A 144,179-nucleotide genomic window follows, 5' to 3' on the forward strand; every position below is an offset into this window, starting at 1 on the left:
CGGTGTTTTACGATCATGTACAACAGCAGTGAAGCTTCTGGTAAAATATAAGCACGCTTTAAAACTATATATACCTATTAAAGAGTTTAATTAACGGGTCATGTCGGTGTAAAACCACGACACACCACCGCATCATGTTAGCAACTTTAGCTCTTGTGCGCTAGCAAGACAGGGCAGCCACAAGCCCTCACGTGGAATATAAGCTATATTTGTACTTACTTTACGTCCAAAAACCTGGACAGATTGCAAAGGACCTTTAGCCGGCATGTTTCTGAAACACACAGACAACAACAGTCACACTACAAACCAGTGAATAAGTATATTTGATGCTATTTTAGCGGATCAGGCTGAAGAACATACCGTCTTCAGCTAGGGTGCCGTACGGAGAGACCGATGGGGTTTCACAAGCCGAACATCAGGGGCTGCTGCGAGACAGTTCAGACGTGCTTTGCGGTAGGATTTGCGACAGTTGCTCTCGCTCTACCGCCATTTTGCCTTTGGTTTTCTTAAACTCGGCAGGTTTTGACAGAAATAGCTGTTTTTTAACAGAAAAATGTAATTTATTACAACGTTATATTGCAAATTGACTGAACGCATGCATGTGGTGCATCAGTAAGTTTTAAAAGTGACTTTAGGGTGTCTTCCGAAAAGATAGTGAGGTTGTAATTTGTTTTTAAAGCTTAGATACTGTGAACACCGGAAATGACTATGTCCTAATGTCAAATACTGCACGTTTGAGTTTTCTGGCAAAAGATAATACGACAAAATGTTAAGCATTTTTTTTAAAAATAATGTTATTAAACTGTTCATGTATCACAGTGTAATTTAAACCAGTCTCCTTTGTTTAAAATGTATTTAATGACCTTCTGTACTTCACTGAAACACGTTCAATTCAAGGTTCTGGATGCAGTGTTGTATTAATGGAAATGCTGACAATAAACAGATGTGATAGATCCCATTATGCCCTTTTACACACACATCAAGATCACTATTCATCACACACTAAAATACAGCACATAAGGTCCCAAAGTTTTAACAACTTAATATCAGGAAAGGGGCCAATTCTAGTGTAAAAAACAAAGGGTCACGGACAAGCACACACTGATTCTGTATACTACAATACATCATATTTACAGTGTTGGGGAGTGGTGAACTATATGTAATCAAACTAGTATGGTTCAGTTTCAGTTTGCAGTAGCTTGCTCGTAGTTCAACTACATTCAAATCTGCACAGTGATTGAAGTACTTAAACTATTCTGCCATTTTTTGTGTAGTTAACTGCTGAAATAATTTTATATGGAGCCTGGTGAGGGACATGTAAGACAATAAATTGAAGGTTGAAAACAATTAAGATGGAGGCTACTTATGCAAGATCTTGTAAAACTTTGGCAAGGTCTTGCAAGAGCTTTTGCTAACTTCCTCATGACTTGTGTGGTATTTTGTTACTGGTTTATGTATGACCTGCGAACAAGTTGTCACTTTTTGCAATAAACCCAACTGAGTGGCATTTTTTTTCCTGACGTGGCTTTTTTGTATTATATTTTGTTGATTGATTTTTTAAATTTATTTTACTCTATTTTATTTTATTTTATTTTAACAAAGTGATTTGAACTACTGTTTCTTGGTATCTCCCTTGGGTTGCTTTGCTGTATTTTAACTTCTTCCTTTGTGAAATAACTGGTAGCTTCCCCAACACTGCATATTTAATTCCATTACCAAAAAAGTTTTGCTATATACCCAAATGAAATTGAAGTGAAAAATGTGCCTTTATTCCCATATCAATGTTTTACACTGTGCTCTCAAAGAAGAAGTCACAGTGATATAGTAATAACAATGACAATGTGCCATGATGTAAACATCCTAAGCAATAACTCCACCATGGGAAACATGGTGGGGGAAGCTTTAATCATTCACGGTAAGTCCAGGCTATTAAAGTAACAAACAACTATTTTTTCAATGATAAAGGAGCTGCAGTGGTGACGCAGCACACGTAGGGAGGAAAGAAGTCACTTAAAATAATTTTAATAAGTTACAACTATGTAAATAAATCATTATTTTGCACGTCATCGTTGTTTGGGTCTTTGAACTGTGACTTCACATGGGAGCCTCTTTTATTATGACAGCAGTGGAGTAAACAGACGTCAAAACAATTCATAAAACCTCATTACATAAAACCCGCAATAACAAAAGCAACATTTATATAAAATTACTTTGTACTCTCTGTTTTATATACACAGTTTGGATGGTAGATAGCACGAGAAAGTGGTCAAAACCAGGAAAAATTTGTAAACAGTAAATGGGTTTTCTCTATGTAGTATCTGAAAAGATAAACGGCGTGTTCAGAGGAGGAAAAGTAGCTGTCTAAACAACAAAAACCAGAGGAAGCAGCAGCACTGGCCTCCTGCCAACTGAAGAGGAAGGATCAAGGTACAATAGCTCAAAAAAAGAGCAGGAATATTTCTTTAAATTGAAAAGCTGCATCAAGCGTATAAAGGATGATAATATAATAAGGTATATAATAATGTGTTTCAACAGGATATGATAGAGCCAAATTAAAGCTATATTTAAATTTTAGCAAGCTATATAGGTAAAGATTTTAATCTACACTGAATGTGTTCTTTGTTTTTTAACTATACAGTCCAGCAATTTACAAATCTTATCATATTAAACCCTCTATAAATTGTGATGTGTAGTTCCAGTGGCTGGATGTGCCTCCTCCTCATCTGCTTGAGTGACTTGCTACACAACAGCACCCTCTAGTGTTGGTGAAATGAATAACACAATTTAAAGTGTGACATCATTGCCATCTCAGCTGGGGGCAAGGTTGTATCATCAACCAGATGCTGTCTGGCAGAGATCCACGCAGAGCATTCATTTCCCCTGCAGCCTACAGCCTGGCAGTTTACTCCAAACTACACACTCACTGCACATTTGTGTTATCAAACCTCATTTCTAAGCTTGTGGTGAGTCAAACCGCAGAGGTCACAGGGTTCAGCGCTGCTTGGGGCCGAGGAGCTCGGGGTCAGGGTATGGGAGCGGGATATGACATGGGAAAAAGGAAGTGGTGAGCTTTTTGGACATCAAATATCAAAACCGTAGTCGTACACAAGAGACGGACTTTGATCTGACCACAATGTTGGACAATGTTGATGTGATCAAACTTTGTGGGAGCCTGTGGGAGGAAACTGGCGTCCTCTCTCTCTGCTTTCTCAAGATTGGCCACGGATGTGCAGTTGACAAAAACAAATGAAGCCTTTGTGGTGACTGAGTAAAACAGATTGATGTGAGGGTGAAAATCTGTACCAGAGACAATAGAAAGGTGTCATCCCCACGGCTCAGTCTTACCCTTAAAGGAGGGAAGCAGCGGGGCCATTCCAGGGTCAGAGTAGGACTGAAGATAGATAGCATCTCGGGAATCTGTATACAGTGGCGTGAGTCATGTGTGCAGTGCCTACCTATGCCTGACATTTACTACAGTGAGACTGGTGTTTATAGTGTCGGCCACGGGTGAAAAGGCACCTGGCTTCTTTTATTGTCAGAGGGAATGCGCACTCCCCTCGGGGCCGCAGGCGCTCGCCGCTGCCTACACTCCCAAATTCAAACCACAGTGGTGTGCATGAAGCCGCAGTTGTGTGAGAGCATAGATTTAAAGGTTTATGTGTGATGTTTTACAGCTCAGACTTATAAACATTTTGAAAGTAGAGCTTTTACTCTATACTCTTTAAAGTAGTGTTAGTTTAGTTTTCGGCCACTTGGGGGCAGTGCAACAAACTGTAGACACAACACTGATGTATTATCATCACTATGTCAAGTTGTTATAGCAATCATGTTAGCAAACAGCTCGCTAATTATACAGCAACACAGCAGTTGTGCTTCTCTGGTCACCTGAAATGAGGTGTTGAAGAGAGCGGTGAAAGTGAATCTTACTGGCAGGTTGTGGGGAGTAAAACCAAAACAATGCCCTGATACCAAACAGCAGGGCTGAAAACAAAGCCACCAAAACGCCAGTCACCACGCTAACCAAGCTAGCAGCTGGCATTAGGGTGGGAACTGCCCATTGGTTCGACATCCCATTGTTCCGACCATATTAAACTCATTGTTCCAAAGTCCGTTCCGAAATCATCATGATGCCCTGTGGTTAAGGTCTGGTTAGGTTTAGGCACAAAAACCACTTGGTTAGGGTCAGGAAAAGATCATGGTGTGGGTTAAAATGAAAAAGAAAGTGACAAGCACATAAGCCGTGAGCCTGCTCCGCCTCAAGCCGGTCACGGCGCACCATACGCCCGCCGCGAGCCGTTCAGCACCGCGGACAGTCGGACTAATGGGATGTCGAACCAATGTGCTGTCGAACCAATGACATGGACCCCATTAGGGTTACCTTAACCCTCTTGTCAAAATATGGCTAAAACGCCAAACTCAAGGCTTCAAAATGGTCGCCCACAAACCAGTGGGTGATGTCACAGTGGCTACGTCCATTATACCGTCTACTTCTTCTACCATTGAGGTGTTTTAGGTTTTGAGATAGAAAGACTTTGCTAACACCTGCCAACTTTTTAAGCTAAGTTGCTAATACCTAGCATATATTATGGTGTGCATCTAACATTACCTTTGAGCTGCTCTAATCAATATTTTTATATTGCAACAATGGCATGACATGGATCATGTAAAAGGGGTCATTCTCAGAGTTGAACCCAATAATGATTGTCACCCAACTCTGCAGTTCCCCAGCTCTATGGAGCGATTTAGCTTGTTTTAGCCATAGACTGTAAAAATAATGGACGTAGCTGCCATGACGCCACCCAGAGTTTGGCATTTCGGCCATCTTGGTTTTTTTGGAGTCAGAAGTGACCATATTTGGGTGAGAGGCTGGAGCTGGGGAGGAGTGAGTGGCAGATCTGACCAGAGCCGTAGAATAGAGCATTCCATTCAAGGGCTCTGGATCTGACTGGGAAGCCGAGGACACTATCGCCAGACAAAATGTCACTCAAAGTGACCTGCCCTTAATTATGCATAACTTTAAGCCTTACTAAAAATGGAGACAGGTGAGTTATATAAAAATATCAGCCGCTGTACAGTTGTTTTGAAGGGGGAAATAAACAAAGCCATTTTTTTTGTACCAGGCTGTAAACATGATTCAATTTTGGAGCCAGCCTCAAGTGGCCATTTGGAGAACTGCAGTTTTTGGCACTTCTACTTTGGCTTCACTTTCGAGCCACAGATTTTGATTTGATTTTGATTGGTTTGTTGATACAAGTCAGGTACGCCAAATATAAAAATATGGTGCGGCCAAGGGCGTAGGTTTGGTTTCATTACTGGGGGAGACACATCCTCCACCAGAGCACCAAACTGTCTTTCTACATCAACTTATGGCGTAAATGTCTTTAATTTTGACACAATAAAGGTCCTCTGCTACTTTAATGTTTATATTGGGGTGGGGGGGGGGACGAATGCGGATGTTCCCCTGCGTCACCCCTGAAATCTACACCTATGAGTGCACCTTAAAAATAGCCTCCAAATTCACAGGGCTGCCTTCATACAGCAGTGAAGTACTTGCAGAGGAATGAGAAATGGTCAGTGCTTAAATGAGTGAATACATACAGTAGGTGTTTGGGCCTTTTCCCTAATGCTCTTGAGGTGACAAATGGTCTCCGCTCCATTGAAGAGTCATTATATAAAGGACCTAGTCCAGAGCCCAGTGTGTTCCTTTCTATACAACACTCTCTTTTTGCTGCCCTTCCCCTCTCAGTTTATTCGTGACAAGTCTGATGAGTTTATTAGCCAACAGATAAATGCGAGGGATGTTGCTACAGACTGACACTGCCAATATCTACACCAGAGTCATGCAGACAGAGGAAGCACTGTGTGGGGACCCCGGGCTGGATGATAAGCTTTCAGATAGACCCGTGTTTGTGTTGTGGGTCACCAGGGGCCCCCCGTCACTGTCTGCATAGGAAACACGTTAAGGACGCTGAATCGGGCCTGATTTCCTGCTCTGTTCGCCAGCCCCGCTAAAGCATACAATCCTTTTGTGTTGCTGACTGTCAAGTTCATCTAACAATGTCCAGACCTCTCAAACATTTAAAGTTAAGCGCTCTGAGATTACTGCTTTGGTTAGAGGTATTTTTCAGCGCAGGTTTTGCAGGGAAAACCCAACACAATCACATTAATCTGTTGACACACAGTAGATAAAATCATAATGTTCTTAAGGGATCCGACACGCTCAAATCCCACATTTTGTAAAGAGGCAAACAGCGAGCTTCACTGCTTTAGAAGAGGTGCAGTGCTTACAGGAGGAGGAGAGTCTGCAGTCATCCAGTTAAAGAGCTGGCAATAAATAAAGACCACACCATATATGTGCATTTCCTCTCCACGGCCTTATGGAAACACATCACCTGGAGGCGCGACCCCTCGACCTTGTCCTGTCACAGCACCGTGAGCATGAGACAACGCTCTCAGATTTACAGGGGAGGAGATGCCGTTCCTGGCCGGCCATAGCGTCTCATTTGACCATAATAGGCCTTGAGGTGGTTGAAAAAGTGTTGCCGGTAATTGAAGTTTCCCTGAGCAGAAGGAGAAGATCTGCTAAAACCCTGGTAGGCGGAGAGGCCGTGAGGGGCGCGAAAGGTTTTGTGAAGTATACAGAATTTTGGTCGCCGTGGCAACGGGAGAGAACTCTTCAGGGCTCATGAGGCAGAAAAGTGTCTTCCCTGAAGAAGACGAAGCCGTGAGGCCCATGAATCTGCAAGTCAAGAGAAATATGATTCAAGGCAACAGGTCTTACCTTTTATATCCTTGTGCGAGGAGTCATAAATAGCTCTCTGTATCTCGCCGTTTTCCTGTGAAATGTTCAAATGTACAAATACTTTATTACCACAGTTGGTCCTACATATTAACTGATATAGGGAATTGCTTCGGGCTCCTTTGAAAAGATTTTTTTTAATGAATGCAATACAATACCAACATAAAAACGGAACTTCTAAAAACTTCCGAAATAAAAAACTGGCAACATTTCATGCAATTTTTGCTCACAAATAATGACAAAACAATAAGTTAGAGATGGGTGAAGTGCACGATTTTGGTGGGCTAAGTGATTAACTGTCTCCTACAACTAAAGCTCAACCAATAATCTGTGGTTAAAAAAAAAAAAAAATTACATGTTACGATTGTAGGATATGATAAATTAAACCCGATTAAAGCCAACGCAAATGTACGAAAATGCGCATGCAACGAGTTGTATGATATCTATCGAATTATAGCGCCCCACAAATGGGGTCGTGACATTACGTACTTAACATAAAATTATGTACTTGACTCATAGATATAAAGCTTTAGTTCAGGAAAGTAGGAATATTGGAGAATGTCTTATAGGTATACATATGACTAGTGTATGAGAACAGCGTGTCACAAGCTGCAGTTTGCCAGCTCTGCAGCCAAGCATTTAAGTTACATAAAATAGTATTGGAGCTTAGATTAATAAATTAGCATAATTCTAATATACTTCTGTCATTTGCCATTCCCAAGAATCTGTAGTAACGATTACAAAAAAACATTTTTGGGGTTGTTAGATATGATAAGTTAAACACAATTATTGAACAAGACAAGAACCAAAGTGAACACAAACTACCATAAGTACCTTCACAAGCAACGTGTCCTTATATGTTAGTATGCTGTAATGAAAATGCACATACAATGGTACATATGATATCTATCAAATTTATAGCGCCCCATAAATGCTGTCCTCACATAACGTGTCTAGTGTAAAGTTATGTACTTGGTGCAAAGATATATCAGTTAGGTTTAGGTAGGTAAAGTTACGAAGGTTAGGTTTAGGAAAAAAACATGGTTGGGCGTCATCACGTTACATTAACATAAAGTTATGTAGGTTAGGTTTAAGGAAAGAAACATGGTCATATCATTCCTTAAAATAACTTAAATTTCACTTGGCTTCACGTGGAACTCGAACACCAACATGAGAACAGCTTGTCACAAGCTATTTTTTTGACAGTTTGACAGCACTGCAGCCCAAAATTTAGTTAAATAAAATACTACTGAAGGTCAGTTTGAGAAAATAGTACAATTCTGATATGATTATGTAATTTATCCTTATAAGTTTCTTATAAGAAATCATAAGGAATTGCAAACATTTACTTTATACCCTAATATATGAAAGGCTGTAATAATAATACATTTAAAAAATACCTTTGATTAAAATAAGACTAACCTATTTGCCTGTAGTTTTGCAAACTAGTGCTCCATGCTAACTGCTGATTTGCTGTTTTGCCTTTGTTTTTTAATTTACCTGTTACTAGAAATTTGCACATTTTGACAACAAACAAATTATTGTCAAAAAAAGTTCTTCACCATGTGGTTGCCTTGTGCATCATATCTTTTTGGTCGTGCCAGATCGTCTTTACATTTGGACATCTTACAAATGATGACAGGTGAGATTCAACCCTTTCCAATATGAATCAGACGTTAAGGGGGGGTTAGGGGGCAATAGACAAATACTGTGTTTACTGTAGTATATATAAAGACAACATTGTGGCTAATAGGTACCACTTTAGTATTTATATTATTTGAAGAAATATATAATATTTACAAAAGCACATCAACATATCGTCATACAACAATTTATATGATATTTTACAAAAATTACGAATGACATGCGATGAGTTAGTACCCCGTTAATAATGAGTTATGTACTGGTACTTAACGTAAAGTTACGTAGATTAGGTTTAGGAAAACAAAGCCACCACCATCCCATCCTGCCTGCCTCAGTGGAGTTTTGCTCTTTGTATTACTTCCTTCTTTACTCCCGTCACGTGATCACAGCTTTCTCAGATACGTGGGTTGTACACAGATTACTGGCTCATGATTTTGTGGGTTACATACGAATGCTGGTGCATTACCTTTTGGAGGTGTATGTACGAACATCGCATGATAAGATTAAATAAGTTCAATGCAGCTAAAAATAAAAAACATAAGGGATAACAAATAAAAATTCCAAAATAAGCAAATGAATGACAGCATAAAAAAAAACTAATTAAAGCAACTAGAAAAACAGTTTTGTACATACTGTGCTACTGTACATGATTCGTTAGGACAGAGTATATTCAGACTGGGATCACAACACCTGCATTTGTTTTTTGTTTATTTATATTTTTAAGCATTTTAAATTTTAGTGAGAGGTGTACATATGTCACACTTTCCAAAACACAGTCACAGTGTGGTGAGCACCACTCCCAGTATGTCTGTCACTATTAAGCCTCTTTCTAAGAAACAACAGTCCCGAGGTGGTGGATCAATGTGCCACAAAAAAAGGGGGGTTTCCCAAAACTGGCATACACTCAACCCTGGAAATGAGAGGCACCAAAATGGCTGCCACACCCCCTTTTTCTGCCTGTCCTGTGCCATGGCAGCAGTAAATATTGATGTCTGCCTGAGTGGGTGACAGCTCATAGCACTGAAATGTAGCCTGGTATTGAACCCTGGTTTGGACTTGAGCCCCTTCCATTAATTTGGCTATTTCAGCACGCATTTACCACATAGCAGCGGGCCGTGCAGCTGTCCCATGCTCTGTCAGCTTCCATCCAGCCTTAGGGTCGGGGCCATGGGATAATGCAGAAGTGAGCGGGATCAACGGTGCAGCGGACATATTGTCTCTGCTCCCAGAATGCAACGCTGTGATCAGATAGTTGAGCTGGATCCAAATAATCAAAAAAATGATGTCCTTTATTTTAAATGTAAAAGCATCATGAGGTCATAAGAAGTTTGAAAAGTCAACACGACTGCGAGAATCTGATTACGTAAAACTGATGTGGGCATTTATACACAGTTATGGACCATCCTGGTTTGGTTTCGGAGCTTCGGACGTGATGCAGCGGGAGAAACTTTCCGTCGTAAGGCTCTGAGATAACAATATCTTCTCTCTTCTGCTTGGAAATGGTGAGTTTACAGCTCACAGATAATTAATACAACATAATCTCGGGCTTTGTGTGATATCTAGTGTCGGCAAGAAATGCTGTTGCACATTTCCAATCCGTCATTAGCACTGTTAGCTCATTTACTATATTACATGAATGCCTCTGTCCCGTTCAAACTTTAAAAAAAAAAACAAATTGTCAAATATTTATGTTAAAGTAACTCTTACCTTTCTTGCATTATACACAGCACTTAGAAAAAATTTGAACATCCACAACTCCCGCCTCCCTCCAAAGGCCTACTCCCCCCTCCTCCATTACGTCCTCATTACGTCTATAATAGACGTAGGCATTGGCAAGGTAACGTTAGCTACACGGAAGAGGAGAGTGAGCGTAACATTACAACCAAGACAGTCAAATGCAACCCCAGAGTTTTAAAACTCAACCGGAGTCAGTGATGACTGATGAGTTTTAGAATAAGGTTACAGTGCTAACGTTAGCGTTAACGTTACTAGTAAGTGGAAACGCACAAGGAAGATAACGTTAATGATTCAGAGGCTACACTACAGTAGGCTAACGTTAGCCATTAGCAACTGTCATATAACTTCCTGCACAGTCAAACGCAACCCCAGAGTTTTGAAACTTATCCGGGGTTGTATAATATAACGTAAACGCTAACGTCAGATAGTACTGGTGACTGGCAACAAACAAGGAAGATAATACTGAGGCTCAGGTGTTACGTGTCAGTCGGAGGCCTCCACGTGAGACCAATCATTGCCTTCGGTTTGAGTGCAATGATTGGTCGTAGTTTTCTTAGAACCATATGAGAATGGTACAATTATGAGTTTTTATCTCTGGTGGAATTCACTTACATTTTAGTATCAGCTTATTAATAGCATTTTAACCTAAACAAAGAAAAGCGTAAAATTTCCAGAAAGGTAAGTGTCGCTTTAAATGGCTGAATCTGATTCAACTGACATAATTCTGAGTTGGGTACAGACCTAATTAAGACTAGTGTTATTCACTAGGGTAAAGTACAGGTTTATACTGAAAGGAAAATGTGTTAAAACCATGACTTGTGTTGTTGCGAAGATGCAACATGAACAAGTGTCTTAGTCACTGATGCTTTAATCTGCAAAAGTTCAACAGGTTTAAACCTTTCTTTAACGTCTATGTCAGCCATCAGTGCAAAAATCTTATTAAAATACGTTAATATTTGGATTGATTCGATTTAAGACAACAAAATTATTCCCCCCAGCTCACTCAAAAAGCATCATTATGTATCTTAGCTGTGCCTATGGTTAATAGAGCAGGTTGAGGGGCTCAAAGCCACACTTGAAACCCTGAATTCACGGAGCTGATCTGGCAGTACAGCAGGGCCAAACTTGCCAACATAACAGCCTTTCATTCGCCATTTGTCTGCGCTGTCACACATGCACCGGTACTTCCCCTTGATCAATCTCACTCACACACACACTCAGCTCGCCCACACAATCTGCTTCATCACCCTCCTTCTTCTCGTGTTCCATCTCGCTCTTCGTCCCCCCCTTCCCTACTTATTCCCCTCCATCTCACCCACTCTGTGTGTGTGTGTGTGGGTCGTATGGGGTTCACATACAAAGGCAGTGGCAGCGGGGTGAGAACGTGGCTATGTGGGGTCTGGCTGACATCAGCAGCGATAAAGCCAGAGAGAGTCGCCGCTATAGCAAAGCCCTCTTTATTCCTCGATTTTACGTTTCCTCTTTTTATCCCCCCTTCCCCTCCTCTCTCCAGTGCGTCTATCTGATGGGCTCTGGAACACTGAGCCCTTGACAACATCTGGGAATACAATGATGAATATGATTGCTGCCAGCAACTAGCATCCCCTCATTTCTCTCTCTGTATTTGCTCGCGCCTGCACACATATTAAAACGTCTAAAAGATGATGAAGTGCGACCTTGACAACATGATAAGTACATGTTACGACTTGTGGCCCATTTCTCTCCTAAGTGCACATGACAGATGATCGTCACATCGTGCCGTTTGTGTTCACTGTCTCGGGTATTTTCAGTCCATTTGTTTAGTTTTTGGTATGTTTTTAAAGTATATTATATCCATATCGTGTTTCCTGGTGTGTCTATGTGCTCAGTCACTCTGTGTTCTCGGCTCCCAGGGGGAGAGGAGACAGGGCTGGGAAGCTCTGATGGGAAAGTGGGCCAGCGCTCTCAGCCCTCCACTGGAGAGCTCCTTAAAAGGCCTGGAGAGATGATGTCGTGGACTCTCTCCTTTCCACCCTTATGTTTTTTTTCCTCCCCTCCTACAGCGGCGGAGAAGCCCAGCAGCAGGAGCGCAGCCAAGCTTTGGCCAAACTCATCATGCACATCAGAGAAACACACGACAGTGATGACTTCATTGAGCTGAAATAAGGCCTCCATCCATCAGAAGCTGGAAAGGCTTGTTATGAAAGATAGGGTTTCCTGGATTGGGAATTAGTCTGCCTTGTACTCACTGGTACTTTTTGAATTTTAGAGTGTTGCTTGCAATTGCAGAACTGCAGCAAAGTTCCCTCTATTTGCAAAACAAAAGCAGAAACGAAGAGGAAATGCAATGTCACGGTAGCAACAGGGGATGCAGAAGTAGTCTTTTGCAAGCTGCGTTTGGTTAAGAGAGAAACCTTTATATTTAGACACTTTCTGCATGCATTGGCAGGACCTGTTACATCCTGGTTGCTCCGACCAATCAGAATGTCCCAAACACATTAAATAGAGGATGTCTTCACACGCAGCTGTTGGCCTCTGTTTCAGTAAGCCCGACTAATTTTTTCCATCACAGCCTCTGCGACAGGGGTCAACAACCACTTCATGTACACAATGCGTGTAAGGCCAAAACAGATCTCTATGCCCCCTTTAACCCCACCACACACAATCATTGTGGAGCATTTGCGTTGGCTTCTCCCAGGTGAGCGGCGAGCGCTTGGAGTGGGTTGCATCAGGCATGTGTGGGCGAGCTCTTCAGCCTTCCCTCACGAGGCTCCAATCTATGAGCCATCTGCTGTTATCTGGGGAATGTTCTCCGCACACTTCATGGACATATATGTACCAGGGCTTTGACATCTTTGCTATTTTTAGCGCCGGCCCGCTGCTAGAGGTTGTTATGATGATGTCACGCGGGTTTTCAAAATAAATCTGATTGTTTATCTTGGGTTACACTTCCTGCCCGCTTTCCATGTCGTGTTTGTTTGTGAGCATTCATCTGTCAAACAGGACTTTTTTGGTGGGCTGGGACTTGTTTTGTATATCTTCAGCTTTATGTGGCGGCCTAAACTCAAAGTATGATCCACACTTCACAAACTTGTTAATTTTAATGTCTGTCTTCCTTGTAGAAACCAGTGTAGACCCTCAAAGTAATGATATTTAAAGGAATAGTTTGACATTCTGGGAAATACACTTTGCGGTATTTCCATTCATGCCAAGAGTTAGGTAACATAATTGATACCACTGTCACGTATGTACGGTAAATACGTAGCTGCAGCTAGCAGCCGGTTATGTAGCCAGAGCTAGTAGCCAGTTAGCTTAAATACATAGCTAGAGCTAGTAGCCAGTCAGCATAAATATGTAGCCAGCAGCCACTTAGAATAAATATGTAGATGGAGCTAGTAGTCAATTAGCATTTTAGATGGCTGGAGCCAGTAGCCAGTTAGCTAAAATATGTAGCTTCCGCCAGCGGCTTGTTACTTCAAATATATAGCTGTATGTAGCCAGTTAGCTTAAATATGTAGCTGGAGCCAGAGCAGCAGGTTAGCTTAAGTATATAGCTAGGGCTAATTGCCAGTTAGCATAAATATGTAGGTGGAGCCAGCAGCCACTTAGAATAAATATGCAGCTAGAGCTAGCAGTCAGTTAGCATAAATATATAGCTAGAGCCAGTAGCCATTTAGCTAAAATATGTAGCTAGGGCCAGCGGCTTGTTAGCTTAAAAATGTGGCTGGAGCCAGCAACTGGTTAGCTTATGTAGCTGGAGCAAGCAGCTAGTTAGTATGTAGCTAGAGCTAGCAGCCAGTTAGTATGAATATGTAGTTGAAGCCAGCAGCCAGTTAGCTTTAGCTGTATTCAGTAGCCAGTTCCCCTAAATATGTAGCTGGAGCCAGTAGCCAGTTAGCATAAATGTTAGCCGGAGCCAGCAACCAGTTAGCATAAATATGAAGTGCGGGCTAGTAACTTAAACACGTAGAAGCCAACATCTAGTTAGGATGTTGGCTTCAGCTATGTAGAAAAAAAGATGAAGGGGCTCAGGCTAGCTGTTTCCCCCTGTTTTCAGTCTTTGTGCTAGGCTTGGCTAACTAGCTGCTGGGTCTAGCTACATATTTAGGCTACTAGGAAAGTAAATGCATATTTCCAAAAATTATCTTGGATATAAAAACCATTAAAATAAAACCAGTAAAATATACCAATAAAAGTATTTTAATATCAGACTGAGTTCACAGTATTCCTACAGTTGGAAGAAACTTTAGGACATGAGGCTGGAAAACCAGTCTGCCAATGAGGCACCAAAAGCCTTGAACCCTGAACATTTTGGTATGTTTCCAGTGCACCTGAGACAAAACCGGATTGCACTGGTGTATGCTGATCCCATGTGACAGGTGAGCTGTGCTCTGTTGTGTCTGTGTTTGGAAGCTCAGACATAGGAAAGGGGAAGTCACCCTCAAGGTGTTTTGAGGGGGTAAAGCAGGCTCTGCAAACACCAACACCCCCTCCTGCCTTCCCATCACTCCCGCCCCCTCTATTATCCTCCTCTCTGGCTCAGGTAGGAGCAGACTGGGACTGTTGACAGGTACCACATGTGATGAACAGTGTCAGTCGTCACCTTGTCAGCTGCGACACAGCCACACCTTGCTGTGAGGCCCATGCCTAGCAATACCTCAACTGAATGAAACACTACAGTAGGTCACTGCAATTGAAATTTTCCCTGAACACCAGGCTCGGTGTGTCATGTCGTCCAGGACAAACGGCGAACTTCATCCGCAGTGTTCAGAACGCACTTCATTTATACTCCTCCGGCTGCACTTTGGAAATGGGAGACCAGGATGTGAATTGGCACTGAAACTGCCTTGACCCAGTTTACAGTGCAATCTAAATTTAAACTACATCACTGATAGCAATTCACCAATCAGGTTATATGCATCTGCACTGGCATCACATAGTGCCATGACAAGGATCATGGATAGATTACTGGGCCTACTGGGCAAAGGACCTTTGGGCCAATATATCAGAAGTGCCCCCATGGCCTTTACCTGCAAAATGCCTTTCAAATTAACATGTACCAACCAGCAAGCCTCAAAATACCTACAGAGGACACCAAAAGACCACAAAGAGACACAGAACAAACTACAAAAAGATATAAATAGACCACAAAGAGACACAGAATAACCACATAGAAACCCGACATTACCCCAAAGAGTCATAGAATGACTGTAAAAAGACACCAAACAACCACAAAGAGACATAAAATGACTACAGAAAGACACAAAATTTCCTCAAAGAGAGACAAATCAACCACAAAGAGACACAAAATGGCCTCAGAGACTCACAAAATAACTACAAAGACACACAAAACAACCACAAGGAAACACATCATACCTCAAAGAGTCACAAAATAACCATAAAAAGACACAAAACAACCACAAAAACAACACAAAACAACTACAAAAAGTCACAAAATTACTTCATAGACACACAAAACAACCACAAAGAGACATGAAACAACTACAAAGAGACACAAAATTACTTCAAAGAGACACTAAATGACGAAAAATACACAAAACTACCACAAGGAGACATAAAATGACCTCAAAGAGTCACAAAATGACAAACAAACACACACAAAACAACCGCAAAGAAACAAAAAAATGGCCTCAGAGACTTCCAAAACAACCAGAAAGACACACAAAACAACCACAAGGAAACACAACATACCCCAAAGAGTCACTAAATGGGCATAAAAAGACACAAAACAACTACAAAAACACAAAATTACCGCAAAGGGACAGATATTGGCCTAAAAGACACAAAAAATGACTGTAAAAAGATACAAAATAACCACAAAGAAAATCAGAATTACCCCAAAGAGTCACAAAATGACTACAAAAAGACACAAAACAACCACGCAGAGACATAAAACAACCAAAAAGACACAAAATAACCACAAAGAAACACAAAAATTACCCCAAAGCGACACAAAATTAACACAGACTCACAAAATGACTACAAAAAGACAGAAAAACAACAATGAAAAGACACAAAATTACCTAAAAGAGACAAGAATCAACCACAAAGAGACACAAAACTACCAAAAAAGACACAATACAACCATAACAAGACACAAAATTACCTCAGAGACACAAATTAACCACAAAGACACACAAAACAATCAAAAAAGATGCAAAACAACCACAAAGAGACACAAAATGCCCTTTCATAGAAACTAAATTATTACAAAAAGCTACAAAAATACCACAATAAGACACAAAAGTACCTTGAAAAACACAACACTACTACAAAGAGATGCAAAACAACAAAGAAGTCTGTGTATCTTGCTCCTATGTAGGTAAGGTGGTGGGGCCTCCTGCATGTCTGTGCCCAGGGGCCCGTTATCCTATAATCCGCCCATGACTAAGATTATAAGAGATCAGTGGATGTATATGTAAACTTAAAGTGTACGCTACTTTGAAATTAGACTATAACTGGAGGTGAGATTGATTCTTCTTCTCTGTTTCCTGTGATTTCACACTCACCAACATACTGTAGTCGCTGTGGTGTCAGCTTGCAGAAATACACATTACTGGTCATCATACGTAACATCCAGGTGAAATCCAGCCACACAAACAGTGCTGCTCTAAACCTGCATCACCTGGTGTTTGCCTCCACTGAGCAGTAATTGATTGTCCCCGAATCTTGATATCTTTTTGCCTGCGAGCTTCATTCCTGCTCACATAGTATGCTGCAGAAGTTGGTGCTGATAATCCTGTCAGATGGCTGCATAAAGGGTAATAATCATATGTGGGTGGCTTCGCTGCGAGAGGGAGAGTAGCACAAGTAACACTTATCTATTTTTAAGCTGCTGCTTGAGGGCTTCCTTTGTGAAGTGTGTGGATGGAGCTTAACTCAACACCATTTCTGTGCAGCAGAGGAGAGTTAAAAGCTGGACGCAATTATTGTTTGAGTAATTCAGCTCTGAGATGAACTTGATTTGCTCGATTTAAAAGCAATTATTGCTAAAGACATCCCTGGATCGAGCTTTAAACCTCTGGCTGAAACAAACTGATTGATGCCAGTCATGGGAAACACTGTACCCATTGTAACCTGCGGTAGATTTTAGGATTACTGAGGTCGTGGGAGATGAGCACAGTTAAGAAATAAGATATATGACACCTGTTAATTGAAACATGAACCTGTCCACATATGAAGTGCCTTGAAGTACTCCCCATGACAAACGAGATGGCCTGCGACCTTTGACCTCAGAGAATGCACCCACCCTGGGATCGCACTCCCCCCCCCAATCATCCACTGGGTTGAGTTCAGTTCACAATGTGTAAGAGGTATTTAAACCTGATAGGGCCGAGGCTTTAAAGACTGAGTGTGGCTCTGTTTTTCCGCTCATGCTTGTTTTCATCAAGGTGAATGGAAATAATGAGGGCAGAGGGTTTCAGCGGCTAAATCGAGAACTCTATAACAGGAGAACCGAAGCTTTGAAATTATCTAACAGATAAGTGGTGCTAATGGGAGTATCCTTTTCAGTTTCATGGAAATCGTTCTGATGCTGCGTTGAAGCAGAGGTGTGGACTCGAGGCACATGATTTGGACTCAAGTCAGACTCACATATCTGATTACTTTAGACTTGACTTCACAAAATTAAAAAAGACGTACAACTTAACTTGGTATGGAACATCAATGACTCATGACTTCACTTGGAAAATACTTGTTACTTTCCCGCCCAACAAAGATTACAAGTTATTTTAAAAGTGTGCCAAGAATCAATTAATATCCTGAATCAACTAACATTAACGCTATTCAACCTGATATTAGCCTGGAACAGATTTATTTATATGGTCATTTGCTCCAGGCACATTACTGCAAGTATTTACTTCATGAAGCCCTACACTGCTACATGTAGCTACATGCTAACGTCAGGGAAACATGTAATCTTGGTTTGTGATGTTGTTAATTTCTCCGGATTTTGAGTCATATTCCTGCTGGAACATGCTTGGCTGTAAAGATTTGACTTGCTTCATACGTGCGAATAACTCGCATCATACGTGCATGAAATGAAATGAAATAAAAAAACAAAAGTACCTTAGAGAGACAAAACTATCTCAAAGAGACACAAATCAACTACAGAGAAACACAAAATTACCCCAAGAAGTCACGAAACAACTGCAAAAAGACACAAAATTACTTGACCAAATAACTCGCATCGTACGCACGCAAAATTGCTGAATTGATGACTGAACACAGCACGTCCTTAGCGTCGTATGACCCTGGAGGATCTCAGTGCTGATTGGCTATCAAGGCCCAAATTGGTCGCAGAAGTTCAGATTTTTCAACTCTTACGAATAAGCGTATGATGCGAAATCTCACTACTTGCTTCGTTTGCCACAGCTTAATTCATATATTTTTCGGGTCACGTCTGTCATGCTGCCTGGCAGGAATTCATGTCTAATCACGTCTTTACGTTGACTTTACATGTATTTCACTTGCGAAACTGTTATTTTTGCGCCCGGTGTGAACACAAAATTACAGTCATTCCCTGGCTGCAGGTACATTGCTACATGTAGCTACAAGCTAACATCAGGGAAACGGAATCTCGGGTATTGATGTTGTTTATTTCCTGGTAGAAAGTGAAAGTGAAAATTAGCATAATAACAAGTCCCCTTTCATTAAATTTGAATAGGAACTTAACTGTTTCAGTTCAGTCTTAAGGCTCTCATTACCCTCATTCCCACCAGTAGGCACCAGCTGACGAACCTGATGTATGCTACCTGCCCAGCACCACACAGCAGAGAGACGAAGTTAGCGAAGTAGTGCAGCATGTGAGAGCTAAATACCCAGACTGCTGGACTCAGCTCATCAGGTATGTTGTTCTGTCTGTGCTGGGTGTGTAAAAAAGCAATTGTTATGCTAGTGCATTCAGCATATCAGCTTTATAAGGTGATAAAGGCTGTGAAGTGACTCCCCAAAAATCAATTGATGTAGGGTAGGTTTGCATTTAAATTTGATTGGTATTTTCATGATAACTATATGACAAAATAGTATTTCTTTTATGGTATCAACCTGAATTTATTTGGTAAAATATGGAAAATAACTCCAACTTTAACTGTAAAATCAGCAGTACTAATATGTTCTTACAGTAATTGTAGAAAAAGTTCAACTGTATTTATTACAATTAAATTCTGGCAGCCACAGCTGCTAGATTTTACTGTGGAGTTCTACTTTCATTTCTTACACCGGAGTCACTTTAGTAGGGGATCTGTTAACAGCGCCTATCCTTTACTAACAGTTCCCGTCTGGTCATTTGTAATCTTGTAATCTGTTTCCTTACAAGCTCCTCCACAATCTTAGTCATCGGTTTAAAGACATAAAACATGCTCATCTCCATCTGACTGGAACATGATAGTTATTTTTGACAGCAAAAAATTGATGATCTTTTTTTCCGTGGCTTGCTTGGCCGGAATGATTCATCGTAGCTTTTAGCACTAACCCATTACAGGCTTCACCGCAGCTCCAGATTTTGGCCTATTATTAGCCTCTTTTCTCTAGGAAACAAGGTCACTCAAACAGCCTTGTCTTATTAGGCTGTCACTGTTCGTTTGGCTTTAAAGAAACATCCCAGAATTGAATACGCCTGCGTTGCACACTAAGTCCACTGGTCATTTGCACATAAGTCCGTCACCATACATTTGAATCGAGTTAGCGCAATCAAACATCCATTGTTATCATGCCGACGTAATGGCCCGAGATTGAAAGAGCAGAATCCGGTGATGCTCCAGCTGTACAGCCCTGCTAAATGAAAGTGACTGCCCTATTTCTGTCCGGGGTGAGAGCTCAGCTGTCGTCTGAGAGTAGATCACCTCATGAGCACTCCCCAACCCTGCCGTGCCCTGCACCCCAGAACTGAGTGCAGGGTGTCCTTTCTGAGACATCACCTCACGTTAACACAGGCCATGGAGAAGCTGCAAGAGCTTCAGTCTGTGTGTTTCAGTCCTGACCCAAAAATACAAGCAGTGTGTCTGTGTGGTTAGGTTTAGGCACAAGAACCTCTTGGTTATAGTAAGGAAAATTATGTTTCAGTTTAGAATACCAACTTTTCATGGCCCATTTTTCATGGTACTATCCCAGCAGAAAATGCAGCAATGGGTCAGTAAAAAAAAAAGTTTCTTGTGGCACTATCCCAGCAGGAAGAGCAGCAATATCTCAGTAACAAACAACTACTTTTCGTGGCGCTATCCCGGCAGGAAATGCAGCAATATCTTAGCGAAAAAGGAACCTTGTTTGTGGCTATATCCCGGCAGAAAACGTAGACATTTCTCGGAAAAAAACAGCCGCTGTTCGTGGCACTATCGCATCGGAAAACTCAGCAATTCGTGGCACTATGCCAGCAGATAATGCAGTGATGGATCAATAAAAAAACAACTACTTTTCATGGCACTATCGCGGCAGGAAACACAGCAATGACTCGGTAAGAAAGGAATGCTGTTTGTGACACTATCCTGGCAGGAAACGCAGCAATGACTCGGTAAGAAAGGAACACTGTTTGTGGCACTATCCTGGCAGGAAACGCAACAGTGACTCGGTAAAAAAGGATCACTGTTTGTGGCACTATCCTGGTAGGAAACGCAGCAATGACTTGGTAAAAAAGGATCACTGGTTGTGGCACTATCCTGGTAGAAAACGCAGCAATGACTTGGTAAAAAAGGATCACTGTTTGTGGCACTATCCTGGCAGGAAACGCAGCAATGACTTGGTAAAAAAGGATCACTGGTTGTGGCACTATCCTGGCAGGAAACGCAGCAATGACTTGGTAAAAAAGGATCACTGGTTGTGGCACTATCCTGGTAGGAAACGCAGCAATGACTTGGTAAAAAAGGATCACTGTTTGTGGCACTATCCTGGTAGGAAACGCAGCAATGTCTCTGTAAAAAACAACAGCTTTTTGTGGCACTATCCTGCCAGAAACACAGCGATGGCCTGGAAAACAAACAACTGTTTTTCATGGTACTATCCCAACAGGAAACATAGTGATAAAAAACAACCACTTTTTGTGGCACTATTCCAACAGGAAACGCAGCAATGGCTTGGTAAAAAAACAACTGCCTTTCGTGCCACTATCCCTGCAGAAAAAACAACAATGGGTCAATTAAAAAAATGCTGTTCATGGCACTATCTCAACAGGAAACATAGTGCTAAAAAACAACCACTTTTTGTGACACTATCCCAACAGGAAACGCAGCAAAAACACCAGTGTTTGGTGACTAAAACCTGCTTCAAATGCAGCGATGACTTTCAAAAAAGGTTTAGAAAGTGTTGGTGTCAAACAGAGGTCTGTTGCTTGGCAGGTGACTCACAGGTGACACGCCATCCACCATCCCCTCCACCTTCCAAAGTCAGCTCATATATTGCGTCACTCAAGAAAAGCTGATATGCTACGTGTGAAATGTACAAATGTAACGTATCTGTGGTTTGCAGATATGTATAATCACAGTGTGTGTTATGTTACCTATTTGGTCCGAATGACTAACGGACCTCGAGTGGATTTACCGTGCACAAACACACAAAGGAACCCAGACAAGCATGACGCCACAGCTGAGAAGAAGGCCGCGGCGTGTGACCAGATCAGGTTGCTATTATTATTCATCTTGATGAGAATGGTCTGAAACAATCTGCCCCCCCCCCCTCTCTTCTTCACCCCTCATGCCATTCATTCAACTGCCTGTCCTCTCCCTGTGTTTCTCTGCCAACTGGTTCCTGTTCCTTCACTTCTCTGTATGGCACATGATTGGCCTTGGACAGAGTCTGCTATCTCATTCCTCTCTGCAACCTAAATACTCTAACAGTAGAAGCCTGTGGTGACATTGGACAGGGAGGTGAAGTTCTACACATAGTGAACATGCAGTCAGATGGGGGCCCGTTCATCTGTGATGGACTTGGGTTTGAGCCCAGTGCAGCACGAGATGTCACCTTGGGGCTGTTGCATCATGGACGAACCCTTCTAGGAAGAATATTTTTATATTCCAAGTGGCTTTTCGCTGCCTGTAGAGCGACCTGCTAACTCTCGCCTGATACCACAGGCCAGGACAAGCTTTCCAATCCACCAGTGACTAATTGAAAGGGTCTGACGGGCTGAGCCAGCACTATCAGGGTATTTCTCAACATCACTTTTTTAGACATCCCTTGATAACATCAAAGCTGACTATTTCTATCTGCTCGATAGCGCTGCTGTCTGGACCCGTAAATCGGAGAAGGAGATGAGTGTGTCGGTGTCGCAGGCGCCAACAACAGGCATTGGGTGACATGGGAGCGGAGCGTCTGGCTTCTCTCAGATGGGACTGAGTTGTCCACACTTCACCAGTCGCCCCTCTGTGAGTGCTGCTCGTCTGGGTCACCTGTACTGACATGCTGGAGGGTATGACTGGATACAGTTACTGTATGGCAATGAATATGTGGTATTTTCCCTGTCTGATCTTCTGTTGTGGCTTTTCAGCCTGATCACCAGACAGAAATGTTGGCACTGTACTTTACTGCACACCATGGACCATGTGTGGTTAGGTTTAGGCACAAAACAAATTGGTTAGATGATGATGTTTTGGCTTAAAATACCCAGTTTTAGGGGCAGCAGCCCTAACCAGCAGGAAACACAGCAATGTCTCAGTAAAAATAAACCACTTTTTGAAGCACTATCCCCGCCAGAAAAACAGCAATGAGTTGCCACAAAACACCCACATTTGGTGCCTAAAAAGCCGCTGGAAACACAGCAATGTTGTATGTTCTTTAATGATCTTGATCAGTGGTCCGCAGTTGTCTGCAGCTTGGCAGGTGTCTTGCCAAGGTTGCCCGCCATCCACCATCCCCACCGCCTCCCAATGACAAAGTCAACTCATGTTCCATGTCACTTTAGCAACGTTGATATGACACATATGAAACATGCTAATGCAATGTATCCTCATACAACAGTTCGTATGATATCCAACAAATTAGCGCCTCACGAATGACGTTACTTTCCTAATGTAAAGTTACAGAGGTTAGATTTAGACAAATACAGTTGCTGTGGTTAGGTTTAGGAAAAGAAACGTGGTTATAACGTACCTAAAAATAATTCAAAGCTCGCTCAAAGTTCACACAGTTACGATCACCCGTCTCCTGGGGAAAGTCCTGTGTTTTGTGACCCATCGACCACGGAACCTGCCTCCTAACTGGATCACTTATGACCTCTTCCTTCTTTACTCCCGTCAGTGCATTGGTCACACGAACATAGCTGAGGCCCTCTTGAAGAGGTGGTCTCAGTCCGGTAACAAATGAACTCTGGTGCGGTTCGTTTGTGGAAAGAATATGTTCCAACCTAGATCCGAACCAACTGCAGTCGCATTACACATTGTTTGGGTTAAACAAGCATGAGTGTGTGACGTCAGTGGCTTAGTGGATAGACCAGGCACCTCACAGTCAAAGACTCAGTCCTTGCTGCAGCCTCCGCAGAACACAAACCAACTCTAGGCAATTATGGAACTCAGTAACAAAACTAGTCCCTGATTCGGACCAAAACAAGACACCTCTAGGTCTGAAAGCACCCTAAGTCTTAGTAAGAATGCAAGTATGCACGTACGTATGCATTCCCCCTTTCCCAGCTGTCATTCCAGAACACTTGACCGGGACACCTCATCTGGTTTCATAAACCACACCAGAGAACAGTCCCTTCGGAAACACTCAATTAAAGCAGTAAACAGGAGCTTCCTCTGGGGGATCAGTCACAGGTACTGAGGGCTCTGGCTCTGACATCAAACCGCTGAGAACGCAGCTACGATGACATGACTTTTAGATCTGTCGATGGGTTTTAATCAGTTCACTCATGCACGTCTCACCGGCTGAAGACAAACAGTGAGAGTGCGCCAGTGTAATTTTGTGGTACTGATACACTTGAGTCACTCCGAGACACTTTTATCCTCGCAAGGAACAGGAACAACAGCAAACAGTCATGGGAGATCAAAGTGAAGGGTAATGAGAGACAGGAGTTAGCTAGAAGTCTCATGACACACGTACAGCAGGATAGTCACAACCGCCTGTCAGAGCCGATGCTGACAAATGACTTTTCTCCCGTGTTGTGCAATGCATTTCCCCTTGGCATCCCATCAGGTATAACAAACATTGAAATCCCAATGCATCCTCTGGCGTCACATCAGTAACCACAATTATTTGCACTGATTGCTTTTAGCTGTATGAAGTCTTTTTACTGGCAATTTCATGACAAACAAATTCAATATAAGGTTATTTGATTAAGTAATCTTCGTTAAAACAAGTCATGATGTACTGTGTGTTGTCACTGAGGTAAATACAGCTGCTGGGGGGGTACAGCTGGATGCATAAACAGGATGCATTACTGTACATTCAAGGTGTTTGTTTTGGCGTTACGTGGAGTATGTGGATATACGTTAAAGAGTTTCCATGCCCTCAGTGCTACAAGAGGCCCCTCTTTCGTAACTGTTGTTGACACTGTGGATTTAAAGCAAACAGTGAGAGAAATTTGCAGAGTTAAACATGCAAATCACCTGCAGAAAATATTCAAATCCCTTGACTAAAGTCAATATTTTTATCTTTATACATTTGACTTGTCCGTGTGAATTTTGAATTGATTCAAAATCTGATATTGAAATATGTTTGACCCTGAGCCACACACACTACCTGAAATTACAAGCATTCTTGGAACAACTGAATTATGTCTTCACTTTGATTTTACGACATAATTAGTGTAGATTTCTGACAAGATATACTGATGAATTCATTGTTGGGGGGCAACAACATAATGTCAAGGTGAGATGGTAGCGTAGACTCATTGTGTTGTATGTTTGATCTGATGTTTGTAGTATCCGTATCTGACCCTGCTGAAAGTTACACACAGAAAAAAATGTTGGCATTGTACATTTCTGCAAACCATAAATAAGTTGTATTTGCACGTTTCATATCATATGGTTTTTTTGCTGTTTCCAGCGGCATTGTAGCCCCCAAACATGGGTGTTTTTAGGAACCTGTTGCTGTGTTTCCAGCAGGGATAATGCCACAAAAAGTGGGTGTTCTTACTGAGACATCGCCATGTTTTCTGCTGGGATAGTTGCATGAAAAGTGGTTGTTTTTCACAGAGTCATTGCTGTGTTTTCAGTGCCATTTAGCCCCCGAATGTGGTGTTTTTTAGTAACCCCTCACTGTTTTTCCAGCAGGGTTTGTGCCACAAAGAGCAGTTTAAAAATACATTGCCATGTTTCCTGCAGGGATAGTGGCGTGAAAAGTGGTTGTTTTTTACCAAGTCATTGCTGTGTTTCCAGCTGTGTTTTAGCCCCCAAACATGGGTGTTTTCAGGGACCCATCACTGTGTTTCTTACTGCTTTTTATTCCCAAACGTGGTCATTTTTTAGCAACCTGTCACTGTTTTTCCAGCGGGATCATGCCACAAATAAGTGGTTGTTTTTCACCAAAACATTGCTGTGTTTCCTGCTTGGATAGCTGCACAACAAGTGGTTGTTTTTTACAGTCATTGCCGTGTTTTCTGTGACATTTAGCCTCCAAACGTGGGTGTTTTTAGGGACCTGTCGCTGTGTTTCCAGTGGCTTTTTAGCCCCCAAATGCGGTGTGTTTTAGTAACCCTTCGACATTTTTCCAGGTTAGTGCCACAAAAAGCAACTGTTTTTACAGAGACATTGCCATGTTTCCTGCAGGGATAGTGGCATGAAAAGTGGCTGTTTTTTAATGAGTCAATGCTGTGTTTCCAGTGGAGTTTTAGCCCCCAAACATGGATGTTTCTAGGGACCCATCGCTGTGTTTCCAGCTGCTTTTTAGTCAGCAAAAGTGAATATGAGTGTTTTTAGCAACCTGTTGCTGTTTTTCTGACAGGATTGTGCAACAAAAAAGCGGTTGTTTTTTACCAAGACAACGTTGCTTTTCTAGCAGGGTAGTGCCACAAAAAGCAAGTTTTTTACCAAGACATCACTGCGTTTCCTAGCAGGGTAGTGGCACAAAAAGTGGCCGTTTTCTTCCGAGACATCCTTGCTTTTCTGGCAGGGATTGTTCACCCAAAACCAGGCATTCTACGCCAAAACATGCTCCTTTCCTAACCACAGCACTGTTGAAATGTAAAGTTTCAATGTGTCAGCTATTACGTGCGAATATAACGCATCACTGGTTTGCAGAAATGTACAATGCCAACATTTTCTCTGGTGATTGGGCTGCTGCTCTGCATGCTATTAGATAGAAGTTAACCCTCACTGACATCTAATATGTACCTGTTACATGTTTTCTTTTACATATAGAGATACTGAGAAGTGCAGTGCTATCACATATTCAGAGCCTGATATTTAAAGGTTATGAAAATGACATTTATTTATAACAACCTTTTGAAACAGCTGAGGCAATAAGATAAGCACAGCTTTTTGTGCTGCAGGTAAAAACACAGTCTATGTGTCATCACACAGACACACACAGACCTACACACTGTACACTCTCGTTACGTGCAGGGCTGGATGTGGCCCACATGGCTCGCCTTGTGCTGTCAGTCACCGTGAGGTCGGCCCTCCTCGCCCAACAGCAGCTTACGCATCACTTTCCCTCCAGCCCTCCTCATATCAGCACACTGAAGCCTCTGGCCAACAACTTCCTGACACTGACGTTGTTGGTGTTCCTATGACTCAGTGGAACCGCAGTAATTTCCCATGACATTTCTGTAACATTAAGGATCTGTATCAGCTGAGCTGCTCGTCCTCTCTCTGCGTCTTAACCTCCGTGTTCTGGCTCGCAGTCCCGTGTGCCGCAGCCCAAGCCTCATTCAGAGCATTTGCAGACAATAAATGATTTAAATCTGTCTACATTTAATGTCAGTGGCATGAGAAATGGCTCCGAAATGAGAAAATGGGAGGTAGCGTGACTTCACACAATGGCTCATGGTCACAGTTGTATAAATGTTTTGGATCATGATTCTGCTTGAACAGCTTGTTATTCAGGATGTCAACTCCAAGTTCAGTAGGTGGGTGGTATCTAATCAAGTAAAGGCAGCATCATTGTCACTTTTGAAATGTCTTTAAACCCAAAAACAACATTATTATCATCTGTAAAGACACTATGTAATTTAAAAAAAGGGGGGTGCTGCATGTCTCATACCTACAACTTGCGTACGAGGAGGCAATACCACATCCCCTGCTGAGTACACATGGGTGTCCGCCAACAATAACACATGGCGGTGCCAAAATAAAAAACACTTTACGCCTGGCCACCTTGTTTTTACTCCAGGTTGAGCCGGACCACCCCGGCGCTCGAGTCCACTCGGCATTCCTAGCACTTCAAGTGTTACCCATCAAACCATTACAGGTACTTCGTGGTGAGACGGCTTTTATTTTCCCACAGAGAGCAATGTGTTTGTATTGGGTGTAAACCAATCATGTTACATGTGACATTTCATATGAAGCGTTCAAGTGTGGGAGAAAGGGGAAATACGTCTAAAATCAAAGTTTGTATAGATAGCATGCTATTTCCTGAACGAAAAGACAAAAGGTAAGTCACCTCTGGTTGAAAAAATAATTCACTACCAACTGAGGACAACAGGTCAGGAGATGATGATAACAAAATCTGATTATTTAACCTTTTCTACTCATTTTTGACTCTTATTTATAAAAGAGACTAAAACAATATGGGTGCAACAGTAATATTATTTAATCAATATGTTAAGGGAAAATAATATGAGCATAAGTACAATTAGTTTACTTCCTGTTTTGGCAGAGATGTTTGACAGTGGAACGTCGTCCAACTCTCTGTGCAGGAGCATGGACTGAACGGCCACAAAGGTCAAATGCACATTTTCTGAACACTGGCCTGGCTGGCTAACAATTCCAAAAAGGAAAAGACAGCCTGATGCAAACGTTGTGTGAGAGCCAACATCTCCAACATATGGCAATGGTAAGCCATATGCTAAAGTAAAGTAACATAACTAAGAGGGTTTGGGGATCCTCCACCAGAAAATTTTGAGCCTCAAACACTTAATTTCCTGCATCCTGGTATTTATTAATTTATTTATTCACCAATTTGTGTGTGTGCTTTTTTGCAAGTGTGTTTAATTTTGTCAAAATAAAAGTCCTCTGGGGGGACAAATGCACACATTTGAAATATTGAGGAGAATGCATGGGTATGTATGGAATATTGATTTTATTAACAACCTGGCTAACTTTGTGTTGCATGGCTTGTGTGTTAGTACACATGACCATATATTGCTGACCCATAACATTATATTAAGATCTATATAATGACTGTTGTTTTCTATCTGTGTTTACTCTCCATTGCACTCCGGCATGTCGGCATGTAATGCTTAGCTGATTGCACTCCGGCATGTCGGCATGTAATGCTTAGCTGAGTTGTTGCTTCATGTTGCTTGCATGACTGTTTGTGTGAACATGCTGATTGTTGTTGCTGTGTTTTTGTATCGAACTGATGTTCTACAGTTTCTTGTTGCTTTGCACGGCTTGTGTTTTGTCTTGACAATTCCTGTTTGCTATTGCTTTTGCTGTCGTTATGGTGACCTGCTGTCTTTGCTCTGTGAATTTTATCATTTTATAGGTTTCAAAACATCCTGCCAAAGGACTGCAGTTGGCTAACACTGGCACATGTACAGAAATGTTGATTAACGTGTGTTATCAAAACGAAATGACATATAAACTTCAGCCATAACTGACTTTCAGGAATTCGATTATCTGTTGAGGTGTATCGGCTAATTAGAAACTATGTAAATATGGAGAGTTAAGGATTCGCATACTTTGTTTTTTTTATTTTACAGTTACTAATTACACTAACTTGTTGGTACCAAGTTGGACCCCCTTTATTTTCTCTTTTTGGGACCATCCTCTGTAAACCCTGGAGATGGTTGTGTGTGAAAATCCCAGTAGATCAGCAGTTTCTGACAGACCAGCCCGGCTGGCACCAACAACCATGCCACCTTTAAAAATCACTTTTATCACCTTCCTTCCTCATTCTGATGCTCAGTTTGAACTTCAGCAGGTCGTCTTGACCATGTCTACATGCCTAAAGGCAGTGAGTTGCTGCCACATGATTGGCTACTTAGCTATTTGCGTTAATGAGCAGTTGAACAGGTATACCTAATAAAGGGGCTGGCATTTAATTGTACTTCAGAAAGATTATAGTTGTCCTTTTCTGTAAATATCCAGCTTTAATTGAAGGAGCACGGTGATTATAAGGAGCATCACTGGGAACAAGACTTCTTGATTTAAGGGGAGCCTTGTGGGTTCCCACAGAAGCCATTTTCATTCAGATATCTAAAGGCCCACATACATCAAACTGACTTCCGCGCTTGAGGTGTTACCTATCAAATCAGCTTTTATTTTCCCACACAGAGCAATGTGTTTTTAACAGGTGTGAACCAAACATGTTACATGTGACAATTCGTTTGAGGCGTTCATGTGTGGGAGAAAGGGGAAATACCTTTAGTTTGTTTATTTTGCATGTTATTTCCTGATCGAAAAGAAGAAAGGTAAGTCACCTCTGTTTGAAAAGACAACAAAACACTATCAATTTAGAACAGCAGGTCAGGAGGAGATGATAACAAAATCTAAAAAATAAAACGACTGTGGACATTGCTGGATGCAGTCCATAGAAAAACTGCAGAATTCCATTGGTGGTGCCATTCAGATATCTAAAGGCCCAGATACACCAAAGCAACTTCAAAAAACTAGTGGCAATGAAAGCCGACTGCTGCATTGCCTCACGTCGCCTGTGTCTCGACCAAAAAGTTGCACATGAACACATTGCAAAGACCACAGCCAATGGCCAACCAACACATACTGCACCTGTGTGAGAGGAAATAACTCTCTATACCAGCAGATGATGGTTGTATGTTATCGTCATTCAAAAAGGGAAACTGGAAGACCTTCTTGATGCTAGTCACAAAATATTTCGGCTTAAGAGCTCAATTGCTAAAGAAAAATAACCTTACCTTACATAACACGTTTGTTTTGATTTCACACCCTTTTGAATCTAGCTGTTTGTTTACTTTCCTCACTTCTGTTTCTCTAAAGCCTAGTTCACATTACACGATTTTAACCCTGATTTTGCGTTGCGGAGACTATCATAATCTCGAGTGTTCATACCTGGCGACGTGTGTTTCTGTCATTGGGAGTCTCGCCAACTGTGTTACGACCTGTGTGTGCACACCACAAGATTTCTCGACCGAGCCCTCGCCGACAGAGCCCCAGATAATGCGGTGACGTCACCAAACTACATTTTTTAACTTGGAGATGACACATCGTAAAGGCATGGATATTCTGAATCAGATCTGCCTCCAGGGCCTGGGTCCAAACGCAATGCGCTCCCCGTGATCCTATGGACGCCGCCATTGTTGTTGTTGCTTGCCAGCTTGTCAGTGTTGCCATATCTTGGGAGAGAAACAAGCAACCAGGGCTATGGAAACAAGCCCAAAAGAAGAGACTGGACCTGGCAACCCTGCGGCTTGTCCTCCTCACATTTCTTCTGTCCTCCTGCGTGCTGACGTGGGACGTATCCCGCCTCTCATTGGCTGATGCTCTTTATCAGTCATGTCAGACTTCTCCAGTTTTCTAGCATGCCAGATATCCAGTCCCAGTCACAGATGAGGAGTCGACTTGCTCGTAGGCTTGTTCACACATGAGGACTCGTCGTATCTGACTATCTGCCGACTCACCTCCGACCCAAGGTGGCTCTCAAGATCCTCTGCGGCATCAAAATCACGGTGAAAATCATGTAATGTGAACTAGCCTTTATCGTGCACTGTGCTGAATTGCCAGTCAGAAGCCCTTTTTAAACAGGAATTTGCAGGAAAGCCCAATCAGTCTTCTTTCAGCATTGGCAGTATAAAAACAAAATTGGGGAGTACCTACTTTTGTTTATACAGAATGCGCCTTTTTCTGGGCAATGGGGGGCGTGATAAAGTAACAAAATGTGTAGCTCAGTGTGTGATGTAAACAGTGACATGGGAGGGAAGCCGCGACTGGTCAGTCCTTTAGCAATTCTCTCGTAAGTCTGCCCGTTCTTCACCGTTCCGTCATCTGACGGTTAATGGCCTCTTCGTTTGCGAGGACAAGGAGGACACGCAATTCCTTGTCTCCCCAGTTGCTCATCTTTACAGTGTCTGTCAGGTTTGTGTTTCCCTCTTGCTACTAGCTGCTCATTCCTGCTATCAGCTGTTTCCTCCAAGTCATCAACAGCCCCTCCCGTTGCGGAAGGCCGCCTCTGTCTTTTCAAACTAAAAGGGTTCTGGCGGAAGGCCGCCTCTGTCTTTTCAAACTAAAAGGGTTCTGAAAATATGACTACCCTACAAGGCGGAAAATTGGGCACCTCGGATCAACTCGCCAATCCGGCTCTGTGTGTCTAAACGCTCGCAGCTTGCTGGCAAAACGGCCCAACATTCCTGGAAAATCTGCCAGTGCAAAGGGGCTAGAGTGATTTATTCACAGAGGGGCTCTGCTGTTGCCTTCAGAGCACTTCAACACACTGAATTGGCCAAAATAAAAGCCGACGGGGATTGACAAGGAGCAACGGTGTGGGACGCACCGCACCGACTAGGGCGACAGATGTCCAAGGTTGGCTTGGTGTGTCAGGGTCCTTTAAGTTGAATTAATTCAAGAAGGGACAGTACAAATTAATATACACATGGTATAAAAATGTCAGAGTGGCCATGGCCCCCCTGTCCCCCTCTCGGTGACGCCACTGGACTGAAAGTAAACTATGACTTTTATTATGTACCCAGTAATATACCAGTAAACTGAAGACTATACAATTCAAAATGGAGCATAGAGGAGATGGTTTAAATAGTTGTAACAGAGCCTCTCTCCCTGGAAATACTTGGGAGCTCGCTGAATGTTATGTAATATTTTCAAGTACTCTTGTCTTATTTGGTGTACACAGTCTATAAGGGATTACCCTGCTCACTCTCCCCTCATAATCTGCTGATGATGACGTTATACTGCAGCTCCAGCGCTCCAGATCTCGCGAGGTTATGGAAAACAATCCAGACGCCCTCTCTCTCGCTCTCGGCTCCCCCCTCCTCACCAGCCCTCCCTTCCCACGCCCCAGTGCGCTGTGGGATAGTGGCACTATAAAGTATATCCTCTCTCGGAGAAAGATAAGAAGCCCGAGACAGGAGGGGGATGAAGATGGCGGACGCCAAGCAGAAGAGGAATGAGCAGTTAAAGCGATGGCTGGGCTCGGAAACGGACCAGGAGCCTCCTGTTCTGAAAAAGAAGAAGACGAAGGTGAAGTTCGATGATGGCGCCGTGTTTCTGGCCGCCTGCTCGAGCGGCGATACCGAGGAGGTGCTCCGAATGCTTGACCGGGGCGCTGACATCAACTACGCCAATGTAGACGGTCTCACCGCCCTCCACCAGGTTTGTGTTAGCCCGCCGTGTGTGTTCACATCAGTCACTAGCACTGCCAGCATCATGAGACACAAATATGGGTTTGCTGCTAGCTACTGCTTGTCCTGGAACACCTGTCAAATGGAAGCCATTCTCATCCCGTTGTTTACCTACCTAGCCCAGTCGTCCTTTTCGACGCAGAGCAGCGTTATGGATGAACACACTGGTCCCTGTCTCAGCTTTATTATGGGATACCTAAATTCAAAACAGCGCTAACTGTGCGTGCAGTCTTTAGACCACAATCCTTAATAAGCAGCAAAGTTAAAAGGACTACTTTTTGCTCCAGTAAACTAGCCTGAGTCCCTATTCTCAGTCAGCGGGTGCAGTCTAATTGCTGTGCTGCTCCACTTCAGATTGTAACGTAGGGTCATTATATGTTGTAAACTACCTTCAAGCCGAACAACCACTAGTGTTTTATGCTTAATTGATACTGTTGAATAAAGCTAATTTCGGGTGCTACGATCGAGTCAGTGCTGTGATCGCAACCCAAATGTTGTCATTGATCCAGGGCAAAATGAATTCCTCAGCGATGGCTACAACCTGGCTAACCGTAAAAGTGGTGTTGTTGATAAACCCCTCCACCGCGTCTGCGGCTACTCTCTGGAGGAAGCAGAAGCTAGCTAGCGTTGGTTGCTTACAACGTCACTCGATTACAGGCTAATGTTACCCTTTCAAGGTCTCAGCTACACACCATGTTTACGTAATATATACACAGGTGACAGACGGTTGCGGTGTATTAGCTCAAATGTGATAAAATGGTGAATTAATTTAGTTCTGTGCTGGCCGAGCGGAATGTATGCTAACGCTACGTTAGCAGGATAAGCTAGCTCTGGTTAGCTGTTTTGGAGGTTTAGCTAAGGTTAATTCATTCGTTAGCTAGCTTGAGAAGCGACGTCAGCGGGTAACTTTGTGACCCCAAAAGTGACGTTTGGTGACTTTGGTGTCTTTGGTTTTTACCAGGAACATATGTGGGGCAAATACTTTGCTATTTGGCCGGATTGTCAGCAGTGCTAAGCTAACTATTTGCCCGCTAACCACGGTAGCTGCGTTGACTAGCCTCTATACTTTGAAAGCTAAATAATGCAAATGGCAGCCTGTTTAGGTTGTCGTCAGTCACTTAGGCCAGGTTTTTACCTCACATACGAACCGTTTTAAACTAAGCAGGGCTACATGTCTGATTTACAAGGCTCTTTAAACACCAGTGAAGGGATTGAAATGTTATGTTAGCCCGTAGGTGCAGTTACAGAAAAGAGAGCGTTGTTGTGGCCAAGGTGGATTCAGTGATGTGCATTGTACATGCAGTAGATTTGCTTTAAATTAAACGTCTGCAATTTGGGTTTGAAACAGCTTCATTGTCATTTGTGAATACGTCAGTCTAGTAAAGGATTCACTTGTATTGTCTACTACTCTGTTCATTCTCTGCCACGCTCCAGATGTGACCTCATCTCTCTATCATTTATTGTGTAACAAACAATACCTGGATGATATCAGTTGAATCCTTTGCAGATGGAAACGTTTATGTGATTGCATCTAGTGACATTTGCTACATATGTAATAGGATTATACTGTGATAACACTATCAGATGCTGTACATCAATAACAGACCTATTTTCAGTTTTGAAGATCTATAGAATTGTTTTATTTGTTAGGGTTGTTAAATTTAAAGTGGGACTTCCTGCATTACTGTTTTGTGTTTGTACCTTTAACCTGTGGGTCAACAGGACACTGCAGATCCTTTATAATGAACAAATCAATACCCTACTTAAGTTATTGCTGGTGGAAACAGGCATTTACACAGTTGAATTGATTGCATCAGCAAGGACACTTTATCCACCTGTTTGTTTGGATATTAAGTGCTTACGTTGTATAAAAATTAATGAAATAATGCTTACATTAAATGTTTAATGCTAGCATAGATTCCCAGTGATGTCACCTCATTACTCATGCCCACAGTGAGCTTGTACTAGAAAGTAATCTAACTTTGCTACATGGCACTATACACTTTCTTTCACCTATTGAAAGTTTTTTAAGCATATTTTCTAAGATGTTGTTAGCTTTATCATAAGGTCATGAATTGATTTTGTTAGTGAGGATATTTGCTCTGTGCCCTTATTAATGGCGATGTTAAATCAGCCGTTCTTCATGCTCAGAGTCTGCCATAATGAAATCTGGAATTAGCATGGCCCCCTGTGCAAACTCATTGGGTGGAAACGTTGCCTTTTTTTGGGCTGATGTCCAGGGATGAGCTAGAGTGAGGAAAGAATTTGCAGTGCCGCTCTCCAGACCTAACCATCTCTGGAGACGAGAATCTGCTGTGTGTATGTCTGTGTATGTGTGTGTGTGATGTAGGCCGGCATGTGATCCAGGGGTTTTGGGGTCTTATAAAGGAGTTGAAGAAGGTGATGCAGGGATTTCTGTTTAAAGTGCTAATCTGCAGAATTGCAGCGAGGTCAAGGTGATGACGGTCTCCACAGATGAAGTAAAGACGAGATGGACAGTCAGTCATATGATGTCTCTCTTGAGGTCTATGTCATGCTCTCCTTTTTGGTTTTAGCCAATAAACTCCAGACGGATTTTGCGAAACAAGCAAGATTTGCATCTGAAAGAAATTACATCTCTGACAGTTTAATTTTCTGCAATGAACTGCAAGGCCCTGTTGTGTTGAATGACTGACCTCTGGCTTTGTTGTGAAGTGTGTCATGTAGTTACACGAGGGCTCACTCCACACTGGGTGCAACGATATCACTCCTGACGCTGGTGACCGGTGCAGGGTTATAAATACCACCGCCACAAGTTCTCCTAACTGGGTTTCAGGAGATGATACTAAGTTTGGGTATGACTCAGAGTCTGTCGCTCTGCTTTGTAGTGCAGCCCTGGCATAATCTCACATTTAGGCTAGAGGTTGTGTCTTTCATGTGAGTCATTGGCCTTCTGTCACTTAAAAAATGACCTGTTGCAGAAGGACCTGTAAACATGTTCTCTTCACATGTAGTCTGTATGATGTGATTCATGGTGAAGAGTGTTACAGGCCCCCTTTGCGCATATGGACATTGTTAGTGCAAATTAGCCAATAATAATTTGTGGCATCTGAATTTCTTCTTTGATAGCGAAGAATGTGACTTTGTGTAGATTTTGTGAGGTGAACGACTGAGACAGATTGGCTCAAACAAACGCAGACCGCGTGGATTCAGGTGGACAGTAAAGAGGATGTACGAGACATGGGGGTTCGGCAGACAAGTTGAGATTCCAGATCTCGTCGGCTAAACTCGTCTCAGAGGGTAGCATTCCAAGTCTCGTCGTCCTAGCCCGTGCATTCCTCACATGACAGTCGCTGGAAACCATGGCAAAGAGAGAGCAGAGCAGACATTCCTCAGCTGTCACCTAAACCCCTCCCCTCCAGTCATTCCCTCTCTGGCTTGCCTCTCGCCATACAATGCCAAGGCCCAGCTGACTGTTGCCCACTGAGCTCCATCAAGGCAATTAGTGTGGAGGTAACCAGGGCTTTGTCGCTTCACACAGGAAAATCTCCACGCTGACCCACACCTGAACTTTTTGTCTTTGGCGTTCACGGCCCTTGCTGATCCCCGCGACTGAGGCAACAGGACTCAGCCCAGCTTAGCATGTCAGCGTCGGGTATTACAATGCCTTTGCTCTGTTGACATTACACACCTTCATTATGGCCCTGAAGTCCATGAACATTATCTTGCACTGTCTCCATGACAACGACTCAGGGAAGGTTGCTAGTCACTTGTGTTGGTGGATTTGCATGTACAGAGTGGGAGTTGCATAACACACTGAGCAGAGAAAGAGTCTCTGGCAGCGCTCAGCTGTTTTGAAACGAGAATCAGTTTCATGAATTTAGTAATGGAACAATTATAGAGCGTGTGGCGGAAGATGGCGAGGTGGCTGTGTTTCTTTTCATCCAGAGCGGCATCAGTCATATTAGCACATTACATAATTGCTGTGGATTTCACTACAGCCCCAACCCCGAGGATTCTCAGCTGTGCCTGAGGCCCGCAGTTGGCCAGCGAGAGGAGCAAAAAAGAAATGCCTTTGACACGTCCCTGTCCTGATAAAGACATCATGGCATCCTCTTACAGACCCCAAGCCTCCTGTCTTTCTGCCTGAGGGAGAGAATCCCGCCATCTCATGTGGAGAGGCCTCTCGGCGAAGACAAGCAAAGCATCGCATTGCAGATCTTCGCTGTTTCTCTCACCTGTTTTGCTAGCCTATACAACAGGTTAGTGACTGATCGAGGAAAGCTTAATCCACAAAAGTCTGTCAGGGCTGTAGCTGCCTGCATAATAACTCCCAGATCTGATGACTGTGAAATAAAGACTACCTAGGATTACATATTTTGAGGGTGAGATGTAACGCACAGTGCTGTTATCAGCTTTTTAGCAGCCTGTGGGGTTTGTAGGGGTGTGCAGCTTGTGGCCCAGATGACAAAGCAATGTAAATTTAATTAGGAATCCTACAGATATTTGGTAAATGCATATAAAGCATAGTAAATCTACCTTTTGATACCATCAGAATCAGCATCCATGGGGTCTTTTGAGTGGTTGTAACAGGATCTTTCTGTCGTCGTGGTTTCAGACATTTGACGTTGGCCCATTTTAGAAGAAGTCTGCTTTCACATCACTATTCTTGCAAAAAGGTTGCACAAGGTTTCCAGGTTCTTTGTTATGGTTGAAGGCCATCTTACAGTAGCAGCCAGTCAGTCACTCATGCATTTCTAAAATAATGCAGAATACATTAAGATGCACCTTTAATAATTCATGGACTGGAATCTAGACAGTCTAGATTTTATTGTTCTTTGTCTAGCACGAATAGTTAAGTCTGCTGCCACCCATGAATTTTATTAGCTTGTCATGTTTTGGTATTTTGTTGTGGCTAATCTCTAGACATAATTGCAGCTTGTCATATGAGTTATGGTTGTGTATCATTGCTAATGACACATTAGCCAGAAGTCTACAGTAACTTATATAATTTGGTTCTTTTCAGTGCATACAAGAGACTTAATTTCATTTGATTGTGTTCTTATTTAGCCTCGTGGTGCCATTATTCATTTTAATGATCAGCTCAAACAGCAGCAAAGTCTAGAGAGTACAGTAGAGGAAATACTGCATCATGAATTTACTAACCACATGAACCAATACAGGTCTTGCAGAAGTGAGTTGTAACCTATCTTCTGAGTTCAAACCAGGAATGTCAGTTACAGTTAATGTTGCTTTCGATAGCCTGAGACCAACTAACTGGTAACTAACCAGTTAATTTTTTAAGAAAAAAGCAAAATGATGTGAAATACAAGAAGCCTCTCCTGTTGGGCCTACGCTCCTTTGACTCATTGAGCTTTAGTTGTTGTTAACTATGTTAGCACTACTAGCCGTTTTGACGCTGCTGATGATGCTAACAGTGCTAACATCGTTCTCAATGCGAAAGGGGGTTTGCGGCTCAAAACTGAGCTGCTTACTTACCAGAATGGCGTGGAGGGGAGACCAGAGGGTGCACATAATGTTTCGTAAGTACCGCTGTTGGGTCAGGATGGCATTTCTGGTGGTAATTGCAGCTTAGCTCCTACCTAGGTGCGCAGTGCAGTAAACTGAAGAGCAGCAAACTTAACCTGTAAACCAGTCGACATCCCTAGTTCAAACTGATTGGAGCAATATCGGGAATACAAGGAAGACATCAACCAAACCTTGACACAACAGCAAAAACAATAGTAGATGAACATGGCAGTTATAAGGAATGTTTTATTCAATTACCCCACCCCATTTCCATTTTAATAAATCATTCAGCAGCTGGTTTGTGTGCAGCGGCTCACCAGTACTGATGGTGTTAGAATCTGTGAACTTTACACAGCAAACACCAGTGCTTGTCATGTCCCTGTGAGCTGCTTTGGGTGTTTTGACTCAGTGTAGTCATACTAGATGCACCAATATGAGATAAACACGATATCCTCAATTTAACTTCTTACATAAAAATAAAGGTCACGCAATGCGACGCTGAATTCCATTCTGCAATGAATCACTGTAGCGCTATTGTAACCTCGGCGTGCTCGATGACAGAGAGCGTTTATTTTAGAATTGGAGCCCCAGAACATGTATATATCACCTGTGTATAATTGGCAGGTCTGTCCTTGTCAAGCTGGCCCCGCTCGCTGCTTCATTCAGCCTTCCTACCAACCCCATAATCAACAGCAGGAAGTCCTTGTGGTGTTTGCGCGCCAGTGATTTGCAACATGCCAAGTCATCTGCTGATTGTGACACGTCGGTGTTTCCTTGCAGATTGTGACATGATAACATATATATGACTCTGAAAATAGACAGCCAATACAGCACAGCAAATGAATTTATCACGTCAGGCTTAATGCAAATTTGTCCTCAGTGAGAGATGGTGTATACGTCTGTCTCACTGAGTTAAATATGGAACTGTCGAGCCTTTTAGAGAAAGGACTGCAGTATCGATTTCTTCTAAAAGTAAAATCATGCCAGGCTCAGTTGATTCTGGCCTGGATGTAACCTATGCATCCCCACTCTATTAATGGAACAGCTGTGATAATGCATAGCGGGGATAAAATGCCAAAGGCATCCCCACTGGAGGATCTGGAACAGTGAGGGCCCTCAGAAGTATGTCAGATGAGCTTCGCTGCAGGTTGGAACTGGTTCACCTGGGGTCGTAAGGAGAATTCCTCAGTAGAGTGAACTTGCTGCCACGTATATGATCTGTGCTGACTTGATGGCAAGGCTGTGGACTTGACCTTGGCTTAAAGCACATTTGATGTGACGTGAGGGTGGATTTAACATTTTAGTCTGATGTAATTATTGCACGGCCATAACATGGCAGTGCTGCTGTATATGAGTTAAGGAAAATGAAAAGTTGATTTTAAATCAAAGGCTGCCAAGTTTGATATCGTTTTTCCCCACTTTCTTTATTGTACACAAGTTCATACACAGAGGTACAAACGTGTCAGGCGTGAACCCCCAGTTAGAATTCCTCAAGTGTTTATTGTTCAAAGGTCTCAAGTGATTAAAGCGGAGAAAAACACTGAATCAAGTGGGTTTCCTCCTGATAACTTACGATGTAGACATTCAGGAAGTTTTTACCAGGAGCCAAATTATCCATAGAGGTCTCTTCCTCTCCAAAACAAAATTAACTTGAGTCAAACATTGCGTACGCACAAAGCAAGGCCTTCAGGAGGCATACGCCACTTCCCACACAAAAGTTGGGATCTTTAAAAACAGACTTCATGGGAGAAACTTTTACCCATGCATTCAAACATTTTGGAGACGGAAAATTGGCGATGCAAATGGTGAGGTGGAAGCCTGGTGGTTGAATGGCGCACGCCATTTTGGGCTTTTGTTGGTAGGTATATTTTTAGTATGGACCCTACGTATTGTTTTATAAATGAGACCCCAGGTAATTTTTACCGGGAAAAGCGCTGAATAAAGTTGTTTCAGATCTTTTTTTTTTTTTACGCTGCTCATCGAAGAGGGGCTGTTAACCACGGTGGTTTACGCAAAAACATGGATGACCCTATTTAGAGGAAGTATTTGGTTTGTCTGTTCTAGGCTATTGTAGAAACATGGCGATGCAACTAGACGGACTTTGTAGTCCAGAACCTGCTCCCTATTTAGATATTAATGGCTCATTCGAAGGTAACAAAAGCATGACAGTTCTTATTTTGAGGTGATTACACACTAAAGAAAACATACTTATTATATTATATTCAATTTCTGCAAATATATCCCCCTAAATCCTACACACTGGACATTGAACGCGAGATGAAATGGTGCTATATTGTTGAAATTCATTAATAAAGTGTAGAAAAGTCGGCTTGGTTTCTGACAGTCTACATTATCTAATATACAGCATGTTATTTTTAATTGTATCTTGACTAAAATATAGCATTACATCATATCAACATTCATCTTAAGTGTGGTTTTTAGAAAGTTGGCTACATCAGTCCATAACATTCTTGTGTATATACAGTGAAAAATAAATGGGAAATACTCCTCAATAGTCCACAGAAATCACACTTATATTCAGTTTGAATCTTTCTAACAGGTTTTAGTGGATACATTCTTTGTAATATCTTGAAAGATGCTTCTTTAATCCTGCTGTTGATACAGTATTTATCACAAACTTTTCATGCTTTTTCCCGCTGCATATCATTAAATAAGGAAGACCAAAATATTAAGATAAAGGGACAGTAGTGTTAGAGCACATCTCTTTCACCAATATAAATATTTTCCGCACAGTCAGATCTGAACGACGGCTCTATGGCACCAGAGTGCCATGTTTTATCTCTTCCTCTCGGCTGAATGCTTTTTGATGATGTCAGCATGTGATACTATTTGTCACCCATACATGAGGTTGTAGGCGTTATCGCTGCATCTTGGAACGGCTTGTGAGATTGATGAGAAATAACATGCAAGCTTAACTGCCTGTTGAGACTTCAGTGTAAACCAGATCTGTAAAAGGGTGCAGGTGCTTTAACAGGTCAGTGCCCACCACTTGCTTTCCCCTCTGCTCCCCCCTTTTCCAAGCCATGCATAGTATTGAGCTGCTGTGAAATGTTTGTGGGATGACTTCAGCTTGTGTGTTTTTTTCCCCACCCTGTGGCACATAGTGTCTGCCTTCCACCTAAGCCAGGTCTCCATGAAGCCGTCCTGCTGTTGTTTGCTCGGCGGCAGTCACATGTCTCACGCTGAGTGTTTTTTATGGGTTGTTTTTGAACTGCAAACACCTGGACCCAGAGACTGTGAATTCCTCATTGTCTTACAGAGCAGCGAGTACAATTAAGGCAGAGAGCGCGTGTCCATTTGTTGTCTGTGGAAGGGTGAGGTTACATTCTTTCCATTTATTCTCAAAATGGCTGCATCTTCAGCTGACGGAGTGAGGGACAGAGGTGAACATGGTGATTTGGCCCATTGTACACAATCTAGACGTTGTGGTATTGTTAAGCCAGGAAACACAGAACATGATACCCTTGCGTTCTCAGTTTGGAAAAGTTAATGCTCACTGTTGCTTCCACCTGTCACCAAATAGCTTACTGTGAGAAAATACATCATGATATGATTACTGTGTTGGTCAGTAGTAATAAAAAATGGCTTATTCCACAACCTGACATACATCACCAGCAAAAATAGCGTTGCACTGAAACATTGTCTGTATATGGTAATGCCAGCTGATAGGAAGAACTAATATATTGCGGCCTCTCTAAGTATAAGGCTCTGTCTTTACTCTTGATTGGCATTGATTTTTGTTAGTGCTGATCCATGAGCAGCCATGAGATTGAATGAACCTGCTGCTCGCCATGATGCTACCCCATTAGTGTTCTTGTGAGTAAGTGCATGTGAGTGATACTCTTCCTGCAGATAAATAGCGGTGTCAGTAAATGGGCCCGTACCATGATAGTCGGAGTACTTTGGCTTGTGATTCAAATGGACTTACATAAGTATGGCCTCTGTGTTAGAAAAAGCATTACCCTCTGGCTGTTAGTAGATGTGTTTTCTCATGTTTTGGATAATCCAAAATGCTTTTAAACTTTGCTGCATTCCAGTTGTCCCTCACTTGACATTGAGCTGTGCCGAACAGTTTGAAGCAGTAGTCATAACGACGACATTCGAATTCTAAATCAACATCGAATGCTTTGACAAGTGATGGATGTAATCATCTTCCATTTAGCCTTTCATAAACAACATACAAACAAATGGAGGCATGCACTTAGGATTGGGTACCGTTCACATTGGAAATGGTACCGGTTATAGGGTCTCACTTATAGACATTGCGTACAAACAGAACAAGGCCTGAAAGAGGCGTACCCCACTTCCGGAGCAAAAGTTGTGATCTATAAAAACAGACTTGATGTTTTGAGTTTACTCTCTCTTCTATATAATAAGTTTTACTTTTGAGCAAGCTGCGGGGGTGACGTTGTTGACTGTAGCCAGTTCTGCTTTTCGTCACTTTTCTAATCACACAAAGCTAATTTCCTCTCTCTCTCTCTGTCTGCTTGAGTTTGTGTGCATGTCTGCTTGTCTAGCAGTGATTCCAGGCTATTACTAAAATAATATAGGAAAGAAAACAGACCACGTCGAAACTATTGTGTCTGGTCTGGCTTGCTAGAAAGCCGAAAGAGCGGCTGGCTTTGGGGCGCATTGCAGCACTTCGGCCTCTTGTTTAAGCCTGGCGTTCTTGCCCAGATTTGCTTCCAGGTACTGACATTTTGCGCCGATGGATTAAACGTGAATTAGTACTCTGTAGTACCAATGTAATTCGGTCAGTACCCTTAAAAGTACAGAGTTTGGTACCCAACCTTTCACGCACCTGTTTTAATTGGCAGTCTAGCAGCAATCAAACAGCACCATAAAACATGTTAATTCATTAAAGAAAGCTGATTAATGAAATAAAGGCTTACTCATTTAATCCTGTGAATCACTTTATTGAAATTAAGGAAGAATGAACAGACATTCGAAGCTTCATTCAAACTTTGATAGAAGCTTTGAATGATTAGAAATGGCATTCAGCCCTCGAAGATAAGTAGTTTTTTTATTGCCATTGGCGTTTCCTGCTGGTGCCATATTAAATATTGTCAACAGATGAATAATTAAATAAAATATCATGAGAACTCTTTAACATCACACTCTTTCAACTGAGAAATTCAACTGTGCATCAGTTAATTTGATAACAGATTGAAGTAGAAGTGGGGATAGAAAGTAAGAGAGATAACACCAATAATTACAAAACAAGACACAATGAAAAGAAGTCATCACATCACCCTCAAATAAAATTGAATCTCCATGTTTTATAGAGCGTAAATGTCAGGTCACTGAGTCCAATCAAGCTGCGATGTTAATAGACTGTTAAATGAATAATTAATGAACTACAACCACTCATGCTAACACAGTCAAGTTACGATCCTCAAGGTCCACGACCCCCGGCTGATTTTACAGATCATGTTGAGTAAAAGTCTGGTCCAGTGCAGAAGAATCCTTTTCAGTGATTGATTGATTAATCATAGTTTTATGTTTACTATCCATCCAAAGTATATCAGCAGACAGCGTGCAATGTTGGTGCACATTGTGTCATCTCTGGTGCATCAGTTTTAAGCAGCTGACATCAATTATTGATAACTTAGATGACTAACCCTCAGATAAACATACTCCTTTGTGTCTAATTCAGGTTGTTTAGATGGACAGTAAAAATGGACGCCCCTGTGCTGTGCGTGTTCACGCCCACAGCTCTGGGAGGAAGAGGGGGGTACTGCTCGTCTTTCCTCACCGAGGTGGTGATGGTAGGAGGGTTCAGTGTGTTGGAGATTTCAGGCCAGAGAGGAACAGGAAGTGGCTGTTTATTTTTCTCATTTCCTCTTTGAAGCTCCACTAGTGAGCCTGCTTCTTCCACTCCCTCTGACAGTAGCCTAACATAGACACATGTACAGTCACAGCCTACAAGCCTACAGCTATCTGCACTGGGTTGCATAATAATTTACTTAAACCCAGGCAAATGAATACACATTCTCACCTTTTTTATATTATGTGTTGTGGTGAATTATATGGATTTTTTTTGTTAAATTGTCAGTAATTGAGATCTGCAGTGTATCACTGTATTATTGCCTTGAAGTTTATGAATAAAACCTCACTCCTAGTTGAAGGTCTTTCTGTGGGCTGCAGGCTTATCCTTTTGTAGAGCTGCACAATGGATGACGAGCAAGTAAAAGCCCTTTCACACCGAGCATGGATTTTTGTCTGCTTGCACACCCCTGCATAACATTAATGTGGGGAAAGAATATTCAGATATCCCTTGATTTCAACAAATTAAAATCCTTTCTTCCAACTGATGTCATACTTGCATGTCTTAGTTAGCTTGCTGCCAAAATAGGCAGTGTCTTATCAATTTGGTTTCTGCTTCAGCTGAGATACAATTAAGATGCTTATGCAGCTGATATGCACTTGCTAACGTTGAATGTTGGTCACAGTCTCAAACAAACAGAAGCACATGGCTAATTATTATGCAGAATAATGTCATCGGGCCACCGGGTGCTAGTCTGTCGGATTTTAATGAAACAGTCCTTCCTGTCTGTCTACCCTAACTATGTGTTGCGGCGATGCAGACCTCCTGTCTAGTTCTGTAAGCTGAAACAATTTCCCTCAGTGGAAACAAAACTTTTATTTACTTCAATTTCACAGATAAACAATACAAGTACTTTGTCTGTGAATGCTGTGAGTTATAGTGAAGCTGATTTGTGTCCTTGTGTTTTAAATTGTCGCTGATAAGCTATGTTTAATGTGTGTTTAATGTGTGTTTTGAATCAACTGAACTTCCACCGCCGACTAGTCTTTGGAGGTGTAACTGCAGAGCGACACAGACACACCACCGTTCAAGTGGACATGGGCACTATGTAGGAGTAAACTTTTCTTTGTCTTGATGAAAATAGAACAAGGCAACACGGATAACTTGCACTGGGCCCAGTACATATATGTATTTCCACGTTATTGCATCACACTGTTGAGAAACGCTTTTAAAATCACTGTATTTTCAAATGTAATGTACATGTCCAGGTTTTTTGTTCCATTTGAGTAAAATGAGTAGTTTATGAAACTTTAAGTGCAGATTACGCTGTATGCATCTTACTCTATCTGTGGAGATGGTCTTTGTCTTTGCGTGACATGTACATGTGTACCAGCAGTTCAGCTTGTGTTGTGATGACGATCCATATTTGTGCTGGTAATGGCTATAAATTGGTAAAATGCCTGCAGGGCAGTCCCTGGCACCCACACTATCCATTTAACCTCTTGGGCTCATAGCTTGTTGGCATGAGCGGTGACACAGTGCCAGTACGCTGGGTGAAGCGGGGAGGGGGGGTGCACTGTGGACCGTTCTCAATGCCTCTTTAGTAGACTGACTGTCAGTGACTGCTGACTGAGCTATCTACTGTCCTCCGTATAGTAGCCTCCACATAAGGGTTCTATTATATGGAAATATCAACGGAGGTTGTATTCTGCCATCTCTCCGTGGCTATCTGACCTCTCTGCCTCCCCCCGCCCCTGGTGCCCCCTCTCGCCTTTGGACCCCTCACATGGAAACTAATTTGGCTCTCAAGTGGGGCTATTGTTTTGGCTGCTGAGCGAAAGCCCAAGTGAAACATACAGTCAAAATCTCGCCGGCATTTTTTCTCCCCCTCTTCCTCAATCCTGGTCGTCTTTTTCCATGGGAATCCCAGGGCCATATATGGTCGTCCTCAGTAGCAGCAGCAGCAGCTAGAGCACTGAAGGCAGAGGCCGTGTGTGTGTGTGTGTGTGTGTGCGTGCGTGTGCATGTGCATGTGTGCGTGTGTGTGTAGTCTGGTTACAGCTCCCAACAGAGCTCATCTAGTGGAAGGACCCAGCTGGTCGCCCCGCAGCGCTCTAACCCTCCCCCTCGTACCCTCTGGCCTCATGAACCCTGCCAACAGCACAGGAGCTGTGAGCTCTTTGTCTCAAGCGTAAACACACACAGATGTACACTTCACAGAACGAACATTCACACCAAAATATCCCTCACACGTATAGATTCCCTGATCCTAATGTAAACCTTTTGTAGTCACGTCTGGATCGTTCTATTTCCAATATCATGTTTACTGTTTCACCACATCTCTCATTGTCCAACACACACATGCAAACGCAGACACATAACGCACTCATACTTACATGCAGGCGGTAAGAAGGAATTCCTTTTGTGGAAGTGGCTGCGCGCCTCAGAGCCGATGACGTAGCCCACGAGGAGTGGCCAAAGCGCTGATGCCTGAAGCCCCAAGGCTAGGAGTATTACTTATCTGGGAATTTCTCCACTGGTATGCTAGTCCAGGGCCTCGCTGCTCACTGGTTAGGTGGTTGCGGATAGAAGTACTATAGGGAGAGGGAGAGGAGTGAAGTATGAGAGGGAAGAAGCTGCTTTGTTGTCCGTGCTGTTGCTTTATATGGGAGAAAACTGGACTTTCCCCTTTGAGGAACAACAAACAACAAGTCCTATGTTATTAAGCTTTATTGTGGATGCCCTAAGCACTTATTCTGAAAGCCAACAAGCCTCTGTTTTATTCTATTTTGTACATGCAATGTTTGAGAAACCTTACACCATAATACCTAGATAATGTTTTGGCTTTCCTGACAGATACTAGAGGGTTTCAGCTATTATCCATCTCACCGCAGAAATTACAGCAGTTTCACTCCCCCCCACATCACACAAAAAGTAAAGCTGGAGACGGCTTACTGAAAGTGCCAGATGATTGCTAAAATGGCAAAAAATTAGCATGCGAAGTTTGTTTTTATGAGTTTGTGTTTAATATGTTTTGTTAGAGAGAGTGGTAGTGATATCACCCTCCTTCTCCACATGCCATGTTTTATTTAAGGACCGTGTGTATCTTGTGGTTGTGTAGGTGCTTTGATCCGAGCCAAAGTCCTGATCACAATCAAAGTGACTCAAGCCTTTTGTGGTTTGGGGGTTGGAACAGCTGTTCTCCCATCTCTGTGATAAGCTCTCGGTTTGTTGCTGTTGCAATTTTACATTTGGTGAGTGTAGCGTAATCCACGGACGTCCCTGCGGGGAGTTTTTATTTATTCAATAGAAAGTTCAGTCGTCCTTATAAAAACTGTTGACAGTGAGGTCTGTGGATCATCTTGAGGGATCTGGACATTGTTTCTGAAGAGACATGTCTCTGTTGAATTGAGAATGACAGTATTCAATGACTGAGCACCACGAACAAAATTCCATTCACCATCACTGGCAAATAAAACCCAAACCTCAACCATTTGCAAGGGAGATACAGTCAGGGACAATAGGGTTAAAGGGATGTTGGAATTTATGCTTAGGCCAACACTCATGTACATTTGGTATGTTTAACTGACGGGCATATTTGGTTGTTGAGGGCATGCTTTATGCCTCTGTACACTGCTTTCAGATAACATAGCAACAGAAAGCACTAAGCAGAGACTTTCAGTTGTTTACAATGATGCTATGAGTATGTTTTTGTGTGTCCAAAGGTTGTATAGTGCTAGATACATAATAGGAATGTTGATTTTAGTTTTTTTTTGCTTTCCATAGCCTGGCAACAATTAACCGATAGTTATACGATTCATTTTTAAGGGGGGAAAAATGCAAAATAGCATTAAATACAAGAGGCCTTTCCCTTTTAGTCTGGCACTCCATTGACTCAGCAAGCTTTAGCACAACATTTTTAAGTGCTACCCATTTAGAGGTGGTGAAATTTTAATGTTTTGTGATGTAAATGTCTTGCCCTTTACTTCATTTAAAGTTGGCTTTGCTGACAGACAACCGGCTAATGGCGGTAACATGTGGAAACATACAACACATTTTGAGCTAGAAACTCCCTTAGCATTGTTAGCTATGTTAGCTCCACTAGCCATGCTGAGTCTGCTAATAGTGATAACATAGTTAACAATGCTAAAGGAGGTTTGTGGCTAAAAAAAATAAGGCTGCTTAGTCACCAGAGTGAACTGGGGTAGTCCAGAGAGTGGGCAAACTAGCAAAGTGAACATATAGACCGACATGCGTGAGTTGTCAGAAATATTCTCTGCGGTTAACCAGTTAACAGTGAACTGTTGACGTCCCTGTCACAGGTTAATCAGCTGACTTTGCCCATATGTCACACATTGAGTCATTGAATGTATGACTGAATAAAGGAGAGAGCAGCAGTTGATGCAGTGGTAGATACTACAAAAACCTTCCTATGAGGTAGTTTCAGAGATGAGCCCACTTTGCTGCAGGTGTCTATCCGAGCATTTTGAGAATATGTGATCCTGATAAGTTTGCAGCTGTGCTGCTTTTAATTGTCTGTATGTGTGCATGTTTTTGATGTGATGTGTGAAGTGTTTGTGGGATCATTTTGATAAGGTCCTTTTTTTCTCACAGTGCTAGAGTCAAAATAAAATAGGTTGATTTGTGGTACCGATGATACTCCTCGCCACACAGGCACCGACACTGTTGTCAGTCATGGATGTTATCATGGCCGTGATGCACCACTGATGATACAGTCATTGAATGTACAATAGCTGCCATCACAAAGGGCTCAGCTGGCTGCCTGTGTCACTGAGTTCTCTGCCACTCTCAGCAGTAAAACGTGTAGGAGCCACAGCAGGAGCTTTCTGCAGGGTGCTAGAGTCGGCCATCCGAGGGTGCTACTAAAGGAAGTCAAGGAGGGGAGGGGTCTTCAAGTGTCTCCTTGATGTGGAGTGCTGCTAAATTAAGCTCGGAGCTCTCTGTACGATGGCCCAGAAGATAATAAACCTAACCTTTTATACACACACACAGTAGCTATACCCTTTGACTATAGCATGAAGAAGACTGTACTTTTATGAAGTGTTTTGTCTGGGGTGTCAGACGTGTCTGCCTGAAGTGAAACATAAGGCGCAACATTTCAAAATGCTGTAATTATAATCTGTGTTATGGGTCGAGTCACTTAAGTTCCTGTTAACATAGAGTGAAGCTCATGACCTGCACTGATGTGATGGAAGATTGTGTTAATGTAAAGCACACAGACCGAAACAGATGGTTTGATAAGCCTGTTGATAGTGTTGTATCAGAAATACCTTATTGATCCCTGCAGGGGAATTGTAGCAGGGGAAGATGGTGTGGCTTTATCATTACTTCCTGTAAGCTGACTTTATATAGACGTTGTCAGTACAGCTGGGCAGTATCATATCATGAGTGCTGTCTCTCCCTGATTTTAAAGGCTGTGTTACTCTGAACTCATCACACAGAAAGTTCTCTCTGATTCTGATTCTGAAGTGACGCTGTTATCTAAGAGCCACAAGACGCGGGGTGGCTTAAGTATATCCCAGCTGACATTGGGCGAGAGGCAGGGACTATCACAGGGCTGACACATAGAGACAGACAACCATTCACACTCACATTCACACCTACGCACAATTTAGAGTCATCAATTAACCTGCATGTCTTTGGACTGTGGGAGGAAGCTGGAGTACCTGGAGGAAACCCACGCTGACTCACACTGGCTCTTGTGTTTCTTCAAGTCTGCTGTGCAAATGATTTATATAAGACACTGTAATAAGCAGCAGTGGCACCCACATAATCCCTCTATAAGACATCTTTTCTTTTACCATAAGAGGTCATGAGAATCGCTCCGTAAGTCATGCCTGCAAGGGGTTAAAAAAAGAAAGATGGCACCTCGAGATGCTCCTGTCAACATTAGTTTTTTGATGTTGTCTCACAGTGGTTTGCTTTTTGCGCTGCCTTCAGGGGCCATCCGAGCAACCCCCGTGCGCTTTAAAATGAAGCCCTTTCTCTATTTATTTATGTTTCTTACAAAAGCCTGACAAGGCCTGAACCCATGTTCTCTTTTTGGCTTTGTCGTCGTGGCAACAGACCGGCCTCCTTTCTTAAGTGCACGTCACAGGCGCATATTTGGGCCCACTCCGAGAATGGCTTAGCCCATCTTCTTTTGCGGCGCTAGCAGGGAGTGGGGCTTGAATTCCTCCATATTATTTCAGGATTAGACCGGTGCATATGATGGATGCTGTATTGTTTCTGTCCTAATCTTCTCCATATTTAACCCCGCTGGCTTGGGGAGGTTTATGAAGTTAATCTCTTGATAGTGCCTATAATCAGCCCCACGCAGGTGCAGTTAGTTGATGAGTGTGTGAAGTGAGAGACATGCACATGGCTTTGCTTTATTTACCTTTCTGTCTTAGGAATTTGTTGTCCAAGTGCAGCTGTACTCTTTTGGAAAACTTGTTTTGAAAAGTCAACATGAGCAACAGTGACTAGGTATTTGCTTGTAGCATTTATGACTACTGTTTATCTAGCAAGGTTCGGCCTGATGACATGCTGATGTTTGCCTATGCCATCAGTGTGTTTTCCAGTTGTGAGGCCATTTTGTGTGTGTGTTGTGTCATCTTTCCTGCTTCACATTAACTCCGGCAGGCTCGGGACTGGTTTCTTTTTCCTGTTCTCTCATAAAGTGCCACTGGAGGCCAATTATTTTTATGACAAATACAGGCCGAGTGTCCAGTGACATCTGGCTGCTGTTTTTTTTAATGTGCTTCCATCAACACTGACGACACATTTTTTGATTTAGAGCTAACGTTCTGAGGAGTTGGAAAAGAACAGTCCTGTATTGTGAGGATGCTAAGTGGTCTGTCACAACTTCAAGGATCAAACAGGCTCTGTTGAAAGCATTACAGTGGATCCTGCTCCACTCTGCATTCCTACAGTATAAACTTTAGATAGCCTGTGGTGTTATGTTACAGCTTTACAGCACCGTTTAAACGAGACCTGTTCACCTGATGTGAATTTCAGTCTTCAGAGTTTTCCTTCTATGAGAGTCAGTGGAGTAATGCCAGCGTCTCTCTTCCACCCCTCAAGGAAAATGTTTTAACGATGCCTGCTTTATGTGGATTATAGATTTTCATCAGATTGAACTTTTGACTCCCATTGACCACGGTTCAGATTTTTCAACTTCAATTAATTCCTAATGAGAGATTAGTGATTTTTCGCTGCTTTTCTTGCTCCACTGCAAACCTAATCCCACAAAGGCTAATGGGTAAACAGCGCTGTGTTCAGAAGCTGGCCCACACAGTGTACATTAAGCTCTATCAACCAGTCAAATGGAGCATCCTGTGTCCATTGATTTGGTTAGTACTAGATTTTTTTTTTTCCTGTTCTGTTAGGTCAACTTCCCAGAAGCCTCAGTTTCCATTAGAGAGGTCTTTTTATCAGAAAGTGGAGCAAGGACTCATCCTGTAGTCCTGCCTGGCAAACTGACAGGATACATCAAGTGATATCAAATGTGCTGTGGCCACATGGTCACCATTTCTCTCTCTCTCAATGCAGCAACCTTGGCTTTCTCAGTTATATCATATTAAGGATGATTAAAATTAGACCTGGACATTTGGAGTAGACCTTAGTGTCATCACCAATCCAGCAATACAGTATGTGTATTATCACAGTGGAGTATTATATAGATATTACCATGGTCCTTCGCTGAGTAGTAGGGATGTCACAAGCATCGATTCTTCAGTACCAGGTCGGTGCGGAAATTCTGAAAACATGACCGCACACATTTCCAATGTCACTTAAGTGTCCCACGGTCGCGGCAGTTGGGTAAGGGAGATCGTCCCTTTGCAGTAGCTGCTCGAAAACTTTGGAGTAGCCTTCCACTCTCAATCAAATGTTCCCCCTCCATTGACACTTTGCGGTTGTTTGATATAAACTTGATTTTATTTTATTTTGATTTTCTCCAGTACTGTAGGTACGTTCTTTCAGATGTGACGGGGCAGCATATACGCCTTCAAGTGTTCTAGTTTGCCGTTTAAATGCCAAAGGAAGCAGAACGGCGACAACACATGCACCAAGTGCAGTTGTAGCAACTCCTGAGACATATTTATACTATTTCACAAACGGCAGCAGTGTGACATGGTGCCGAGCATCTACTCTGCGCTTAGTACTGCGTGTTTGTTTTTTTTTATTTTCTTCTGGTAGCTGAGAATTGAAAAATTTAATTTTGGGTAAACACTGCGGTTGTCGCTGTCACTTTTTACCCAGCTGTCCAATCACAGTGGAAGAGGGGCGGGACAAATAGCCTACCAAACATACCATTCGTCACATCATCAAGTGCTGGATAACAAAAACAAAGGAGGAGAAATATGTTCATATACAGTAGGCCAGACATACTGAACTGAACTCTACCTGGGCGCCACTTGTAAAATGACAGGACGGCAGGCTCCAGTCACATCAGCCCATGCAGCCAGTCGCAATAGCTCTGCACAGGTCAGATGTACACAGGGGCGTTTCTAGGATTTGAGGCCGCTATGGGCTTAGCTCAGACCTTATGTGACCTTATATACTCGCCTTATTTATGTTCAACGTACAAGAAAAAAAGAATAATTGTATTTCCACTGTACCTGACACCCTGTTGCGGGCTATGAGTTGAGTGTCACTGCTGTAGGCTATATATTAATATATGTTTCCTTGCCCACAAAATCTCATGAACCCACATCGTTGAATTTCACTGGTATTGGTATCGTTAACATGCCTACTTTGTATCTGTAAGACTTCACCAGGCATTTAGAGTATTGTATAGCTGTGATAAAGATCCAATTTTTACCGTAGTTCGTTTCATTTAATGTCTTTAATGTCCGACTCTTCTTTGTTATACCATATAGTGCCATCCGTCTTATTACCTTCACGCTTTACAAGGCCTCATCTCTTCTCCCCCTCTCAGCACACTGGCCAAACAGGTTTAAATGGCAACGTGTCTGCTGCGGAGTGAGTCATTACACGTCTGAATGTTTCACCACGAGCACGGCACAGATCCTGTATGTCATTTCGGGGCTGACAGTGATGTGCGAGACAGTATGAAGCCCGCAGTGTTTCTTAATATAACTTCAGTTAATAGTCAGATCCCCTTCCTCTTCTTCTCTGCTGTCTGACTCACTCACTCTGCCCCTTCTCAGATATGAAATGTTTTGTCTTTGTAGATGTGAACCACGGAGGTGAATGTGGGGCTGCAAGTGTCTACGCTGCCCCACTTACTGCTCACCTCTGTGCATTCATGTCTGTTGGTTGAGGAGTGTTGTCCCATCACCACCACACTTTCTCTTGACTCCTTTCTTTCTCCTGTCCCTCTGGCTACTACGCTGTGCACACTCTTGATGCAGGCTGTCACTCTGGCACCTGTCAGCCACACACAATTACAGCCATTAAGGGATTACCTTTGTTGGGCTCCAATAGCTGTGGGGAGGAGCCAGTGGAGGAAGACTGGTGACGCACTCAAGAGGGAGGTCACAGTCGGCGCTGCGTTCGCCTTAAGGGGCTTGTTTCCATTCTTAGAGGAGAAGGAGAAGACTTTGAAGAGATAATAAGTGTGTGGGGAATGACTGAGGGGGGGGTTTAGATGAGGGCATTGAGGACAGTTTTTAGATGAGAGGCAGAAAGCTGGAACAATCCTCTTTTTTTCGGTCACATCATGTCGGCAGTCAAAAAAGGAAAGTGAGCGCAGTGCTTTGTATGTAAAAGGAGTCTGATAGACTCAGTCAAGGCTGACTGATTGAAGGCTATGTGTCACCTCACATTACCTTATGTAGTATGTTAATGTTGCACTTGAACACACAGCAGTAGACGGCTGTCTGACTGCCAACATGCGCATTCGTTCTGTATCTGCGCAAAAAAGAACTGACCAGTCAATACAAGATAACCTACAAGTTAATGGTAGGTTAGTGAAATAACGTCTTATTAGATAATTGACATTGCTTTACATTGTGTCCTCATATCTGAGGTCCTTGGCTTGTCAAAGGACAAAACTAAAAGCTGTAGTGAAAATTGCACTTCTCACTGATTCACTTGGCTAAACAGTGAGTAATATAGCTTGCGTTTGTTTGTTGCCAATTCAACACACTCAGTCAAGTCTTAACAAGGTCTCACCGGTGCCACTTGTCATTGTTTGTAACCCCATAACAGGGGTAGACAGTGCGAGTATTTCGCTTGCATTTGCCCCTCAAAAAAGACGTGTGCTAACCCGAAAAATCACTTACGGGCACGGCGTGCAAATGCATGATTGAAAACCTACTGTAATCTTTTCCCTGTGTGCTGCTAATCGTTTAAAAACTACAAGTCCCACAAACCACAATCTGCCAATCGCAGTAGGGTTTTCTGTGATGACGCAGCTGGTGTCAAGTAAGAAAAAGGTAACTAACGCAAAAAATACTGACAATACGATAGGCTAGACGTAATATGTGCAGACATCGCTAAAAAAGAAGCACATTCGTTTTTATTTTGAGTGAAAAAGAGACAAGGGGAAAGAGGAATCCGGCGAGGTTCAACTAATGAGGCATTGCACTTTGCATTTACTGAGGCGGCTAACGTTAATATTAGCATGACGGCTTGAAACGACACGGTGGCTTTTTTAGAAAACTTTGAGTAAAGCTACCATGACCTTGCTGTCACTTCAGCATCCACTGGAGCCAACGGAGGGAGAACATACAGATTTTTATGTTTTAATGTCTAGAGAGGAGAGCGTGATAAAGACATGAGAGAGGTGACAGCATGAAGCAACTGACATGCTACTTTCTCTGTCTGAAACTGTTTTTTCCTGCTGTATTAATATGAGTGTAATACATGGTTTGAGAAACTCAGCATCACGTGAACATTTTTGTCTGTGTTAAAGTTAGCGTAGAGCCCTGCACAAGGAGGCAAATGGGATGAAACTGTGGAGGATGGACACAGCAACATAGCAAAACCTTAATGTGACCAAAGAGTGTTAATGCCCATGAAAAATAACCACCAATCCTCCTGTTCCCTCATAATGAAAATACATGAAGCTTATCTTCACCACATGATAGTAGAGTTAATGTAATATGATGGAGTACCTAGACGCATCCTGTTTGGAAGTCTTGAGTGTCCTGATACTTTATTTGAACCAAAGCCATTACCAAATTGTGGACTTGGATGGAGACCACAAGCTGCCATGTGTTGGCACAGGTGTCGCCACATCATTTGCACATAATGCTGCCGTCCAACTAACAAACCCTTGACGGTGACATTTCAGTATCACTGAGAGCTGCAGCACTGTCAGAAGTAATGTCTTGCTCTGCTGTCTGCCCCTGTAACAAAGTCAGATGTTAACAAGTCCATCTGCACCTGGAGGAACTCTGTGCCTCAGCTCCCACACACAATCGCACCACATCATACACAAACACACACACGCACTCTGTCAGATAAGCTCAGTGAGGCCTTTGCAGGCGCTCTTCAGCTCTGGCCATGTACGGCGTTGTAAACGGCCCAAATTTGGACAAGGATTCCAGCCAGATAGTCGTGTGCCCTGAACGTGAGGCCGCTGTGTGTTCATGTGTATCTGTTTCCCTTGTCAACGCTGTTGTTGTCATAGCAACCCCAGGAGGGAGAGCGAGACAGTCCAGGCACAGTGTTCAGCGATGGGGGTGAGGGGATTGTGGTGGCAAAGTTTTTGGTTTTGAGTAATTGTTTAAAGTGTGTATTGCTACTGATGATTTACTACAACTGTCAGTCAGTGAGTGTGTGTTACCAGAGATCAGTTCATAGCTGCAGAGATACTAAGGAAGAAAGTTTTCTCCCAACTTGAGGGCTTTGTTTTTCTGACCACGTCTTTGCGGGTCACCTTGTTTACGTGTCTCTGATTCCAGGTCCTCTTCCTTACCTCGGGGCCTCTGTGTGTCCTGAATGCAAAGTGTACTGCGGGCTCTCCATTTCTGATTTTCCTCAAGCTCGTTGTTCTGGATGTTGAGCAGAAATATGACCTCCTTAACAGCTTGCTCCCTCTCAGGCGTGCGGCCAAGTAAAGCTGCTAATGCCCTGGCTGTGTATGCAATACAGTAAATGCGTTTTTGGAAAATAATAAGTATGTAAATGTATGCATGGATGGATAGATTTACTTTATCGTGCAAGAGAGAATTTTTTTTCGTATATATTATGATGCCTACAAAACAGTAGTGGCTTAGTGGTTAGCAGTGTTGCTCAACAGCATGTCGTGAGTAGGCTTGTTGTCACAGCAGACATTTCACAGTGATGCAAGTCTTTGGCAGAACATTCCTAAAAACAGTATTCTCGTGCTATTGTCTCCTTTATTAAGGCCCAGATACACCAAACTGACATCTGACCTAGAGGTGATGAAGGCTGACTGTTGCGTCGCCTCATGTCATTTGTGTTTAGGCCAAAAAGTTGCACTTGAACACACAAAGACTACAACCCAAGGCCAACTAGCACGTACGTTGCTGTGCCGGTTTTAGAGGAAATAACCTCTACAGGAGCAGGCGGCGGTAGTTTTTTGTCGTCATGCAAAAAAGGAAACTCGAAGACCGACAGGACGGATTTAAGATACTAGTTAGCGAGTTAGTACATCAACAACACAAACAATTCGGAATGATTTCTGCTGAGATCTTCTGCGATCTCACACACTCTTGACTTGAGTTGTTTGTTTGCTTTCCTCACTTCCTTTTATCTTGATCCATTCACCGACATCCTCCGCCATCTTGGACGCCGAAGCAACATGCTAAATTGGCCGAGAACAGCCGACAAAGGCTGACTAGTGCCAACGGTCTAGGATGCGCTGCATAAACTAGGGCGGCAGACTCTTACCTGCAGCCTGATATTGACCGATGGCCAACTGTCAGCCTGTTGTGTCAGGGCTCTTAGACTGGAGAGAGCGATGAGCAGTGACGTACAACTGAGGTCGTTGGCTGGTCCTGAACAGTGGGGATGTTGTGATTATATGGTTGGTTTTCACCTATGCCACCAGAATGCCCCAAAGACAGACATTTTGCTTGATTTCGCATGCAGAAATCCAAAGGTTGTAAACAAATAAAGCATTTTTCGCTATTTTATTGCTCACCAACCATATTAAATAATGCTTGTTATAGATTAGAACGTCTAGTAGCATAGTTTGACTTCCAGACTGAGACTGTAGGTTTCATAAGAATAAAATGCAGACCTTTAAAAATGTTAATTTCTCATTAACATTTAACCATGCTGAACAGAAACTGAAAGTACACCCACCCTGGTGCAAATTCTGTTTCATAAAGTAGGTAAAAATCACCCGCTTCATCCGTCAGAGGACCTTAAATTAGATCTCTCCCACTTGCAGTTCCTATTCATTTATGTGGGTTTCACTTTTGTTTTCACTGCATTATCAGTCATTTATGGTTAGGTTTGCTGCACAGAGTATGGTTAAACAACATTATGACGGTGTAAAGAAAATGCTAAATGCTTAAAAGCGCCCACTTTGTTGTGGGTGCTTCTTTGGTGACAGTGTGGGACGTGTCAATCATCATCAGACATGCATGATATATTTGTGGGTGGTCTGCTAGCTCTCAATGCAGTGTCTTTACTTCCCTTTGAATGTATTTGGTGAAAGGAAAGGTGTCTCAATCTTCTTCCATCGAATGACACAAACTCAGGGGCCAAAGTGTGCTGGCAAATAAAGTCCTTTTTACTTTTGCTCAACCACAGATGTGGATTTAATTGAGTGATTCATCAGCTGCTCAGTGTAAGAGAAGAACGTACGGTTTGTGGTCTTTTCATTTGATTAATCATACATGAGAGAGTATTTGGCTAATGTGCAGAGCTGAATGTTTATGGAAAAGCAGTCTTTAGAAGTATAAATGAAGTCTCTTCCTTTCTGCACAAAGTAGCAGCGTATAGGCACAGCACCTCACTGCCTCCATCAGCAGTACTACGCTACGTGGTATTTCAAGCACTCCTGTTATGTGGAGGCATTTTGGGAATGCTCCGCCTGCCAAAAATTCCCCAACAATTCTGGACGCATGTGGCAAGCAATCAGACACAGTGCAATGCTGCGTCTATTCAAGCTGTAACTATAGCACAGACATAAGCTCGTATGCATGTGGGCATGCAAACACAGACACACAGGGCAGGTCAAGCTCCTTGCTCCTCACAGTGGCCTCACTCCGCTTCTCTCTTTCTCCCCTAGGCATGCATAGACGACAATGTTGACATGGTGACTTTCCTGGTGGAGCATGGAGCCAGCATCAACCAGCCCGACAACGAGGGCTGGATCCCCCTCCACGCTGCAGCCTCCTGCGGATACCTAGACATAGCAGAGTGAGTATTGAGAGGCCTGTTTCTGAGAAGCAGTAGTATCTGTTTCATCAGGTTTCTGCAAACTCATCCTCACATCCTGTTCTGTGTCTAGCTTATTTTGTGTGACTGCAGCTCTCTTCATCAAATCTTTCAGTTCAGTTTGTGTGAAAATATCTGAGTGGTTATGTCAGTAAGGTTCCTGTGTGAAAGTCCAGCTGGTACGATACAATTTAATTTGGACTGCCAAGCACAAAGTGACATCAGGGCTGACTCCAGTTGAGGTCTGCACTGTCCTGTCACCTCTCTGACCCCCTCCTTTAGTGACCCCTGTCTTTATATTGGTGCTAGCAAGATTGATGTCCTTTCAGTGTGGTCTAGTATTTTTCAGCTGGGCCCCTATTTTCCCATGTTTTTGTGTCTAAATGACTCATGGGAACTATTTAAGGTATATAATAAGGTTTGAAATTGATCCAGTGTAGAGCAAGATTTGGAGCATGTTTCGCACTGACAATTTACATCACTAACAGTGTTTGTTTTTGTTACTGACAGGCTCAGATATTTAATTTAAGTGTCTGACAACTTATGGAAAGGATCCCTACAAAGATAGACCTTTTTGTTATAGAGTAAGAACCTTTTTGTTTCACCAGAAAAGGCATTCAAATAGCTATCGCCAAACCCTCCAGACCCTATTTGAATAAACATTAATTTTATTATTGAAGAACATTCTTCATTCAAAGCGGACAGAAACGAAATAGAACTCACTGTTTTGGTTCATGTTCCTCTTTTCCAACTATCACCAACTCTGGTTTGGTTGAAATAAACCCTTCAACCCTTAATTATTACCTCTGCTAAGGAGGTTATGTTTTTCACCGGCGTTGGTATGTTTGTCTGCAACATAACTCAAAAAGTTATGAACGGATTTTGATGAAATTTTGAAAGTGGATAATGGGACAAGGAACAGATGATAAAATTTTGGTGGTGATCGGTTGAGGCAAAGTGGATAAAATAATAAAAAAGTCTATGGTCTGACAGCCTCAGCAGCAATTCCAATTTCTAAAGATGGTGAAAATAGCGCCATCTGGTGGCCGGAAAGCACGTCCTGTTCTACTTGCTAAATATTGTTGTAATTCTAAAGTTGAATTTAATGTTCTGTGTTGGGAAAAAAAGAAAATGAAAAATACAAAAAAACAACCTAATAATCATAGTGATGCAAATAACCTAATTGTGATGCAGGCTGCAAAATCTGATGCAGAGGGGGAGGGAATATAACCTACTTGGCGGAGGTCTGCACTCTCTGAGTGCTTTTCTAGTTAGATGTATTAATTACTGTGTGTTTAAATGGAAGAAAAAGGATCTTAACCTTTAACAGAAAGGTCTATCTCTCTAGGGGTCCTTTCCATACGTTTTCATACACTTATTATAATAATCTGAGCCTGTCAGCGGCAAAAACAAATGCTTGTAGTGGACGTAAATAGACCATGAAAACGTGCCCCAAGTGGTTACATCGTAGCCTGTTTGGAAGCTGCCGGCTGCAACACTCTTGATTAATACTGGACCAGTTTCAAAAGTTGTTGTTACAGTTATAATAAATATCTGTCTAAATATCCTAGTCTTCTAGGACTAAAACTCGGGGCATGGAAATACTTTAGAGCTTGATTCCAGGTGCACTTGCCTGACCTCTCCATATTTGATTACATTACTCTAACAATGTGTGTCTTAGTTATCGGATGTGCTGCTGCCAGCGTGCTACTGAAAATGATGGCTATTGACGTGTTGATTCTGGAATGCTAGCTGACGTGCCCATGGGCATCTGCACAGTACACGGGTGCCAGTTGGCAGTCGTCGAGGATGTTGAGGGATCCCGAGGAAATTTGTCAAAACAATGTTACAACAAACAGTAGAACCTGTAAGAGTGCCGCTGTGCAACATTAAAGGGCAAGTTCGGTATTTTTCAACCTTGTTTTCCCATGTTTGTGTGTCTAAGTGCAATGGGAACAAAGTCCAGTATTGAGGGAGACAGGCTGTAATGTAATCATTGGGGGCACGTTAACATCGTCCATTTACATCCACTGTAAGTGCTTGTTGTTTTCACTGATAGGCTCAGATTATTATTCTAAGTGTCTGACAATATTATGGAAAGGATCCCTACCGAGAAAGACCTTTTTGTTTAAGCAGGAACAGCCCCGAAATTACCATTGCCAATTCCAGTAAATAATTTTAGTATGTATAGAGTAGGATATTTTCAGTTTTAAGACAAACCAAGACAGGTTTTGGGAGTTTATATTTGTTCCGATTACTTTGAATGAAGTGTTTTATGATGACGAAATTACTGTTTATTTAAATGGAGTCTGGTGGCTTTGGCGATGGTGATTTCAGGGCTGTGTCTGGTTAAACAAAAAGGATCTTACTCATTAATAAAAAGGTCTATCTTTGTAGGGATCATTTCCATAATGTTGTCAGGCACTTAGAATAATAACCTGAGCCTGTCACTGTCAAAAACAAGTACTTTTAGCGGATGTAAATGGATGGTGTTAACATGCCACTAGTTATTACATTACAGCCTGTTTTCGTCCTGCCGTCTGCAGCGCTCTCGCTCAATACGGGACTGATTTAAAAACACGGTTGCTCCCATTTTGCACACAAAAAACATATAAAAATAAGGTTTAAAAATACTGAACTTGCCCTTTAATATTGCACAGCAGAACTCTTAACTGGTTCTGTCGTAACATTGTTTTGACAAATTTTCTTTGAATCCCTTAACATCCTCAACGACTGCCAATTGGCGCCGTTACACCATATTGATGCCCATGGGCATTTCAGCGAGCATTCCAGAATCAACACGTCAAAAGCCATCATTTTCACTGGCACACAGTCCTCGGCACATTTTGACAGGAGCGGCAGCGCATCTGATAGCTCACACACACACATTGTTAGAGTGATGTAATCAAATATGGAGAGATCGGGCCTCTATAACTGGAATCGGGCTCTAGAGTTGCACTTGTCGTACTTTCCTGCCCCTAGTCCTTTTCAGGTAAGGAGACTGCTCGCAGGGCACTGAACACAACACAGAGATGTTATCAGAGGATATTTAAACAGGCTAAAGGGGGCTGAAGGAGCTCAGTTGTACTCATTGTTCAGCATATTGGGAGTGTGCTGTGACCTGCTTTACTTCTGTGTTACATTACAGGAACCTGGCTTCAGATTTATCCCCACTGTTGATGTTTTCCCAAAAAGTAACAAGTGCAGACTGGAAGGAAGATAAACATGTGGATTATGTATAAATTAGCTGCCGGGCAAATTTCCTGCCCAGCATTTGTGTCGTAATTAAATAGTCTTTTTGAGCAGTAATGTAGAGAAATGACATTCACAGTGTCTGTAAAAATGTCCACACAGTTTTGAGATATTTTAGTGTTGTTAGCGTCTCAAACCCAGCAAGTCTGTGTCCAGTAGGCCTCATGAACACAGCACCAGCAGTGGGCTAGTATTACAGAAAACAAGAAGTTTTTTGTTGTCGCATAATGAATGAAAGGTCAAGTGGCTGGCCTGATATGGGTGACTAATGGAGACATCATGTCACAGAGAGAAACTCAGCAACCTGATGTGGGCGGTGAGCTCTCAGTAGACCCATTTTTAATCCCAGCATCCTCATTCACAGTAACGGGAACTCCAGAGCGGGACTGTATCTCTGCGCCCCTGGTGTCACCACAGCCATCTAATGGTAGGGTTGGTTAGGAATCCCACAGTGGGACTCTGGACCACAAAGCCATCAAACCTAGTAAAGCTGACCCAAAATAGGCAGAATAGAAAGTCCAATCAAGGAAGTATAAAACTCTGAAACGTAACTGCAGTCAGTTGCCATTTGGGGGGGAAGTCATAAGCGCTGAGACTGTTTCAAGTGGCGTGTTGGCCTAATGAGAAGGGCCTGAGTCTCGCCGCAGCTTTAATTGGAAGCAGCTGAAGCCAAGACGTTGAGTGGGTAGAAAGGTCTTGAATCTTTGTTGGGGGGAGGCAAAGATAGAAAGGGTTAAATCACTAAATAGCCTTTGATACAGTGTTAAATTTTGGTTGTATGTTATTATTTATGGAGTTGTGGTTTTATGCCTTAAAGGGACAGTTCACCCTAAAACAAAAATCACATAATTTTCCTCTTAGCTGTAGTGCTGTTGATCAGTCTGGATAGTTTTGGTGTGAGTTGCAGAGTGTTGGAGATATCAGCCTAAGAGATGTCTGCCTTCTCTCCAAGATAATGCAACTAGGTGACACTCAACAATGAATGCTGGGATTGCATCTGTAGTTGCAGTTATGTACTGCAAGACAAAGGGGACAGTAGTTTACTGTCAAACCTGGTGAGTAGCAAACATCTATGCCCTGGTTTTGTGCCACTCCTCATTCAGACGCCTCTTTTTCTTTATTTTTCAGGTGTGGCGTGTTCACTGTGTTCACTGTGTTCACTGTGCTCACTGTGCTCGCTGTGTTTGCACAGACCCTCTGCAATTTAAACACACCGCGTGACTTAGGTTCCTTTAGCATATTACTTATTTGAACATGGAACATGGCTATTTACCTTTGTCATATCACATGTGCTGTAACTTCAGGGTGTGCTGAACACCAGTAAAAGACTCGTATGTTACTCGACAAGTCAGTTTTATTTATGTAGCACCAAATAACAAAAATTATCTTGTCTGTATGGACACATTTTCCTCCTAATTTAATTTGTTTTATTTTTATTTTATTTTTATTTTATTTTATTTTATTATTTTTATTATTCTTTTAAGAATATACATATACACATTTCTTATTGAGGATTTTAAGCAGCGACCAAACAGCAACATGTTTAAGATTTTGCACCAGATAATTATGGATTTTATTGTAATGATTAATACATTCAGTATCCGTGTTATTGTTGACGTGTTGTGAAGACATGACGGGCAACACAGGAGTTGCAGACTGGTGTAGTCGTGTCAACCAGTTTAAAGTGACAGTTGCCTCTACCTCCTTTCCTTTTCACCCCGTCAGAGGCTAGAGTTTGACCTGAAACTTTTCAGCACAAAAAATCAGCTAGACTGTAACCATCCTGGCTTAAATCTAAAATGTGTTGTGGTTGCAGATATCTCATCAGCCAGGGTGCCAGTGTAGGAGTTGTGAACAGCGAGGGTGAGACACCGCTGGACATCGCCGAAGAGGAGGCGATGGAGGAGCTGCTGCAGAATGAGATCAACAGACAAGGTGCAGTATTAAAGACATCTTGAACTTGACTGTCCTTGTCACTCAACATAAAAATGTGTCTCAAGTGAATTTAACCACTGGTAATGCACTGTAGCTAACACAGCCTCTGCCAGGAAGTTATGTATTGTTAATGCAGAAAGAAAGAAGAAGTGGAGACAGGCCAGTGCTGGATTTTTGTGTCGCTACCAATATTTGGCAGTGCTATTTCTGAACATGGGCACTGAGCTTTATTCAGTGGATGATTTAACAGGGAAAGTGCTCATTAATAAACACTGGTGTAAATGCACCAGTTACAGAGTTAGCCAAGATGATCAGCCAATAATAAAAATAGAGGATAATAATTTTGTGAAGAAGCTTCAGGTGTTGAAGTTAATCATATCCAGACATAGTTTTGGGGCCAAATGCATAAAAATGAACTTTATAAGTGCGGCTTTGATTTACAGATTTACAGAACACTGTAGACTAAACAACACAATCAGTTAAATTGGCAAACACCCTAAAAACAATGTTATCCATCCCTCAACTTATATTTAATCTCACCCTTATCGTATCACCTGCAGCTATCAGCTAAAACCATGTGTACACCTGGCCTGAAGCCTGCGTCACGTGCACACATTCTCACTTCACATTCCTCCTTTTTAAATACCAGTTAATGTGTGGGAAAATGTGTTTGCATGTTTTTTGTGCATACACATCGTTGTGCATCTGGCCCCTGATATGTTAAGCATTTAAATGGCAGCATAGCTGTGAGGGGCGTCTGTGTGTCCTTCATGCATGTATGAGTATGTTGTCAAATAGACTCTGAGTTCTCATTGAGTGTCAGTCACCTGCTGTTTTTCACTTGCCTGCCTGCTGAAAACTTACATAATATAGAAAAGTGATCCAGCTGTGTTGTGAGCACTCATGTGATGATTCAAAACCGAAAAGTTGAGTCTTTCTATTTTGGGGCCTGGGCATTCTTGAGATGATGAAAGGCCCTTCCCTATGGTGAGAGGCCACATACAGACGTGTTAACTGGCCCCGGGTCAGAGGGGTGCTCGTCAGCTCACTAATAAAGGTGAGCTGGCCTGCCCCGCTCTATGGAACTAGATGGCACTCAGCTTGTGGTGCTCAAAGTGCCAAAAAAATACATTTGAAAACTCAACAGCAATGTCTCTTTCCAGAAATCATGACCTGGTTACTCAAGATAATCCACAGACCTACTTGTGAGCAGTTTCATGTAGGAAGTATTTTCTTTCTATCAAACTACACCCACCAACCACATCACCACACAGACTGAAGCGTGCATCTACTGCTAACTCACCTAGCATCACTGAGCTAGCTAATGTTACAGCCCAAATGAACACCCACCAAGCGCCATAGATTTTCCATTTGGTGGGTAAATATTTGTACAAAAATCATAATTTAATAAAAAAACTACTACTCCTACCTCGTTCTCCTAGCACCCTTTTGCACCCTGATGAAGACCTTCAAGTCGAAACCGGTCAGTGTTTTAATGGAGGCAGCATGTTGTTTTAATAAAGGCTTTTTAATGTCATTCAAACACATTTGTTCCTGCTCGACGTAGAGTGCCTTAAGTTCAAATTTCCTTCCTAATAAAAAAACTATGTTGAGAATTTGTACCGCATTTTGGTGTCATTTACGGTGCCCTGCTCCTTTGCTATCATGGTCGGCGTTTCATGCACACACACACTCTCAAGATGTGCGCAAAGAAACCGATTGTTTAGCGCTCACTTGCTGACAGTGTGCTGCTAGCTACCATCAGGCTAATGTGTAGCATGGGGTTGAGTTGTGTCCATGCTGGAGGTTTTGTAGGTTGAACCAAGATGGCAAACTCTTTATTGCCTCCAACACTGTCAGCTTCACTTCTTCCATTCTCACCTGTCACATTAAAAGCCCTAGACATATCCACTAAGTCACTGCTTACCTGGAAAACCTATATACATGCTGAGTCTGTGGTGATGAGTGTATCGATACATTAAAATAATTTAGCTTTAACTTTTGCTCTGGCCTTTTCTTTAAGTTTATATTCAACATGATGCTGGTGATTGGTTTTATCTACCAGTCGCCTTGTCTGGTGAGTCAAAAACTTCATTTCAGACACTGATTTCAGCTCAGTTCACGAGGACGCCATTAATGTTTATATCACATGCTGTCAAAAGCACAAGCCTCTTGTCTATGAGTACATCCACGCTTTCCTTTGTGTAGTGGCGCAGTTCGTAGAAAGAAAACTGTTACTGCACGAAACTGCTCACAACAACACCTGTGGATTATTTTCAGTCCTGATTCCTGGAAAGAGACATTACTGTTGAGCTTTTCAATGGAAGCCATCTAGTTTCATTATAGTGGAGAGAAGGCAGACATCTCTACGGCCGATATCTCCAACACTCGGCAACTCACACCAAAACAATAGTATTTGATTTTGGGATGAACTGTCCCTTTCAGCAAGCTATAAGCAAGTGTTTGCATTGCATAGAAAAATGCGACACTGAATAGCGACGGTTATTGAAAGGCTGCTGTAAGGCAGAAGATGCACAGTCTCTGTTCACACTATTTTGAGTGTATTGCAGAAACGGGGCTGCCGGTGTCTTTACAGTTATTAAAGTCCAGGTCCAAGTGTTAAAAAGTGCAGGGTATCCAGTTATAGTTACACCCAGAGTGTTGTTTGCATGTTGCGCTCCTTGTTCGTGTTATGTAACGGCGGCGAGACATGCACCCACCCGAACCTCAAGCATCTCGGCCAGTGGCAGCTGTCAGCTTTGATTTGCTGACGTCTGAAGATGTGCCGCCTGGTTCGGAGCATCCGCACACTGCCTCCCCTAAGATCCATCACTGACAGATGCAAAACAAAATGTGCATCTTCATTTGCCACGCTCATAGACATCACAGAGCCAAACTAGTGAATACATTTTCATTATGTGGACGTTACGTATTCAAGTTTGAGCTGTATTTAGTTATTCTTTAATGCAGACTTGCATAAATGTGCTTTTGAGATAAAACTGCGCTGACGAATGAATGTGCGATGATCCTGGCTTCAGGGCAGCTGCAGACAATCCACAGCTCAGTCCTCTGTGCGAGAGGTAGCAGGCAGCATTATGCAACTAGCTGTTGTGTAACGCTTCTGTATGATTGTAATGTGATTTTCTCCTCTCAAAGAGACACCAGTCATGGGGTTAAACTTGTTAGCAAGTGGCCACGGTTTCCCCTCAGCAGGGACAGCCTCTAGATCCTCTCCTTGACCCTGATTGGGTCAAGTGACTGGACAACCTCCGTCACCCTCCTTCCCCTTCTCCATCAGCTGCTTCATGAGGGCTGCTGTCTGTCCTTGTGATGGACTGAAGGTGGATAATCTCACTGTGTCTCTATATCGCACTCTGTCCCTGGTGCTGAGAGGACACACGGCTGAAACTGTAGTTTCCTCTCAGTTTAAAATAATTGTTTTCTTTCTTCTCTCCTAAAAAGCCAGCAGTAACAGTTCTTATCTCAGAGGATCCTAGTGCCTGCTTCAGGGTAGATATCTGAAGATATTTCATTCTGGCCTCACCAGACATACTGTAGGTACAGTATACTGTCGGTGAGGTGGAGGGGGAGGCAAGTGCTTTTTTGGTCTATTGGATTTTCTTTTTATCTTCTCCTGTGGAAGATGTGCTGTTCTCTTGTAAAAACTTGACTTTGAACCGCTGCCAACTCTTCCACTCGTTCCTGTTCTGTAGTCCTACTTAGAGGCCATTAGGCTCCCTGCTTTTTATAGACACAGTGTAGGCTACTTCCCAAGAGATCACGGGACGCTGGTCTACCTGGCCAGCTCCCACTGCCTACATTAACTGAGCTGCACTCAGGAAGTTGAGATTAATTTTCCTCCACAGTGTGTGTGTACTGCGTTTAACTCTAACTTGGCAAGTTGGGATGGATTTACATGACAGCTGAGGTTAGAATTGTAGCATTTCTGTAGATCTCACACGTTTTTGATTTTAATAATTAAATCGAGTTAGACTATGCATACCTGGTCACACTTCAAAGGTAAGTGCACACAGATTAAAATTAGCTAGTTTACATTCAAAGGTCTCAATTTGAATTTTGAACTTATTTCAGTCCCAACAAATTAACTAGTTGACATTCATATCTTTAGTTTTCTTATAAATAGAATTAAACCTTGTGATCATCATTCGCTCACAGATATTTCCTTAAGGCTAATTTATACTCCCTTTACGTACGAAAATAGATACGTCCATTTCATACATTGTAAACGCCACTGCCCTTATGCTGTCTTGCGTCCTTTATATGGGCATAGGTACAGTCAAGAGATTACTAGAGGGCAGAGTGGAAAGTTTCACACAACAACAAAAGAGGTGACAGTGGAGGAGGTCGTAATATTGTACCTTTAAAAGGAGGCGTCCTTCTATATGACGGTGGTCTGTGATGCCATCAAATACGTCCTGTCATGTGGACAGAGAATTCTTTTTGCTTTATTACTGATTTGTTCCATTCCGCTATTATTTTAATATGTACATCATCTTCTATGGTCGTGTCTCGCTTGAACTATGCTACACTGTCTCCACCATTCGTCCATATCTGTAAGCTCTCAGAAATCGCGCACAAATATGGATAAAATGAATGCAGAGTGTGGACAGAAGGCTCTGTTGGTCTCTGTATCTAACGTTAAGTGTAAATGAGCCCTTAGACTGGTCTTATGCTTCAAGTTGACATTGGGGCTGGTTTTAAACAACCAACGGGCACAGTCTCCTTTAAATATTCATATGAACCTTCGCAGTACCGGTAGCTGTGTTGTCTGAATTGTCAGTGGCACGGGCAGCCATTTAAGTGTTGTGTTGAAGTCTGTTCTCCTGTGAAACAGTGGGTAGGGGAAACCCATATCTATAAGGACAATTACTGGCATGCAGTACAACAGTATGGGAGCATCGTTAACCATCGCAAGAGTCAACGATGCTTATGTTCATAAGTTGAAAACGAATATATTTAGTTCACCCTTCACCAAAAACATGAGTCAGTTATATGAACGCGCACTTGCACAACCCTGCCTGGTGTCGTATGCTCTTTAAATAGCTTAAAGTTAAGCAGGTTGAAATTACTCAATATAACTGGTGTCGGTGTTGATGAAATACACCACAACAATGTGTGACACTAGACTAGACTAGGCTAGATCACAGATAACGTCTTGTAATGTCATGCAGATTTTTAAAAGTGTCTGCTGCAAGTAAATTGTGTCTTTAATTTAGATTTTGATCACATTTCCTATTTGTAAGCTTCTTGACATATCATAGAATATGTAATTATCTAGCCTAAGTTGTGTGAACAGTTTCTGGTTTTTGTAACCTTTTAAAAATTGTGACAATATTTTAGCAGGCATATCTAAGTAACCACTGACCAGCCAGCCATAGTGAGACACTGGTGAGGTGTCCCAAAGTCATTTTTAAGGAAAACTTGAAATTCCGTCGAACATAACCTCAGATCCGGACTCATCGTCATAAGATCTGGTTTCACTTTCTTAGACTTCAGTCCACTGATGAGCAATGAACCAGAGTATTACTGTTACCTTTCTCAGTGTGAGCCTGTGTTGTGTGTGATATTTAAGGCATATCAAAAAACTGCGCGAATAAAAAGCTCACAGCAGATGTCTTCATGACTTTGTTTTTGAATTTGAAGTGTCCTCTTCTTGCCTAACAGACCACCTTGTGCTCCTCTCCAGCGAGCAATGACTGAATTTCTGGGGTAAAGTTAGATCTCTCCTCCGCCTGCCCATTTGCCTAAGCCAAGCTCGCAGACACAGATGTCCCCTTTCATTGGTTTAAAAGCTCGAGGCAATCTTGGAGCTTTCTGGAGTGTCAGGAAATGAGCGATGATGTATCCTTGGGAGTAGAACAAAAACCTATAAGATCAGCTGCAGTTTTGGCTCCTGCCCCAGAGCACTTCTTGGATCACTGTTAACGCAGTTCGACACAGTTAACACTCAGTCAACGAGGCAACGACTCGTGCGGCCGTGCATTTCAGACCGTCTCGTGCTCCAGCCAGGTGTCAACAGGACAATGCAGGCCTGTTTTCACTGCATGAAGCGTATACCTTAGACATATTGACCCACTTAACCGGCTGAGGCCTGTGTGTTTGCAGCAACTATTTCATTGACAAATTGACAGAATATTGGCACAGAAGTAATTGCGAAGGCAGAGCAAGTGCTTTAAAACACCCTCTAGTGTTTACAGGCTGCCAGAATAATGTCATGTCGATTTCTTTTTCCTCTGTAGAACCTTAACGATGGATAGCATTGCTGCATTATCATTACAGTGTTTAAATATGCAGAGATTTATCTTGTGGCTGTGTATTGGAAGATTTCCTGTGTAATCCATACCTACAAACTAACGTAAAGTATCCCAAACATTCACCTCTCTTGATGTAAACAAGCACAACTTGTTATAAATACCTCAATGTGCCTCGCTCCTCTATTCTCTGGGTTCAGTGTTACAGCTGGCAGCTTGCTCCTAAGTAGCAGCTAATCTGTCAGCGCCAATTTGACGGTATCAATCTCCTGTGTCGCACACCAGGGGTGGACATCGAGGCAGCCCGGAAAGAGGAGGAGCGGATCATGCTAAGGGACGCCCGGCAGTGGCTCAACAGCGGCCAGATCCAAGACACACGGCACACCAAGTCTGGAGGGACGGCGCTCCACGTAGCTGCTGCGAAAGGATACGCCGAGGTTTTAAAGTAAGCAGCGGCATTGATTTCACATGTTGAAGACTGAGTGTTAAGTGTTTTCTCTGATGAACTCATTTGTTGCGTGTTGTTACATAAATCCTGTCCGTTTTCTGACGTTATATAAATACTATTTATAGTCCAGACAGCGTTGAGGCCTCGCATCGTGTGTTTCTGGTCTCTGCGTCTTGTCAGCGTGTTGTGCTGACATTGTCTCTGTGGGCTGTTAATACAGCTACACCGCTTGAGGAAACTGCAGCCACCTGTCCATCTGGTCCGGGAAGCCAGCCAGCACACTGTACTGCCATAGATAGCTCTGAGATCTCTGATGTTTAGCACAGCCACCATATACAAGAGGGAGATCTAAATGTTTTCCCCGTCATGACAGATTTACGGGCTGCAATATTAGAGCTTTCAAATTTGCCAACCTCATCGTGCGCTCGCTCAGGGATGACTAAGATTTTCAGATTATGTTTCCATGTGTTTAGGGGATGGACTCTGTATCTCATAAATCTGACCCGGGGTTACAATGCTGACGCACTTCTAAAAGCCTGGACGCTGTCAGCACCTCGAAAGATTAGGTTACAGAATCAAAGCCGAAATAAACAGATTCGCAAATTCTAACGAACACTGTTTCTGGTTCCTGCAGGCTTTTAATCCAAGCAGGGTATGATGTAAATATTAAGGACTATGATGGCTGGACTCCGTTACATGCAGCAGCACACTGGGGCAAAGAGGAAGCGTGTAGGATACTGGTGGAGAATCTATGTGACATGGACCTCATTAATAAAATGGTGAGTAACTGGAACTGTCACGAGTCCCGTCGTTAAGTGCCGTGCAATCCATATTATAGATAACATGGGTTTTATTTCCTCCCTCAGGGCCAGACAGCTTTTGATGTAGCAGATGAAGATGTTCTGGGATATTTAGAAGAACTACAAAAGAAGCAAAATCTGGTAAGTCAATGTGTCTGTACTGTCAGCAGTGTTAGTGGTGGTTAAATATGATTGAGTTCATTTTATTTTAAACACAAGACAGGGCTCAGCACTAAATTATAAAAGTGATACCAGGCTTGAAACCAGGGATCAGCTTTTGATCGCTGAAACTGAAATAATGGCTGCTACTTTTAGTCACCATGTGACACAAGGGCCCTGACACACCAAGCCTCAGGTCGTCCTTCACTATAATACATCAATCAATCTTGCAAATAGCTGTTCATCGACCCTTCAGTGTGAGTGTTAGCTCCTCCAGCCTCCTCATATTTATCACCTATTATCCCTTTTTCTTATATGTTAGAAAGTGGTTGCCATTGATTGCAGCCGAAGGCCCAGAATTGGTTGCCAGTTTTTCAAAATGGTCGCCACCGGCAACTTGGCAGATGTTACCGTCGTGCCTCGCAAGAGAGATTGTGTGTCCAGGATTGTTTGTCTTTTCCCCTGTGAGAATATCTGATTTTTGTTTTCTGTTTTGCAGCTGATAGGTGACAAGAAAGACGTTAAGAAATCTCCTTTGATTGAAACGACAACCACTGGGGATAACAACCAATCACTGAAACCACTCAAGAGGTAAATGGCTTGAAAATTCATCAACAGAAACTGTCTGCTAAATTAGTTTTAAGATTATCAAACCATCTGTAGCGTAGGCATAACTAATTAAACTTCTTGTTTGGTTTGAATATTTTATGATGTATCTGTGACTTAAACACTGCACCGATGCTTTGGTTCTTTACTAATGGTGTTAAATCTGTGTTGCAGCAAAGAAATGCTGCTTCTGGAGCCTGAAAAGAGCGCCCCACGCATTGAGACCTTAGAACCGGAGAAGGTGGATAGAGGAGAGGAGGGGAAGAAGGACGAATCAAGCTGCTCCAGTGAGGAAGAGGATGATGAAGACTCAGAGTCAGAGACTGAAGCAGGTACATGTGAGAGAGTGTGTGTGAGAGAGAGACTTATTTTAGACTTCAGTAGATCAGGTCTGAAAACAAAGCGTTGACTGGGTGTCAGTTGAATCACTGACATAAAATTTAATTCCGTCAGCTCTGTGTCAGCACATAAAATCTTTCTAGTCTTGACTGTAGAGCTGCAGTTAACCATTGTTTTAATGATTATGTCCGACTATGTCCATCTTAGTCTCTAAGGTCATGCCTTTAAATTGGGGAATTCTGGATCAATACCAATGTAAAAAATAACAACTTGGCCGATAGCCGATACCAATACACATACTGTTTTTTAAACGCTTTCCACTTTCCCAAGGGGAACTGGACGCGGGCTGCTACTGGCAATCTCTTCACACAACAATAAGATCTCAGAGCCCATCTGCCAAAGAGTCATTTATTCATCTTTTACCTGCTCATTAATTTAACTTTGTGACTGTTCGCCTTGGGCTCTGCTTTTTAGCCTGTACAAAAACTGATGTGACACAACAGAAAAACTTATCTTAAGGCGTCTTATCTCCTCTGCCAGTAGGCTGATGGCAGTCACTAAGGCGAATATCGACCGATAGCAGTGTTCAGCCAATAAATTGGTGCATCCCTGCTTTAAATATCTTGTTTTGTAAGTCTAAAACCCAAATATATTCAGTGTAATATGACAGAGAACAGGGAGACAGAGGAAAGTAGGAAATCTCCTTTCTCGTCATCGATCATTTTGACCGACAGTCTTAAAAATTCCATCATAATCTATTATTACCCATCATTTTAATTTTATTTTTTTATTGATAAGACATTTAATAACACTTAACTTTCATTTTTTAATTGTTAGTACACAGAACAAGCTTGTAGATGATGCATTTGTAAAGCAGGGGTGTAGTTTTGTTCGTTTAAGCACCACAGTGCACCTGTGTGAAAGCGCACGGGTAGGATGTGGCTTGTTTCAAGGGTTCTGTAGGTTTAAATACATTTGTCGACTATAACTATAAAATGAATGGATGTTTTACTGCCTTCTCATCTTTTAATAGACTGAGAAAAATAGTTTTGTTCACTTAAACACTCAAAGGCTACCGGCTACTTTTAAGATGACATTTTCTGGCTAATTAATTTGCGCAAGGACATAGGTGTGTCGAAGTTACGGAAGATCGCCTTCACTGTCATAATCTGCCAAAATGATGGATGGCCTTCAGATTTTAAGGTCATTGTTTCAAAAATTCAATCAGTGACAGAAAATATTTGGTTAACGTGACGTCTGATCTCCATATTTAAGAGGCTGAATGTTTAGTCCATTGATTATGCGAGTGGTCACCTAATTGTTGCAGCTCTAATTCTCTGAGCATAATCAGCTCTTTTCTTTTGGACTCCTCCAGATAAGACCAAGCCTTCTGCATCGGTGAGCAACAGCACGACGCCCGCCCCGACCAGCATCACCGTGTCACCTCCAACTAGCCCAACCAACCAGGTGACAACCCCCACTTCACCGGTAAAGAAGGTGCGACCTGGTGGACGTGTTATTCATCACCCTACCCTGCGCAGACAGCTGCCACAGCACTGGCAGAAAAACAAAAGACAGATTTCATTCAAATTAGCAGCTGGTTGGTTTCAAAACGCCTTGGAGGAAATTAAACGCTGCAGCACAGCTGTGATGTAATCAAGTCACTATTCCCCCCTCAAACCATTTCAAGTAGTAACTGCACCTCCTCTGTCACATCGACTTTACTCTGCTGAGACATGTCGGTGCCTCACTCTCTACACAAATCAGTGAAATCCACCATCTATTTAGTTTCTCTCTCCCTTGAACACAAACCTAATTTCACAGCCGGCTGACGATACTGTGGCGTTTACGTAAAAGCAGTTCACACTCCAGGCCATCACAGAAATAGTTGTCCCTGGTTGTGATTTGTGCTCCTCATGTTGCAGTACAATGAGTGCACACAGCTAACAAATGTCACAGAGGCCCTGAGAGTGACATTTTACGACTAATTGTCGGAGGCGTTTAACAAACATGGCAACGGGCTGCACAGTGGGGATGATTGGTGGCCAATGCTGGATGATGTTAACAGTTTACTATAAGAGGAGGCTGGAGTACACAGAGCACTGGAGTGGATTGGTTGTCAGGAATGAAAACCAGGGCTTGCATAGCAGTGATTTCCCACTTTGAGTCTGCTGCCCTCTGCTGGCAAAATGAAGTCATGCATTTAACTAAAGTGAATCTGCCTCCTTCAGTCAATGTGACATCATGTTTAACTGTAGGTGTTTTCGAGTGTTTGTGTGGCCAAAGTTAACCTGGGATGCTTCGAGACCCAAAAAGGAAACCCCTAAATTAAAGCCATGACAGTCATTGACACTGTCTACAGATTTCATTACCTTTTGACGCTCCAGAATGTTGCTCAAAGGGTAAGTTGGTATTTTCCTAGACACTGTTTTACCACATTTTATGTCTTAGTAACTAATGGGAACAACCATTTTTGAAACTGGTCCAGTATGGAGCGAGAGCGCTGCAGCTGGCAGTCGGGACACATGCTGCAATGGAACCAATCGAAGCATGTTCGCACCATCAGTGTTTGTCCTTTAAAAGTGTTTGTTTTTGACAGTGACAGGCTCAGATTGTTATTCCAAGTGTCTGACAATAGTATGGAAAGGATCCCTACAAACATAGACCCTTTTTTAAACAGGAAGATCCTTTTTGTTTAACTACAAACAGCCCTGAAATCGCCATCACCAATTCCACCAGACTCCATTTAAATAAACAGTAATTTTAGCGTGTATAGAGTCAGCATATTTTCACATCTAACTGAGTGAATTAAAGGTTTATTTCAACCAAACCACAGTTGGTGATTGTTGGAACAGTGAAGAGACAAAGTGGTTTGAAGTGTGAATTGTATTTTATAACGATAAAATTACTGGTTATTTAAACGGGGTCTGGTGGGTTTGGACATGGCAATTTCAAGCTTGTTTCTTGCAAACAAAAATGGTCTTTGTCTTGTCTTTTGCCTTTAATTGATACGACAGTATTAAGTGTGAGAGGTGGAGAGAGAGAGAGACACGGGATGACGTGCAGCAAAAGGCCACAAGCTGGAGTTGAACCCATGGCCGCTGTAGCGAGGACATTGCCATTGTACGTGGGACACCTGCTCTACCCACCGAGCTACTGGGTGCCCCCACAAAAAGGATCTTAACCTTTAACAAAAAGGTCCATCTCTGTCGGGATCCTTTCCACCATGTTGTCAGACAGTTAAAACAATAATCTGAGCCTGTCAGTGGCAAAAACAAGCACTTTTAGTGGACGTAAAATGATGGAAACAGCTCCAAAATAGCTGTCGCCATTCCAACCAGACTCTAAATTACTGTTCATTTAAATAAAGTCAACAGAAACAAAAGAAAACTCACAGAAAAACCCATCTTGGTTCATTTTTTCCACTGTTCTAACAATTACCAACTCTGGTTTGGTTAAAAGAAAACCCCTTATTCACCCAGTTAGATGTACAAATGTCCTTGTTCCATACACACTAAAATTACAGTTTATTTAAATGGAGTCTGGTGGAACTGACAGTAGCAATTTTGGGGCTGTTTTCAGTCAAACAAAAAGGATCTTACTCTTTAACAAAAAGGTCTATCTCTGTAGGGATCCTTTCCATAATGTTGTCAGACACTTACAACAATAATCTGAGCCTGTCAGTGGCAAAAACAAACACTTTTTTAGTGGATGTAAACTGATGGAAACAGCCCCAGAATTACATTCAAACAAGGCTCCAAATAAAATTTTGTCATCATAAAACAAATCAACAGAAACAAAAGAAAACTGTACCAACAACTCTGGTTTGGTTGAAATAAACCCTTAATTCACCCTGTTAGATGTGCAAATATTCTTGATCCATACACACTAAAATTACTGTATACTGTGAATGGAGTCTGGTGGAAATGACAGTAGCAATTTCGGGCCTGTTTCTGGTTAAAGAAAAAGAATCTTAGTCTTAAACAAAAAGGTCTATCTCTGTAGGGATCCTTTCAGTAATGTTGTCAGACATTTAGAATAACAACCTGAGCCTGTCAGAGGCAAAAACAAGCTCTTTTAGAGGAGGTACATGTGGTTACATTGCAGCTTGTTTCAGCTCTCGCTCAATGCTGGACCAGTTTTAAAAAATAGTTGTAGACACAAAAACAGGAGAAAATAAGGTCCAGGTCGAAAATTACTCAAGTTACCCTTTAAATAAGAGGGCACCCTTTAGTTGTTGGGTCAGTGGCCGACTATCCAAAACTTTCTAAATGTTTTTTCTGCTTCGTCTCTTGCAATGATCTCCTTGTCCCAGTCCTCCTTTGAAGCCTAGTGCTCACACATCACAATGTCTTCTGTCTTAACAAAGAGTGAACAAAACATTAACAATGTGCAGTTTTGACACTACCAAATGTTTGTTGGATCTGTCACTTATTCCAACTGAGAACAATAGCAGTAGTCCCCCTCCCCCTGGTTTGGCAGTAAGCATTGTGTGGTGTGACTAGGCCTTAAAAAATCTGTCCTTGCCATAAAGTTCTTTTGCTGCTTCTTCTGTCTTATTCTGGCTTTTTATCTCTGTCTCAACCTCCTCCCTGCCCTGCCCTCCTTCCCTCCCTCCCTCCCTCTCTCTGCGTCTTTCTCATCCTGGCCTCTTGTCTTGGTTGGCTGTAGTTTGAATGTATTACTCCCCTCATGCCTGTGGCGGAGCCGGGCTGTCCTGCATTGTGGCGTCAAGGCTTGCGCAGAACTGGCATTTCTCTAGTGCCCAAAAAACCTATGGTGAGGCATTGGTGTGCACCGGAGTTGTTCTCTCATCCTACATGCACCTGTGCACTGACAAAGTACTTAACACCCCCCCGTCCTAACCACCCTGGCCCCATCCAGGTGATGCTGAACCTCCCTAACGCTGACTTTCACTCATCAACGTGGTGTTTCCACTTGTAATCAACGCTGTGTCCTGGTCGTGCTTCCACTGTGTGTCTGTGTGGCTTCTGTGTTTTTGTTTAGTTGCTTGTTTTCTTTTTGTGTATGTGGCCAAATCTGAAAACAGTCGGACCCTAAAATCTCAACAGGTTTAATTCCCCTTTCACCAACTGTCATATTGTGAGAGTAGAGTTTACTCAGGAATAACTTGCGTCCAGTAGTAGTAACAGTGGATGTGATTGTACCTTAACCGGCATGCCCGTCCTTAAAAATGTCCTAATGGTCTCACCGTTTAAACTTAAATCGCAGCCCCTGGAGATTAATCCAAACTGTTTGTGACCTGACTGACTTCTGTGTTACTCACCCAGATGACTAAAGAAATCTCATTTAACGTCTTTATACTTTTATAACGTTGCACACTAAACGGCTGCCGCTTCCTCCCTCTCAGGCCCCTCAGCCTGCTGGAAAGGTCTCCACCAAAGTGGAGGAGGAGAGGAAGGACGAGTCTCCGGCGTCGTGGCGGCTGGGTTTGAGGAAGACGGGCAGCTACGGGGCGCTAGCCGAGATCACCGCCACCAAGGAGGCTCAGAGGGAGAAGGACACGACCGGGGTGATGCGCTCGGCCTCGAGCCCTCGCCTCTCCTCCTCTCTGGACAACAAAGACAAAGAGAAGGTCAGTATAAAATATTAAAATCTAGTCGAATTTAAAGTTATTGTATACATGCTCACTGACATGAGTCTGTTTTTGTTACTCTGTCTGCAGGAAAAGGATAAAGGAACTCGGCTGGCCTACGTGGCCCCCACCATCCCCAGGAGACTGGCCAGTACTTCAGACATCGACGAGAAGGAAAACAGGTGAAACCCGGGAGCCGAGTGGCTCTGTGCAAACATGCATTGGCATGAGCGGCTCCTGCTGCCCACTGCTGTGTGTTGCAGGCAAAAGGCCTCAATGCTCTGCATGGTGTGTTGGCCCTGAGACACTGCCTTTGGTTAGGTTGTGTAGCAATGATAGGGTAGATTTGATAGTGGGTAGAATAAGGGTTAACGGGGAAGATTGTGTGTTTCATAAGTACATATGTATGTCAGTATGTGTTTGGGGAAGCCTGAGGTGCTATTGAAGCTTGTGGTTCCCCAGGGACTCTACCGCTCTGATTCGTAGCGGCTCGTACACCCGGCGACGCTGGGACGACGACCTGAAGAACAGTGAAGGAAGCGCCTCCACCAACCGAACCCCCAGCTACCAGCGCAGGTTAGCCTCTCCTGCGACGCAACACTCTGCCAAACCTCCACCCTTCATCTCATCATCAGATCTCTGCTCCATCTGATATGATGTGTTTATCCATTCTGAGGTCGACCTGTAGAAACTGTAGACGGCATTGATAGTTGTTTATCAATCATCTGCTGTGCAGTTTGCTTGGATGATGTCATCAGAGTTACATGCTTCCATGCACAGCAGCAGCTACTGAGAAAGCTTTTTCTCTACCACTGCCACAAGAGTCTGTTGCATGACTGTACCTGTCCCGTCACGTTGCTGTGCCACTGAGTTTAAAATGTATTGCTCTGACATTTTAACGAGCCTATATACCTGTCAGATAAAGTTCTCAGGGTTGTTTGTGGCACAAAACCTAGACGTGGACTTATGCTGCATTCATGTCATATGGGGAAATACTGGATGCAAACCTTTTTCATTATTTTATATCAATAAAAAACTTCGATTAATCATCAAAAATCTGCAACAAATTTTAATTTACGGCATCTCCAAACACTTTAAAACTCATGATCTCTCTTAAAATCATCGAATCAGCATCTCCCCCCATATGACATGAATGCACTAATAGTGTGTCAAAGCTTTATAGTCTTAAATATGTATGTTTCTTGTACTATATCTGTGTGTGTGCGCCTCCACCGCTAACATGCCTCTCTCGCCCACCCCGCCTGCCAACACGCCAGCACGTCCCACACGCTAGCACTAGGGCGGAGCGGCAGCACGCGGGACGTGCCAGCCAAGTCTTCGTCCACCTCCAGCTTGGACCCTAACACCTGTAATACTAAACCCTGGCAGCCACCCACCTCCCACTACCCGTCTTACAGCATTTACCGCAGGTACACCAGCCTCCTCCCGGGGCGCCACCGTCTCCACACCCACCTGTCCTCTCTGACTGTGTGTCCCTGCTCTGCTGCAGTGCCCACCATGTGTACTGTGTTACTCTGGTTGCATTTATTGTGCTAATGAATATCAGAAGACATGCTTGTTTATCACTCAGCCCAAAGAGGAGATTTAAATGTCTTCCAACCCACCCAGTAAATGTAGAGCTGCAACAAGTATTTGAATTATCAACTAGGTAATGGACAAAAAATAAATAAATTGGTAACTATTTTTGGTTATTTAATGATCATTGAAGTAATTTTTTTAGACAAAAAGCAAAAAAAAAAATCTGGTTTCATGTTTCTTAAATGTGAAATTTTAATGCTTTTTTGTCATTCAAGTGATAAGAAACTGAATATTTTTTGGATTTTCGGACTGTTGATCCATTGAAACACACCGCTTTGTCGGACTCTTTGGATTTGGGGAATTACTCGGCATTTTTCACTATTTTCTGACATTATATTGACAGAAAAATGAATTGATTAATTGAGAAAATAAAGGGCAGATTAACTGATCATTAAAATAATCGTTAGTTGCAGCCAGAGGATTTCAAACTTGCCTTTTATGGACGAGATAGCAAAATTAAGTAGTGATGTCACTGAGTAACACTGTGACACTGCTGTCCTATCATTGACAGTATGTTTAGCATAATTTTTACTGAAGCAGCTGTATTTAAAATTTCCTTTTTAAATCAATCGTCATTATTAGAACTTAGTCATAACTAACAGAACCTTAAACCCTTCCTTAAATAACCATAGGCTTGGCAAAAAAACAATACATCTCCCAGTTTTTGCAAATGAGGGTTTCATTCCTTATTTCTTAAAGGAATACTTCACCCCTCAAATGACAACCTGTACATCAATTACTCCTCGTGTTATGTTGAATTTATGAAGTACACTTTGTTTTTCTCCCATGCCTTCACGGTGAACGAAGAATCCAAAAATGTTCAAAGTTCTTGATGAATTGAAGTCAAAGGGGGCCGCATTAAACAACAGCAAACCTATAGCAATACACCTGTTTACAAACTCTCAAATAACTCATGCAGTATAATCCCAGTCTCATTTATATATGTATGCTTAGTACTCCCCAAAGACATGCTTTTTTGCTAAAATCTTACTATTAAAAACTGAACAGAAAGTGAATCTTATCCATGCTCCCTTCAAAGCCAGACTCCGTTGACAAAAACAGTATTGTTTTAAAGGGTTAGTTCGAACTCCCTAAAGTCACACAACACACTACAGATGAAGGCAGCAGTAGACCAGCAGCTCCTGTGTTCAGTGAGGTAAAATTACTGTTTTTGTCAATGAGGTTTGGCTTTGAAGAGAACATAGATAAGCCTCACTGTCCTTTCAGTTCCCCTTTAGAAAGGGCTGTCTGTTTGGGAAGTACTGAGCGTACAACTGGATAAATCAGACTATGAGAGCTTGTAAACAGATGTTTCGTTATAGTTTTGCTGTCGATTGCCTATGACTTCGATTAAAGGCGAATTTTCTCAGTTTTTGGGTTCTTCATTCACTGGAGGCATGCAAGAAAATCAAAGTTTTCTTCACTGAATCAATGTAACACGGGGAATAATTGACATACAAAGGGCCATTTTGTGGGTGAAGTACCTTTTTGAATATAATACATGCACAGAGCCATCGATACTGGCAGCAGAAGGAGAATGTTTCAAACCTCTGCAGTAGAAAATGTAAAAGAGGCACTAGAACTGTGAAGAAAAAAGGATCACTGCCTCCTACTTTTAAGTTTAATTTCCTAAAAGCATTGACGTAAACACTGCTTTCTTGTCATAAAGATTACACAAAAGGAAGGTGCAGTTTTTGTTATCCTATAGAAAACCCTCTCATTCTTATTTCTTTTCCCTCTAATCTCATGCAGTGACAGAATTCTAATATCTAATGAATCACCATTGTAGTTCATCATAGCCGTGTTTGTATCCCGCTCTGACTTACTGATGACTCTTCTTTGTTTACCTGACATTTTGTCCTCCAGCGGCTCTTTTGGCAGAAGACACGAGGACTTGGGTTCCTCGACCACCTCCTCCTCCTCCTCCTCCACGACCACCACCACCTCCTCATCTGTTACCTCGCCCACAGGCCATCGCGGCCTGCTCTCCAGCTTGGGCTCCACCTCCACCCGCACTGGCTCCACCAGTCTCACCAGCAGGTACATGAACACGACTGCCATCATCCGAACGTGAACATGAGACACAAGACGTGTGCGACCTATAGCATGTGGATATTTAACTAGTTTTGTTACGCCGTGGGGGGTTTAATTAAGTTGAAGTACATTCTTGTGACATTGTATCCTTATCTTGAGCTCAAGATGAATCTGTAGCTAAGAAAATGCACAGAAATAGTGTGTTTGATATGGGTATAGGAATGCTACAGTACCTGTCTTCCAAAATGGCTGCCAGCAGACATGTGGCTTCACTTACAGGCCCTCTGAAACCACATATTTCAGTTTTATGATAAAAACAGTTGAAGTAGAGTCAGTCAGGCTTCGTGTCTTTATAAAACACTGGTGTGTAAACAGGTACTGGTCAGAGGAGAGAGGGGAGGAGAGGGAAAAGGAGAAGGAGAAGGAGTCCGCCGCGGTCATCCCCACTATAAACACTGGCTCTACTACGACCACCACATCTACCACTACCACCACCCCCGCCATATCTACCACTACCACCACCGGCACCGTCACTGGCGAACGACGCAGGTAACACAAACACACGCCGTTTACTTTTCAATCATAAAGAAGTTATTCATGTCCATATTAACTCTCGCTGTAGCATCCAGATGTGTCAGTGGGGTAATCTCCCCTGGATCTGTGTCAAAGTTCTGTTTTTATTTGCCAATGCTGGTTTGTTATTCGATGATATTTACAATTTGTAGTTCAGCTTTTGTTTAGTCGGGGATTGGAGCTGCTGCTATTTTGGACTCTGTGTCCCACGGCGTTTTGTCTGTGCCTTTTTTTCCTTTGCATGAGTTATAGTCTCTTTGGAAAAGACGAGCACTTAAATTATCTTGTTTAACTAACTGTATTTATGTTCTATTTTTGTTTATGCGTATTCAATTTCAAGATCAGCTCAGTTATTGGAACAAACATTTACTGTGAGCAGCTTCAAGAAATATCGGGCTCATCCTTAAAAGCTTCCATCAGTCACACAGTAATCCGGATGCATTTCCTCTGTTTGAGAAGCGGGTGTGTGTGTGTGATCTCCTGTACACACAGCGTGGAGGGGAAGGGAGAGCTCGAGAGTGTCACAGAAAGCATGTGTTTGCACGTGTGTTTGAGTGGGGTCGAGTGCTCGTCTTCCTGTTGCGGTGCTGAAATGAGCCACCTGTCACAGTGGGAGTGGGGCAGGGGCTGTGTCAGAGCCGGGACCAGCGACTGCTCCAGTGACTTTTCCTTATAAGGAAGGTGGGCAGAAGCTGCACGTTTTGCTCAAGGCCGAGGCTCCACGCTGCACTGAATGAGTTCATGCTGCTGTGTGGCCGACAGAGGCACAGCGAGAGAAAGTGCTAGAATAGCTCAGTGTTTTCGTTCCCAAAATTGCGCCTGTTGAGCCTGATACTGTTATAGCAAGACGTTAAACTCAGAGACTTGTATCCTGATTTACTATAGTAACATAAAGTAGGTTTATTTTTGGAAACTAAAACATCTTCCATGAATATCCTGCCTCACATTAGGGACGTCTCTAATAGTTTCCCTGACGTTAAACGGAAGTTTAAACTTGAACTCGTCGACTAGTCTGGAGCCTATCCCAGCTGACATTGGGCGAGAGGCAGGGTTCACCCTGGACAGGTCACCAGACTATCACAGGGCTGACACATAGAGACAGACAACCATTCACACTCACATTCACACCTACGGACAATTTAGAGTCACCAATTAACCTGCATGTCTTTGGACTGTGGGAGGAAGCTGGAGTACCTGGAGGAAACCCACACTGACATGAGAACATGCAAACTTTCCCCATCTCAACAGTCACCTGATGCTAGAGTTTAGTGTTTATGCTCTTATTGCCAAACAGTTAATCTTAACCATGTGTTTATTTGTGTCTTTGCCTACATCAGGTCCTACCTGACGCCAGTGCGAGACGAGGAGTCAGAGTCCCAGAGGAAAGCTCGCTCCAGACAGGCCCGACAGTCGAGGAGGTCCACCCAGGTCAGTCAGCCACTATTGCCTCTGATATGTTGACAAGTGAAAGCACAGAGTCCCACGTCACGGCGACCTGACGGTGTCCCTGGTGTGCATCCTGGTTTTATAGCCACAGACTGTTTAGATATAGCTGTTAACCTTGTTGAGACGGCACTCTTTGTGTACACAATTGGCACTTAACGTCCCGGCCTACACAAAGAGCTGATGGTTTTACAAGCTGACACAGTCTTGAAGTTTTTGACACTGAAGATTAAACATTGTAAAGCAGAGATTAGACTTGGATTTTTATTGCAGAGCTCGGAGTTTAATGTAAATAACAAGATTATGGTTATAGAATAAAAAAATAATCCAAGCAAGGAACTTAAATTCGATTAATCTTAAATCTGTTTTTCCAGGGTGTGACTCTGACCGACCTGCAAGAGGCTGAGAAAATCAGCAGGAATCGTACCCCAAAGACCCGGGAGGAGGAGAAGGAGGAGAAGGAGAAGCAGGACAAGGAGAAGCAGGAGGAGAAGAAGGAGACGGAGACCAAGGAAGACGATTACCGGTCGAGGTACCGCAGCTATGAAGAGGTACATCTCCGCTCTCAGCGTCACTTCTACACCTTGAATATTTGACCACACTGTCCCTCTCACCTGTCGCCCGTCTCCCCCTCTCTCCCTACCAGCGCTACCGGCCTTCGTCCTCCTCCTCTACCTCCTCCATTTCCACACTCAGCACTGCCTCCACCCCGTCCTATACTAGCACCACATTGTCCTCAAGTTCCAGCTCCCTCAACAGGCCCAACAGTCTGACAGGGATCACCTCCTCCTATAGCCGTTCCTCCAGAGACACGGAAAAAGGTCAGTGCCATCTGAATACATCTACAGCTGCTACATGGCCACTAAAACCTCAGACTGGATCCATTTTAAACTGACTACAACAAAGCGCTCCCCACGTAGGCGCAGCATGAGGATGATGCTGGTATCTGTCCTCACAGGTCCACATTAGCACGGGCAAACTGCCACATGCTGATTAAGGGCATCGAGAGACAGAAAGGGATCAGGTTGCATTTAAAATTAAGTCACTCCTCTCTGAACAAACAAATCCATGAAGCATCCCTGGGAAAAAAGACAGTTTTAGTCTGTTGAACTGAAGGAAACACTGACCTCTTTGTTCTCCCACGACCACAACCTCTTTCTTTAAGTCTGAAATTTTCTCTGAACTCAGGCCAAGTCAAGTTGTGTCTGATTGTGTCTTGTGAAGTCAAATCTTTGCCTGAACTCAGACTTAATGTACGGGCTTTTGCTTATTGTTGATGTCAAAATAATGACGGTCAAATTGTGCTCCTGTGAAATACTGATCTGAGGTCAAAAGCAGACTTAAAGATTTACAAAAGGAGCAGATGTTATAATCTCACAGGCTCATTTTTACCTCTTTCATATGCAAACTCTGTCTTAAATTAAAGGAGAAGACCAGCAGTCTGATGCAACACACATTTAAAGGGGGCCTATTTAAAACATTTTCAGGTTCATAGTTGTATTTTGGTTTCTACTAGAACATGTTTACATGATTTAATGGTCAAAAACACTTTATTTTCCTCATACTGTTTGTGTTTGAACACCTGTGTTCACTCTCTGTCAGCAACACTCTGTTTTAGCACCTGTCTGTTGAAACCCCGCTCTAGAAACATCCCAGTCTGCTCTGATTGGTCAGCCTTTACGGGTCTTCTGCATCTCAGATTCTCTGCACCATCATTGCAGCCGGTTGAGTGACGGTAACGGAGAGTAGCAGCTCTTTTACCTTTTAAAATTTTACTGTAAAAGCGTCTGAACACAACTGGACATGTTCAGGCAGGAGTCTGGCCTGAAATCAAGGGGAAATTAACATCTGCAGCCGAGATTATATGTTTCCCTGAAACAAGTAGTGAAAGAAAACAAAGATAGATAATGTTTTTACAGTGGTACACAATAAGATGAAGGACAACAGGTGTCATGGCAGCAACATCACCTCTGTGTGTCATGTGTAATCAACCATTTTTTTCCGCGCTTGGACAGAAATGGACAAAAAGGAGGAGGAGAAGGAGGGAGAGGACAAGCCCCGCTCCATACGGGATCGCAGGCGGCCCCGCGAGAAGAGGCGCTCCACCGGCGTCTCCTTCTGGACCCAGGATGTAAGAGACTTTCACACAGCGATAGAAGTTTTTCCTCTCACCATTATAAAGTATTCATAGCACGGTTCACGAGGGGCGGCGGCGGATTATAACACCGACACAACCCCGAGTTCCTCTTTGATCAGTGGGATAGCGAGAGCTGCGAGTCGTGCCTAACCCTTTTATCTGTGCTTTTTTAATTCTAGGGTGATGAAAATGACCCCGACCAGCAGTCCGACTCAGAGGAGGGCAGCACCAAGGGAGAGCCACAGGTAACGCAACACACACGGGGCAGAAAGTGGATAAAATTGACTTTTAATCAGGAGCCTTACAGTCTGACAGCCAAAACCAAACCATCCCTTTTTGTGTTTCTTGTGTGCCGTGACTTCCGTTTGATTCTTGCCCCTCTGCACTTGTTCTCTATTCTGGTCCGTCCTCATGTCTCATCTCATAAAGTCAAGGCCGAGCAAGTCCAGCAGTCTTTGATATTCAGCACTCTGCCTGCCCTGTACAGCTATGATTTCCTCCCCGCCCACTTATCTTTCCTTCTCACCATCCGCAGCCTTTGAATTTTTATTGTTCCCCCTCGTTTCCATCTTCTGGTGATTGTCTGGTTGCTGCGGTGACCTTGCAACACCAAAAGTGGTCTCAGCCATAGATGAGTTTTAAGGGTTTTAGAAACATGGAGACATAGCAAGGAAAGGAAGTCTGGGTCACTGGGGTCAAAGCACACACATGAATAATAATAACTTTATTTATATGGCACTTTTCAAGCTTAAGCACAAAGTTCCCTCCAAAATTTAGAAAGTTAAGAACATATATAACTCAGTAAAATGTAGTTCTGTTTACAAATAAATAACTTAAAAACAATGAATCCTTCAGACCAGGAGAGTCTCTGTGCACTTAGCTAATCGTCTCTGAACCCCACAACCCACCAGCAGGTTTGAAAGGCATGTCATCTTTTACATATTACCTAGATTCCACTGTTTATCATCACCAGAAACTGTAGAAACAGAAATTGTCAAATTTTTAGTTTTCCGATGGTCCTTGAATGTATCATGTGAGGAACACTTGACAGTTTAAGTCCCTGTACGCACTAAATATGGAGTGTGGACTGGTGGCTGGAGAGGTGCCAGTTCACCTCCTGGGCATTGAACCCCAAACCACTCAGGGCGTCTGTCCAAAGCAGTCTCCTCTCTCTGACATCTCTCCATTTAATGCATGTATAGGTCCTGTATGTGTGTGCGTGTTTCCAGCCTGTTTGTATATGACAGTAGAGTGGAAAAAATTTTAATCTCACCTCAGATATTAATAAAATATTTCTTCTTCTGATTCTTCTTCTGATTCTTCTGATGATGACTCTTCTTCCTTCTTCTGATTCTGATTCTTCTTATTATTATTCTGATTCTTATTCTGACTCGGATTCTTCTTTCTGATTCTTCTTCTGACTCTGATTCTTCTTCTTCTGATTCTTCTTGTTCTTCTGATTCTGATTCTTCAGATCCTTCTGATTATTCTGATTCTTCTTCTTCTGATTCTGATTCTTCTTCTGATTCTGATTCTTCTTCTGACTCTGATTCTGCTTCTTCTTCTGCTTCTTCTGACTGATTCTGATTCTTCTTCTGACTCTGATTCTTCTTCTTCTGATTCTGATTCTTCTTCTGACTCTGATTCTTCTGATTCTTCTTCTGATTCTGATTCTTCTTCTGACTCTGATTCTTCTTCAGATTCTTCTGATTCTGATTCTTCTGATTCTGATTCTTCTTCTGCTTCTTCTTATTCTTCTTCTTCTTCTGATTGTTCTTGTTCTTCTGCGTCTTCTGACTCTGAATCTTCTTGTTCTTCTGATTCTGATTCTTCTTCTGACTCTGATTCCTCTGATTCTTCTTCTGATTCTGATTCTTCTTCTGACTCTGATTCTTCTGATTCTTCTGATTCTGATTCTTCTGATTCTGATTCTTCTTCTGCTTCTTCTGATTCTTCTTCTTCTTCTGATTGTTCTTGTTCTTCTGCGTCTTCTGACTCTGATTCTTCTTGTTCTTCTGATTCTTCTGATTCTGATTCTTCTTCAAGGGAATTATACACTCTGAGTGCTTCACATAGACAGAATGAGCATAAAACCACCAAATCACCAAAATCATAGAATCCTAAAGCCATAAATATTAGAATCAAGTAAGACTTGCAGCAGTGTGAAATATAAAAGGAAACAGTTTCAGGCTGGAAAGTCCTAGCTAGTTAAAGGCTAGAGTGAAGACATTTTTAGCTTTCTTTTGAAAATATTTAGTAAGCCAGCTGCCCTGATATCTATAGGTAGTGTGCTCCATAGCTTTGGGGCGTCATAGACAAAGGTTGCATTCCCAATTGTCTTTCAGCTGTTGCTATAAACCTCCAATAAATCAGCAGTACAGGATTACAGTGTTCTTGAAGATAAACCGTTAACAAATAAACTGTTTTGTAAAAAAAATCTGCATCATCAAGGCAGCAGGGAGGCCCTGAATGATTCCACTGAGACCAGCAGTCGTGACAAAATTCTGTGAAACTTCATCTGAACTGTCAGCTGTTCACACGGAGGAGAGGACAAGAGAGGTTATAAGCAGAGGTTGTAAATTGTAAATAGTTGATGTAAAGTGCAGTATAGTGAAACAAAGGTTGTACATAATAAGAATAATAGCTGAGGGAAATATCCGGGCCCTTAGCTTTCTGAAAATGTGGCCCTCCGGACAATATAGTTGAACAGCCCTGATGTTAGTAATGGATCAACCTGTCCTCCAATACCTGAAATAAAAATAAAACTCTGACGAGCTTTTGAATCCAATTAAATGAATTCCATATCCATGGACGAGGCAGCATGAGGCAGAAAGGGCAGTGTTGTGAAAACAGTGCTGGCTGGATGAACATCCTGTTTGAATAGGAGTGTTTGCAGCGTGACATTGAGAGCAGACAGTAGTTGTTTACTCGAGTACAATCAGTGGGGATATATACGCTGCATCCAGCCGTCACTTTCAGGAGGACAGTCGACAGGGTGGAGCAGCAACAGAGCACTAAATAGGAAACAAGCAATTATCTCTGCGTGGAGATCGGAAAGCGTACAGGAAAAGCTTCTGAGTGTCTTCTCTTCCTGCCTGGAACTCTCAATTAAAAGCAGCAAAATGTTAAAATGTGTTTGGGCAATGCAGATTTGGAAGAGATCGTGTTTTATAGCAGACTTTAAAAGATTTACACGGCAAATTATTGAACCTTATTAGATAAAAATCATCAGGACTCACGTTATAAAACACAAACAGGAGCATTGCTTTGTTATTCATGAGTCGTGACTGCCAGATCGTGGCTGTAATCTCTCGTCGTGCATTGAATGGAGCCAAGCCGGCTGTGTATCTGATCAGCTGATGGTTTTCCTTGAAGGCTTCAGGACTCCTCTACTCAGATTGTAGCATTGTTGTGTCTCCGCCGCCCTCTGTCCGCCCCAGGAAGCGGACTGCAATTTTAAAATAGCTGGAAGCCCGACCCTCGGACCCGACCTCCCTATCTGATGTCTGGCCCCGTTCTGGGGGCCGCTGCACAAAGCGCAGCAGGCCTGCAGACGAAGTAGGCCTCGAGACAGTTTGCTGGCATGGCAGCTGTTTAGGAATAAATCTGCATGTATTTGTGTGTTGTGCAGGAGTGAGTGTAGGAGGCAGATTGCAAAGGAGGGAAGTTCAGGTGCTGATGGATGCAGAGAGGCTGTAGAATCTGAGAGTGGAGGTTTAGTTTAAAATGTCTCATCTCTTCTGTCTGTTCAGTTTGTTTATGTCTGAATAAGAAGAACATTAAGACGTGTCTGCTTTCAGTGTCGTGATGTGCTTTTCTCTTCATCATCATTAACCTTTGCTTTTATTTGTGCTTTCTTACAGAGTGACAGGTTGTCCAGGTATGTTTCGCCCTCTTCATATTGTCACGCTCTTTCTTATTATCCATTATACGTTACCTGTACTGCAAAACAAATTTTTTAATTTTGAATTATGTTGTTGTTGCAGGAATGAGAGCACTTCATCTATAGATCGCAATGACACTCTTAGCCGTGGCTATGGTGAGAGTCGGAGGACATACTCAAGCCGACTGGACAGAGACGACACCACTGATTATAAGAAGGTGTGTACTGGATTTAAAACGCTACACACACCGCTGCTTCAGCTTATCTGAATGCTGGGTTTAATTCCTACGACTGGCAAAGGATGCAGTTTGACTTTTGTACAGGAAATTTTGTACATGGGTGTGATACTCAGTTATGGTCTACACTAAAATGTGTTTTACTAAGACATCACTGATTGATACTGAGTAGGCCCAAGTACCAAATTAGTGAGTCTAATGATTTGGCAGCACAATCCAAAGTACGAGCCAACAGCAGGAAGCACTAAGTAATAGAAACAGGTCTGAAGGCAGAGCTGACAAAAATTGGCTTAAATGTCTGTTATAAGTTTGTCACATCACAGAAATATGTCTCATTAATCACTGAGCCAAATTTGAAAGATTAAAAAAATCGCTAAGTATATAAAATTAGCTCTCAAAGTCATGGAAAAACAAATCTTCACTCTGCTGTGAAACGCTGTGGGCGTGTCCGGAGGGGTATGTCTGCAGCCTCTTGTCTCATGACTCCAGGCTGCAGCCATTCAGTCCACGCCCACTGGCGGGAGGGAAGCCGCCTCCGTGTGCTGTACAAGGACGTAACCCCGCGCCTGCAGCCGGTGGAACTGGAGGATGTAATCCAGGGAGGGAGAGTGTCTGTTCGGCTCCTTTAACATTGTAGCTTTTTACCAAATTTTCAATAAGAATTTACCGTATTTAAATGGAATCAGACTTTTCAACTCTTATCAGATGATCGCTGATGATTAGCTGTTGCTGCTGTTAGAGGCAGCGCTGAAGGACCGTCTCCGTCAGCTGCTCTTTCTGCCTGGTTAGCACAAGCTAATACAGCAGCAGCAGCTAACATCCAACACTGAGCCAGTAGACCAGTGTTTGGCAACCTAAACATGCAAAAGAGCTACTTTTGCTGGCACACACACACACTCACAAGCATACACACAGCTACCCCCTCCAAACCAGAGGCGGCTGCTGGTCTTTCAAGCAGGGACATCATAAAATTTGACGATTTTGTCGCATTTATCCAATGAGCGTCTCGCTTTGCTGCATGAAAAAAAAACCTGCTCAGCGCTGTCTCATAGGAATGCTTGGAGGCTCCGCGTCTACCGTGCTGACATGAGAATGTATGACAGGGAGGTCGCGTTTGAAAACTGGTGATAAACAGCTGACGTTTGAACATCATAGTCATGATGTGAAAGCATCCTAGCGCACGTTTAATGCAGTGTAAATTCTTATTGTAATATAAATTCAATAGTGCATATTTGACAATTTCTTCTATGAAATTTTAGGGGAAGTTCAGCCTCCCTTGTTGTCTCAGAGCAATTGCCCCTGCTCCAAACACTTACACACTGACACAGCCCAACTCTGTCATCTAACCCAAACGTTAGCCTTGTGATGCTAACAGTGTGTCCTGTCACTGTGTGTGCAACACTGTCCCAGTCATGGAGCTCACACTCGGGAAGCAGTAGTCTCATAATACACAGAGAAGGGCAAGGAGAATACACCATGAACTGCTCTTGACTTGACCTATTTTGCTGTAAAGTTGCAGTGATCGGACAAAATTGCAAGGTCACACAGAATTCATGGGATTTGACTGAATTGAACTGACAACCGGATCACTCTCCGTTTTCCTCAGAGTCCAGTTACTCTTGTTCCTCCATCCTCCATTAATGCAACCTGGGAATAGCCGATACCGATAGCCACCGTGGGAAGACAAAAGCGTTATCCTCTTCCTGTTTTGGTTGTGCAGTGGTGGACATGCTTCCTTTGTTCCATACTCGGTGGCAGAGAGAATTGCACGTTAGAGTCCCTTGATTGTTTACTTGTCACACTTGTTGATTATGTTTGTGTCTCTTGTGCAGCTCTACGAGCAGATCTTAGCTGAGAACGAGAAGTTGAAGGCCCAGTTACGTGACACAGACCTGGAGCTGGCAGACTTGAAGCTACAACTAGAGAAGGCCACACAGGTACATGGAGCCCACACTGTTTCAGCTCATCAGTATCGACAACACCATTAGAACTCCTCATGACGAATGACTTGTATGTTTTCCCGTTGCAGAGGCAGGAACGCTATGCTGACCGATCACAGCTTGAGATGGAGAAAAGGGTAATGACAACACCGCTCTGTTTCACACGTCCTTTGTTTTAAAACACTAAACTTTACTGAACTGATGTGTAACTCATGTCTCTCTCAAGTTTATCTCAAACTACTCAGACGTCCTTGTGTTATTTCTGATAAACCCGAGCTGCTTTAAACATGTTGGTAACACTACCGATGGGTTTATGTCTGAAGGTAACAAGCAGGCCCCAATATCATCTGGGTGGTGGTATGATCTTAACCTGACTCTCTGTATCAGTCTACTCTCTGCTGCTGGCTGTCGTGTCACACATGTAGTCGGGGGGGGTCAAAGGGACTTCCCCTCTCCCCCTCATCGCCACCCAGAACACTGCCACCTTCTCTCTCACCTGACTTAAAACCTCAGAGGCAGCGTGTGGTCACCTCTTCTCCAGACTGCTTATTCTGTTATTCATGTGTGTGTGTGTGTGTGTGGAAGTGTGTTTATCTAGTTTATACAGGAAGTAGATCAACTGTAGATCGTTACATTGCTGTTGAACGAACCTGTGCATGTGTGTGTGTTCATGGTGTTTTTTCACTCATGCAGTAATATGCTGGTGTCTTCAGCTGCAGCTGTTTAGCCATGAAGCCATAATCCATAGATTTATAAAATTCATCCATTATTTTTACGCCACGTTTAAGACCATCCTCCATTTGTCTTCACGTTTTATAATACAAGAATGTCCTTTTTTGTTTTGTTGTGTTCAAAAAAGACATTCTGACCCTTGTGTCCATGAGTCATTTCATTTAGGGGATAGTTTGTATTTCTTTAAGTGGGGTTATATGAGGTACTTCTCCATAGCTAAAGCTAAGCAATGTACTGCCGTGGCTGGGAGCAGCAGCAAAGCATATTTTAGCCACCCAAAAAAAGAATGGAAGATACAGAAGCTTTAGGCCCGTTTCCACCGCAGGAACTTCGGGGTAATTTTATGGGGCCGGGGCCGTTGGTGCGTGTCTCCGCCGCAGGAACCACCCCCGAAGGACAGAGTTCCGGGACTTTTACGGGGGCTAAACAAGTCCCTGCCTCGGGGTAGGTACTCAGAACGGCCCCGAGAAACTCCTGGCTGGGGCTTGGGATTTACTTAGTGCTGATTGGATATACTCAGGAGGGATGTGACGACAACAGAAAGCAACAAAATAGCCGGCATTTTTAAAACTCAGCAGACGAGGGTTAGCTCGTTCATAGCTTCCGCTGCCATGTAAAAAAAAACTCACTAAATGGCCTGTGAAAAAAATATTTTTTCCAGCGGATATCTTAGTTACAACATGATTGAGCTAGCAAAGCAGTTTTGTGTTGATATCTGTGGTATGTATTCAGTTTTGGGAAATCACGATGTCTAGAAAGCATCAGGCTGCAGCTGACAGGGACAGCTAACGTTAACAGCAGCAAGGCTAACATCAGGACGTCATCTGTTAAAAGCCTCCCGTTGTCGGATACGACATGATACTACTCCAGTTAGCTCTATCATGTTGTAACTAAGACATCCGCTGGAAAAAAAAAATTTTCACGGGCCATTTAGTGAGTTATTACAGACACCGCTAAGGGCTAACAGCTAACGGCGCCCCTACGTCGCCCCAGTCAAAATGGTCGCGCAACGATTACATCACATACAGAGCCCGTAACTTTACAGGAACCTTCCTCGTACTCCGCTCTCTCAGTGGAGACACAGCGGTTGAGAGGGCCGAGCAAGAGGACGTTCCTGTAGTAGTTCCTGCCCCCCAAATAGTACCAGGAACTTCTTCAGTGGAAACGGGCCTTTTGTCTTCAGTGCTATATTGTAGGCAACTGGACTTGCTTGAGTTTCTTGAGGAAGTTTCCCCTCTCATCCAAGAGGCTTCTTCAATCCTGGGATCCCTCCCCAGACGACCTAGCACCCATTCACACCTGGACCCATCTAACACTAACGACTCACATGTGACCTTATCGACTCTGTAAGGGTTCACACCCACACTGCGACTCCACACCGGTCATTTAGAGCTGAAGAAGCCTCTTGGATGAGAGGCGAAACGTCTTCAAGAAACTCAAGCAAGTCCAGTTGCCTTAGCCTGGTTCCAGACCATAAACCCCGCCCACTCAACTGAGTAGGCTCGCATCTCTGGTCTGGCATACTGCAATGAATTTGCAATTTATCTCGTCCAAACGATGGAAGGACCAATGAACGCCGGGGGTGGGGGCAGGTCTAGCGATTAGCCAATCAGCGCCACATTAACGATGCTATCGAGGTATTTCGCCACTACTCGCGTTAATGGAGGACCAAATTAAGGAAGCTGCTAAACTGGATTTAACGGCGATGCAGCTGGGTGTGCACAACGACGGAGACATTTTAAACGGGCAATGCTCGCTTGTTTTCGCCACCCCAGAGGCATGGATACTAATGATGTCAGATTCTGGGTGAGTCGTTGATCTCTACTGATTGGTTAGGGAAAAATCAAATTCCCTCCCCCTTGTAAATCGCCTTCAATGGAGGCGATGTCAGACTGAATGTTCTGGGAGCTTCAGTCTGACACTCAGGCGACAGTTGCCTAAGATATAGCACTTACGATTACCATGACCTGAATGACTGAGAATCTTCACCTACTGTACGTACAGACGCTTTGAGTCGTTGGTTCAGTCCAACAGTCAACCCAGAGCATCTGTATTTAAAGACCTGGGAATGAGACTCAACAATCAGCTCTCTTTCACCAGAGTTACACACAGAACCTTGAGGTGTTCGATATATTCAGAATATTTACACCACTTTACCTTGCTGTCATTTCAGTCCTTTCAAACCTGGAACTGAACTTAAAGTGAAATGTATCTATGCTCTCTTCAAAGTCAGACTCTATTGACAAAAACAGTAATTTTACCTCGCGGAACACAGGAGTTGCTGACATTTGAACTGGTGCCAGTACTTCAAATTCCTTTACTCTATCACTAATAACAAAAACAGAACTTTTGAACAACCTGCAGTCAATAAGTGATTCTGCTCTTTTCTCGTAATACTTTTCCCTCGTTGCGCTTTTCTGAGTCTCTGTCTGATGTATCTATGTGATACAAGACTATTTATAAAATAGAATAGGAGAGAAAATAGAACAGATAGCTAGCTGGGAAGCCAACAATGCTCCTTTCTTAGATACCGAAATTTGGCAACGTGAATCAGCACTTGTGATACCAACGTAATTTGGTTGGTACCCTTAAAAGTACCGAGTTCTGTACCCAACCCTGCTATTACTACCACTGCCTTGATCAGTTTGTTTGTGTTTTTGTGTGACTTTGTTTTTTTCAAAGCGTTAGTTTGGATTCACCGAAGTCACAGAATAACACAAACAAACTACCGAACAAGGCAGCGGTAGACCAGCAGCTCCTGTGTTCAGCAACGTAACATTACTGTTTTGAAAAGAGCGGGGGGAAAAGGCCTCAGTTCCCTGTTTGAATGGGCTGTTTGCCTGCAACGTAAAGCAATAAGACTAGCTAAAACCATTGCGTGCACATAAACCGCTCTTCGTTTATTTAAGTGGCTAAAGTATGTTGTGCTGCTGCCTCCATCCACAGCAGTACATTGCTTAGTTTCTGTGACAGTACTCCTCCCTGCTTCTCCTAACTGAGGGCTTGCTGACTGCCATCAACTGTGGGTAATACACAGACTATGGATAAAGTACCTCACACAACCCCACTTAAAAAAAAATCCAAACTATTTCTTTAACATACCATCCAACACATCTCCATGTTCCCATCTGTGGACTCATTCCTGCCTTGGATATCCTTACATATGAATTACATACACGTCACTGAATATGTAAGTCAGAGCTGGCTGTTGCTTGCAGACGCCTCACGAGACATGCGTGTGTTCAAGTGTGTGTGTGTGCTGTCGCTACACCCTCACCATCTTCCCCACCGTATTTTATGCAGTGTGTAGAGCCTGCACTAAAGTGTGCTTCCTGCTAATTGTCTCCATTAAATGTGCGACTCCAGAGTTTAACCTGCTCTCCTCCGCCCCCGCAGGAAAGAAGAGCTCTAGAAAGGAAGATTTCTGAGATGGAGGAGGAACTTAAGGTACACACAGTCACAGGCATACACACTCACACACACACATTATACTCTCTGTTCATGCACAGTGGGGTTTAGAAGGTTTCCATTAATGGAGTCAAGAACACAGCGAGTGTGGAGGTGGTACTTGTGAGCTCCAGCATAGTGCTAACAGCTGTCACGTCAGTCAATCAGTGTCCCTTTGTGTATAAATCTCACTTTTGGGGGTTTAATGGGAGCAGTGAGTCATGTAAAATGCCACCATGTTTAAAAGATATGTTTTACTTTCATTGTACCCAAATAATATTTTAAGAATCTGGAAGCATGAGCAGTGACGATCAGACAGGTGTTTAATAACATTTCAGATCTTAGCAATTAACATCTGGAGTGCAGTGTTATTATAATCAGTGGGAATAATGGGCTAAATTACAAAAAACAGGTCCCAGGTTGTATTAAATTACATTTTCTTAGAAATACTCTGTATGTACATCATGTCTGTTTTTAAAACCGGACAAATATGATGTAGTTGATAAAGGGAAAAAAAAAAATCATCTTGGCCCAAATGTGAGACGACCCCCCTGTTCAGACATATACATGTTGAGAAAGTAACCAGATATTTTTTTCATTGCATATTCAGAGGACATGTAGCTAGCGGTTCGTGAGGAGATGTTTGCTGTATGTGACAAAAACTTTTCAAGCTTAGGAAGACTTGGAGAGCCTTCAATTTTGTCAACAAAAACTAGGACTAAATATGTTCGGCAACACCCTTTGTCCTATGACAAAGACGAGACGATGACGAGACAACACCAACATCACAAACATTAACCACGACTTTATTAATATGCAGTATTGTTGACAAATAAGAAAAGACCTTTGCCTTTGAAATTGTCGCACGTCTAAAAATAAATTCAGTCTCACGTTGTTTTCTTGTCAATTCGGCATCAGTATAATCCTCAAAGAGAAACTGTATTTGCGTACAAACTTTTCCTTTTTGGTTTTTATTGCCTCAAAAATGAAAGAAAGTTAAAAACAAACAAACCAGAAAACAACCTGGAAAAAGAGCTTAAAAATTAAAATAATAATTATGCAACATAATTTGAAATATGTAATAATAATAATTATAAATCTAGTTTTCCTCTAGCTTTTTTTTCCCATAGGTTTTGAAAAATAATTTCCTAAATCTTTTAACTTTTTGCAATCTGTGGGACATTTCTTACCAAGTTGCTCATTGCCTTTTTCCCCTGATTTCTGAAAGAAATTGCACCAATTTTCTCAGGGTTCAAAGGTTTGAATACTCGTGAAAAGTGTCTGAAAGCAGCACAAGAAAAGTGATACAACATGCTAACGTTATTAGCACAAGCCTATGGCATTTTACATTGTATAAATTAGCCTAGCTGCTAGTGGACTTTTCCTCTGCTCGTATGAAGCCAGGGACAACAGCAACATTTAACAACCGACAAAACAACTGTCTATAAACACGTTTTCCAAACAAATATAGCATGCTAACGTTATTAGCACAAGCCTATGGCATTTTACATTGTGTAAATTAGCCTAGCAGCTAGTGGACTTTTCCTCTGCGCTTAGGAAGCCAGGATAAATCACACACAAGACTTGAAATGCTATTTTAGTGGAGGCTTTATTGTCTTCACAATTGGGGCTAAAAAGCTCCTGATGAGTCTTACAAATGAATATCTAATGTTGTGAATACGTAAATGTTACAACCTCCACTCTTGTAAATGTGATTCCTGTTCAGTACAGTATCTCACCTGTGTCCACATGTTCGACTCCTCCTGCTAAACGTGCATCTGTTACTCAGCTCAGGCACATCTCAGGTCAGCTGCTGTAATCTATGTTGACATCTCGGTTAAGCTCCTCCACTGAGACGGCCAATTAAATGTCCCTTTTCTTGGAACTGATGTTAGGACGACAGAGAGAGAGGGAAAAAAATCCATTAAATCCTAGTAAGCAAGTGTTGTTCCCATCGCTGTGATAACCAAGTGTGTTTATTTTTAGGCAGCTGGCTGATCTTATCAGTGTCACTTTTCCATTCTATCTACAAGCATCACGCTGAAGCGGAAAAGCTCTTAATCATTCCTTCGGTTTCCAAAATCTGTCCCCATTTTCTAACAATCTTCCTTTTTCTGTTCTCCCTCTTCTCCTCCTCTCGGCCCCTCTTCTCTATTAATTTATATTGTCCTGTCTTTCATTAAACCTTTCTCTCCTCACCTGTTTCTACAAACCTTTTCCTCTCCTGCCATTCTCTCCTTCCTCCTTCCCTCCTTTCTCTTTGTTTTCCTGTGTTGTGGTTGTTGTTTTCCCCCCCTGCAGAACCTCCCCCAGGTAAAACAGGTTCAGGCCCTGCGGCAGGTTAAGGAGCGGCTGCAGGCTGAGAACCGGGCCCTGTCCCGCGTGTTGGCAAAGCTCTCGCAGTCCGCCTGCAGCCAGCTGCCCACCGTCGACCTCTAAGCCACGTCCGTCTGTCCACCACCATCTCCTCCTTTTTTCCTGTCCTTCTTCTTCCTCACCTTCCCCCTCCCCCCCTCCTCCTCTTCCCAACCCCATTCTTCTCATGCTCCATTCGTGCTCTGCCCGCACCCATAGACAGGCAGGTGCCCAGCCGCCCAACCACCACTGGTTTTGTAACCTCCCCTTTCCGCCCCCCTCTGCCTCCCCAGAGCTTTTGGTTTTCAGATTGGGGAGGGTGTCTTTTTTTTATTTTCACAACAGGACACTCTCCTTTTACAGTCGGCAGCTGGCAGGTGATTTCCACAACTGTCAGCTCGTAAACATACCCTACATATGTCAAACTAACGTATATATCTACAGTAGGTGGAGAAAGGCTCAGGTAGGTGTCATTAAAGGCTGGCAGGTGTCTAAATTTACTCCAAAGCTTAATTCTGAACGAACACATGAATCACTGTAAAGGAAAGTGTCCTCTTTGTAGTTCCTAGTTGTGACGCTTCCATCACAGGGAGCTCAGTTGTTCAGTTTGGCTTGTTCTGGCTTCCTTGCATGAAGTGGCTTCCTTTTTTGGCATCAACCAAATTTTCAGAGATTGGAACCTTTCCTTTCCCCCTCCCCTCGTTTTCTCCCCCAAATGTTTAATTTTGACAGATGACATCAACAAGCATGGACACAGGCTCAGCATTGTGCCTGATCAGTATCAAGTGTAAACTCATGTCAGAACATGAATGAACATGTGAGCTAGCAGTTGATGGTCATCTGTGATCAGTACATGAGTCTGTTTTTAAGGGGACTGGAATCTGTTGTTGGAGTGTCAGTGACGTAGAACATGCGTCACCCTACTTAAAAGGTTAGTTTGGATTTTTTTGAAGCGAGGTTGTGTCAGCTAGAGGCAGTGTGTTAGCTGTAGTAGATGTCAGTCGGTGCACCACCTCTTCAAGACGGTCTCGGTCGGGTTGTTTTGGTGCACACCTGAGTGTGATTGCTGTGTTCACACCTGCCCAAGTGAACCGCACTGAGGGGGCAAACGAACTTGAGTTTGATTGAACCGAACCAAACAGGGCAGGTGTGAATTGTTTTCAGTGGGCCGCCATCTACTGTACATGTAGGTAACACACTGAGTGTCGATAAGTACCTCGCACAAGCCTGTTTCAAAAAATCCGAACTATCCCTTTAACGTTCACCACCACAGTGTCTGTACATTTTTTAAACAGTCAAACACTACACAGTTATATATGTAAGCATCTCACAGAATTAAAGACATACTGTCACCCAAATAGCAGAATTTATGTTTTTGTTGGTGATACTTAAGTGTACTGAGTTTTGTTCGGTATCACACATCAGTCCAGCATCTCAAAATCATGCCAAGATTGAGATAAAGTCGATACAAGAATTCATCCGTTACGACTCAGTCTAACCCTCCAGAATCAGACGTGATGGAGCTTCACCTTAGATACTACGGAGCCTGGCAGGTGTCATGAGGGGAAACACATACATTCTGCTCTTCAGTAATTTGAGTCAGACTCTAAAATTACTAATAAATGTGCACAAATTAACAGAATATAATGCTGAACAATCTCATTGACATTTTAACAGGCTTTTTTTTTTTCCTCCTGGGGATCAGTCTCATCCCGACATCTGTTGTTGAACAAGCTAAATCTGAAGCATAGACACATTTCTTTATCCAAGGTGTACAGAACAATGCACTCAGTTAAAGTGGCTCGTTGAGATTATCTTGTAAATTTCACTTTCTATTTTAATAACTAATTAGTAGCATCCAAAGCAGAGCAGTATTGCCGAAACAACATTCAAAGTAGCGTCGTAACTTTATTTTTTTTATTACAGTGAATTTCTGGCACAGAGTATTTGTTTTAGAGTGCTGTAGAGTGAGTGAATAACAGACAGGTACTTGACAGAGACAGCAAACTAGCTCGTCAACAAACACAGGTATGACGCTGAATACATTCAACCGTGTAGACGTTGTGAAATAATGACTAAGGAGCATTCTGGACCCCCTGGCTGGACCAGTTGGGAACCACTGCAGTAGAGCTTGAAGGAAGGAAGGAAACTGAAATAAAGTGATAGCAATTATATTTATATGAGTGAAATAACTAAGTATTTGTTGGCAACTCGGTACCAGAGACGAGTTGCTGCTGACGTTTGCGCAGCTTGTTTCTCTGCTAGCTTAAGATCCAGACATCCAGTGACTAAAATCCCTCATCCAATCAGATCACACAGTTAAAAACAACCAAGATCTGTAAAATGATATTGTAATAGTGTGGCTGAAAACTGGATAAAAGTCAGTTTATGACAGCTTCTGGCAGACAACCACAACCTTGACGCATAGGTAAAGGGGATATGACGACATGAACGGCGATCAAATGACACAGACCGTGTTACGTTTACTAAAATTACAGATTTCTATGGGTTTGAACATTGTTGGAAACATTTAGGATGATGTAAGTGCACAACTCAAAAACATATAACATCGGTCCAGTCGTTTTTAAACACTTAGATGCAGGAAAGTTGCATATTATCTTTAAATATCTGCAGATAACACAGGAGCACCAAGATGCTTTTTGCTTGGCTGCACAGTTACAACAAGAGTTGTTCCTGACACCTGCCGGGCTCTGTTGGAGACGATACAGCGATCCACATGTCAAACTTTCGATGCACTAGATCAGATTAAAAGTGACTTTGTGTCTCTGCTGTGTATTTTTGTGGCTGCCGTTGAGCAGCCGCTCAGACTCTGCATGGCTTTCTCAGGATCTTTGGCCTGTGGTGTGCCCGCTTTATACTCCTCTCTGTCTCTTTGACTTGGGACAAAGATTTAATTTTCTTTTTTCTCTTAAATAAAGGAGAAAACAAAACATGAGCGATGCTGTGTGACTCGGAGATTGCTTTACACAGGCTGCAATTAACAGTTTGTAAAAACCGGCCTGACTGGTTTGACGACGCTTTGTGTCTGTTGAGACTTGTCTAAGCCTTCTCTCTCTCTCTCTCTCTCTCTCTCTCTCTCTCTGTCTCCTCCTCCCCCTCCCTCTTTTCCTTTTTCTTCCCTTTCAGATGCTCCCAGACTTGAAAGCAGACAACCAGAGACTAAAGGACGAGAACGGAGCGCTCATTCGAGTCATTAGCAAGCTTTCCAAGTAGAACAGACCCCCTCTGCCCCGCCCCGTCTTCTGCACCCCCTCTAGTCCCCCATGGCAGTGACTAATGGAATTGCACATTTAGATATTAATTGCAACAGACATCAGAGACAAGACTCCGTTTTTTTTTCTTTCTTTTCCTCCTCCCAGCTCTTTATCTCCCCCTTTTTTTGCTCCACCACCACCACTGCGGCATCCATCCATCCATCCACCACCTCCTCCTCGACTATTACCCACTCGATCGTGTGGCTGCTGTCCTGATAGAACCACTGAGTTTACAAACAGGAGACGTGTGATCAGCATGTAACCGGGCGGGGAAGCCTGAAAACTATTTAACCAATAAGCCTTAGTTGTACATAAAAGAGGAAAAAAAAGAAAAAACACTCGCAGCGATCTCTTCTCTCTCTTCTCTCTCGGCTATCACTGAAGAACAGATATTATCCGACACCTGATTTTATTTGTGCCACAATCTTTTCCTCTCCTTGTGTTCGTGTTGTGTGCTGTGCAGTTTCCCCTTTTTAAAAACCCCTTAAAGTGCCACTTCTGCCCCGTATCGCTCCTTATCTCCTCCCTCACACACACACAGTCACTGACGCACACACACTCGCACCCCCTCATTTTTTTTGTTACCTCTGTGTGTCTTCCTCCAAGAGGGATTTTTTTTTTTTTTTTTTGAATTCTCGCTTTAGCGGAAAAAGAGGCGGACCTGGTGGAATTTAAGCTTTCACTGTATGTGCAATATGCATTTCTTTTTTTTTTTTAATGCTTTAATGATGAGTCCATCACAAGTAGGATTTTTCACTCTTCCACCGCTTCCATCGCTCACCTTCCTCCTCTTTTTTTTTTTGTTTTTTTTGTTTTAAGTTTGTAGTGTAGTCAGTTTATACTCTGTATTTCTCACTTTGTTTTAGCAGGTACTGAGTGACGCTGTATATACCTGTATGTATTTGTTTGAGACCAGCACATGGCATGCGTTTATGGTTCCCGTCTGTTACTATTAAAAAGTATACAAAATTCCAGAGGACAAAAAGGTGTGTTTTAATTATTATTTCTTTTATAGACATTGGATACATAAAGTAGAGCCGCTCTCTCGTTACACGGGGACGACTGGCAGTGTTCAGTGCTTTAATTTTTCTCCAGTTTAAAATAAGTGTTCACATAATTGTGAGATTTAAAAACAGAAAAAAAAAGAAATAATCGCTTCACTACATTTCACTTTCATTGTATTCAGTATCTTGGAAGAGTGCTGTTAATTTTGTTTCCAATTTTTTTTTTTTTTTTTTTTTTTTTTTTTATAAAGCTGTAGTATTATAGCCAAGGTGTTGTCACTAAAAATAAAAAAAGAGAACTATCTTAGGTATCGCTAACCCAGTCCTTTTTACAAATGTCTACATGCACTGTCAATGCCATGTGAGGAGTCTTGATGTCAGGTTAAAGCAAATCGCCACCATCAAATATTCCATGCATCTGGAAAAAAAAAAACATTTTATGCATTTCAGTGGCCTTTTAAGGATATTTTAGTAAAAGTTTAAAAAATTAAAAAGGAAAAAAAAAGTCGCTGCAGATGGGCCGATGACCATCTACTCTGGTTTAGACTTTTTTTTTTGTTTGTTTGTTTTTCTTTATTATTATTTTTTTCCCGTCATCTTGTAAAATAGGTGTGTGGCTTAATACATGCAAGCTGTGCTGTGACTACCAACCACTGAAGAGTTCATTAAAAATAAACTTGTACATTGTAAAGTTCCCACGTCTCATTATTTAATTATTTAAATATTGTTTTTTAATAACTGGTTTCACTTGATTCTGATTGTCTGGCCTGTGGGGTTGCTTTCTCGAGAGCTGCTCATACACACAACCTCACACACTCGAGACTGCGCTTCTCTTGGTCCCCAGCGATACACCTGCCAAGTGTTTAGTAAAACGGACGAACGGTTCCTGAGACACTTGAAGGACAAACAGAGATTTGATGGATGAATAAGAGTAAAGTCTCTTAAATAGAAACAATGATGTAGCTCTGGATTATCAGTTCTCACTGTGAAATGTTTTACTGGGATTATTTCTCTGTCAAAAAGTACCTAGTAACATGCACTTATTCTGGAAAGAAACGGTGTTTTTCAATACAAGCACGACAAAATTGTATTCACCTCCATCATATTGGAGCAGAAGTCTCAAAAATTCTTGCACATAGAATCAAAACTGCCTGTGTATCTATGGAATGCCCTTCAAGTCAATATTAGATGAATAAATAGATCAATAAATTAATATGGCATGCTAAAATAATTAAATAAGGAAATAAATACATGAATAGATCTGAATATAATAATGTCAATCAGTTAGTATAGTTCAATAAATAAATTGGATTTTATTTTTAAAAAAAGATGGTTTTCAGGGAACTACGTGTTTTAAATTGAGTGGATTTTTATTTCATTTCACACTTAATTTAGGATTATTTAGTGGCCACATTTATTAATTTCAAAGGCATATTTATTTATTTAATATTAACTTAAATGGCACTCAAAAAGACTCCTTTTTTTTTATTTCAGGGGACTTTTATTTCAAAATTAAAACTGCCTGCATAACTATGGAATTCCATTTAAGTCAATAATAAAACAAAAAAATAAATATGGCTTTGAAATAAATACACAAATAAATGTTAATATAAATTCATCATTAAGTCACTATAATTCAATAAATAAATAGGTTTTTATTTTTTAAAAAGGATGTTTTTCAGGGGAAATGATTTTTTTTTTCATATTTATTTTGTGGCCATATTTATTTTCTAAAGGGCATATTTTTTTATTTTATTTTTTTATGCTGACTTAAATGGCATTCTTATACAGAATGTTTTTAGTGAATATTTCCATATTTATTTATGTCAGGATTTATTTCATATTTATGTCTTGCATAGGCATATTTATTTATTTATTTATTTAATATTGATTTAAATGGCACTCCATACCTGAGTGGACAAGATTAGGGGCTTAACAGAAAGTACTTTTATTTTTATTTTTTTAATTTTTTTAAACTCTTTATTGAATTTCAAAGCTTTTCAACAGTCATTAGTGTACAAACAGTGTTAAGTGAAACAGGCAATTTGTAAACATCCTTCACCCATCTCAGGTCATGAGGCACATAGAGACAAGTGAGTAAACAAACACACCAAAAATAAATAAATAAAATAAAATAACATAAAATAAGTAAATAAATAAATAGAATAAAATAAAACAAGGAGGAAAGAGTCAGAAAGGAAGATGATATGGGTAGTTGATTAATCCTCTTCTGGGTCTGGTATAATGTGTAGAAAATACTTTTATTGTAATTTGGGTGAACTGGCCCTTTAATGCCGTTATACTCTAATAACCAGTCATGTTTACCGTTGAAAATTATGTTAAAGTTCATGTCTGAGAACTTAAACTGTACCTGCCCCTTCTCCAACAGGGAGTGTAGAGCCTCTTCACTGTCACTACACCATCAGACCAGTAGATGGCGCACAGTCAGGTGCACTTAACATCATTTTACCACAGTGGAGAAATTTCTTTTAACTAGTGAGTATACACAGTCAGGAGATGTATGAATGTAACAGCGGACACATGAAACACTGCAGATTACAGAGTTAAATGTCTTGACCAAAAGACCTTGAATCAGCAGAGTGATATCTCTGCTTCCCCATTAACAGCAGGAACTGTTTCTGTACAGCAGGTTAAAAGCATCAACAGTAAGCCGACTGGTCTCCTAACTGAGTTTAAAATCCTTCAGATTCACAGTATTCATTCTCATGATTCTGCACCGTTTCACTGTGCTCTATTGTAATTCTACATGGCAGCTGATTTGAAACAAATAAAGTACAGCTCAGAGGAAGATGACATGCACACACAGCTGTAAAGTGACAAGAGTGTCTGCTGAGTGTTTGCTGCAACTTCCTCCACAGAATCAGATTCCACTTTGTGACTGACATTCAGTGGTGAAAGTACTCAGATCTTTAATTTTAGTTACAAGTTCAAGTCCTTTAAAACTTCAAGTAGAAGTACAAAAGTACAGCATCCTGCCTGTCCTCGCTGGTATCGCTCCAGCAGAGGTCAGACGAAAAGCAGCCACGCTGGCCCTCGCTTGAAAGGCACAGACGAGTGAATCCCACCTCCTCCGCAGGATCGCTACTGAGACACCACAGCGCTCGCGTCTCAAGTCCCATCTGATACCTCCAGGGCTGCCTGCGTCGAGGCAAGATGGAGGGACCAGTGGAAGTCAGCAGAACCATCAAGGCTCCGCCACTACATTGAAGACCCCACAGATGTTTCCCAACAGCACCTGCCCCGAAAGTAATGGACAACCCTCAGTCACCTGAGGACAGGCGTAGGACACTTTGGGTCTCGTGGACAGTGCCCACTGTGAATGTGGGGATCCACTACAAACTGTGGAACACATAATAACACGGGCCACCGAATGGCGATCACTGTCTAACTGACCTGTATGATGGAACACTGGTCAGGCTTGCCTCAACGGAGCTGAAGGTCTAAGGACATACAACAGAAGAAGAGGGCGAAGGCACGTGCTTCACACAGTAACACAGTAACTTTCCTGTGCAGTGATTGATTTTCTGATTTCCCTGAATAGTTGCACATAGCATATTCACTCAGCCCCCTCCTGTCCTGCTCTCTATTTATCAGACCACAAATGAGATAAGAATTAGCTGCTAGCCACTCCACGGTCCCTCCGCCTTTCTCCCCGCCGCTTTAGACCGCTTCACTGGGAGGAGAGTGGGCAGCACCTCCAGAGACGGACCTTCAGTCGGCAGCTGCAGCAGTTCCAATTCAGCCAGACAAAAGCACAAACCCCACAGCGCCGAGTCTAACCTGCGTAATGGCAGCAACAGAAAGTTTGCTGATCTGCTGCAAAGTTGTGGCTGCTGGGTTGCACTCCTGCCAGCTCTTCTCCCAACGAGGTGGTCTGTAATTGCGGGGAGTGAGGCTAAGGACACACTGTGACTCGAGGCTCTAACTACAATGTGAACTTGAAGCCGCAGCTGTAAGCGTTTGACTCCAGTTAGCAGAAGGCTAAACCATTAGCAACATTTTCTCTCCATCTCTGAAAGACTTCATTGATACTGACACGTTTTACTTTGTTATCATCTTTCTGTTTTGGCTTGCTTTGCAGTGTCGACAGTCATAGCCGATGCTGGAATAACAACTTTCTCCGCAGGATTCTCCACCATTGAATCAGGCGGTCAGCAAAGGGACGTGCATCTACAGCCAATAGGAACACCCTCTTCCTGAAATCACCTGTTAACGGCTAAAGTTGTGGCTAATGTTTTTTACAGCATGAAAGCAGAACCAAGAGGAGGTGCAGAAGTCTAGTTTTCTCTCTGAATACTTGAATTACAATACGCCACAAGTTTAACATGGGATTTTTGCTCAATGATGCCAAAATAAAACTGCCTACCCCTGCTTTAATGTGCAGTGGGTGAAAGTGGAGCTAATTTTAATTAGATTATCAAATAAATGTAGTGGAGTAACATTATAAAGCAGCATGAAATGGAAACACTCAAGTACAAGTACCTCAAAATTGCACAGTAAACATACTTAGTTACTTTCCACCACTGTTTATATGACTGATAACTTTACTGTAAGCTCTAGTTTCTGTCAGTAACAGCTCACGAGGTGTGACCTGCTCACTTAAATCTGTAATAAAGGGCTCCGATGTTTCGATCAAGCTTTGAGGATAAGTGGTGGTATCTGCTATAATTGCCCAGAGTCATGCAAAAGTGTTTTGCTTTTCTATTTTTCCATTGCCTCACCACGTGGTTAGGAAGTCTGGTTTGTGTCTATACTGTGACATGGATGTGCTTCCTCAGGACCTTGACAGAAGAAAAGAAAAAACTCGAAGACAGATTCCTGGCCTTAAAACGTGACCTCATGTCATTATAGTACCAAATGTTTTGAGTTACTGCTGCCTTTGTGTTGTTTGGCTGGCTCAGAGGCAAAGACGGTGACATCAGGCTGTTAGTTTCTGCCATTATAGCGAGCTATACTTCAGTCTGTGCGATCGGATGTTGAACCTGCGTCTTTATGTCACATCTGTTGTAGATGATGAACGTTACTCAGCAGGCTTTCATCTACACTTCAGCTCAGTCAGCTGCGGACACTTCAGTTTGTCCTCAGTAGATGAAATATAAAGTACATGTGATTGGTAGTAAATCTTAATAAACAGAAAAACACTGGTATGTATGGAAGCCAAGAACAGCTGTGCTTGCATTTTTTTTTTTATCTGGAGAAGACGATCTTTGTTATTTCAAGATAACGAAACAATCAACCCGTTATCACGAGAAAACAGCAGGTCATTTCCTCTTATTATTTATGATGTTTATCAGAGATCAGGTTTTTCATGCCAGCATGGCGTCTTGACAACTGTTTTATGATTAAAAAGTCAGAACAAGGAGTGCTCGTTATAGGGGTGACCTCTAGCTCACCTAGTAGAGTGTGTGTGTCCAACACATTCTCACTCCGACCTCGTCACATATCGACGTTTGGTCATGGACTTTCCATGTCTAGATACGATGTGAAAGGTACGTGGGTGCGTTGTTGACGTTCTGGGACGCCGTGTCAACTTCTGCCTGTTACATCCTTTGTCTTCTTTCAAAATACACTTCTGTTTTCACAGGAAATTTAACGTTTACCTACAGTCTCTTTCAAAATAAACGCACTACGTAGGTACAACATAAATTGACTTTTTTTTTTTTTTTCAAGCCTGGTCTCGGTCCGAAGTCGAAATCCCGTGCTTGGGCAGTGACTTGTGGCATCATAAAGTTTCCTTTAAACAACAAAAAAAGCCGTCCTGATGATGATACGTGGCTGATTGCCGTTATAGTTTAACAGCGTCTGGCAGCGTCAGGGGGGAACACGGCATGACAAGGACGAAAGTTAAGGCGGCGAAAGTCCCAGTAGAGCGAGTGATTGATGGGTCCAACAAACCGACTTTCACGTGAGAGAGTGGTGTTCGATAAGATTCTAAAGCCAAACCCTGTGGGGGTTTTTTTCCTAAACATAACCACGTGTTTTTGTTGTTGAAGGAAAAAAAACGTTAATTCGCACTGTTGCACCGACATAATGCTTTTATTTTGACAGAGACTGTATGTAAACGGTGTGTGTATCTTGAAAGAAGACATTGCGTGTAACAGGCAGAACTTGACACGGTGTCCCAGAACGTCAACAACCAATGCACCCAGGGTACCTTTTACATCGTATGTGGACGTGGAAAGTCCATGACCAAAGCGTAAATATGTGACGAGGTCGGAGTGAGAATGTGTTGGTTTGTTCCTTCAACAACTAACGCACATGGTTTAGTAAAAAAAAAAAAAAAAAGGTTTTATAATCTTACAGTAGCGAACACCGCTCTCCCGGGTGAAGGTCGGTGTTTGCCGGACTCATCCACCACCCCTTCCACCCATCCTACTCAGACTTTTATCGCCTTAACTTTCGTTCTTGTCCGGCCACGTCCTCCCCCCCCGATGCTGCTGAGCACAGTTTTGGTGACTGGCCGCGTATCATGCCAACGTTTATCATGGCTTTTTTTGGTCAAGCTAGCTTGGTAGCTAACAAATGCATGTTAGCTAGCTTGTCAGTAAATGCACGATGCGTGATGCGAAGATGCACATTTCCTGCAAATGCTTTATTCGGCCTTTCATTCGCATTGAATGGAAGTGACCGGAAGGTAAATATTCACCAGTGTTAATTTCACCTCCCGTTCATGAGTAGATGCACGCTTCCTTCTGCACGATGATTCAGTCGGTGGGTGTGGTTTGGTTTGGAAATAGTTCCTACATGAAACTGCTCACAACAAGGTCTGTGGATTATCTTGAGTAACCAGGTCATGATTTCTGGAAAGAGACATTGATGTTGAGTTTTTCAAATGTATTTTTTGGCGCTTTAATCACCACAAGCTGAGTGTCATCTAGTTCCATTATACTGGAGAGAAGGCAGACATCTCTACAGCTGATATCTCCAGCACTCTGCAACTCACGCCAAAACTATCTAAATTAATAAAAGCCACTACATGTCAGGAGGAAAAATATGTGTTTTTGATTTTGGGGTGAACTGTTCCTTTAAGTGACATAGAAATGTGACCAGCATTAAGTCTCAACAGGAGCTTTACAGACCTAAAATAATCTCCTGATTTCTGGCTGTTCTCTTTGATTCCTGACAGCAGCTCCACCACGAGATGACGCACTGTGCTTTTCGAGGTTGGAAATCATCCATAAAGAAGGAATTAGATCTTGGCAACTGCTGTCACACACAGAGACACTCACACTCGTCCTCTCCTACTCATATTATTTCCACCATGGCCTAATCTCCCTCTCTTCTCTACCGTAAAGTGCAGCAAGCCAAACAAACCTCCTCCCCGAATTGCAATTAAACCCCCCATCACACACACACACACACACACGACTTAGACACACTAGATGAGCAAAACCCCTCAGCGCCGAGAACAAACAGCAGCAGGGTTTCTCTCCACTGACAAACAATGACAAATCGAGGCGTCCCGATGAAGTGACAGCTCGAGTCTGTCACTGAAACAAAGACAGACACACTCGGCTAGGAAAGAGTGATTCAAAGCGGCGGTGGATTGGCGAGGATGCATCTAGGAAAGAGGATATAGAGACGTCTCTGTCCCTCAGACTGTCAGCAGCTGCGTTTATAGGAAATATCCTCAATTGTTGTGTGTCATGAGAGCATCCAAGGGTCATATAAGGAGAGAACAGATAACCGTAAAACTTTGAATCATACACTAATAATGAAATACAGACAGCTGACAGAGAATAATCACCAATTTTGAAACTGCTTCCAGCTCCCCAAATTTGCTGCTTTTTTTTTTTTTTATGTATCTTTTGTTTTTGGACTGTTGGTTTAACAAAACAAACAACTGGGGTTTGTTAGGTTGTTGGAATTAACAATGACAATTATGGTAATCTCAGAAACTGATCTGCCATAAGCGGCTGAAAATGAAGCCAACACAGAAGTATCAAAACTGCAGTTCCTCTAATGGCCACTTGAGGCTGGCTCCAAAAGCAAGTCAGTCCCTACAGACCTCCATGTTTAAGTACCCGACTTCACATCAGAAATAAACATGTTTACTTCTGACTCCAAAAATCCAAGATGGCGACAGCTAAAATGCCAAACTCGGGGCTTCAAAACAGGAGTCTACAAACCAGTGGGTTACGTCATGGTGGCTACCTCCATTATGTTGTACAATCTTATGATCTGCTCACAGAGGGCTGCACTGCAAAAGAAAATTACCAACCCTGATAAGTCATGTGGTCTTAGATTGAGTCTTAAAGGCCATGATCTAAAATGTAAAGTCATTAAGGAAAGCTCTAAAACTGAGTTGAGTTATTCAGGACCCAGCTGACTGAAAAACCTATAGATTTAGAGGACTGGGAGAATACTTTGCAGTGTGCCAACTCTGCCAACTCAGCATCACAAAGCTGGGGGAGGGGAGGTTGGCATGGTGACCTGACTAGTCGCACCGCCACCATCAACAGATGGCGCCCTGCAGATGGCACAGGGAGCCGTTGGAGGGCACAGAGGGGATAACGGACAAACCTGTGAGCTGGACAGTGACTGGATCTGTGGAACAAAGAGGAACCTTCTACACAACCAGTAACATGAGGGCTGTGGGCCGGGCTTGTTACGCAGCAAAGTATATGTTCGCCTTTTAGAGGGTTTTATTTATTTATTAAGTACTCATAGATGAAGTTTGGTGACTTTGTTGTGTGACTCTGACTTTCACTCACACAGGAAGTGTGTCATCTAAAGCTCTCTGTTGTCACTGAACACAACTCCCTTCCTGCTGTTGACCGTGTAGCTCGCTGCAGAACTCCTGACTCACAGTCGTGCACACAGAGGAGGGATATACGGCAGCAGGCTGGTGACACAGAGCTTAACAGTTCAAATCAAGGATCATCAGTGTATGTGAGCAAAGTCCTGTACATTCTGTGTGTCCTCTCCTTGCATCACAGAAATGCCCTTTGGTTATACCTGACAACCTCCAGATGGTGATGTCAGCAACTGTATGTCCACCTGGTGGCTCTTAAAGGGCTACGCCATGCTTACTTTTTCAGTCTCTCTTTCAAACTTGTGCCACTGCTTTTTTCAGAGACACACAATATTTTGTGGCAGCGTGTTGATATATTGTGCTGAAAAATGGGTGAAAATGTGTGTCGTATTTTCATCGCTGACGATTGGAGCTGATCACAGCTGGGATTAATACCTTTGTATACTGCAGAGTCATTTGTCCTGAGAGTGACTGTAACCTTCCCCACGTAAGACAAAAGCCAGATGTTAGTGGGTGTTGGTTGTTTTTTTGTGCAGTGGGAAAGGGGACATTAGTTGAGTTGCCAAAAGTTAGATGAGAAGATTAATATCCCTCTCATGTCTGTACACTAATTATGAAGCTACAGCCAGCAGCTGGCTTGACCTGTTTTTATTGCCATGGTGTCAAATACAGCACCCTGGTCAGTGGCCCTTTTCCTCTTTTACCAACACATAAAGCTCCACAGTAGGTGTTTCTCAAAGTCAAGGAAGTATCCTTAAATGGCTGAATTTCAAGGATGCTACGTCGTCAAATCCCACCTAAGGACTGTTCCAATGTCAAGGATCCTTCCAATTTTGCAGAGGACAGAGTCCTTCTTTCAGAGAATTTTCAAGGATGCGTGTGTGTATCCTCAGCAGGTATAAATACTCACAATTCTTTGTGCACGATTTGCTAGCATTGAAGGCGGGGCCTCTTCAATGAAAAGCTGCCCATCGGAGCTGCGTAGGACATGCCGGAAACAGCACCCATGCAGGAGGCATCCTGATCACATGCCCGAACAACCTCAACTGACCCCTGACTGCTCCCTCCGGATGTCCGAGCACCTTACACTATCTCTTAGGCTGAGCCCAGACACTCCAACGAGGAAACTACGTCCCCAGAGCATATGTATTTCATTACAACTAACTGTTTCCCTAACCATGTTATGGTGTTTCCACCTATTTTTTTAGCCATGCTAGCGTACATGTAGTAGGGTTGGCTGGGCCACCTTAAAGGTCAGTCCACCTTGAGGGATCCTGATTAGGTTTGAACGAGCATCAGGTGTAGCTCATTCATGCTACTCTATATATACACCATGCAAATCCTCAGGCTGCAAAGACACTGTTCCCCATTCCTGTGGTGAGTTATGTTGAGGTGTAAATTCAAACTGTGTCCTTTGTTTCTTTGACTTGTATGTTTTGGTGTCCTGAATGTGGCTTGTAGAATTTATTGATAGTTCAATGTTGTGGGACACCAGATTTTCCCTTGACGGCCAGCACACTGGGTTACACTGGGTTCATTTACAAATCCAAAAATGTTGAACTATTCCTTTAAATAAGACCGAGGAGAGACTCTTGCATTTCATTACCAAAAACCTCCTTTACTAGTGGCTTTGTCACAACAATATAGAGGTTAAAAATTCAAGTGCAAAGTTGTGAACTCATAGGCAGCTCCAGAATTTTATTTGTGTGTCAGTTCGTCCAAGTGAAGACAGATAGTCATATTATTTAACTGCACAGCCATCAAAGTTTGATCACCTAACATGTCTACAATCATGATTCTAAGGTCTCTCTCTCGCTGTTGGAGAATTCACAACATTCTTATCCTGACTGCAGTGGGGGCTATCTGCAGGACTGCTGTGTGCAGACCCAACATCTGGGAGGCTCGGGAGAAACATTTCTTGAATACTTACTTACTCTTGGATAAACAATTTCATGGGGGAGTGAGCTCCTGGTGTAGGCTCCCTCTCTACAAAATTACCCACCTAATGGCTTTTGACTGAAACATTACTGTCAAATAAATGAAAATGTGTGAACGCAAGAGTGGCCATTACACAGCGTTATGTTTAATATAAATTTCAGATTACTTGGCGAGGCTCATTTTACAGGCGGGCGAGCAATGCATTTTGTCTCCTTACTGCAAACGTGTTATGGGTTACAAAACGCATGATATGGCCATTCATTACAAAGCTTTCAGAGAGAGTGTAGGATAGTTTGAATAAAACACTTTAAGCACGCGGACGTTGGGAATACATTACTGGAATGGGGTTTAGTTAGAAGCAGCAGTAGCAGGGTTTGTGTTGGCACGGAGGGGAACAGTCGGCGACAACCCTTGTGCCCCCTCATTTTGTTTTTCCTCCTCGAGAGCAGACAGAAATATGCTAAATATGCAGCAGTGTGACCTGAGTCCGTAGATCAGGGTTTATTTTTAGGAAAGGCGCCTCACTCCCTTTGCTCCACCCAATTTTTCTCATTATCTGTAACAGGGTTGGCACTTGCAGAGATAATGGCTGAATGCCTGCTCTTCAGCTCTCCAGTGTGAGGATGTGGATGGTGTACAGCAATAAGACAGGTCCATTAAAGGTTCGGTATGTAACTTTCAAAAAATCCTTCTTATTAGGGACCCCTCTCTCCGACATCCCTAAGTGAAATGCAGTCAGCATCAGTTGCCACGAGTGCATGGACCTCAAACTAATGACTAAGAAGAAATTTGGACCCCATGGCTGCACCAGTTGGGAACCACTGCCCATGAAAGTTTCTCAGTGGCGCATGAAGCCAAAAAAGCTCTATTTCCATGGTATGAAATTACCTGGATCTTCAGCATTGTGGGGCCCATAGAGCAATTGACTTACAGTGGCTAAGCTGAACAGCTAACTTGCAGTTTAGAGCTCCACTAATTTAAATGGGGATAGAATTATTTCATTGTGTCGCTCTTCTTGACTTTCCAAATATTGGACTGAATGGATCATTCTGCGTATAGACGTCTCTTTCCCATTGTAAGTCTACGGAGTAAGTCTTTTTAGGCCCTATGGCATTATGTGACGGACCCAGACAGTGTAATTCCACTTTTGGCTGCTATGTAAAACCGGCTTCAAAGCCCAGCGCTGTTCCTGGGGGCTTTTGAGGGCGAGCAGCCAAAACAGTGACGAACAAGAGACTGACTTTGTTCCACTAGAATCATGTTGATAGAACACTGAAAAATTAATTACAATCATATCTAGAGTAACGTTACTATCTGTATTCTTCCCATATTTTATTTGGACCATTGGCTCCATTATACTAACTTGCTTGCCATTTGCAAATTACTTTATCAGCTAATGTTACAAAGCAACCAATGGTAGATCAATGTACTTTACAGCTAGCTGGCTAACCTTACTTTAGCTTAGGTTACAGTCATCGGTGACCTAGCTGGCTGTAACTTAGCTACAATGCATGGATCTGGCACGAATTGCTTTGTAGCTGATGAAGTAATTTGCAAATCCAACCCGTTCTCACTTCCAACTTCCCAAAAACTGCCGCTGTGTTAGTGATCTCGGCATCACACAGCGACGCACAGAGGCACCTTTCACAACAGCATGATACGTACCAGGTGGCAGCAGTTTGTGATGCCGTTGGCAACTACCCAACTCATAAAACACTACTGCTTTGTTAGTGGACATTGGCGTCAGACATCGACACACAGAGGCAGAGTTTGTGGCACTATGAAAAGCACTGGCTGACTGAAGTATGTAATGCCAGCAAATACCGTAGTATAAAGAGCAAGAAAGTCAGTATAGGGCGGGCGAGAGGGGAGGTGTATTGGTCAAACAAAGTCGGACTGTCACCCGGGAGCCTGCTGTTCGTTTCCTGTTTGAAACCAAAAGTCAATGGAATTATTTTAATAACAATGTTGTGTATTAGAAGGCTATGTGTAGCATGCTAGGGTAGTGACATAAATATATCACATGACGAATGTCATATTATGTTACATGACATTGGTAACAACCATTATTATTTCAGGCCAATCCATGACCAGCTGAGATAAGAACATGTTGGCAAACCAGTCCCAGGAGTCTGGATGAATTAGTTGATGGAATCCACTCAATAAGGTATTTTGCTACCTATGTTAGCAATTCATCCACATTAAGCCTGATTCATGGTCCTGCGTTAAATCAACGACGTACCTACGTCGTAAGGTACGTGGCTACGCAGGAGGCTCGCCGTAGCCCCCGGCGTAGCCTGACGTGCACCTCCCAAAAAATGTAACTACACGTCGAGGCGGCGCAGACCTAGCGCAGACCGAGAGGGCTGTGATTGGTTTGCTTGGTAGCAACGCATTTCCGGTTCCGTATTTCCAGATTGCGCCATCCCCGCCATCTTTAAACATCTTCTGTTGTGATGTAGATGTTGCAGTATTAACATACTTTCTTCGACATCCAACAACTCCAACTCCAGCAAGATTCTCTCTCTCTCTCGGTCGCCATTGTTCACTGTGACCGGAAAAGCCGGAAGCTAAACAAAGAATCAACTAGAGACGGCGATAACCATTCAGGAAAGGAACGCAGCCCCCTACCGCATGAATCAGGCTTTAGAAGTCAAACTAACGTTAGCCAGCATTAGCCAACTAAAATCACAATATCACTATATATATCACGTCAGTGTTTCTTCTGGGGGGGTTTTCAGCACCGGGGGGGGGGGCACCGAAATTATGATACGGGGCACTAAATTTGATGAATTCACTGTTAAAAAAGAGACAAGAATTAGTTAGCGCACCCTGCTGTTCTGCTTCAGTCCCACCACCAAGGGATCTCGAGAGGAACACGTAAGGCAGCTCTGGAGAAGGACCTTCAGTCAGCGGACGTAATAGCTTGAATCCTTCACATAGAAATCAGTCCACAGGCTGTGCTAGGCAAGCGGGAGAGTCGAGGACCGTCTCGGTTTTAAGTTCCGTTACAATCTGTTCAGCCACTGGCAATAAAAAAACAATTAATACATGTAAAAAGTTATGTACAGTACCTTTAACACAACCAGGCTCCTTTCATATATTTGGGGAAAAATAGATGTCAATGATAAACTTGCCTGAAAGTCAGTGCACCCTTGGGACCGAGCTAGACGCACAAATCCAACACCGTAAGGCTCGTTTCCTTCAGCACAGTTAACTTATAGTGCCATTATCCTTGCATGAAATGAGCTTTCTGACAGTAAGCACCTATAGCAGCTTTAAATCACAGCGTGGGGAGAAACCTGCTTGTACGCTGAGGTAATGGCAGAAATGCACAGAGATTGAATATCACTGGAAGGCCGTGCAGAGTTATGACAATGGCAATGACTTGCAGTACGTTAGATTAATTATATTTCCTCTAAGCTGGGATCATTACGCAGGAGAGCTGCTGCGGGGGGATGAAATAGTGATGCTGACTGTATGAGATGAAAAGTGATACTTGACTCTGTTCTGCTGTATGTTAGTGAGTTGTTTGCTGTTTTTGGAGCTTTGCATCCTCTCAATCTTCCTCAGCAGATGGAATCTGCTTTGTCGTCATCGAAATTTAGGTGCTAGAATTTCCATTTTTCCAAGCACTTCAAGGACTTTTCGTCAATGAAACTGCAGGGTCCCTCATACCCTCAGGTCCTCCTGACCATTAATCTTTTCAAAATAAAATTACAAAGTGCTGCACACAAAGCTACAAATTAAAAACTAACCAGTAGTAGAATGTATTAAAATGCAGTTACTTGAATACAAATTACAGGTATGTGTACTTTGCTTGAGTAGTTCCATTTGATGCCACTTGCTGTTGTTGTTATGGCTTAAAATACTTGGTTTTGGTGGCACCAACCCCGCTGGAAAAACAGGGAATCGTCGCTACAAAGCAGCTGGAAACACAGCAATGTCTTGTTAAATCACAACTGGTTTTGTTGTTTGTTGCTAAACTTTAAAATGCCGCTTACACATCAATGACTTTTAATTTTCATACTTAATTTTACATTCAATACTTAACGTTGAATTTTACTTCCAATGGAGTATTTTATAGTTATTTTTGCAATACTGCTTCAGTAAAGGAGCTAAATACTTAAAGGGTATTTTTTCAACCTGGATCTTATTTTCCCACATTTTTGTGTCTATGCAATAAATGGGAACAACAAGTTTTGAAACTGGTCCAGTATTGAGCGAGACTACTGCAGCTGGCAGCAGCAAAACAGGCTACAGTGTCACCACCAATTGAGCACCATTTTGCCACGGACAGGCTCAGATTGTTATTTTAAGTGTCTGACAACATTATGGAAAGGATCCCCACAGAGATAGACCTGCTTGTAAGAGAGTAAGATCCTGTTTGTTTAACCAAAAACAGCCTCAAAATCACCATCGCCAAATCCACCAGACTCTATTTAAATAAAGAGCAATTTTAGCATGTATAGAACCAGAATATGTTCACATCTAACTGGGTGAATCACTGGTTTATTTCAACCAACCCAGACCTGGTGACTTTAAACACAGTGAAAAAGACCCCCAGATGGCTTTGTGAGTTTTATTCTGCTTCTGTCACATTTGAATTAAGCATATTTTATGATGATAAAATTGCTGTTTTTTTTAGATGGAGTCTGGTGGGTTTGACCATAGCAATTTGGGGGCTGTTTCTGGTTACACAAAAAGGATTTCAATCTTTAACAAAAAGGTCTACCTCTGTAACCCTGTTAGTGATCAAAACAAGCACTTTTAGTGGATGTAAATTGATGGTGCACAATTGCCCCAATTGACTACATTGCAGCCTGTTTTGCTGCTGTCGTCTGCAGTGATCTCGCTCAATGCTGGAACAACTTCAAAAGTTGTTGTTCCCATTAGTCACTTAGACACTAAAACTTGGTAAAATGGGGTCCAGGCTGAAAAATACTGAAGTTGCCCTTTAATGAAACCAACATTCACAGAAATAAAAATGGTCCAATTTGGAAATGTACTTAAGTAAATTAAGTAGATAGATAAATTAACAGTTATAAGAATGAAATCATATGGACTTATTATTATTTGTGCATTTTTAAGTGTGTTTCTTTGAACTTTATACAGCCCGGGTCAGTAAACTAATCTCTCCTCTGTCTATAGGTTTTATGTTTACTTGTTTTATTTCTGTCTGTTATTTTCTCTCATGTGAAGCCCTTGGTGACCTTGTCTGTAAAAACTGCTGTAGAAAATACAGTAGCTGTGTGTCACAGGTGAAGGACATTTTAAAAGGCCTGAGTGAAGAAGTGAGTGTGGACATAAAGGTGATACTCTGCTGTCTCTGTAGCCTGATGTCATACAGAGAAGTATCAAGGTGACAGAGATTTAACTTTGATTCATCACATTTCTCATCCACAGCATCATCATCATCATAAATGCGAGAAATAAACACGTCAGTCATATCGTCCCCAACCTTCCCTTGAGCTGGAATCAAGTGTGTACATCAGCATGTGACGAACAAGGAGGTTCTCCTCTGATCAGAGCTGGTTGGATGAGTCACCCGGCGCCAGAGGGAGTCAGTCTGTGGGATCTGCGTGGGAGAGCTCACTTGTCAACAAATGCTTGTCTGCAGAAATGTTGCACTCCAACTGAGCAGTTATCAAAGGCCTATTGAAGACAAGGAATCAGCGACATTGTGCTGAGTCTTTTATACAGCAGACACACACCTGTGGCTGATGGAATAAAATTTACCACTAAACTTTCTGCTTTCAAGGTCCCTAAACTTCTACCACGCTCTCATAGATGTCAGACTGGAGGTGGAAAACAGTCAGTCAGAACATTTTAAAAGGAGTCATTCTGAATTTATATGATGGATTTCTACATGACATTCCTTATAGGAAAAAAACATCATGTCGTACACTTTACAAGGACACCACGCTTAACCACACACCTGTGTATGGCTGCAGCCAACCATCCATCCATCCGTCCATTCATCTGCTTATCCGGGGCCAGGTCGCAGGAGCAGCAGGATGAGCAAAGCACCCCGGATGTCCCTCTCCCCAGCATTGCTTTCCAGCTCTTACTGGAGGACCCCAAGGCGTTCCCAGGCCAGATGTCCGAGCTCCTCACCCTATCTCTAAGGCTGAGCCCAGACACCCCACGGAGGAAACTCATTTCGGCCGCTTGTATCCACAATCTCATTCTTTCGGTCACTACCCAGAGCTCATGACCATAGGTGAGGGTTGGGACGTAGATGGGCCAGTAAGTCAAAAGCTTCGCCTTCTGGCTCAGCTCCCTCTTCACCACGACAGTCTGGCAACACTGGGGGGACACATATGAATTACGAGGTTAATTAATTACTAATATTTATGTTGGACAAACAATCAGAAAACTCAGTAGTATTCAGTGTTAGAAAAGTATAAAGTGTAAACAAATATTTTCATTTTTCTCTCTGTCTAGAACTTTGGTTGATCAACTAATCCTTTCGTCATTACATCCATGCACACAATATTAAAATATATACTGATTTTATAAAAGATAAAAAAAAATACCACTGAGAGTACTACAATAATAGAAACATAACAGTATGATAAAACGAAAAATTATTTAAAATACATTCATTCTGTATTAAAAGTACACTTTACTTTACTTTACTTTACTTCTCTTTCAAAAAAAATTATATATTTTTATACATAGTTAGATTTTATATTCATTTTTAGCACACTGCTTTATTTTCAACATATCTTATTTTTTTTTAATTAATTTAATTATGTCCTTATTACTTATATCTTACACTGTCATTTTTCTTAATTTTATTTTTGCATTTTTTGAATTGTGTGATTTTTATTTACCTCTCTGCAGTCCTCGGGACAGTATATTACCAATTTCACTTATTTGTTTTATTAATAGTATTTATCTTAATTGATAGTATTACTTTAATTGCCTGATTTTATTTGCCTAAGTCCTGAAATATGTTATCCTGGTTCAACTGCATAAAGCACTTTCTAACTTTGTTTTCAAAAGTGCTTCATAAATAAAGTTTATTGTTATTTATTATAAACACAGTCATTCCTTCTACAAGACTTAAAAACAGTAGAAAAAAGTCACATCAAAACCAAAACTTGCATATTTTACTTTACTTATATGATCAGGCTATGCAGCAGAAAACCATGAAATTACAATAACGATAACACAAAAGTTCAAAAGTATGATAAAGTATGATAATATATAAATCATTATCTTTATGGAAATATCACAAAAGTGGCATAAAATACCGTAAACACCTTTAAAAAGCGCCATAAATAGCCTTATGGGCATATTAAAGGAACATTACAGTGACTTTGTCTTCGTGCTGAGCTCCGCAGTCACTTCGGCTCCTGTCGGAAGTGTTCGGCTGTTGTCGGACTCACCCGGCGTGCCAGAGGGCAGAGCGAGCGCAGCGGCTCTCAGCGCTCGAGACCAGCGCCATTCATCTGAAAGGACCGCGGGCACACCTGGTCGGACCGAGCAGAGCGAGTTTACCGACTGAAACGGCTCCACACAGGTGAGGTTATACCTTGCTTTACACTTTTAGTCAACTTTTGCACACTTTGCGGGGGTTTCACTCGAGGAATTATCACCAGAGGCGCGCGAGGAGGTGCAACTTTTGCGCATTTAAGCTAGCAGCAAACTTTAAGAACCTGTTATTATTGACGCTAGGTGCGTTAATTGTCACGTCGTGGGAAAATAAAGTTATATAGGGGGTTAAGAAGAGGTGGAAAGGACAGAAAGTTGTTTGTGCTGACTTTATTTTTTCTCTACCTGTCAACAGCAACCGGGTTAATCACTTGAGGAATGCGGTGCTATTAGGACGGGAGCCGAGAGCCGAAACTTCACAGCAACTTTGCGTTAATTCTCACCAAGTTAGCAAAAAGGGATCATGGCGACAGGAGGATTTAAATCAAACGCCACGACAGACTTTTTGGAGGAGTGGAAGGCAAAACGGGAGAAAATGAGAGCCAAAATGTTGGGGGACATAGCCGCAGCCACGGGTGCTCCCTTGGGTGCCAGCAACCCAAACAGCAACAACACCAACCGCCACGCCGCCCCGGCAGCCACCGAGCTCACCAATAACGGCAGCCCGGACCGGAGCCCCTCCGCAGGGAACTACCTCCCCCCCTCCTACACGGTGGCTCGGTCCTCCTCCGGCACGGCTTTAAAGAGACCCGAGGAGGAAGCGCATCACCTCGCCTATCCTGCTTCGCCCACAGCCGCCACCCCGCCGGGGAGCAACCTGAAGAAGGCCCCGCCTCAGACGGAGAAGGCTCCGTGCGCTTCCCCGGACTCCAGCCCCATGGCGTGCAATGACAGTGACAAGGGGAGCCCATCGCCCAGTGCGGCCAAGGAGAAGAAGAGCAGTGGTCCCAGTGCCAGGAAGGGGAAAGGGCAGATTGAGAAGAGGAAGCTGAGGGAAAAGAGGAGATCAACAGGTGTTGTCAGCATACCATCCAATGAGGTGAGTCAGGCCTGCTTGTGTTTAATGTGAGAAGTGAATCCCCACCTTTTCTCCACAGATACAGACCAGCTTCACCTCAGCAGCATAGGGGATTATTTATGTTTGTGCTGTACTGGGTTTTGAGGCATGATGTTGGGATGGGGGCGACTGTCAAAACTATTACAAAGACCAGGTGACAAGTATTTTGTGTCTTTGCTGCATGAAAAGTCAGAGCACCTCAGAAGCTACATTAAGAGTAGTTGAGCATGACTGATACTGAGTTTTACAGGGCCAATATCAATATTAATAATCTGCCATTTGTTTTTAACACAACGACATTTTTGATAAAATCCCTTACATTAAGTTAAGGAAAAAGGACCAGTGATGGTACTTTTTACATTTCTGTAAAATCTGTGACTGTCAGTTGTTTTTCAGTTAATTCTTAAGTTATTTAGCCTCAATATTGTCACTGTAAAGTGACAAATGTCCATCACAAATTTCCAGAGCCTATTTTTATGTCGTCTAGTTGCTTATATTGTCTCACCACATGTCCAAATCTACATATTTTCACTTTATGACAACATAAAACTGAAAAAAAAAACCCTTGTATTTCGGAAGCTCAAACTAGCAAATCTATGTTTTTTTTTATCTGATAAATGAGTCAAATGAATAATTACATGATCAAAATAGATAATTAACTTTCTGGTGATGGTCTAATAAACTAATGGACTTATTTTTTAAGCTCTTAGGGGAATAAAAGTGTCAAAAATGTAGCACTAACAGCAAATATAACAGTAAATTACTAATGTTTAACTTTACTGGAAACAAAATAAAATGAGTTTAAACATTTAAACAAGTACTGTATAGTGTGAACAACTTGTCTAAACAACCTTAAATTGATTCTAGATTATTTAAAAGCCTCATGCATCTTTATGAATTAATTTATCCTTCATTTACCAGTCTTGCCTTGTCTTGCAATTTCTTATTACTGATCAGGTGACATGTACGCACTTTAACGTGTGTGATAAGCTAACGCCAGCTGATAAAATTGGCCTACTTGATGTATTTGTCATGCTAATAATAGATAATTATAGTCATGGCTTTGACACCACAACGCCTGCAGTCATATAAAGTTAAGGAAAGTAAATAAAGTAGCAGGAAGAGAAACAGTGGAGCAGCATTCTTTTAATATCAAGTTGTGTGCACACATGGGGACTTACAGGGGTCGAGTCGGGTTATTTGAAATGTGAGGTCACAAATCATTTGTGAAAGGTTGTGATTGTTACATTATAGTGTGATATTTGATATGGGTGTGTATATTATGGTTAGTTTTTTGGCTGTTATTCTTTCTAACATCTTGGGACCAGGTTGGAAAAATGTTCTCACTTTAACACATTATCCCTCGGAGCCTGTGTTATAGATCCATAAATAATTCATATCAAAGAAAAGCACTTGTTTCCCAAAAGTCTCCAGATTCCTCTCATACATGTGTCCGGTTCAATCGACCCTCTGTAGCGAGGGGAACATGAGCAGCTCTCAGATGTCGGGGAGGGGGAGACGAAACAGAGGGAGGGAGGGGCTGTCGGCTGTGTATTGGAAGGCGGTGCTGTGGCGTTCATTGTTATTGAATTTAAATCATGTCGCACTCTTGCTTAATTCCTGTGGTTCAGACACATGCAGGAACTCTGATATGAAGCCGTGGCTGCCAGCAAGCTCTCCTCGCTAGTGCTGTGATTAAATACACTTTCAAACAAAGCACTCAAATTGCACAAAAATCGTTGGAGTAATGTTTTTTCATTAAGGCGATGGTGGCGTTTCTCCATAACCACCCCGCTTCCCGTATCCCCCTTCTCTTATGGTTGATAGCCACCCGGACCTCTGTGCCCTCGGGGCAGCACAACTTGGAGTTTGACCAGTTTTTCAGTTGGCGCTCCACATCCTGTTATTAGGTGCTCAGCAGTGCCGAGCAAAGCCGTTTGAGAGCTGGTCACAAGCCAGGCTGTAATGTTGGGCTTCAGCACTCTGGGCTGTGCCAGATATGTTAGGTCGAGCCCATAGGCAGCTGATTATGTATTAAAGTGGGCGAGCAGACTATTATTTGGGGGGAGGTGGGAGGTAATCTGATGAAGAGGCGAGCTGATTTGTGTGAGTGAGGCAGAGAGAAAGAACTCTGATTCCAGCGTGAGTGCTGTGGTCTTACGGTACACTATAAAGACATGTCCCAGAGTCAGCTGCTTATCTGTGAGACACTTTGGAGTTTCTGGAGTGTCCGGATTACGTCTATAAGACCTTAATCTGGTTATGAGAAAACCCATTATGTGAGTTGGAGTGCTCTGATAGATGTGTAGAAAGGTTTCTGATCTCTGACTGCCATTTGAGCAGATCCCTTATCAGTTTGGGTTATGTAATGGTCAGTAGAATAAAATATGTGATTGTAGCACTGAAAAGAAAGTGAAAGTCGTGAAAGTGATTGATGAATCATTGGGTTTTTGTTGAGACAGAGCAAGCAGTTTGCAGGGTTTTCCACACATTCATTAAGTTGTGGTGGCACGCCACAATATCAGCATTCGCCGCCACACACACACAAAAAAACATTGCCTGCATTTGCTTATTCAGAGCGCTGTGGCATGTACATATCATTGGGTTATTCAGAGCACCACACTGTCTGAGCACACTACAGTGAAAGCAGTGTGGTGAAAGCTAGGGATACACGATATTGGATTCTTATATGCGATCTTATTTGGCCGTTAACAGATACTGATATATCCACTTTTTCCCCACCTAATTTTAGTAATCATCAAGTCTCTTCTGTAGTGGACGTTAAATCATATTATGCATGTCTACTCTTACATGATGGCCGCCAGCAGATGGAGACATAAAATACAATGCTTTTCAATATATGTGATATTCATTTATTATGCAAAATAAGAAAACGCATGATGGCCAAGACTAGTAGTTCATTTTAAAGCCAATGTCAGTCAATACCAATGACGTGCCGATACTATCAAGCATCCCTAGCGAAAGGGAACTAAACCCGTCATTAATTCATATAGAAATAGAGCACTCATTTTAGTGTTCATCATTTTTCCAGCCTATTTTGAATGGAACCAGCCACGTTCCCATGGAAACTGTGCACCCTGCAGTCCAGCACCAGCTCTAACCTGTGTAAGGGCAGCAACAGAAAGTTTGCTGTCACTCACCTCTGCAGCAGCTTTTCCTCTACTCCATATGTCTGATCAGCTCTGATTGATCTGACCCCGCAACTCAGACTCAACAAACTGCTGCTGAGGAAAAAAAACAAAACAAAATTCAGAGTTCCACCTGCGCTGCGTTCACAGACCGGCAAGGTCACACAATACAAAGGGACACTGAAAAAATAAAATAATTGATTCCCAGAGGGGGAATTCTGGTGTTTAAGTGTCACAGACAGAAATAAGTACAGCTAAATAAAGAAATAAAACAATTAATATAAGGATAAATAAAAATAAGAGGTATGTACAACAGCTAGTATAAGACTAGAAGTAAAAATATGACCCACACATTAACAATTAAAGACAAAGTTACGAGCAGATAAATCAGTAATAAGAAAAACTGTTGGTTACAGCCCTAAAATATTAACATTTAAAAATCTTTAATTTGTGGCTTTTTTTGCTTGATAAATGTCTTGATACTTACTTAAAATTTTTCTGTCAATCGACTACTCAACGAATCGTTTCTAATTCATACGTTTCTTAAATATATTTTATAAAATATACTATTATAATATTGATGATAACTGTTTACGGTAACTGAAAACTGAAATATTGATTATGTTAATAAGATACATATGATATGATGTAAATAATCCAACTCCTCTTAAATAATTTGTTTCTTTGTTATATTCATTTGTCTCCCTCCCCAACGCCATCTTGTTATCTTTTTTACCATCGATTAAGTGTAACTGCTATTATTGTACGATTTTGTACAGTTATGGTTACAGACTCTGTCTCCAACTCCCTACTCTTGTATTTTTAGTTTAATTATTTGTCAAATAAAGAAACAAAATGCACAGTAAACAAAGTTGAAGATGAATTTGGCTGTTATTATTTTCAAAGTTTTTGCGATAATATTGTTATCATGAACTCTTTTGGCCACCATAATCATGTAGTGAATGAAAATCTGACATCATACCTTCATGAACTGAGATTTTTGCAAGCTTTGGAAATCACAGAGAAACATAAAAATACTGAAGCAGGCAGCATGGCAGATATTTATTCCCTTTGTCATATGTTTCCCGTTCTGCTCCTGTTGCATATAAAGAGGACCAAACTATGCAAATGAAGACTCCCCTCACACAAGCTCCCTTTTTCACCAGAATATGAGTGGACAGGTGTGAAAAGAGATGCCTGGGATTATCTCCCCGCTTGTTCTGTGCAGCATAATGGCTGTTGAGCGGGATTTCAGAGCATCAGGGGAACCCAATCTTCTGCCTGGTGAGGCCATAATGGCCCGATAAAAGCTCCCTGCTCTACTGGAGAAAAGACAGTTCGGCACAGCATCAATCAGTACCACCTCCCGCGCTCCGGGAAGGTGTCTCCTTTCTCTCACCCTGCTCGCCGCCTCGGACTGGGGGCCATTGTTGTTGACGCTGACCTTTGACCTGCTCACGACATGCTTATGCAACAGAGGAATGTGGAAATGAGCGAGTGTGTGTGTGATGAGCAGTTAAGCATCTCTGAGTTTTCTCATCCGAAAATGTTTTGGGAGTCGTGATGTAAGCGTGTTTCCCGTAGGACATGCCACATGTGGTGTGACGGCTCATTGTGAAGCATTTTATGACCTTAGTGAGTTATGTGGCCGTGGTCAGACACTTCGACCGGGGAGTGTGAACGTTTTGTTTCATGTGGACGGCTGGATCTGCCCCACAGAGGCTGCTGCTGCTGCTGCTGCTGGGGAGTGTGGAGCCCGCCGGCCCCTCGCAGCTATTTGTCTGCAGCGTCACCGAAGAGGTCAACAGGTTTAACATGCAATACTGTGCCGAGCGCTCGAGCAGTTAACACTCTGCTGATAGAAGGATGTGGCAGACAAGAGGGGTCCTTGTCTAACTTGATCCTTTGGTTAATATGTTTCATACAAACATGTGTTAACCTCTTAAACACCACTGTCCTGCTGGTCAAATCCGCTGTCCATGATTTTAAGTTTTAGTGGAGATCTTAAAGTTTCCAGAAAACCCAAATATAATAAGCTACATTTTGGGGAAAAGTTTTGAAGTTCATGTGCAAGACGTGAATAGAATATTAATATTTCTGTTTGATGATGGTGTGCAGCCTTTAAGAACAAGCAGATTTAGAACATTTACTGTCAGAAAGTGTGAAAAATGACGACTTTAACAACCTTAAAGCTACTTAAGGGAGCTATAAAAAGAAAAAGGAGTTGTTTTTTGCCAATTTTATGCTTCAGTTTTACTCAGTGACATTTAAAGCACACATTTTGTTTTTCAAAGTCATTCAGTTGTTTAAAAAATATTCTGATATTTTTGACTCTAACTCTTTTTTGTCAGCCCGTCTCCCTCAGCATGAGTGGACACAGCACATGGCAGTAGTGAACACACACGTTGGGAACTGCAGGACTGCAAATTTGAATCCCAATTTGGGAATGTCTGTCCTGTGGTGGACAGAAAACATGTAAATTAGCAGGCTTGTCTAGGCGCAGTTGGGCAAGAAAATCAAGAGACCTCGGTTTAGGCAAAAAGGAGACTGGAGATTTAAGTATCTTAGTATCCACACGCTTGTTTTAAGTATAGCTGCACTGTTTTAAATTATAATTCCTTATTTCAAGAACGACGGACTAGCATTTGCAAAATTTGAGCAAATTCTGCTTCATATTGAGAAAATAATACTTCAGACTTTTCTTTGTATCAAGATTAATGGACCTGTTTTTAGTTGGGCCGCATTTGTTTTGAGATATCTGTGGGTTCTTTCAGACTAGATACTTTTACATGTTTAATAAAAGTTTGGCAAGTGAATTTTTCCCTGTTCTGTTGGCAGATCGCTTTGTTTGATTTAAGTAATATTTCCACTATTTTATTACTTGTTTTTCTTGTTTTTGAGAGCTGACTTTTGCAGTGTTGTGTGTAACCATTGTCGGGCGGTCGGAGATCAGACCCTCGGCGCAATCCTATTGTCTTCCTCTGGAACTGTAAAAGACGTCCACACCACGACATGTTTTAGACAGTGTGCTGCAGTTGTTATTTGTCTTCTCTGTGTTTATTGGCGGCTCGCAAACCAAGGTTAAAGGTACATGTACCTCCACTCACTGTGTCAGGTGTGTAGATGCCGCCCTTGTCAAGTCAATACTTTTGAACATTTTTGTGGCATCTTGAACTGAACTGCCAAATCTGTGAAATACACCAAGCTTGACTTTATCACACCACAGACTGTATGGGTTGTAGCTGCTGCAGATGTAGGCGAATCACATGTTCCATTAAATCAAAGAACACTTGCGGTGATTGGCTGTGGGCAAAACCATACAAGTAGTTATTTTGTTCAACATCTAGGTACAAAAATGATTGAATCCAGGTGTTGTTTGACTGGAGACTTTTTGACACTACTTGGTTCTGGGTTATTTCGATCGATACCTTAAGGGTATTTTGCACCGATGCTCGGTTGTGTCATTATTCCAACTCTTTCATCTGCTCTCCTAAAAACTGCCTGGACTGACATTAATCAGCTAATGCCCCCTGCCTTGTTTGTACCTGAATTTATTTCTGCTCCATTTTATTCTGTGCTGATGTTCAGTGAAGGGTGAAGTTGCACTGTATGTTTGTAGAAGGGCCACGCTGAGAGCAGAGTTTGGACAACATTAGATCCTGTTTAACCCCAGTGCAGTCGCAGTCTAATGCATGGTTTGACTCTGGTTTAATGAAATGAGTGCTAATGTGTGTTTTTGTGTCATGGGTGGCCTTTACTTCTGCTGCTGCTGCTGCTGCTGCTGCTTTTAGCATTCGCAGTAATGTCAGTAATACAGTAGTATACTCAGACACTCTTTTACCAAATGTGTTAAAGTAGAGGCCTCTTTTTTTGTTTTAATAGCTTTCTGAAGGTGTTTAAAAGTTGTGTATTGGTGCATTTCTTTCATTTTTTTGTTCCACACAACAAAGTGACAGCAAAAATTAAAGTCACATACTCCTTAAAAAAGATCTAAAATGAGTTGTGACACTTTCTCACATCCCAAATGATGAACATTGTGACTACACTCCTTAAATCCTCGCACTTGTTTATTAATCAAATATAAATAGGCTGTCAATTCACAGCTGTGCAAAAGAATGCAAGAATGTTAATTTGCATGTGGTGGAGCATGTTTCACTCGCTGTTAAACCCTTCTCCAAACAAGGTCACATCATCACAGTAAATACCAGAGGGATTTTATCATGGACTTAGGTAAGCAAGGAGCTATTTAGGCAGGGTGTTGTGTTTCCTTCTTTTCTCTTGAACAACAGGAATGCTAAACTCTTTAATTAAAACACGTGTTTCTCTGAGTGAATTTTCCCCAAAACCAGACGCACCCGTTCCCAAGCAGAACATTTTGTGTGGTTGACTTACTGGCGTGAACTCTGGATTGTTTACGAGCGCCACTGTCACTGGAAAAGTTTCAAAGGAGTGACTAATGGAAATAAAAGTCCCCAGTTGAGCTGTTCTGAGAATTTTAAGGGAATTCCAAAGTAGGACGACAGAAGGGAGAGAAAGGGGGAAGAGCTGTCTGCTTCTGCGATGAAGTCGTTACCAGCTCGGCCCCTTTCCATACAGGTACCTGGGGGTCTCTCAGCACCTCGTAAAACATGCAGCACCTTTGTAATGGGCCGTGGCACGTGGTTTTGTTCAGTTACGTAAACTTGAAGCCCCCATAAACGTCACCCCTGGCTAGGTGAGCGTCCATTATGTTGTCAGATGGCATTAGATCACTGGATTAGAGCTAAAGAGGGTGTGAGAGGGAGTCTGCCCACAAGTGGAACAACTCACTACGATACACCATCAGATACAAATTTGGTGGTAATACAGTGGTTACTATCACTTTGGTTGCTTTATGGTTGATTGTGGTGAATCTTGTAAATCAGTACGTGGGACTGATTTATGCTAATATTGGATTAATTTGGATGATTTTTGCATTGATATAATGAATTATCTTGAGTTGTAAAGTATTTTTTTCTTCCCAAAAAATACATCCTGTGTGTTTATTTCTTTTCCAAACAGTTTCTTAACTTCCAAAAATGAATGGATTAAGTCGACATCGCAAATACTGTAATAGAGGATTTTATACTTACATGTGCAAGACTTGAAATACCATGTGTATATACATGTAAAATTTGAGCTGTGCACGTAATTCAACTTAACATTCACCAGAGCTTTGTAAATTTGAATATGTTATGCAGGGCTCAGATTCATGCAGCTGACACTTTTCACATGCTCCCACACCACATTTCCATTTTCTGACACTCTGAAAAACACATTTATAACCATATAATAATGTTGCAGCACGACAAGAAGACAGGGACAGGGCAGGAACAGACAAGATAGAGTATGAGAATGTGCAAAACTTGATCCAGACAGCTGCTGCTCAAATTTTGATGCCTGTATATTTGTGCTGTTACGGTGCCAGTACATGGAGCAACTTAAAAGGACAATGAAAGACTACAGAGTCGACATCTGTCATCATATATTAAGTAAGCTTTTTTGAACATGTCAGGTCACCAAAGAAGTCCTAACGTGATTTAAAATGGAAAAAGAAGTTTCAGAAACTGCTCAAAATGGTCCTACAACCATGTAAAATTGGAAGGTGTTTCACTGGACATTGCTTTACTGGAAGCGGCCGAGGTGGGTAGTGAAAAGACGGAAAAGTAAACCAAGTGGTGCAGTTAGATTTTTTTTTTTCTTTTTTTTTTTGCAGGTAAAAAAAACAAATCGATGCATGTAAATTTTAAAACATGCACAAAAAAGTATTTAGACCCCTGATGTGTCCCGTTCCCCAAAGCAAGTATTTCTTCGCCATTATTACTGAAACTCGGGGGGGGATTTGGGATACAGACAGTGGTCATAAGTAAAACAAAACAGACTGTACAATACATAACACACAGAATACAGAATCACACTGTCAGGGGTAAATCATGGACAATTATTGGTCACCGCTGGTTAAGAAAAGTAATAGCAGACGGAACAAAGGATGATCTGTAACGCTCAGTGCAAGCAACAACTCTCCAACTCAACATGGAGGGGATGTTGAGAGTCTGATCAATCAGTGTGAGACATTTCACAAGATAGCCAACTCATTTGTGGTTAGGTGAAAACACGGCATACAGTTTTAGATATTTTCATGATTTGAACATCGTGGGCTCATAAACCCTTTCAAAACATAGTGTCTAAATGTACAGTATTGTCATAAGAAGGGAATCACCAGTACGTCTGCGTCCTCTCTTTATTGTTTCATCATGTCAGTTAACTAAAAGATGCTTCACAGACACAGTTGCTAGCACTGACGAAGAGTCAGCACTTCCTTTGTCCATTTTACCATCTTGCAAAAGAAACAGATCTCAGTACTACATCATGATTAAAGATGAGGTATTTCATTTTTTAAAAAAGCCTAAGGCCCTGTGTCCACATAGCGCCTTTTTCTGGCAGAAAGGCGTTGGAAGGGCGCTGTGGAGCGCTGGGATGAAGCGTCTCTGCGCCCAAAAAAAAACCACTCACGAGGGTTTTCGTTTCTATGACAACAATATCTTGACAATTCCTGTAGCCGCGCAGTTTTGCAGGTTTATAGTGATACATATACTGTGTTAATCTTTTAATGCTACAGCTGGTGAAGTCATCATCATGTTTTATTAGTTTAGTTTTATTAATTATACATTTTGATACATACAGGTAAACATATTGCAGAACTCTGTCAAAGTACACCAAAGCATACATTTTCATTTCCAAATATGTATTTGAAAACAAAACCATTCATACGGTCAATAAAAAACATTTTGTTAATAATAAAAAACAAATTTAATCTCAACAGTGACCGTGCCAGCCGTGTGTGTGCGTGCGCGTGTGTGTGTGTGCAGCAGCAGCGCAGCAGCAAAAAAAAAAAAAGGCATTATAAAAAGCCGTCAAATAGTGTTAATTAATTGACATGAGACATTGAAGAGGTTGTCAGTCCTATTCTATAGTCTGTAAATTGAAGAGGTTGTCAGTCCTATTCTATAGTCTGTAATACTTTTTTTTTTCTTCTCGGAAATTAGCCTACTCAAAAATGCATTCATTGTGTGCTTCTGAGCACACGGGCAGCATAAACTCAAAAATGCATTCATTGTGTGCTTCTGAGCACACGGGCAGCATAAACCATGAAGTTACATATGATGGTCTGGCAGATCGTTGCGGCGCTTGGATGCAGTTGACAGTGACAGTTTTGTCAGCAGCCATTTTTCTTCCTACCAATAACCTATGGTTGAGGCAGCTCCAGCTCCAACGCCGCTCACGTGCTCTGACTCAGGCATCAGAGCCTCTAAGCTACAGCGATAGATGCATTGGCGCTGTCCGTGGTGCTTTACACTAGGACCGCCGGGATTAGATCGCCCCTCCAAGCGCTGCAGTCCCGGCGGCTGGCGCGGTCACTGTTGAGATTACATTCGTTTTTTATTATCAACATACTGTTTTTTTACTGACAGTATGAATGGTTTTGCAATATGTACATAGCCTAACTGTATGTGTCAAAATGTATAATTTTCAGCAGCGGTCGGAGGTATAAATGCTCAGAAGTGTAGTGTGTTTAATTTTAATTTTTGTAACTTAAAGGCTTCAGAAAACATACAAGACACATTTTTAGGAAAAGTCATAGGAAGCAAAGCTTGTAGGTTTTATCTAAACAGAGTTATTTGCATTATAAAAACCGTTGTGGCGGCTCTACGACAAGTGCACTTACATTGATCACTTCCATAAAATAAAATGAGAAATTGGACAAGATTGAAAAAAAATGTTAAAATTAAATTATATAGCTATTGTCTCTGTTATGGTAATGTCTGTGTGACATGTCATACAACTCCGGATAGACGGACACGGCCAGCACCAGCTTCTCCTCCATTTTTTCTGGTTACCAGGGTGACGTCTAACTAAAACAGACAGAGCTGCAGTTTGTCTGTTGACAGTAGCGGTAGCAGTAGCATAATCTGGAGCTACATCAGCTCTGACAAAATTGATTTCAGTACCAGAATGTCGCTGAAAACCTAGAGCAGACAAAGGCTGACACTGCTGTGCAGCAGCTTCCCTGATTGTCGTTTGCCTTGGTGCCACAGTATTATTACATGTATCCAAAGTCCTTCCTGTTTGATGCTTACTGTTTGAGTTTTGCTGTTATTTGCACACGAAGTTTAAAGTCCATTTTATCCGGGTCGCTGCTCTTCAGTTATGGCTGCTCAGGAACTTTGCAGAACAGACTGTAGATGATTACTGAAGAACGACGTAGCCCCTGCACGGCATGCACAAGAACGCACAGTCATGCAAAAGCTGCGCTGCCTCCGACCAAGCATGCCTGTTTTGCCTGCAGGGCCGCCTCACTCTCTTCGCCCTCCTTCTTTAATACAGCTCAGCAGTTATGAGCGCTCACATCTCAAGCGCTTTATCCCAAAACTCTGGTCAACTGAAGGTAATATAGCTTCACCATGGGCGACCACTGAGACTCAGCTGTGGGCGGTTTCCTCACCAAGAAGCATCAAGACGCTGCATGAGACATTACTCACCTCACTGCCGCTGCTCGAGTGACATGATTGCTGTCTTTGTGGCTAATATTTAACTGCGTGTGTGTGTCCAGGATGAACAAGTTTGGCATGAGTTTGTGTGTTGGTGTCAACTTGAGAATCTAAAATAAGCCTCTAAATGGAGCATAAATTATTGATCCTCTGGAATTTAAGCTGAATCAGTCCAGTGTTTAAAGGCCATGTTGAATTTACTGGTTAAATCCAGTGTGCTTCATAAACCATGTGAATATTTAACCAGAACCACTTTGACTGTTTCCTCTGCAGGCACAAAACAGTGTCACAGTGAATAGCCCTGTCCTCATCTGACCCTGGATTCAGGCCATTGTTTTGCCATGAAAGCTCAAGTCCGACCATCTTCACTCAGAAACTTTACACGTTTTGTTTAAGTTCGTTTACACATTTTTTTCCCGAGCTTCTGTCTGGTATTTCTCCCTCATTACCAGCATTCACAGCAAGAACATTAACACGATCTGGTGTGTGTTGTGGCAACTGACATGCAGCTTATAGAAATGTACTGTTTGGGATTTTAATCCTAATAGTTTATGGAGGCATGCAGAGATAAGCGATAATCGGTTTCATGCTTCCGCTTTTTTTGGAGATAAGTCCCCCGTCCCGTCGTCATTTGGTTGTTGGGGAACTTTTCCCTCTGCTTAGCTGCCGGGCATCTTGGTAGTTTGACAGCACGCAGACACACACAAACACACACTGCAGGGGGTGTTAAGCAACACAGTGGTGGATTAGAGGAGTGGGTGAGTGTATGCTGTGATTTTTGTGTGTCTGTAACGTGTAACCTATTTGTTGGACATTCCTGTGTGTTTGCTGACGACTGTAGGGAATTTGTGAGTCAGCCCTAATCAGGCCACTCTGCATGATAAGGCATTTGGGAGCCTGTCTGTTTGTATTCATTAAAGTAGAATTACTTAGAGACCCCAGTTTCCATTTTCCCACTCTGTTCTATTTTAAATTCTGGTGCACATTTGGTATGCCTGTTTTCAGTCTTCTGGGTGCTGTCGTCTGTGCTCTGCAGTGAGGGACGAAATTAGATGTCTTTCTTTTAAACCAAGACTTTGCAACTTCTGAAATTAATAAAATAAGTTAAGTAAAGTAAGTTAATCTTCCCCTTACAAACGATGAGAGTATGAGAAAGTTACCTCAGTGTGTGGCTCATATCTAGTTCTGTTACTGTAATGTATATATGATTATAACAAGGTTTTTAAAGCACAATAATCTTGGGAAATAAAAGCAAATTCAGCTTACCTTTATACTGTAATTTCCCCCTCTGGCCACAGTGGGTCTCGTTTTAATTCATAATGTAAAAAGTAGAGTAAAGAGTAGCAAGTATTAGTCTTAGCAGCAAAATGTACACAACAGACTTTTATTTTAGGGCTGCCCCCTAATAGTCGACCAAATATTAGTCGAATAGAAAGGCCACTAGTCATAGGTCGCTTAGTCGCAAAAAAACTGTGAAACTCTATCAGGAGCTGCACCTTGTCAAAATAAATCCAAGCCTATATGACTGGACCATGTGGGAATTCAATTTGAAAGGACAGACACAGGAAGTGTCCACGCTCAGCAGTCAGACAGGAGTCTGGTTAATTTCCAGGGCTGGTACCTGCGGTTATTCCACAGGCTAGTTAATAACATGTCGGGCAGGAAATCCAAAGTGTGAGATCATTTTGAGAAGGTGAAGGACGAACCCAAGGTGATATGTAAACTCATCTTCATTGGTCGACTACAAACATGACGTATCATCTGAAACATGGAAGTAGCTACATGCCCATTAGCCCACAGCGTCATTAACATGCGGCTCGGCAGGCAGTTTTATGTTCTCATGCCAGAATAAAAAGCCTTGAAATTCATCTCCTGGTATTTTTAGTCAAAATCTGACACATTATATTTCAATAATCACTTTATATGTAAAATAATTTAAACATCAGTTATAGTCAGTTGCACAAAACCACTTCTGTCTGAGGTTTCATATCTGACGCAGCCTCGGTCCTCTGCTCACTCTGCCGTTTTATTGCATGGGGGACAATAAGCCTCAGTGATATTTGTATGAGTGAATGCACACCAACAGACTGATTCTGTCTGCAGTCTAACAGGTTTCACGCACTGCCTCTGTGTGTTATGTCACCATGGATCTCACTCAAACTGCTTCCTCCCGAGAAGCATCAGTGTATCAGATGAGCTGGTTTCACACGTGCAACCGAACCTGCTTTTGAGGAAGGACGAACAAACATCACTTGTGGGTTAAAGACGGAAAGTCAAAGACTCAGACGGAGGAATGTTGGCTGAACAGGATGATGTCTTTGAGTCTCGCCAGTGTTTTGTTTGTCGATTTTACTTCTCATTTCTCTCCATGGAGAGGATAAACTTAATTTTCTCAAACTGAGCTGCAAGAAAAATATTTCAATACTGAACTTTATTGGTGCTCTTGGCTCCTGTGTTACCCTCGAATGAAAACAAATAAGATTTAATAAAGCAAGAAGTATGATGATTTATGTGGTAATTTAGGCTGAATTGGAAACATTTTTAACACCAGCAGATTGATTTAATTTCCTACTTTCGACAGACCGAGTATTAGATAGACGTGCAGCAGTTTACCCCCCAGAACGTCGCACTTCAAAAGGACACAGTATTGAAAACACAGCTCAGTGAAACAGCTCAGGAATGCAAGTTGAACCCTTGAAATGGAATAAATATGTGGCGCTAAACTGCCAAATGCACGAAGCCTTGATCTTTAAGCCTTTCCTCCCAACAAAGGAGCCTGAAACCTGCTTCAGCTGACAGAAGGGCCTACCTATTATCAAGCTCATGCCTTGAAGCCTGAGTGTCTTTGTTCTTGTGCGTGCACTCCTGTGTGTGTGTGTGTTGTGTTTACCAAGGCAGTGTGCCACTTGACACACAGTACTGGAGGGAGCGATCTTATACTGTACCTGCCACAAAATGCCTCGTTTTCTCATTCCAGCTCCCCGTCGCTGGCAAATTACTTTTGGCACTTTGTTTGGAGGTTCTGTTGGATAATACGAGTGTGTAGTACGTGCACATTTGTTTCCTTCTGTGAAACCATTTCTACAATTTTCAGTACAGCTTAATTTATCCTCCCTAGAAGGGCAAATATCCGTGGCAGCTCGCAATACTGAACAACACAATAAACTAGGACACTTAAAAGGTGTGTTTGTTGTTTTAGTGCAGGGGGTTTTCAGGCCAAGTACCCCTTAGCTGAAACAGAGACCCCCTACTACGTAGAGTATACTGTATAAAATTGAGCTGCACATGGGCCTACAATAACCTTTTGTTTATAATGCACACAATACTAAGCTATTAAAATAGCTATTATTGGCAGATTCTTACATTTATACATAATGTTTTAATGTTAAACATACATGTTTAAGCCTTTTAGGAATAGTGTGTAAGATTTTGGGGGGTTTAGTGGCATCTACCGGTGGAGATTGCAGGGTAGACCTCCTTTAGTGTTCATCGTTCAGGAGGTTTTTATTGGGGGCCGAATTATCCACAGAGGTTTCTTTATCTTTAAAACAAATGGATCAGGTGATTTTAACAGGTAAAATCCTTCCTACAAATCAGTGTTTCTCTTATGCTGTTTGGCATGTCGGAGGCGGCCTGCTAGCCCAGCGTCTGCTAATGTGTGCTCACCTTTTCTCACTGATAACTTACGATCCAGACATTCGGGAAGTTTTTACAGGGAGCTGAATTTTCCGCAACGTGCTCTTTGTCTCCAAGAGAAACAGATGCAGTGATTTAAACGGTTAAAACATTGAATAAAGCAGTTTCATGTTAAAAAATTATCTGTTTTTGACGCTGGTTGTCAGGAAGAGGCTGCTAACTACAGTGGCCGACTTAGATGTAGATATAAACAGCTCATTTTGAGGTAACGAAAACACAATGATTCTAATTTTTAGGCTATACACTAAAGAAAACATACCAACAATATTATGTTCTGCCTATATATCTCTAAATCCTACAGACTGGACCCTGCACTGAATCTGTGCCTGGCTACTGTAGTGAGATGTCTGACCCTGGTGAGTGGGTTTGAGTCTTCTCTCGTTTGCGCATTTCCGTAGCTGCGTGGCTGGGTGAGTTAGCCTCACCCTCTGCACTTTTGTTGGTGGTTTCTGAGGTTGATGGTGTGTCAGAGTTTCTTGCTTCAGAAGTTACAAAATGATCCATTGTGACACACAAGGTACAGCTGCACATTCTGCACAGTGATTAGCGCAAGCTAGCTCATGATCAAATGAGAATGAAATTAAATTTAAAAATAATTTGGCGCCCCCTGCAGTAACTCGGAGGATGTTCTAGGGGTTGTGAACCACTTGTTGAACACCCGGGTTCTGTTAAGTCATGAATATTTACACTTTTCCCGTAGTGTTCTTAGCAGAATAAAGATCCCTACCATTAGAAAACATCAATACCACCCCTGCTAAACATTTTGTTGGAAAAAAATCTGCTTTTATGGAATACACATTTTCAAAGCATTAAAAACAGTAAAATAAAAGCTATAAAAGCTCTGAGCACTGGACGTAAAATTTACATTTACTTTTACACTGTGTACTTAAACACTAACACAAGGCAGCAGGTTCTGGAAACACCACCTGCGTTTCCACAAGTGTTTTCATCTGCATTTTACAGCATTACATCATTTATATGGAGAAAACCTGACAGCCATTAAATGTACTGGGAAGTCTGAGGATAATATATTCTGTCAGAGAGGAATGTGGTGAGAAACACCTGATGCAGAACCTGTTGTACTAGTTCCTGTTGGTTCTTATCATGATGTTCACGGACACATCTCCTCTGCTGCATGAATAGAAGAGCCACAGTAGATGACCAGCCTCCACAGGAAGGATGGAAAGGTTTGCTGTGTGACCAAGGCAGCAATAGTTGTCAGAGTTATATGCTAGTTTATGATTATCATTATCAGAAAAGTGGCTGATGAGGAATGAGGAGTGTCCCATGGGATCCATCCATTTTTAACCACTTAATGGAAGTCAGGTCGCGGGGCAGCAGGTTGAGCAAAGTATTCCAGATGTCCCTCCTCCCACCAACACTTTCCAGCTCCTCCTGGAGGACCCCAAGGTGTTCCCAGGCCAGATGAGATATGTAATCCCTTCAGCATGTTCTGGGTCTGCTCCGGGGCCTCCTACCAGTGGGATGTGCCCAGAATACCTCTGAAGGTAGGCGCCTAGGAGGATCCTGATCAGATGCTTGAACCACCTCCACTGGCCCCTTTCAATGCGAAGGAGTAGCGGCTCTACTCCGAGCTCCCTCAGGATGTCGATGCTCCTCATCCTATCTCTAAGGCTGAGCCCAGACACCCTTCGGGGGAAACTCATTTCGGCCGCTTGTATCCACGATCTCATTCTTTCGGGCACTACCCAGAGCTCACGAACATAGGTGAGGGTTGGGACGTAGATGGACCAGTAAATCGAAAGCTTTGCCTTCTGGCTCAGCGCCCACATCACTGAAGATGCCGCACCAAACCGCCGATCCATCTCATACTACATTCTACTCTTGCTTGTCAACAAAACCCTGGGACACTTGAACTCCTTCGCTTGGGGCAGTGACTCACTCTCAACTGTAGGAACTATATTTAGCTAAAAATCTTACAACACAACACTTTGCTATCTGCTCTTGAGAGTTCAGAACCTCGTCACACACAAAATAATGGTGTCTGACATCTAATAAACTCCTCATTAATCGAGCACAGTACTGAGTGTTTATGATGGAGGGAATGGTGACTAAGTGAATGTGAAGGGTGTGATTTCAGTCACAGCTTATCAGTGACTTAAAGCCTCATTTACATCATGACGCTATGAGACCTCGTGTCACCTTTAGATATGAATATGTAGAGTAAACATGGTGCTCTAGCAACATGGAGACAAATACAACAATAGAAAGTGTGAAGCTGTCACTCTTGACATTGTGACACACCCTCTTAGTGGACACAGATACAGTACAGTGCAAAGAGTGGACCAGGATGATGATGTGTCCGTCATGGCTTTGCCTCTGTACACCAGCACACAGGATCTCAACTGAGACCTTCACACCCATGTTGGGTCAACAGTGAAGGACTCAGTTTATCGTTTATACATTTTCTTAAACACTACCTCCAGTGGAAATAGAGTTTTTAACCTTAATGTGTTCATATGTTTTTTTTTTTCCATACACTACAAGACACAACTGCATGGAAAAAAAACAAACAGTCAGCACCACGGCTGAGCATTTTCGCCTTTGAACTTTAGTGTACCAATGACAGTCTCAAGAACGCAGATTCAGACTTCCAGGGTTTGTTTCTTGACTAGTTGATCAATTGACCTCTATCCAACTGATCGTATGTTTCACACAACGTGTCCCTTGCACCATATATCGAGAACTCTCAAGTAGGCATGTGCCGGTATGAGATTTTGACGGTATGATAACCCTGGGCAAAAATACCACGGTAACCGGTATTACCGAGGTAATAATAATAATATATAACAGGTGTCGTCCTATTTTTGTGCTCTACACTTTAAAACGGTAGGCTAATATTCGTTTGACCATTCATGAGCGACAGCACTACCAGGCATCTCCTGTCAGTGCAACGCATCATCACCCTAGTTGTTTTAATGTGTAGGCTAATAGAACCATTAAAAGTTTAATAGAGCCGTTTCTTAACTTCACGATGGTGACTCCGCCCAGCAGCTTGTTGAGCTCCTCGTTGTTGCGGACAACGGAGCCCAGCACGGGAGGAGCTGGTCTTTGCCTTGGATCTGGGGGTTCTTCTGATAGCCAAAATGGTCCCACACCACTGACTTCATCCTTTTCGCCGGTGGGAAAAGTTCAGCTTCACCTCCTCCAGCCATGTTTGCAGTTTGCACGTGAGTGGATTTACACTGATTACTGACGTACTGACTGACTGAGGCTGCCCCCCCCATAATTGTGCTGACTGCAGCGGCTGCACGTGCATGATTTCAGAGTGGGTGCCAGTTAAAATGTACGACTGGCACAGAGTTATTTCTGAGTTTTGAGTTCCTGAAGTTCCCATTTATGAAACGTAGCGTAGGTTACACCGTCGGCCTTTACCGTCAGAATGGAAAATGGGCGGTTAGTGACATCATGACATTCTTTTACCGTGGTAAACCGTGACACCGGTAACCGTCACATGCCTACTCTCAAGTACAGGAAGCTGGCATCAAATGTTTGACAAGATTTATAAATCTTATCCAAAGTCCTAAATTCAACAATATATGCAAAACTTTAAAACAAAACTCATACCTCCACTCAAGGAATGAAGATTTGGGCTGTTGCGATAACCACAGTATTGCAATACCGTGCTATTGACAAGCCAACCACAGGGTATGGCTCGCAACTGCCATGACCGCTATGTTCAGGTTTGTTCTTATTTCTTCATGTGAGTGCCGTGTATTTACACTTAAAAGGTGCGACCACTCGCCAGTCACTTTTTACTCCGCTGTCCAATCATAGTGAAAGAGGGGCAGGACAAGTACCACAAAGACCAACTGTCACATTGCTGAACAACAACATAAGCATAGAAGAAATTAATACTGAACCCATACAGAGTTATCAAAGCAACCAGAAGCAACCAAAAGGCTTCAGCTGAAAAACTGCTGCCTTCCTTGTTGTGCCTCATCACTCTTCTGTGTTGTGCAGTTAACAGTGAACAAGTACTCAATTTGTTTGTAATTTGAAAAGCAACAATATACCAAATAATAGCCTAACGATAAAGCTTATTTACAAAGTACTAAAATTGGGATAAATGAAGTCATTTGCAGGAACAACAAAACATGGCTGTAATATTCTTCTGCTGAGTCACTCTTAATCACCTTCGGGGGAATTCCTTCACTGCGCCATCACTGTTTGGTGATGTCTGTGGGTTGGACAGTAAGCTCCATTGACGTGCACATCATATTTATGTTCCTGTTAACTTGTCTAACTACTTTCTGCCTCATAAAATTAAGGTACCGTGTATAAAAAGGGCTGCAGCTGCTACACTTTTTATCTGACATGGGCGTAAACACCTTTAAATTAAAGCTGAATGTCAGCATCTCAACCTCAAAGTCATTGTTCAATTTCCAAACTCAAAATGCTGCAGTTCTGTGACACATGTGTGGCTACCCGGGAGCTAAGACCAATATAATGCACCACAAACTGAGGATCCTGTTGTGCCTGTGTTGCATCAGATACCTGACTGTTATCTGCCGAATTTTGGCTGTCAGTGACTCTTCGTCCTTTTCGTGTTTTCACCTCTTTCTTTTGAGTTTGCTAAATCCTGGACTCTCTGCTGACACTGCGAGCGTGTGCCACAGTGTCAGACCTGTCCAACAACAAACAACAAGATTCGCATCACTCCTTTGACCTTTCTGCCTCCCTGAGATGATGATGCCATAATGGATCATCAGAGGTTCACCGTGCTTTTCAGCAAGTCTTGTCTGACTCACATTAACCTTTGTTGTGTTTTCCTTTGCGGCACATGTTGTTGTTGTAATGGCTCTCCTGATCTGTGGGTGTCAACCTCACCTTGACAATCAGGTCATCAGTAGTTATTCCTCCAGAATTTCCTTCATGTTGTTGGCAACACATTTTCAAACAAACTGTAGGCATGCACACAGGGCTGCAGACAGACAGATAGACTGATGATAAATAATGCATCTTGCTTGTCTGATTTTTCAAAGTGAACCATGTTCAGTATTGCAGCTAAAGATATCTGTTGCCACTGTTACGCAGCTCTGTGTTATACAACATGCTCTCTGACCTCCCACTGATGGCTTCTGACTGCAATAAAGTAATTTAGGATGCCTGTCAGGATCAGAAAGGAAGGTCAAGGCACAGAGGAGGAACTAGACACTTTGATTTGTGTTTACTCTGATCTCTGACCTTCACACATTGGACCACTCAGTAACGTTTTTTGCTCTTACCATGTTGATTATTAGTTGTGATGATTTAAAGATTCAAATGTTGGGAAATCTACAAGTAATCCAGCCTTTACCTTTTAAATTGAACCTGTTATGCTCATTTTCAGGTTCAGATATCTACTAGAGCATGTTTAGACGCTTTCAAGGAACAGTGTGTAAGATTTAGGGATATTTAGTGCCATCTAGTGGTGAGAATGCAGACTGCAACCAGCTGAAACTTCTCCCGGTTAGGATTCCTTCAGTGTGTATTGTTCAGGAAGTGTTTACCGGGAGCCAAATTATCCGCAGAGGTCTCTTCCTCTCCAGAACAAGCAGATCAGGTCATTTAAACAGGTAAAAACACAGAATAAAGCAGTTTCATTTGACAAATCAGTGTTTCTCAGACACTTCTGAAACTAGCCCAGCACTTGCTAATCGGTGCTAATTTCAGATCCAGACGTTCAGGAAGTTTTTACCATGAGTCGAATTATCCACAGAAGTCTCCTCCTCTCCAAAACAACTGGCCAGGTGATTAAAACCGGTAAAAACACTAAGCAAAGCAGTTTCACATTAAAAATTCAGTGTTGTTTTGATGCTGCTTGTGGCGGAGGGACCGTTAAGTACAGTGGCAGACACAAAAACGCAAATGGTTCTATCTAGAGCCAGTGTTTGGTTTGTCCGTTCTGGGCTACTGTAGAAACATGGCAGTGCAACATCAGACATCAGACCTCAGACCCGCTCCCTACATAGATATATAAACAGCTTATTGTAAGGTAACGAAGACACGATGGTGCTTATTTTCAGGTGATTATACACTTTTATATTATATACTGTTTCTGCCAATATATCCCCCTAAATCCTACACACTGGACTTTTAATGAAAAAAAAAAAAAAAAAAAACGCTTTATTTTCCCCATACTGTCTATGCTGGATCGCCTATAATCACCCTCTGTCTACAACGCTCGTTTTAGCACCTCTCTCTTTAGCCCGCCCCTCCTAAAAAAGCCCTGTCCGCTGTGGTCAGTCAGCATTTCCGGGTCTTTTGTATTTCAGGGTCTCTGCACTGCATCCAGGGAATGATTGTAGCAGAGAATAGTGGCACTCACTACCATGAAAAATAACCAACAACAACCTCTAATCACAACCAGACATGTTCCAGCAGGAATCTGATCTGAAATCAGGGAGAAATTTACAACATATTCAGCGTCTTCAACCAAGTGTACATGTTTACCTGATGCTAGCACATAGCTATATATAGCAGTGTATGTAATGTAAATACTTGCAGCAGATGAGCATATAAAGAAATCCTGCACAATCTGATGTCATCTGTGTGGAAAAAAACGTTGAAAATAACCCTAACAGTCTGAAGTTAAGGTTTTTGCTCACAGTGGTTATTTCTACATACGTTTATCTCATTATTTAAAAACTTTGGACTCATTTAATAAGAGGTGGAGCATTTCAACTGCTTTACAAAGTATCAGCAAATGCTGCTTCGGCTTTCCGTTACGTTCTCAATTATTGAGAGGAGGTGACACAAGCATATGAAGCTCCTCAGATCTGCAATGTATCAGAGGAGAACCACCTCTTTACAAGACTTTTGGTGAAGTGCAGACAGAGCATGTCATTTCCTCCATGTTTGTTTCCTCTGGGGTCTGTTGACTCACCCCTTTTAATTTTGAATCCTCCACGTTTTGCGCTGCAAACCGTCTGCTGAGCAACGGGATATCTCAGCCTCCAGGGCAACATTCTTGGATTTTAAGCCGCTTTTATTTATTCCCTGAACACTTCTGTCTGTGTATTTCTAATGCCTCTCCTTGCGTGATAGCAAACTGCTGCATGATTGATGTTGCGGCTAAGTGGTTTCTACCTGTTGCTGTTCAGCTGCCCACAAAACTGTGTCCAAACCCATAAGTGAAAGTTGAATAGACACGTGTAGAGGCGTATCAGTCATGCCTTCAAGTCAAGAAAGAGAAGCCAAGCGGTAATATTTATCATAGCGGTGTCTTGTAGCCCGCTCTCCTCTGTGGGTATTAACCTTTGCC

The 144,179-nt window shown here is 42.4% G+C and overlaps 3 protein-coding genes across 9 annotated transcripts in view; 2 read left to right on the top strand and 1 right to left on the bottom strand.

Annotated features, from left to right (window-relative positions):
* rps16 (ribosomal protein S16) overlaps positions 1-462 on the bottom strand; it is a 2,611-nt gene extending 2,149 nt beyond the window's left edge. The window contains exons 1-2 of the mRNA XM_050036785.1: positions 361-462; positions 220-271 (exon numbers count right to left, since the gene is read on the bottom strand). Coding sequence (XP_049892742.1) covers positions 220-267 — 48 coding nt within the window. The 5' untranslated portion in view covers positions 268-271; positions 361-462. The remainder of the gene's footprint in view (positions 1-219; positions 272-360) is intronic.
* A 31,773-nt stretch (positions 463-32,235) lies between these two features.
* ppp1r12a (protein phosphatase 1, regulatory subunit 12A) lies at positions 32,236-102,980 on the top strand. Of its 7 annotated transcripts, none has more exons than XM_050036741.1 (27): positions 32,236-32,565; positions 58,073-58,203; positions 63,290-63,408; positions 69,966-70,125; positions 70,763-70,907; positions 70,995-71,069; positions 71,587-71,678; positions 71,868-72,025; positions 73,408-73,520; positions 76,704-76,811; positions 77,404-77,628; positions 77,719-77,810; positions 78,091-78,204; positions 78,906-79,058; positions 81,094-81,267; positions 81,637-81,810; positions 83,172-83,262; positions 83,652-83,828; positions 83,924-84,098; positions 85,293-85,408; positions 85,594-85,659; positions 89,278-89,294; positions 89,401-89,515; positions 91,366-91,470; positions 91,563-91,610; positions 95,602-95,652; positions 101,155-102,531. In XM_050036741.1, exons 1-27 carry the CDS (start codon positions 32,329-32,331, stop codon positions 101,239-101,241), a joined length of 3,318 nt encoding a protein of 1,105 aa, XP_049892698.1. In that variant the 5' UTR covers positions 32,236-32,328; the 3' UTR covers positions 101,242-102,531. The 7 variants fall into 7 exon arrangements, with proteins under 7 accessions (XP_049892698.1, XP_049892699.1, XP_049892703.1 ...); XM_050036742.1 differs by having other exon boundaries at positions 73,408-73,499; XM_050036746.1 differs by lacking the exon at positions 78,906-79,058 and having other exon boundaries at positions 101,155-102,980.
* Positions 102,981-120,378: 17,398 nt separating this feature from the next.
* The window catches only part of pawr (PRKC, apoptosis, WT1, regulator), a 115,900-nt gene continuing 92,099 nt past the window's right edge, over positions 120,379-144,179 (top strand). Inside the window, exons 1-2 of the mRNA XM_050036774.1 lie at positions 120,379-120,531; positions 120,799-121,482. Coding sequence (XP_049892731.1) covers positions 120,907-121,482 — 576 coding nt within the window. The 5' untranslated portion in view covers positions 120,379-120,531; positions 120,799-120,906. The remainder of the gene's footprint in view (positions 120,532-120,798; positions 121,483-144,179) is intronic.

Source organism: Epinephelus moara, chromosome 23 (assembly GCF_006386435.1).
Source record: "Epinephelus moara isolate mb chromosome 23, YSFRI_EMoa_1.0, whole genome shotgun sequence".
Lineage (NCBI taxonomy): Eukaryota > Metazoa > Chordata > Actinopteri > Perciformes > Serranidae > Epinephelus > Epinephelus moara.

Bases quoted from the DNA above. Each gene is read 5' to 3' on its own strand.
- ppp1r12a (XM_050036741.1), top strand. From the start codon at position 32,329: ATGAAGATGGCGGACGCCAAGCAGAAGAGGAATGAGCAGTTAAAGCGA. The intron at 71,070-71,586 runs GTAAGTCAATGT...TCTGTTTTGCAG, and splicing joins TACAAAAGAAGCAAAATCTG to CTGATAGGTGACAAGAAAGA. The intron at 81,811-83,171 runs GTAACACAAACA...TGCCTACATCAG, and splicing joins GTCACTGGCGAACGACGCAG to GTCCTACCTGACGCCAGTGC.